Genomic DNA, 121896 nt, shown 5'->3' with positions numbered 1-121896 from the left:
GGGCCCTAATGAAGAAAATGAAAATTGTATTTGAGGAAAGGAAATTACGCAGTAACTGTCTCACATATCTCGGTGGACACCCGTCAAAATTGAGGGGGCACTTATTTGACCTGTGGTCACTGATGTGTGGTTAAGATGTTAAGCTTCGCCTTTAAGAGTGGAACGCGACAGCGTCTTGCAACGCTGCCAGGGAGTCCATAGAACGCCATCGCCCATTCGGTTCTACGCCTCGCTCGTCGGTAAATTGGTTTTTGAGGAAAGGAATGTATCTGGCTCTCATATCTCGGTGGACACCTAAAACTCGCCGGAAGGTAAGGGAGGAGGATGGGAGTGAGCGAAGACACCGTATTCACTAGACGCGCCTTTGTTCATTCTAAACCTTCGAGCTGGCATGGCGGAGTGGATAGCATGCATCTCGCACTCCGAAGAACGGGGTTCGATTCCCGAGCTCGACGAATTTCCTACTCGCTTTTATTTATTTATATGGCCTGACTAGAAAAGTTAATTAGGCTAAATGCGTAATTAAGCAATTAACTAATGTCAGTCCAACTTATTTGGAGTATCACTATACAATCCCTTCAATTGGTTGCATGGTTACTAGCCAAAGTACCCCCGTTTGAAATTCGCGCACTGTGACGTCACGAGTTTCGACCAATTGAAAAGCGTGACACTTCTGTCGACAACTGCTGCTTACAACGATGAGACATTAAAGGCTTTCGCCTTAATATTTCGCGTTAACACGCCCTTGTCTAAATATCCAATATGACACCCTTGTCGTCCGGCTGCTTTTTGATTCCATAAAAAAAAAGATTTTTGAGAGTGTGGCAGCTTAAGTAATGAGCGCGGAATACCCGCAGCGAGTGCTCGTGCCTCATGGAAGACTGAAAATGGCGCTAAACCGTCAATCACTTTTCCCCCCGCAACCTTACAGCGGGCAGACAGCTTCACGAAGTAGCGCGAGGGCGAAACCGACCGCGACCTTTCCTGAACTCGACGGCAACTAAAAGGCGCTTCTATGTGTAACGCCGCACTTAGACCATAAGAATTCACGCTATGCCGACTTACACTGATCTACAGGGACAAGAAGCTAAATGTGCAGAACAGAGCCTCACCAGCTGCCTCTCTGATCGGCTCGTACACGCTCCTTGTGTGGACCATTCTTCTTTTCCTGGCTACGCGAAATACGGCGCCGTCTGCTCGATGCACCTGTCACCACATATGGCGGTGATCAGAGGAAGCCATCCGTCCTATCAAACCTGAATAAGTGCAGCGAAGAGCCGTGTGGGCGATGCAAATAGCATTCTGCGCAGGCGCACCGGCCGGAGTACCACAGGCATGGACAACGCGCTGCGCGGGCGCGCTCACCGGCCGGAGTACCACAACTGCCAGGGTGCATCGTGGCGGCGATAGCGTAGCGCAGCTGCTTGTGGACAACGGCAATGTGGACAGCTAGCGTATGTTTAAAAAGAGCGTATCCCGTGAGGCACGTCATGGAACGCGCGCAAGTGGGGATGGGAGGGGGTAGTGCCTATGGAACGGGGCCGTGAGGCAAGGGAGTAAGTAGACAGAGAAAGAAACGAGGACACTAGCTTACGCATAAACATAATGGAGACTTTTAGCAAACCGCATACCGTTACCGCAAGTGCCGCAGTGCTCACGCGCCGGTTGGTCAAGATGCGTAAGGGGTGCTGCACGCAGCTCACCGGCATGTGGTGTCATCTAGCGCCCTCAGGGCGATTCTGATTTGTCTTGACCGCGGTGGTATCGACGTGGCCCGTACCGTACGTGGCAAGCGTTGGCCCATCTCGCGGACATGTGGCGGCATCTGGAGCCCTCACGGCGGATTTTGAAGGTTGCGCCGCCACCAATCGAGTCCAGCCTGGTCTTCCTTCGCAACTTTGTTATTGTAGATAAAAGTTTAAAAACCCGTGCAGTTCGCGCAGCTCAAATTTATGCTAGCTATTACTAACTAACACTTACAAGAAACTGGAAACGGGACTGTTTGATGTCAGTGCACGTTAAAGAACCCCAGGTGGTCGAAATTTCCGGAGCCCTCCACTACGGCGTCCCTCATAGCCCGAGTCGCTTTGGGACGTTAAACCCCATAAACCAAACCAAACCAATTTTTGAACCTCGTTTATGCAGCACCTGGTGGACTTATGCAGGCCCTGAAGATGGAGGATGTGCGTGAACGGGCGGACGAACGAAAACCGGATGAACAAATTTTGCGGACAAAGGGAGATGAAAATGTAGGAGTTAAATGCATTCCTGAATTAAAGCCACGACAGCGCACCAGAGGCAGAATTGGTCTGCCCGATTTCGTCAACGGCTCCGGTGGCGGCGCGCCGGAGCATATCGCGGCGGCCATAGAGCTATTATACCAACTGCGGCGGCCACGTTTGGCGTTCCGTGTCGCGCTGTGCGTGCACTGCTGAACTGGCGCTGCATGAATGCCGCACTTTTTTTCAGCGCCGTGAACCAGTCGTGCAGGGCGAAACAAACGGACCTATCACAGAGAAAATTAATTTGCAAATCTTGCCGCCAGTTGATTCAAACTCATGACGCCATTCATTCATTCATTCATTCATTCATTCATTCATTCATTCATTCATTCATTCATTCATTCATTCATTCATTCATTCATTCATTCATCAATCAATTAAGAGCGTAAAGGACGACCGTTGTGAAGTAGATGGTGGTTTTGTGTAGCCTCTGGGATCTGCGAACAAAAATAAACATTTTACTTGCGAAATCACCGATACCTGTATTGCGTTTTTTTGTGTTTTCTAGCTTATGAAAGAGAGTGGCCTTTTTGTGTTTAGGTGGCGGTGCCCAGTCGATTCGGACCATGCAACTTACTTTGTCCACAGTGTCCTTTTAAACCACCGCGGGTTCATGCTTAGAGCGAGGCAAAGGGTCCCCGCTCAGCTGTCATAACACGCCACACGTATATTTGGAGAAAATGCGTCGGCACTCAACTTCGACTGGAGGATAGTGGCTTGCCATAAGGAAACAATCTTCCAAGTTCACTAAGCGGGCTTTGGACGTGGCAGAAAAGCATGCACCTACGTGCCACACGCTGGCATGGGAGTTTAGCAAGGAGTAATATCCTTCAGTTCGTGCGCTGCAACCTAACGACGTGTGACAAACTGCAGAACAGGAATACATCTATGTTTGTCAGAACAAACCTTTGCTGGTGCACTCGAAGTACGTGCACCGAGCGCCAACCTTTCGGAATGTAGGAGCATTCTTGAACCAAAGGCATAACTATCCTCCTAGATGATAATGCAAACGAGCCCAACGAGGATTAAATCGAGTTGAGCGAGGACCATATGTCCAAGTCATATATACCCCAGAAACGACCGCGGGCTTTGAAAAACACTGATCAAATGCGCCCGACGTACATTTAGCACTGCTCGGATCCGTTTAACGTATCCTAGAAAGAAATGTACAAGGTCCATCCGACGTACCTTTAGCCACAGCTCCCCCCCCCCTCCCCCCCCCCCCCCAAAAAAAAAAAAGAAAGGAAAAAAAGATGCTCGAATATATTATTCGCAGTGGCGTGCTCACATTAAATATGCTGACTCTTGGATTAAATACCGGCATGTAGATTAAATAGTGTGGCGCACAGATTAAATGCGCTGGCGCCCAGATTATTTTGACTGACGCTTGAATTAAATTAACTGAAGAAACAAGTAGCGCTGTCAACGAGTACCTACCATGTGTGGAGAGTATTCTCGTTCACTATATACGTGTGTAAAATTCAAAATTTACCGCCTATTTGATAAGCAGCTTTATATTTAGCTTTGCATCCGAAGTGATCCAGAGACATATCCATATCCAGTTTTTTATGAAGGTCGCAGCCGCATCCAGATCCATTCAAAGTTTTTTTCGTACTTTGTTTTGTTGGTGGCGTGCTGGCTGCGCTGCGCCGCTGCGCCTCTGCGCTGCTGCCCCAGCCAAGTGGAGTCGCCGAGATGCACCGATGTAGCACCCGTAACTGCGCGCAGTAAACTGCTGTTTGTCAACGGTGTCCGCAATGGGTATGTATGCCCGAACGACGTGGGAGGATAACCCTAAATAATATACCGTTTGAAGCGATCAGCTGTGGCGAGCTTTGCAGTGAAACTGTTGACAGTCCTGAGAAGGGCGTGACAGCCTGCACGAGCTCTTGTCTCCTAGTGGAGCAGGGAGGATACTCATCCGGTCTACTATAAAAGTGTAAAAATGGGGCTGCTTTTTGGTGGCTCCTGTAGGTGTCAGGCGTGTTAAGCAGTTTTTCCCTTAAGATTTAGTCAGTCTTGCTCTATGCAGTTCACCCTTTTCCTTTTGGTTTGTATGCTTCCCTGCTTTCATTTGCAGTGAAGGGCTGTTGTGTGCTTTCGCGTCATGTTTCTGCTCATTACAGCGTTGGACACTTTCAGATAACATTACCGAAATTCTCAATGGCCTCAAACTCGGCGCTGGCCAGGATCCGAAAGCCAGCTGCGCAGATTTGAGTCTTCGTCTGAAGAGTCTTCTGGCGCTCCTCTCAGCTGACGGTAAGTGCTGCGAGAACGAGGCGTTAATACCTCGCTGCAGTGCTTTTCGATATATGTAGCCGTGCCTTTCTGCCTTACTGTCGTGCTGATGGATGTTTGCTGCGCAGAGAAAGACCCAAAATCCGAAGCCAGCCGGCAGGAGGTATGTCAGCGCCTTGTGAAGAGCACGTTTGTCAGCTCCACGAAAGACCTCCTTAAGGTTACCTCAACCATCAGTGAAGATACTCTGGCACTCCTTGTTCAAGCCATAGCAGAAGCGGCCAAATCTGGTTAGTTCCTTCAGTTTCGAAACTGTGAATTAATATAGCTCAATAGAGGTGCGCTTGTCCATCTTAGCCTGTAACTGTTTTGTAATTTGGTTTGATATTGCTGTGGTGCAGCTGATCATTTCGGTGCTGACATTGTGTTCGTAACTGCTACCCATTAACTATTTCTCTCAAGTCACTAATAACCTGCCCCTCTGCCTGCATTTTATGTTCACAGAGAAGTAATATTTTGCTGTAAGAGATGGTCAGGAATATTATGTTATGTTATCATTATCCTATCATTGTTAACATAACTTTGGCTCCTTTTTATTGTGAACGGTCTGACCAAGTCAAGTATTATCTGTCTGCTTCTTAATGCCATCACGTGTTTTGCACCTGTCATTGAACAACTCTTGTACCATTATGTTGCAGGAAACCAGCCCTTATATTTTTTAATAATTTATGGATTTCTGCCTGCCAGAGCTGTGAGGCATGCACCATGGGCATGCATGGGCATGCATAGGCATGCTGTAGTGGTGGGCTCTGTGCTTATTTTTTCCACCCTGGGTTCTTTAACGCGCTCGAAAATCTCAGTACACCTCCGTTTTTTGCTTTTCACATCCATTGAAATGAAGTTGCTGTGGCCAGAGTCAAACCCGTAGCCTTTTGCTGACGATCAGAATGTCATAGCCACCGCAATGGGTGACCTAAAGGGATCTCTATGGATGTAAAGTGGCAGTAAGCGTGCTTCATGCAGAGTCGATTTATGGTGTCTGGCTCTCAATTTAATGAAACCAAATGGTATAAAAGAAATTAAGAAAACTTTATACTCCTGGATGTATGGAGATTGTAGGCAGGTCAACCAAGAGTATTGAGCATGCTACTCGCGCACATCACCATGCTCAGTGTGATCACTACAGCTTAAGTTGCCTTGCTATAGCTTGTTTTCAAAGGCAGCCTCATTGAGGAATAGGTGACCAAATAATGTCAGTGCATACAAACCAAGTTTAACTATGTGTGCATAAGGGTGCTTCTCATTTCAAAGAAGGGTCACTACAAGGGAAAAATGACAGTGTGCTGTCCTCTGTGTTTTTGTGATCACCAGCTCTGAAGGGCTATTTGTACCAATGTGTTTTAAGGCAAAAAAGCCTTATATGGCCCATTAGCAGCGAAATTCGGCATTGTTGTCGGCATCCAGGAAAAGTAGTCCAGAAAACCCCCAATAACGTCGTCAGCAAAGAAAAAAATTTCTTCCAAAGGGGGAGGGAATTGAACCAAGGGCCTTCAGATTGCAAGCCAAACATGCAAACCATAGGCCTCACAGCCACGTTGCTCCTTGGCAAATAAAGGTGAACCTAATGTATGCATTGCCTTACGACTGTATGCTAATGGGTAGGTGTGTCATTAGAAAGGAAAATATATGAATTGAAAAATTAATGCCTTCGTGTTCAAAGCACACAAGTAGTCTTAAGTGCCCTCCGTTATTTTTCTGTTTCCCTAGTACTGGAGTTCTTCGCGCTTAATTGCGTAAGCAGCATAAATCTGGTCTTTCATTTATTTTGCTTTCTCTTCAGGTTTTAATTTCGTTTTTTTTTTTTTTTTTTCATTGAGGTTTGTGGCAGTGCCCGAGTAATATCAAAGCATTTGGGTACAGTTGGACACATGACCGTTTAAACGTTTTTGCCCCAACAGAGCCTCTGAGAAAGCAGTTCACTGATGCAGCTGTTGTCGAACCTCTCCTTGGACTGGTGTCTTGTAAGAACTATGCAGTTGTGCTTCAGGCCTGCCGTGCACTGGGGAACATCTGCTATGATAATGGTGAGGGCATTGCTGTCTGTATTAATATTTTTGCTGTAATCAGTAATAAATACCTTGAAAGTGCTTTATTTTTTGCATTCTATGGTAAAACTTTTTAAACTTTACAGTTCCCCTTTATCCATGTGGATATTGTAGATCTGTTTTTTGTTCTTTGCTGGTGTAATGCAGGGCTGTGAAAGCTAGAGTGATCTAATCATTTAGAAGTCAAACAATTATTTTGTATAATTTTCTGGAAGAGTGCGTTTGGGTGCGGCACCATCTTATGGACTCGTAATGCATCATATCCCAACGATGCACTGCCATCACTACTCGATAGATTCTTATTCAGCTATTGAGCCTTACTGCTATTTTATCTGAAAGTTACACAGTGGTGTTATTTTCCCAGGTACATTTTATGCATGCATTTTAAGTCTGCATTATAATTTGCAGTGCTTCTATGTATTGTGTAGAATGCTTGCCTTCTCACTCTCAGTGTTCACAGTGCACTTTATGCAGTTATTAGCAAAAAAGGATCTTGCTGAGTGCACATTTTATCTTTTAATTGATGCAGTATGATTGCTGAAACGTGAAGGTTGGATCTGTGAGTGTTTTAACCATTTGTGGTCTTTGGTTGTCTGGTGGAACAACTGCAACACCTGAGCAGTAATGTGCAGTGACAGTTGTGCCACATGATGCATGGTGTCCTATTCATTGTTAATCTGTCAGTAAACATTTGGGAAATTTTTGTTTCATGACACCGAAATTCATATTTTTCGTATATTTTCCAGCTCTTGCGTGTGGGAAATAATGGAGATGTAGTCACGTATTATCTGCCCTTTGCAATGGCTGAGTATTCTCAATATGTTTTCAGATGATGGCAGGGATCTCGTTCGGTCAAAGCAGGGTGTGGAGCAGCTGTTGCAGCTCCTGCAAAATGTTCTTGAAGTTGACTCAGCACCCAAAGATTTGCATACTGTTGTCTCGGGCTGCCTTCTCAATTTGACTGACATGCAAGGTAACTAGCATTTTTTTTTTCTTGACAAGATGGCATCCAGTGCTTGATTTGAATACAGATTTCACTCTTGCCTGAAACTGTAAGGTTATATATATTAAGTAGTGTATGATGTAATCTGATTTTACGCTCTTATCTCAGGCAGAAGACTGCATGTTGTGTGTGGAACTTTTGTAGCCTTGCTAGCTTTCTTATTAGTGAGCAATAGCATAATTTATCCGGTGTAAAACTCTGATAGTGTTCTAACTGTATAACTCTGATGGCACCGTAAATCTCTGTTGTTAGGTCTCATAAAGAACAACCTTCCTAGCTTTATTTGCATGACATTGCACTATGGTAAATGGGCTGTAAATTTGTAGCTTAAGAAGCAAGCATAAATAATAGTGTAGATGTATTAAAAATAAAAATGGCTAAGTTGGATGTAGCACCATGTTCAGGGGACTTAAAGCAATGTTTTGTTTGATTCAGTCATTAATAAAGTTGTTGAGGTTACTGTGGAAGCATTACTTTCAATTCCCTTTTTGCATGAATGTACTATCGGGGGGCAAAACTCCCTATCGAGGGGCAGGACCCCTCCCCTCCAAGTTCCAGCCCGTGCCACTGTCCATGGGGGCGCCACCTGACAAAACACTTCTGGTGTCGAGACCACCCCAGTAGGCCCATTTCGACTCCAGAAATGCTTTGTCACGTGCTGCCCCTATGCAGAGTGGCACGGGTCGAAACTTGGAGGAGGGTCTCTTACTTTTGCCGCCGATGCTACCTTGTGGTTCACCTAAGATCCATAATACAACATTTTGGGCGAGTTGGTTAGTTACATTCATTATTACAGCGCAAAGACGGCACAGAACAAGAAGGGGACACAACAGCGCTGCTGTCAACTAAGTTTTATTCGAGACCAGTAGGGTTTATATACCACCTGGTGATCAGAACGGGAAAACAAACATACAAGTATAGCTGTAGACATGCGCAAGGGTACAGTAACGGCGGTTATCCGGCACTTGTCAGATTTCACATTCTAGATACTTCATCTCTTTCTGGGACAATGCCACTGATGGTGCGCTTATGCACTCGTCCTGCAGTCTAATAATCATAGCAGCTTCTATTATTTCTCTAGTTAATGTGTCTCGGTGTTTCCCTATGACACTGCATTGCCTGTACATCGGTTTACATTTATCGTCGCTGTCATCTTCTGTGCTGCAGTCCCTGCAATGTTTGGCTACGTGGCCTGTGGTAGCCACACGTGCGACATTGTCACTGTGCTCTTTTAGCCTTTTGTTCAGACAGCGGCCAGTCTGCCCGATGTATTTTTTCCCACAGGACATGGGCAGTGAATATACCACACCTTCTTTACATGGGACAAAATGATACCCGTGTTTCACTTTACCCTTGCGCATGTCTACAGCTATACTTGTATGTTTGTTTTCCCGTTCTGATCACCAGGTGGTATATAAACCCTACTGGTCTCGAATAAAACTTAGTTGACAGTCAGCGCTGTTGTGTCCCCTTCTTGTTCTGTGCCGTCTTTGCGCTGTAATAATGAATGAATCACCTAAGATGTTCTGCAGTTTTTAAAAATAGGCTTTTTGAGTTAGAAGGAACATTTTTTTCGGCATAGCATTGTTGGTGGTGTAGCACATGAGAATACGGCTAAGATGTGCTAAGTAGTTAAGCTGTGTACCAATATTGAATAGTTAACTCTTAGTTTCCATATTTATTGAGAGGCATTTAGCCCACCGTAAGTAATATTAATATCAGTTTTTAGAAATCTTTAAACGCATTTACTGTCAACACTATGGCCCATCTAATTTTGCCTACATCGCTCCAAAATACATGCGGTTTCAAAAAGCTTGCAGGGAAAGCAACCCCTCCAGTGCACGTAACTCATTGAAATAGCCAAAATTTGTTTTGCAACAGCACTAAGGGTAACTGTGTTTTCAAAATTCTAAAAACTGATATGGATATTAGTTGTAGTAGGCTACATGCCTCTCATTGAATAAGGAGACTACAGTAAGCATTAAAAAGTTAACTATTGAATATAGTTAATCAGCCAACTAGTTATGTCTTAGCTGTATTCGGATGCGCTACACCGCTGACAATGCTATGCCGCAAAAAGCTCTTCTAACTCAAAAAGCCTATTTTTAAAAATTGCAGAACATCTTAGGTGAAACACCCAGTAATAATCGGCCTGCAAATTTATGCTAATCGATTTCAGTGCTGGCATTGAGTGAAGCGAAAACTCTCCAGTGCTCTCATAAAATATTGCCATGGAAAGGCAGGAAGCCATTACATCATGATGATTCGTAAATTTTGCCTGTGAAAGCATCATGTGTATTTACGACTAGGCTGACTTGCAATTCCAGAAATTCAGGAGGATGCCCTTCGTTTGGGAGTGATTGATATCCTGCTCAAGTACCTGCAAAAGTATTCAGATGTTGAAGATGTTGTCATGCATTGCATCTTGGTTCTTAATGGCATTGCGGATTCAGGTAGGTATCTTTACTTGCATTTTTTTGCATTTACAGGACTATAGACGCTAAATTCTCGCTTGCGTTTTTGCTTTCTTCATATGATGTGTGAGGTATTAGCATGTACAGTCTTTGTCAAAAGTAACCAGGCTGCATGGTTTGCTTCTAGTTTGTATAGTGGAGCCCCTATCACTTTCCTAAAGACCAAAAGTTGTTGGAAGGTAAGAGGACCCCCAGTCCTTACCTTTAACGACCATTTCAGCGTCAGGGAAGCTGTAAGGGCTCCACTGTACGCGCTAGAAGCAAACGATGCAGCCTGGTTACTTTTGACAAAGACTGTACATTGATCATCTCATGATATTCCCCTATAGCTGCTAAATAATTTATAATTGAATTTTTTTTGTGATGTATTTCGGTTCCATCAATCCAATAATGGCTGTGATGTGTAGGGAGTGTGTAGATCATGTAGAGGCATGAGATAAACTACAATGTAACTGCTGATACATACTTTTAATTCACTACAATGCTTAAATTAGCCTGCTTCATGAGTTGGAGTAACAAAAAGCAGCATAGCAATGGTTATATTGCTGTTTTTTTCTTTCCTCATGTGACCGAAACACTTCTTACACGTCACAGCCATTGTTTGGCTGATGAAACCAAACGTGAAGACGTACGAGAGACGAAATTCAGTTAAAAATTATTTAGCGGTCTTAGGCGAGTACCACTTGGTGGTCCATGTATTCTAATATCTTATGCGTCATTGCAGAGAAGAAAAAAAAAAAAAGAAACAATGCCAGGCTCTTTTTCTTTTCTGTTTAAATAATCAGTGTCGCTGCCCTTCTAAGTATACAACGATGCTACTATCACTATATATGCAATGCTCTTCGTTGTCTTTGCATTTTATTGCGATTTCAGTCAGGTTAAGCCACATACTTTCTCTCATTGCTGCGTCATGGCATGGTGCACCTTGCTGCAAATTGGCAAAGGGGTACTTTTATCCAATGGTTTGGCCACTCTGAGCCTGGGTAATGGCATTGCAGCTGACTTCAGGCTCATGCAAGTTTTTCTATGCTGAACGGGTGTTACATTTAAAGTCAGAATAAAGCGAAGCCCATGCATCGTCAAGAAATTCAGGTTTCCTGGTTTGCGACATTGCCTTTCCTGCTTCTTTGGTGTCTTGTCGCATATTCTCGTGAGCATAAATTCAAAAACTTTGTTGTCCTAGCTCTGATTAGTGTTCAGAATGTATTGTTATTTTGGGCCCCCTTTAATATCTCTCATTGTTGCATCTACTCCGCAGACTGCTTTGTGTTGGTATCTGTTGTGGCACACTGTTGAGCATGCCACCTTTTGTCTTACCATCACTGGGTAACCTTGTCTCTCTCAGATGATGGCCGTAAACGACTCACTGAGAAGCACACACTCTCTCTTCTGCTCAGCAACCTTGACAAAGTTTTCTCAGAAGAAGTGACTGAAGTTCTGCTTGAGCTCTTTGGAAATCTTGCTGAAAGTGGTGAGTATTTTCTAGTTTGCAGTGAATACACGCAGTAGTTGGGAACTTGGATGATATGGTGCTCAAATGTGCAATATTGTGCGCTTGTGCCACTTCTGCCTATTAATTTTTAGCAGCCTGGTCTTTAACCTAACCGATCCCCCATAACAGTGCTGGCTAGTTAAATAAGAAGCACAGTGTGAGTGTAGTCACTGACAAAATATTGCATGTGCTGAAGAAAACTTTTTACCCCTTTGTTTTCTAGGCCTTGCTATGCTTCTGAATTAGGTGACCAATGTGTTGAAACGACATTTTATTTCAAAGGGGTAAGAAGAAGGTTTTTAATGAGTGTGTGAAATAAATCAGTATCTAAAATTTCGGATTAAATAAAACACCAGAATTATGCAATCCTATTTTATTACAGACAGCCAACAAATGTTGAACACTGCACAGTCCCACTAGGAGCCATCAAAGACCTTGTGTTTAATACTCAATATTCATAGAAACTGCTCGGGTGTCAGCTGTTGCAAAAGCCCAGAGTGTCGTGCCTCTAACTGCAGTAGCCGTTGTGCTACATATATGTAATGGTCGCTATCGCTGAGTGGTTCTTTTAAATGCAGTGTGAAGGGAGCCTACCATCATTTTTAAAAAATAATAGCAATTGTTTTGACAAAAGGCATATTCACTTCCCTTTTGGTTCTGAGGGTGCTGATGTTGAGTCATCTGCACAAATTATCAATCCAAAATAGGATTGCAGGTAAGAATTTGGATGTTTCCTACCTCACTTCCTCTTGTAACCACTTTTCCACTTTGCCTCTTGTGCTATGACGTGTTTGTGTTTTGTTCCTCTCTGGTGAGGTTGTTTAGTTAGGCTGTTGCAGCAGTAGGCCAGCACAGGCTAAGGTTCGTAGTGTTGAGGAGTGTAGGAATGTGCATTTTAAAAAAAGGAGCAGGACAGTTTGTGTTCAGGTCATTATGTGAGCTCTGTTCACAACATGGTATGGTTTCACTTTGCCAAAAGGTTTACTGTATGCATAAGCATTGGGTGCATGTATTTAGCTTTGATGTTAGAAAGTTTCATTCCCTGTGACTTCCTCACCAAGACTAGAGTACAAACTTAGGAGCAGCATGAGAAACTTGCCTGTTATTTTAATATTGTTGCAACTAGTCTGCTAGTGAGCTAGGAAACTGGGGTCATCATACAGGCAAGCAGTCAGCTGTAAGGCTTTCTTTATGACTCACTGTCGTGGGTTCGGATCCCACCGGCGGCATGTGGTTGTTTTTTCTTCTGCTTTTCTAATCAATTATCTTTAAGCGATAACATATTCAGTAATATTCTAAATTGATCAACACCACAAAATAAATTAATAAAAAAAATCCCCTGTGCCCCTTGGTTTCTGTGGCTGTTGGCTTCTGTCATATTTATAACGAGCCCCTCATTACCCTTCCCTTGTTTGCTTAATTGCTTAGCGAGGGCCTCGATTCTGGCAGCCTTGACGCCATAGGAAGCATAAGGGGGTTCTCATGCAGCTTCCACCCTCTCCGTTCGATGACGTTCTACGTCACATCTGCGGTAACTCAGGACGTTCTACGTCCGCCGCTTATGAACGTGGGTGGCGCTGATGAACACTCTCAAGGTTAGGTTACTTGTAAACATAAATACCCCCGAAAGCAGAATAATTGACAGCCGTCGCCGTAGCTCAGAGGTAGAGCACCGGACGCGTAATTCGGAGGTCGTGGGTTCGGATCCCACCGGCGGCATGTGGTTGTTTTTTCTTCTGCTTTTCTAATCAATTATCTTTAAGCGATAACATATTCAGTAATATTCTAAATTGATCAACACCACAAAATAAATTAATAAAAAAAATCCCCTGTGCCCCTTGGTTTCTGTGGCTGTTGGCTTCTGTCATATTTATAACGAGCCCCTCATTACCCTTCCCTTGTTTGCTTAATTGCTTAGCGAGGGCCTCGATTCTGGCAGCCTTGACGCCATAGGAAGCATAAGGGGGTTCTCACGCAGCTTCCACCCTCTCCGTTCGATGACGTTCTACGTCACATCTGCGGTAACTCAGGACGTTCTACGTCCGCCGCTTATGAACGTGGGTGGCGCTGATGAACACTCTCAAGGTTAGGTTACTTGTAAACATAAATACCCCCGAAAGCAGAATAATTTACAGCCGTCGCCGTAGCTCAGAGGTAGAGCACCGGACGCGTAATTCGGAGGTCGTGGGTTCGGATCCCACCGGCGGCATGTGGTTGTTTTTTCTTCTGCTTTTCTAATCAATTATCTTTAAGCGATAACATATTCAGTAATATTCTAAATTGATCAACACCACAAAATAAATTAATAAAAAAAATCCCCTGTGCCCCTTGGTTTCTGTGGCTGTTGGCTTCTGTCATATTTATAACGAGCCCCTCATTACCCTTCCCTTGTTTGCTTAATTGCTTAGCGAGGGCCTCGATTCTGGCAGCCTTGACGCCATAGGAAGCATAAGGGGGTTCTCACGCAGCTTCCACCCTCTCCGTTCGATGACGTTCTACGTCACATCTGCGGTAACTCAGGACGTTCTACGTCCGCCGCTTATGAACGTGGGTGGCGCTGATGAACACTCTCAAGGTTAGGTTACTTGTAAACATAAATACCCCCGAAAGCAGAATAATTGACAGCCGTCGCCGTAGCTCAGAGGTAGAGCACCGGACGCGTAATTCGGAGGTCGTGGGTTCGGATCCCACCGGCGGCATGTGGTTGTTTTTTCTTCTGCTTTTCTAATCAATTATCTTTAAGCGATAACATATTCAGTAATATTCTAAATTGATCAACACCACAAAATAAATTAATAAAAAAAATCCCCTGTGCCCCTTGGTTTCTGTGGCTGTTGGCTTCTGTCATGTCACTGGTTATGTAGCAATTGTTTAGGCGAGGAGTGCCCAGTCCCCATACCTGCGGATGCTTTTCAGAGCACAGTATATGTGTATCCTTGTTGAACTTCTACCCGAAGAACAGATTGCTAAGAAACATAAAGCATCTAAATACTGAGGGAGTCTTATGTCAAGGCCCAGCTTTTGTACTTAAAGATTGAAGAAGTACTGCATAGTGAGAAAGAGGTGTTATTAAGTGGATACATAGATATGGTTTACATGGATGCAAGGCCTTGGCACATATTATTAGGGTCAGGCTAGTCACACGCACCAAGTTCTCTCTCTAACCTCTGCAGTGGCTCAGTGGTTTTGGCGCTCGGCTGGTGGTCCGAAAGACGCAGGTTTGATCTCGTCTGCGTGGTCGAATTTCGATGGAGACAAAATTCTAGAGGCCCGTGTACTGTGCGATGCCAGTGCACATTAAAGAACTCCAGGTGGTTGAAATTTCCGGAGCCCTTCACGGAGCCCTTATAGCCTGAGTAGCTTTGGGACGTTAAACCCCCATAAACAGGAAACCAAGTTCTCTCTCTCCTTATCCTGCCCAATCATGAAGGTCTCTGAGGGATGTGATCTCCAACTGTGCCAAAGGATTCATGGCAACTAATTCTAAGAAATGCTTTAGAATTTAAAAAAGTTTTAAGAAGGCAACTTCAGTTAAATTTTTTTGTAGGTATATGACTGTCACGAAAACTAGAATGCGATTAGTCATGAAGAAAACTAAGTTATAAGCTCACATTGTGAAGCTGCTTTGAGTTTTTCTTTTTTTTAAAGAGCTTTAAGTCTATGTTCAGCTATCATCATTACATTCATACATTGTTTCTTGCAGGTTAAAAGTTGGTTTACCAGAACATTTAGCACGTTTTATTGACTTCATCTCTCTGTTTCCTTCTGTGTCATCACTCAGATGAAGTGAAAGAGGACCTTGTGGAACTGGGCTTTTGTGAAAAGCTCATTGAAGTGTTGAAGCGATTTCAACCTGCACCTGGTGTACCACCATCAGAAGAGAAGCAGAGTGTGGTGAAGACTGTGTGCGACCTTACAGTGCTGGTGCTGACTGGAGGCAAGTGCAAGCAGGGCTGTGGCCACTGCTTCTGGTTCGATTCAGTAGAGTGTTCTTCTTTCACCCGGAAAACTTTTTGCTGTAGCGTGGGGTGTGTATTTTGGGCCAAGTATGTAAAATACTTCTTGGCTTTGTGCAATCCGCCTGCAAAATAAGCGTGCAGGGTTGAATGGAATATGACAAGATCTTAATGCATTTAAGAACAGATGGAAAGTACTGCATAGATTTCAAAAGAAAGGGCAATTCACTTGCTTGCTTCTTGTCTTTGAGTTGTAACGATGAAGAAGTTCCTGTTCTGGCGAAGACGACGATGAACTTCCGACCGTTGTGTTGAGTGGCATTGCCATCGCTTTGTGTGTGTGCTCGTGGTGCTCGACCTCTGTGTCTACGAGGCCTGTGTCTCTGTGTCTACCGCCGGTACCGCTAACCATCCCAGTACCCTTCTTACAGAATGTATAACTTAGAGCAAAGAGCAGTCTCATGCTCAGTACTATTAGGTATGAGTGAGCTATGTAAGCTTTATAATATTTTGAGTGACTGGTAACTTTTCATTGAAAAAGTCAGTTTTCCTGTTTTTAAAAGCAGTTTGTGTGCACTCTGGTTAATTTTTTTTGTATGTTACCAGCACACAGTGAATAATAATCACTGAATAGTTCTCTCAGATGTTTTCAGATGGTATGTGGCTTGATCATGTGCTAATGCGCATGATCAAGCCACATACCATCTTACACTCAGTGTGACCTTCAACACAGTTTTGGTGACCATGCTACAATACACTTGCTGACTGATTGTTTTTGAGACCGAAAATTCATACTTCGTGGTTATCTAGACAGCTCCACAGAACTGTCCATAACATCGTACAGTTATTGGCAAGGTACACTTTTGGGACATCTTGATTATTTTTACTTTTCTGGCATCTCCTTCAAATCCGAAGAATTGGTTGGCGACTGTATACACTTTACAGCAAATGAAAGCACTGCGATGCACAGCGCAAATTACGCAAACGCTCAACAGGGAGCCTCACTCTTTCAGTCCAGAGCTAAATGGCTAAGTTTTGATCAGGGCCGCAGTCAGTGTTTCTCGAATTGAGCTCCAACCACACACTGCATATTGAAATTCGTACTGAACAGAATACTACATTCATGCCTTTACATCACTGCAGACACATCTAGAGTGCAGGCATTTACTGTAAAATCCAGAGACACAGACCATGTCAAATGCAGACAAAATCAAGTGAAAGTAAAGGGCAGGCTAATTTTCAGTGTGTGACCGAGGAAATGTTACTGGGGGTTGTCGCTAACAGTCTGGAAACATATGTAATTTTAAAAAATTAATCGCTGTGACTCTTGACTGTGTGACTGCACTGTTTGGCTGCTTCACAGTCACTCACAAACAGGCGACGTTTGCTTTTTAATAAGTTATTAAGGAAAAATGATTCCTGAACCTATAACTGCCATAACTGATGCGAAAATGGAGCGCAACATTGATGTGATTAACCTTGCTGGGTAGATTACAGAAAAAGCACGAGCACAGGGTCCTGCACGCCAGTTTAGCAGTGCCTGAAACTGAAACTAAATGGGCAAATCAAACGCCCATTTTTTTGTCCCTACCAAATTACACCACTGTTGCTATCCATGATGTGAAACTGTCCTCTGGAGTTATCACACATGTACCAGAGATAAATGTGCACTGTCACCGTCATCACGACCTGCTGACCGGGCAGCAGTGTGCGGCCTTTGGTGTTTGCCAAAAGGATAGGAACAGTAATGATTGGAAATGTTGGAAATGCATGTATTTTCTGTGATAGAGGGAACTTTATATTAAAATAAAGCAGGTGTCAGGCGTGAACCGGTGCTTAAACGTGGAGCACTCATTGTGCCGTAGTGCTGGCTGGTGTCGCTGTGGCCATTGCATGAAAAAATATTGGTCCAGTGCTCTTCAGTACTCAATGCTCGCATTTTTACAGCTTCTTCACTACCTACTTTGTGTGTAGAACTGCAGTTTAATGTCTGTTTTGTTCAGTGTTTCAGTACATTTTGAGTAAAACTCACCAAAAATGTGCTGTTACTCTGCTAAATATGATTGTGAGCAAATTCTTTCGTATGGCCACAAAATCTCTTTTTCTGTGAAGCCTCTGGCTGCTGTTTTTTTTTTCTCTCTCTCTGCATTCAAATGAAGTACAGAGCACTCCATGACATTTGGCCAATGGGTGTTAATTTGTGACGAGGTCAGCAATGTTTGGCTGCATTTCTACAACTTGATAAATAGGTGTCCACCTGGGTAACGAAAGGGATAATGAATGGCCATCTACTCACTAATAAATCTTGTTTCCAGTTTCTTTGTGTATGTCGGCTTTGCTGGATGTTTGTAAGGAAGCTATTTTCTATTTATCTTTTTTCCCCCATTTTTTGAAGTGCAGTGGTGATCATGATGTGGTTTTGGTAATGTTTCACTTCTTTTTTGTCTGAATAGATGCCAGCATGCGGCATGTCTACCAGAATGGTAGCGGGCCCATCTACAAAGCCACCATGGCGTGGCTACAGGCGGATGATGACAACCTTCGCGTGGCTGGCGCCCTCTCGGCGGGTAACTTTGCTCGGAAAGGTCAGCAGTGCGTCATGTGTTTTTTCTCAACTTGCTTACTCAGAAATTAAAACTGACTTTGTTTATTGAAGAGCTGTTCTCAGCAGCCAAAACCAGTTTTCTTTTTCTTCTGTACTGAAAAAGAGACAGACTATTGCAAAACAGTAAAAAAGAATGATTATACTGAGGGTTTTCGAGTATTGAAATTTTTTAATACAAATTGAATACAAATGAAAAAAAATGCGTTAAAATGTCAAATTGAATATCGAATATCTGTTCAGTATGAAAAAATTTTTAGAAATGATAAGCAGGAAAGTGTTATTCTTATGTTTTAGTTTTTTTCTCAAATAGTATAGGATTTTTATGATCGAGTTTAAACAAAGCTGGATTGACTCAGGGCCGTACAAAAAAAAATGACATGCACAGAAATGTATGCTGCTTGAATATAGACAGCATAACTGTATGCAACCGTAATGTGGCCATGCAAAAGGAGTAACAAAATAAAATTATGAATTTATGTGTAACCAGCAACTAAAAATAACACGATTGGTAGTAAAGCCTCATTAATTCGGAAGAGAAGGGACCAAAAGAAATCCCCCCCCCCCTCCCAAAAAAAAAAAACAAAAAAAACTGCCGAAAATCTCTAAGGCTTTCATGTGTTGAGGCTCCACTACACAAACAGTGAACAGCTTATGATGAGCGTGCAGTTTCAGCATGTTGAACGAACGATGCGGACGTAAGCAAGGGGAATGTACAGAGGCGTCACAACGGCAAGACTACTACTAAAAAGAAGAAGAAATGACCGGTGATGCACCACTAGGTATCCGCATGTGGTGTGCAGCTGAGTTCGGAAAGCTGGCGGATGCGCAGCCGATAGCTGCCATCACCAGGGGCTGGTGGCGAAGCTCGGGGACCGAAACTGCACGGCCAGGCTATTCCTTTTCCTAGCAATAGGGGCCCTCCAGTCGTCATCACGCCTGCCATTTACACGCATGTCAGAGTTGTGCAGGTTAAGATGCATCATGCAATAGGCGGGAATTTTACATCATATCTTGCCCGGCTGGTATGACACCTCAACTTGGTGCCCCTTCGAGAATTTGACGCAAAATTCTGCGAGTGGGCTTTCCCACATTCATGGTTGGCCAAAATGAGATGACTGAACCATGGAGGCTACAAAATGAGCGCCATGGGTGCGGACAATGTGTAACACATTACGGGCGGATCAAACAAAAGGCCCACTCCTCTGTATTGTCATTATTCAAAGCATCTGGTTGGCCATACTATTATTTTCATCAGGTATGATGTGTGGGAAAGCTCGCTTGCAATTCACACAGTAAATGGTGGAAGTGAATGCGAAAAGGATGCCTTTGTATGTTTTTCGTGAGGCTTAAAACTCATTTGTCGGATAATTTGTCCAGATTTTGTCATTTTTCCACAGTCGGATTTTCAGAGATATTCTGAATATTCAGAAATTTTCGAATATCAATTTTTCAAATCGAATACAAACCTGATCACAAACATTATCAATTTGTATTCAAAATTTAGAATATTCTCGCACCCCTATATGGTCCCAAAAAAAATGTATACACCATTGCCAGTGAATACCACACGAGAACTTAACGCAATGGCAACATGCAGGTTGGATTAGCAGAGGCTAGAAAATTTTATTTGTGGTTTACAATGGGAGAAGAATATCATATGTGACCATAAAGTGCTGAGAAAGGTATGCTTGCCAACACCGACCACCTTTGCTAAAAGCGTGCATGCTTACCAATGGATGCTAGTGTGAGGCTTCAACCTTGCTTACTGTTCTTCTTGGTTTGAAATGTGCAGATGACCACTGCATTCAGATGGTCAGAGATGGTGTGGCCAGACGTCTCTTGGATCTTCTTACGGAGCACACTGGAACAGATGGAGACATTAGGCTACAGCATGCCTTACTGGCAGCACTTCGAAATCTTGCCATCCCATGTGAGTGGGAATAAGTTCCTCATCATATAGTATGTGGCCATTCTGCTATGGCAGCTCTATTCACTGCTACAGCATTTTAGTATTGGCACTTTTAGACGAACACATATAGTACTGCATCCTACAGTGGGACGAAGGATTGAGCCAAAAATCATAGCAGCTTGAAGAAACCTGACAGGCACCACTGTTTTTTGCACGTTTTTTTTTAACCACCTATTGTCATTCAGTGGTTAGTGAAATGCTTTTAGAAAGAAAAGCAAGAAGTCATCTTCAGAGGCAAAAAAGAGAGTGATAGGCGTATTAGTAATATGCTTGGCAGGTGTGTATATATATTGTAAGCAGTGTTTGTCTGGAACCTGGTGCTTAAAGACGCTGTGTGTTAGCATGGCTTGTGTTGTCATTTTAAAGACAAGAGATCAAACACCCATGTCTTACTGCAGTACAAACTCCATTTTTTTGTGTGTTTAGTGGAAAACAAGCCCCTCCTCGCAGAACTTGGTGCTGTTGACAAGTTGCTTTCAATGCTTGCTGTGGAGACCTTCCCTGTAGTCTTCAAGCTTCTGGGTACATTACGCATGCTGGTCGATAAACAGGGTATGTCCTTTGCCTGACTCTTGGTAACTGTCACTGTTTTTAGCCTTACACATGGCAGTTTTTGTGTGTTGGACTAAGCTAGCAACATCCAGCTACGTCAGTCAAGTCTGGGGACTGCTTTGCTGTTGGTTGTTACCACAGTTTGAGGTTTGTCTTCGTGGCACATCATACTGTTTTATGTTTGCATCACGGGAATCAGACATCTCACCCTGTGTTGCTTGTGCGATATTTGAAGTGATAACAGTGCCCTTGAGGGTTTTGTTCATTGTTTAAATGCATCACACTTTTAGCTCATTTTTTTCTTGTGCAGTTTTTATTAATATTGTTTAAATTTTGGCCTGTCTGTTTTGGCTGTTTATCTTGTTCTCCTGGTTCGCTTTATAATGGGCTATTAACTTTGTGATAAAATATAACGCAGCAGTGTATTATCGTTTGTTTATACATACGGTATTGACATGATTGTAACGTTAGTTGTTTTTTTTCTGGGAGTCATATTTTTGAGAATGTACCTCGTATTATATTTGGAACCAAGGCATGAATACAACACAATTTTTTTTTTTCGCCGCTTGTCAAGATGGCGCTACCACCAGGTTCATGAGTCGCGAGGAGAAACCAACTTTTCGGCAACCACGGGGTCATAGAACGAGTGTGGACGAGGCAGGGAGAGGCTATGAAAGTGAAAGGATCTGCTAGCACAGCTGTTGAGAGAGAGAAGACAGGAAAGAATGAGTAGAAAGAACCATAGGAAGTAGGAAAGGGGAAAATGGGGCGAAGGGCTGGGAAAGGCAGAACACATGGCACTGTGCTGCAGCGGGCGACGGTGCAGTGGCAGCAGAAGGCTGCGTTGTGACAATGTCTCCAGGCGCATTAGACGTATGGAACACTGGTAGATTCTTCTAGTACCTGGTAGGACTATTGAAATGGAGAAGAGCACGCAATACACTGCGCTGTTCAAGAGGAAGGAAACTGCTGTCGGAAGAAATCAGCAATTCTCTGATGGCACGGCCACCTATGATGATTTGTGGGTGGCGGAAGAATTGCGATAGGATCTTCTTTGTGGCGCCTACTCGCAAGGGCTTTTGTGGACCAGTGTAAGGTCGTCACCACTGGCTGGAAGTGAAGCTGTCTGCATTTGTGCTCAAGCCAGTTTCTGCCTGTGAATGCTCAACTTCTTCAGCTAGAGCCAAGAGGACTCACAAATGAAGCTGGCTTGGATCACAAAGTTTTTAAAGCTAGTCACTCATAGGTACAAAAAGGGCATGCGAGGCGCTGGATTTTCGCTTTGCCGGAGGTCATCGATTTGCCAGAAGTTACCGGCACAGTACGAGGATAAACATCTGGTGTTCCAGCGCCATGTCATTGACATGCGCAGGACTCGTAGCTACCTTATTGGTCAGATAGGCAGTGCCGATGAGACTCCAATGTTTTTGGACTCTTCGTGTAGCTATGTTGAAGAAGCACGCGGCAGCAAAGAGGTGCGAGTTCTCACAACAGGAAATAAGACAAGAGTAACCATCATGCTCGCATGCACGGCTGATGGACATTAGCTGCCGCCGTTCGTCATATTCAAAAGGAAATCAATTTAAAAAACTAGGTCGTCCCCGGCCGCATTTATATCAGGTGCAGCAAAAAGGGTTGGATGGACTCTGTAATGATGCTGGACTGGCTCCATGTCGTGGGGGCCGTTTAGCCCACATGACAGAGGACAACTTAAGTGTTCAGAGGACAATTTATGGACGATGTCAAGGCCACGGTTGGCAAGTGTAATTCCGACCTGCTGCACCACTGGATGTGTGCATTACAAGCCATTCAATTCAAGGATCTTGTCCAAAAATAGTATGATGAGTGGATCACGAGCAGCAGAGGACTGACTCCAGTAGCACTCATGAAGCGTGCGTCAGCCTCAGTGAATGCAGAGTGGATAGTCAACACTTGGTGGGCACTGCCGTGCACCATTGTATCGCGTGCACTTCTTAAGTGCTGCCTGTCAAACAGCACTGACGGCACAGAAGATGACGTCATGTTGCGGACAGCGTTAAGGAACGAAGTAGTCACTATGAATAAACCACCCAGAGGTACTTGTGTTTCTTTAAAAATTATGCGCCCAGTCTCGACTTTTTTTGCACCCTCAACTGTGCTTGCCTTTGAAACAAGGTCACTGAAACTGAAACACGGTAATTGGCAGCGTATGTGTGGTTCCTAGCAAGGTTTCTTCTTACTCTGCATAGTTAAAATGGCCTATCAGTTATTTTGCTGAGGGAGGTTGTTTACGGTTGCTTATGGCCAGGTTTACTAACCTGGCTGCCATAAACAACTCATGTGGCTTCACCCTCGTGTTACTCTTTGGCCTTTGACAGTCTTGACTAAGGCAAGAGAACCAGTACAGACCTTGTATCACTTCTATACTTTTCTCTCACTTCCCATTCCAGTGCTGTTTCTAGTTTTTGCTGCATGCACTGTGCCGCCTGTTGCTTGAAGGACAAATTTTTGGGTCACTCTTAGAGGGAGTGGTCGGAGGTGCGCTCCTATTTGAGTTATGCATTTCTTTGACATTTTTTGTTGAAGAAATGCGGTTCAGCATTGTTTTCTTATGCTAAATTCCTCACTCAGGGAGGTGGGGGCAATGCCCCCATCCACTTATATCGACCATTAGTTGCTTGCTTTTCAGTGGAGTATGTATCTAATTGAGGTGTAACCACAATATTGAGAGTGCTGTATTAATGCAGTAACTTTAAGGGCCCCGTTCATTGGAAGACCCGGTGGCAGTGGCAGCAGTGTGAGTGAAAAATCCCCAGAAAAGCAACCTAGGTGGCAGGTGGGCAACGCAGATCACATGATCTTGTGATGTCATCACAGCCTGCCCACCAGATTGTGAGCAAACTATATTGGTGCATTGCTTAAAGGGACACTGAGGAGAAATTGAAGTTGGCTTGTATCGACAGAATACCAGCTCCTGATTACAAAAACGCCACTCATACTGACAACAAAGCTCTTATAACTTAGAAAAGAGCAAGAACCAAAATACAGGTATCACCGCCACAGGCCAAGCTCTCAAGTACAAGCGTGATGACATCATAGGACGAAACAGTGTTGCTAGAACCTTATAGGACCCGAGAAGCCACAAATCACTGAGGCGCAGCCAATGCATGCGCAAATCTCCTTGATGTCGCCAGATGGCGCCACGTGCCCGGCAGCTAGGCACGCGCCTGAAGCATCGGGACCAATCAGCGCCTGCTCACCGGAGTTACCACATGGTAACAATTAAGGTACACGGTATGGTAAAGGTGTCTATTTGCAAGAACTTCTTTGACGACTTCGAGAACGAGATCCATCGTAACGCTGGCAAAACGCCAGTGCAAACGTAAGCGAAGCGACTGTAGCGACTGCCGCAATAGCCGATAGATGCCTTCAACGTGCGGCCGGCAATAGCTTTCTTTTCGGCTGCTGCTAGGCCGCACTGCTGGCCGTCAGAAATCACGGAGTCTGCGTTACGTCATGTGCACGTCATGTTTCACGTCACTTAGTCCTGTGTCGTCATAGGAGAATCCCAAGTTTGAATCAGAGCGGCGGGAAAAACTTTTTCAACTTCGAATCCAAATTTCTTAGAAATGAACGCATCTTTCGCTGCCGGCCAAGTGGCAACAAAGCCATGACATGCCGAACTATCGGATTTTGCTATAAAAAAAATATTAATAGTGCTCTCCTCACTGTCCCTTTAACCGTTGTACCACTGCGCCAGGAGTGGTATGAGGACTCCCAGCAATGAATTTTAGGTAGAGAATGATCAATTTTGTATATTCTCGTCAGACCCGAGCAAATGTTCAGCCTGACAGTGTTAATTCAAATATACATATCTCAAGTCTCTGTGGTGCCACGAATGTACACACTGCATTTGGCAGCTGTAGGTCCAACAGTGCTTCCCTAATGAGTTTTCTTCATGCTCTCTGCTGCGAGCCCCCGGGCCTACATAAACATGCAACAACATTTTGTAGCACATATTTTGTTAAATACATGCACGACAGAAGGTGTGTTTAAATCGAAATTTCCAGAAACCTTCTGGAAAAGCACAGGAGACTTGGGAGCAATTTGGCCGCTGGGACCAGAAATCTGGTTTAGACAAATCAACCAACTTGGGAGGCTTCTCAGAGTGCCCCCATTGTTTCACACTTCTTGAAAAGCTGACTGTGTGGGAACACAGAGAGTGCTCTCTGACTTCCAGTCGCACTCAGGTTGCGGGAGTGGGGCATTTCTTGAGGATTTCGTAAAAGAGTGCATTATAATATGTGCAGGTTCTGACGAGTATATATGGGCATTAACCCATTAACACTGCCTTGGCATACCTTTAAAGTGGAGCTTAAGTGTCCCCTCTAGTTTTGTTTTATCTTTTTTCAGCTATTTATGATCGGCGTATAAATGTTGACAGATATACCTTTATTTTCCACAGCTGAATTGCAGTGTATCTGGAACTGTAACTAATTTAGTACAGTTGAACCCGATTACATCAAACTCTAGCCGCCGCGGTGGCTCAGTGGCTATGGTGCTCGGCTGCTGACCCGAAAGACGCGGGTTCGATCCCGGCCGCAGCGGCTGGAATTTCTTTGGAGGCGAAATTCTAGAGGCCCGTGTACTGTGCGATGTCAGTGCACGTTAAAGAACCCCAGGTGGTCGAAATTTCCGGAGCCCTTCACTATGGCGTCTCTCATAGCCTCAGTCGCTTTGGGACGTTAAACCCCATGAACCAACCATGAACCAACCTACATCAAACTCTATAAGATCCAATTATCCTTCATATCAAATAGGTTCCGAGTACTGTAAAGCTACAACGTGAATGTATAGGAAAATGTATGGAATGGATAGGAAAATTAGCCATCACAGCCAGTAGATCAAACTTCGATTAGCACCGGGCGACTCAAGAAGCTGGCTTCCCTTCAACACAGCTCCGGTGGTTAGCTTCCCCGCAGGTCCTTTCGAACTTTGGGCAACTCCGGTCAATTCAAGAAGCTGGCTTTCCCTCATCACATCTCCTGTAGTTAGCTTTTCTGCATCGACATGCGGGTGCTATTGGTGCGATGGTGCTACGTATTGCACCATCACCAGGGAGCCGGCTTCAAAATACAGTCGATCCCGGATATATCGAACTCGAAGGGGATCGCGAAAAAGTTCGATATATCAATAATTCGAAATATAAAATATGCCTATTAGACGCTTATTTTAAAATTGCGCAAATCTCGGACAATTTCCCGCGGATGTAGCAAGTGGGAACTTACCGATTTACCCCTCTAAAGTCCATAAAAACGAAAGCACAACTCCACGACCAGCGCGCTTTATTTCGCAAGAAAAAAGTCAGTGAGCTTTGCTTGCCTCTTCCTCTGCACCATGCAGTTCATTAAGCTGTCCTCAAGCTTGTCGAGAGTATCCAAATGAGAAAGTCCAGTGCCTTATATTGCACCACAACAACGACGAATTACGCTAAATGCGGATGCAAGTTCAGTCGCAGTGCATGGCGGCTGGGCCTCTTCGCCACAATCTTCGTCACTGCTCGGGTCCGCTTCCTCGGTATCGATGATGTCAGCCACGATGTCAGCATCAGCAAGATCCGCAACGGCTTGCACGTCGTCGTCAACACTGACAAAATCTTGTGCTGTTACGCCGTCTGGGACGGCACCTGCAAACGCCGACAGCTCACGAAATTCGCTATCCAGGCATCCAGCGCCGTCGTCTTCTGTGTCTAGACATCTGTCGTCTGAAGCCACCACAAACCCGGCTTTGCGGAAGCAGTTAACAATCGTGTTTTGCATCACGTCATTCCAAGCGCCAGCCAGCATCTGTATGGCTGCTAGGAGGTCCAACTTGAGATCGATATTCAACCGAAGGTTGATTAGGAGCCTTCGCACCAGTCGCCGTCTGTACCCAACCTTAAATGCCTTCACTATGCTCTGATCGAGAGGTTGAAGTTTCGCAGTTGTATTTGGCGGCAGAAATTTGATGGTGATCTGCTTCAACTGGCAGACGACATGATGGGCAGAGCAGTTGTCAAGAAGAAGACAAACCTTGCGGCCCGACTTCTGCAACTCGGAATCCCACGTTTGAAGCCACTCGGTGAAAAGATCGCGTGTCATCCAAGCCTTCTTATTAAATGCGTACCGAACCGGGAGGCCTTTCGTGTTTTTAAAACAGCGTGGTGACCTGCTTTTGCCGATAACCAGTGGCCGCAGTTTGCATGAACCATCCATATTTGCCGCGAGCAAAATCGACACGCGCACTTTGCTGTTCTTCCCGCCATGGCATGCGCTGCCCTTCAGGTGGAGAGTCTTATTTGGCAGCATTTGCCAAAACAATGCTGTCTCGTCTGCGTTGAATATTTGCGGCGGCGAAAAGCTCTCGCAAATTTCTGGCCACTCTTCGGACAGCCACTTCTCCGTGACAATGCTGCTGGTAGCCTCGCTTTCACCCGAGAGTGTCTTTCCGACGATGCTGTAGCGATTCTTAAAACGCTGCTGCCAACCCGTGCCACCAGTGAAGCTCTCTTCTCCGAGGGCTACAGCGAACCATTTCGCTTTTTCCATGAGCATCGGGCCGTCGACAGGGATGTTTCTGGCACGTGTCTCTAAGAACCAGGCGTACAAAGCTTTCTCGACCTTGTCGTAGGTCGGAGCACGCATACGACACGCTCCAGGACGACTGGATTGCGCTGCCTTCAACTTCACGCCGGCTTTGTTCTTCAGGATTGTACTCAGCGTGTTGCGAGGAATTCCAAACGCATCGGCGACCAACGACTTTTTCTCGCCGGCCTCCACCCGTCGAATGATATCCGCCTTTGTTGCCAAGTCCAAATTCTTGCGTTTTTTCGCGTTCATGGCTCCCGAACACGAACCAAAGCGAAAAGAAAACGCACGGCACCGCACAAGTCACAAGCGAACTCACACTGGCTTCGCGAACAAAGCGAAAAGAACGACGACCGCACAGCAATCAGAACCACACCAGTCACGTGCGAATCAACACCGTCAGCAGTAACAGCCAAAATGGCTTAAACGTTGGCGCCGGCTAGCTGACATCGCTTGCTTCGGCGACGCCAGCGGAGTCAGCCAACCAGCATGCAGAAATTAGGCGTCTGCGGGCCTGCGGCCAGCACGGTTTCCCTCTTGCATGCAGCTCCTTAACATGGCCCTCTGGCCATTCCCATTTCCTTTCACACCCCCCACAAAGTTCCCATCACGTGACTTAGAGCGCACAGTCCAAGGCCAGTGCCGTGTGAACTCTTATTAGGAGAAGCCCATTTGCAGGAGCGTGCGCTAGTGGGAGAAGCCCACTTCCAGGGGCGCGGCATGGCACGGAGTTCGATATATCAAATATAGGGTGCACGGGAGTTCGATAAACGTAAACAAATTTGCTATACTTTTGCATGAGATTCCCAAGGGGATTCTACATCTGTTCGATATAGGCAATAATTCGATATATCCGGGTTCTATATATCCGGGATCGACTGTATATGACGTAACTGCCTCTCCTGAGTTCTTTCCTTCCTCCATGACCTGTGCTCGTGGGCTTCGATGTGCTCCATGCGCTCAGCATGGTTCGTTGCTATTGCACGTCTGTAGAAGGCTGCAGTCTCAGCTGTACGGAGTCCATCGTTAACATTGAAAAATGTGTTCTCTCCGAGGCAGTGAAGATGAAGGAACATAAAAAATTCATGACTATTTTGCTCGGTAATCTGTGTGAAGTAAGTGGCTGTCATTGAAGGCCATTTTTTCTCATCTCAATGAGTTAAATTTACTGCTACTTTTATATCAAATTACGCATTATTTCAAACTCATAGGCATTTTTTTGTGAGTTTGATATATGCGGACTAAATCATGCAAGGTTTGCGTATCACTTGAATAGTCTGAGGATGACGGCACTATTGTCACGTAGGGCTGACAACACCGGGGCAGCAAAGAAAATTGAGGTGTCACTGAAACAAGCTCTTTATTCGGCTGACTTGCACCCACGAAGAACTTGAGAATTCGGAGGCAGCAGTAGCGACAAACGTGCTCAGCGGTCGGTGATGAATAGAATTCCTGCCGCTCTCAGTTGCACTCAATTTAATGCTGATGACAAGCTAAGAACTTTCGAGATAACATGCTGAAATTGCCCACGACTTTCGCAAACAAAGTAGCACCAGTCACGCCCGGCTACAAACATTCCAAATAAATCTGGTAACATCTTTCGTCAAAAACCAAGTGATGAAGGCGCATGCCAGTGGCTTTGAGCCGAAACAAATAAGCATTACAAAACTTTGTCGCACCGCGCTATTCGACAATTAGCGCAAATTCAAAGATCAGGAAAGGTGAACGTGTGTTCAGTTTTGTAATAAGACTGCAGCATGATGACATCTATCTAAATCACTGTGTTGCACCACAGTGTAGTCCTTTCTAGCTTCTAATAATGAGTTTCGTGAGCTAGAAATAAAACATACAATAACGTTGCCTTGATACATCAGTAAAAGCTGTCATGAGATCCAAGCGAAAGCTAGCAAATTGTATTCCTTGTCACCTGTTCATTTTTATTACTGCAAACTGAACTTCTAGCTGATGAAGTTGTAAACATTTTTCCTTTTGTTTGCAGAGGCAGTGGCAACAAAGCTGGGCCTAAATGAGCAGCTGATTAAACACCTTGTGACCTGGTGCAACACTGAAGACCATCCAGGTGTCAAAGGTGGGAGTTTGGTGTGCTTTTGAATGTCATTGACCATTGTTTGAGCTATTGCAGTCGTGATGTCGGAGCTGTGGGTCACTGATAATGAAAAGTGGGCAAGCTGTCAGTACCGTAGAATAGTGTTCCCTATGGGTCACTCAACAGAATTCTAAAGGATCTTCGAGTTCTTTCTTTTTTTCTCTAAATTGAAACCATCTTGATCAGGGGGTCTATTTTTGAACAGTTGTTTTCACAGATCATTCTTTAGTTTCTTTACCATTATTCATCCCTTCCTTAGATGCTTAGATGCTGCACTCAACAAATGACCTTGCTTGTTTAGTTGTCGTTCATGATGTCACAGGTTGCAACTACCAATGGCAGAAGGGAAAAAGAATGATTTGGGAAATGGGTCATTGCAAAAGGGCTGCCACAGTTACTCATTGGTTATGGCGCTCGGCTGCTGACCCGAAAGATGCGGGTTCAATCCCGGCTGCGGCAGTCGAATTTCAATGGAGGTGAAATTCTAGAGGCCCCTGTAGTGTGCGATGTCGGTGCACGTTAAAGAACCCCAGGCGGTCAAAATTTCCGGAGTCATTCACTACGGCGTCCCTCATAGCCTGAGTCACTATGGGATGCTAAACCCTCAAAAACCAAACCAGGTCATTGCAAAATGTAGTCAAACCTCATTATAGCGAACAGGTAAAAAATCATAAAAGCGTTCAATACAGTCAAAATTCATAATAAAAATTTTTATCAAAAACACGAGCATCGCAATTCAATGAGTGAAGGGAAGGCAATTCCATCGGCCCTTACTAGAAAGTGGAGAGATATCTTTTCTGAAGCTATAGCGCCATTTCAAAGCCGCTCGCATCGATTGCGAAGGCCATGAAAAGCAGAGCCATATGCCACTTAGGTTGGCTTTCCCTCACGGCACGGCCAGCACATGGTGGTGGCTGACCAAATGCTAGTTAAAATCGCTTCTTGTGTCACAGCAGTGTTGCATGTAAAGTAGAACACCAGAATGAAAGCTATCGCCATTTTCGCCACCTCGTGTTGGCCGACGTTGCTGCAGAATGGCTAATGCAAGGTCGCAGCCAACCAAACCAGTGGTTCCTGGGTGCTGTCGATGAGTGCGTAAGGCACGAACGCATGCCAACCGCCTGGCTGCCAACCCTCCACGCTGCTATATCTTGCATGGTGCCATTGGCAAGTGCAAGATAAAGGTGCTGGTGTTAACTGTAGCGTAAACGCTTGCCGCACCACCACTAGTCACTTGTGTAGTTAGGCGAAGCCAGCTGCCTGCCATCTGAGCGGGCATCGCTTGGCACAGGGGAGTTTGATATATCCATTTTATCGCCAACCACGTATAGTATATAAGATGAGAATTGCGTGCATTTGTTAAAAATATTTAGGAACATTTCAATATAGCCAGTCATTCTTAATATCCATCCTCGATATATTGAGGTTTGACTGTACCACCCCAATAATCCACTTCAGTAAAACCTGACACAGATCTCCTGGCATTAAAAGAAGGTTAACCGAATGAGCTATCCTGCAATGCTTACTTTCTGCAAGTGATCTTGTTTTTGGCATTTGCTGATTTTATGGTGCAAGTTAATTGATAGCGTATTCCACTGCCAGAAAAGGCATTCAGGTTGTTCTTACCATTTGTGATTGCTTATAGCTGCGTTCTCCACTCTGGTCCAGATCAGATCAAAAATAAGGTGCAAGGTAGGTGTTGAACCAGGTTTGCGACATGTCAGCATCCTTGTTTCGACATACAATTCCACCCTTGATTGCAAAGTGTGAGTGGTATATGAAGCTTCCGAAATGTAACTCTGGTAACTTGGAATATACCTTTTTTTTTTTTTTTGTTACACAGGTGGATCTGGATGTTTTGGACTTAATGGGGACTGAAAATTTTTTTTTAATTATGCAGAGTTCGGATTAAGGGGTCTCTTTTAATTTTCAGGAAGTTGACTGGACCAAAGCACCAGGTCAAATAAGCTGGAAGCTCATAATAATGAGAGTCAACTGTAGTTATAGCTGTACATCTTTTTTTCATTTTGTGTTGAAAGAAAAATAAAAGTATTCAAAGAGTTCCGTGAATGACCTGTCCTCAAAAGCTTAATGTTTGCGAACCACTGCCCCAGATGAATACAACAGGAGAATTTTTATTAATGTGTTCAAGCTAAATTAGGGATGAAATAAGCTGAAAAGCAAGAAATATCATACTTCTGTACATAAACTGGATTGGTCAAGGAACTATCATGGCGCAGTCAAAAGCATGCGGCACGCTTTGTGAGAGCTTTGAGTAGTCTCTAGTTTCCGCAGGGGTAGAGTTGCTGTACTACTGCTGGTACTCCAAGACTTTAGGTGGTGAGAGGGACAGTCATCTCAGCCCTTCAGAGATTAACTGCAGCCTATGGGCCCCAGTTTAAAGCCTAGACATAGCTCTAGCCACTCCTGAAGTTGGTTGCACAAGTTTGACAGTATTAGACTAGACTTCCTTGCATCTTGTTGGGAACAGGAGTCTAACATGTAACATGTCTAACACAATTTAGCACACAGTTTGTTGCTAAATATCTTCAATAAATTTCTGTAAGCAATGTAATGATTGTGTTGGTCACTGGACTGTCACAAGGCTCAGTGTCAGAAGGGGCCGTTCTTTTTCTTTTGTCTCATATTGCTCAGCACGGGTATTTAAGTCACAGCGAAGAGCTGACATGGCTGACGTGATAATGACCGGAAGCCACTTTGTGTGTTTGTGTGTACGGACTCGGGTGTATTCCTGTCGCTTTCTAATCATACCAAGCCTGCATTTGAACTCTGTGGCATTGTAAGAAGAAGCATGGCATGGTTTCAGTGATTTTCTCTCGCCCTTCTGACGGCAGGTGAATCAGTTCGGCTGCTGGCCTGGATAGCGAAAAACAGTGCATCGTGTGAGGCCAAGGCAACTTTGTGCCGGCTGGGTGCGCTGCCTCACTGGGTGTCCATGCTGTCGTCTGAGCACAGTGTCATGCAGGCCGAGGGCCTGCTGGCTCTCACGCTCACCCTGACCCCATCACCCCCCAGTGAGTGCTGCTTGAGATCCCTGCCAGCTTTTATGTGCTCCACTTGGCTAGGCAGTATCTTGGTCATCCGGAGAATAACCTGCTCAACTGACTGGCAATGTGCCCCTTCTTTAGAATTTGGAGGGTATGGTATTGGGTGGAACATTAAAGTTATTGCAATAAGTGAATGTTTTCAGTTATTTAGTAAAAAGAAAATGGGAAGTGAAGTCCAAAGCTCTGTTCCGGAAGTGTACCAGCATCAATCGCAGCTAAAAACATGAGTGTTCAAAGCAGTTTTGAAGCTGTAACACTCATATCATCTCCAGGTAGCAACAGAAGGCATTTAAAGAAGAAAGGCAGCAAAGGACTTTTACTGAGTGCATGCGTTGACATATACACACAAAGAATGAGGCGAGTGAAGCTGACCATGTCCATTTCTACAGCTGAAGTAGGATGCCAATAAATGTGCTTCGGTGTCAGCCTGAAAGACCATGCCACAGTTTGGTAGGTTTGGGGTACCATGTGGAAAATGAACTTTTGCCATATGTAGTGCTGCATTTATAGCTCATGATGAGTCCAGAAAAGTGAATGGGTAGATATGTGCTAGCTGTTGATGTCATTTTCTATCACCTGTAACATAAATTGTGGGACTGTGAAAATCTTGCAAGGTGTTCAGATTTTAATGCGAGAGCATTACTCAGCTCATTTTGCGAAAAACCCTGCTATCATCAGAAGGCCTCCACTTCATCACAGGTGTCACCGCTGCCACTCAGGCAAGAGAGGGAAACACTCTTCCTCTCACTGCGGAATCTGACTCTCCCGCGATGAATGGAAACAAGTTTGGGGTGCCCCTCCCCCCCACAATACCCCCTCAGTCGGATAACAAAGCAGACCACACTCAAGATGGGAGCAGCTGCCCCCCCCCCCCCCCCCTCCCCCCCCCCTGTCGCATGCACTGGGCAAGAGGCCACCGTCCCGCCTGACTTGATGTGGTACATGTAAACAGCAGCGTGTCGCCTCCATGAGATACTCTTGGAAATACAATGCGCCACTGTCGTATTCATGCAAACATGGCTAGAGATTACACAAAATAAATGGAAAGTCCCTGCCGCTGCCGTCAGTTTTACCCTTCCCTTCAGCTTTAGGAAAGTGAGGTTGAGGAGCTAAGGAGTCTTCATCATCTTAAGTTGAATTGCTTGCATCTACATCATCAGGTGACACACAACAAAGCATTGGCCGGAGGTGGCAGTGCACTGCCGACGAAATACAGGAGCATCGCAACACAAAGAAATGTGCGAAGCGAGAAGCTCCAGCGAAACAGCATTCACCCCCAAGCCCCCGACAACAACTCAGTGACAAGGAACGCTCTCACATTTGCACATCATAATAATTGCTTAGGTGCCCCCATTTTTTTGATAACACCAGTATTATAAATGGCCGATATTCTGCTGTGTGAAGCGCTGAGACCTCAGCACTTCTCTCATAGCTATTTTACTGTGCCCTTGGTTGATAAAGTGACAAAAGCTCCACTTGGCAACCTCCATCATTTTAGCTGAGCTGTAGCTAAACTTTTGCTGGTTCTTTAGTAGTAAGGCATGCTGGGATTGGCCACTTAAATCAGAAGTCTTTCTGGCTCAGACAGAGGACCATTTTGTACACCTTCCAGAGCACACCTCAGCCTGTTGAGTGTCAGTTTGAATGCACGGTATTGTGTATAGTGATGAAAAAGACTGTAGCATTGGGAGTTGATGGAAGGGACTACATACAGTCATTCAGATTGTTTAACAGCATTCAGCATTTTGTCAAAAATAGTCTTGTAATTCAAAATGCCTTTTACGAGCTCTTTTCTGACGGAGTGATTTGCTGTAGATTTGTTTACCCATTGTGCCCCATGTATTATTCTCATTTAATATTGTGTATCAGTGCACATATATTCGCATAGTATTGCGCAGTTCGCATTTTTATTAGTGCTTGCTTTTTTATTGAGTAACTGATTTATTAATGCAATTTATATTTTTGAACCAGTTGATCGTTTGTGGTTGCAAGATGCTAGATGAAGTTGCATGTGCACGGCACCTACGATTGAGCATGCACACGACTTTTCAGACTGTTTTGTGAAGCATCTAGAGGTTTTTTCATGAAGTCAGTGGTGCCAGCTATATTTGAGATCCCTGCTGGACAGAAGGATAGGGTCATTTTATCCTCGAGAAAGCATCTCTTTTCAAAAACAAGAAATAAAGGTGAACTTCGTGCAGTTCTGCTGTGCACCTAAGAAGTGCTATCTGGTGCTGTAACGTTTCTCTTCTCTCATGCAGTGGAATGGTGTACTAAAGGACACTGCTAGGTTTTTGTTTCGAAACAGCTTCGAATGATCAAGAAAATAATGAGGCGTAAATTTGTCTCTTTTAGTATTTAGGACTGAAAATTCATGAGCATGGACATGTGCGGCGTGTGTGAATTTCTAAACTTTTCGAGCCATTCATGTTATTTTTGTGAATGGGAGATTCCAAACACACACTCACAAATATTTAGATTTTTCTCTATAGCAGAATGTAATGTGTGTCTAAAAGGGTTGAAGTTCTGTATACCTTATTTAGTCTGAGGGTATTTTCTCTTCAGATAACTTGCCTTCAATAACAGCAGTATATATTAGGTGTTTCAGGGAAGACTTTAAGTAATTCTCAAAGACAGGTTTTTTTTAGATAAAAATATGGCTTTTTCAGCATAATATTACTAGTGTTGGTGGACGCTAGAAAACCGGTGAATCATCTTAAGTAGTAAGCTGCTTAACTAATTTTTGATAGTAAACTTTTTAACCATTAGAGTCGGGCACCTAGTTGCAATTAGAGATTTGTAGCGGGTCGTAAGTAATAGCCATATCAGTTTTTAAAATTTAACAAACGCAGTTACCCTTAGAGCTGCCGCTCGACAAAATTTGGCTTTTTCTACTTATTTACATGCACTGGAGAGGCTGCTTTGCGTACATGCTTTTCGAAAGTGCATGTATTTTGGCACGATGTAGCCAGAATTTGTTGGTCCACAGCGTCAAGGATAATGGCATTTTTGAAATCCTAAAAACTGATATGGCTATTCTACAATGGATCATATTCATTCATTATTAATTAATTCATTATTAGCAGTGAATTAATTATTAAGTTAAAGGTGCACTGAAGAGGAATCTGAACTCATCATTTTGCTGCGGGAACTCAATCTGCACGTTCCGAGCATTCTTAGAAACTTCGATTTATTGCCCTGTGTGGCTGATTTTCCTAATTAAATCGAATTAACGTCCGGCTCCCGTCTTTATTTTTTAATTCTCCCTCGTACGGTGGGCAGAGTCGACCAACGCGTGGAGCGCCTTTCAGCCAGTCCCGCGGCGGCTTGACGCTCTGCCATCGGCGGAGTAATACGTAGTAGTCTGTAGTAGCAAATAGTCCGCGCGTATTTTTATTTCTGCGGGCTTATTTTGCGGCTATATTATCTGCGAATGAAACTATTTATTCACGGAAACCTAAAAAACAAAATAAAACCAAAACAAAGCCTCCACGGAGCTGGCTGCAAGGCACTCCACGCGCTGGTCGACTCCGCCCACCGTACGAGGGAGAATTAAAAAAAAAAAGGCGGGAGCCGGATGTTAATTCGATTTAATTAGGAAAATCAGCCACACAGGGCAATAAATCGAAGTTTCTAAGAATGCTCAGAACGTGTAGATCGAGTTCCCGTGGCAAAAAGACGATTTCAGATTCCTCTTCAGTGCACCTTTAATTATTGGAAGTTAGTTAACCAGCTTACTACTTATGACAATTCACCGGCTTTCCGATGTCTGCCAACACTGGTAATACTATGCTGCAAAAGGCTATTCTTGCCCCAAAAAGCCTATATTTGAAAATTATTTCCTTGTAACACCTGGTATATTAAGTCCATTTGATACCTCCAATGCTGGCAGTATGTTGTGAAAAAGTAGTGCTGGAAAATACAAATCTGTGGTCTTAGCTGGGAAAGCTTCGTAAGTGTACTGTCAAGCTCAGTTTGTGAAGGTGCTCTGTCATTCCACAATGATTCGAACTGCTCTCCAGTGCTGCATGGATGTCCTACCTGCAGATGAAAAAAATTGAATAAGGACACAGACACAAAAAAAAAAGGAGACTGCACAAGAAAGAACACAGCAAACAGGCTTCACCCTGTATTGTTATGTCCTGTCTTCTGCAGGTTCCTTTGTCTTTTGTGCAGTGTAAGTATTGCTTCAAGCAAGGCTTAGACTGGCAAAATGGTGGAATCAGTTCTAGAATCAAAAGGAGCCTGATTGTTGATTGTGAAGCATAGTTTAGCAATACAGTGTACTGATGTTTTTCAAACACCAGCATCATCAACTTAAGTTGTGCTTTTTTTTTTTTTCCTTTCTGTTTATTATGATTGAGGCCGTCTTTTGGCATGCAAGTGACACTTGAATGCGCTTGCTTCCTTCTGTGTTCTCCAGCAAATGTAGCTGAAGCTTCCTGCGTGGCTTCGTGCCTTCGTGCCAGTGTTGTAGGCATTACCGAAAAAAAGTAACTAAATACGTTACTCGTTACGCTAAAACAAAAATGCGTTACCGCCCTACGTTACCTACAAAAAAAGGTAACGCGTTACTGTTACCATTACCGGAAAAAAGTATCGCACGTTACTTTGCTGTTACTCCATGGCCATAAATTTTAATCAGTGCATATTCGCTGTAATTGTAACCTGTAACTTGTCTTCTCTGCAAGGCTTGTTTTCCAACCAAAAGATCTCAAACCCAGACGACACGCTCATATTCTTCAAGCGAATGAAAACTCTGGGTGGTCGCACTCTGCTTGCAGCAGTCTAGGCAGGAAAAGGAGGCAGGCCGTCCTTTGTCACAGTGCTGTGGGGAGTGGGTTCCTTGTTCTCGCTAGGAGAGAAAGGGGTGGGGGTATGACTATGAAGGGAAAAAGTTGGAGCTACAGTGTTGTTGAGCAGAAAATTTTTAGAAAGTTTAGTATGAGGTAGCTCACTACTGCCAGCACAGGAACAAAGGCCCATTTCCTTCTTTTTTCCTCAAACTTTGGTGCTACAGCCAGTTGACTGCAATCCCCTTTTCTGTGCTGTACCATTGTACTCTTTCGACGGCTCTCTTGGGGCCATCATGAAGTAAACTGGCTACATTCCTGAGTTTACCCAGAAGAGGGAACTGCTTCCACAAGGAATGCGAGAGTGTTGCCTGGGAACGAGACCTTTTGGTTGGAAAGCAAGCTTACGGAGAAATTGACTTACAGATTTCTACAAATGGTCCATCAGTGGCTCGGCATGCGTCCACTCATTAGAGAGTTGTGTGTGTGAGTGGTTTGGGGGTGAAGACAAGTGTGTGAATGCGTGTTCGTGCTTTTTATTTAGTTGAGTGCGTCGTCAAGGGAAGGTGTTTTCTGGCGTGCATGCGAGCCGCAACAAGGGTCATCGAGAGTACCTGTACATTTTGTTTATTTGCAACATCATTTTCGCCGTTTTTTTTTCTGAAAAAGAGGCAGAGAGGGGCAATTGAAATAAAAAGTAACTAGTAACGTGACACCTCACTTTACCGGAAAATGTTAGCGTAAGTATGTTACCTGTTACAGTTCAGAAATGGTAACGAGTACGTTACTAAGTTACCGAAAGAAGTAACACGTTACCGGTAATGCCGTTACTTGTAACGTGTTACAAACAACACTGCTGTGTGCACAGTAGTGCTGAGCAGCTCACTCAAAGTGGCACTAAAGTTGAGTGCCGTGGCCTTTTCCATTGCAGTTATTCACTTGGGCTTTTCTAATTTTAACTTTCAAATGGTTCAGGCTTGTGAGGTTTGTGTAAATTTCAGTGATTGATGAAATTATTTGGCAATTTTCAGTGCTACAAAATGCAGAATGTTCACTTTGAATGACTGTGCTGTGTGATCCAAAAGGAACGTTATTGCCCCCTTTGTATAAGATTGAGTTTTTCACACACAATATGCATGCCAGTGTATCATGTAGGGCGGTATACAGTTACTGGCTGATTTTAGAGTTTTCCTGGGGACCACAAAAATCACCAAAAAATCAAATCCAGATGAAAAAAAAATTTCTTTAAGTTGTAATTGGCAAGGGGCTAGTGGAGGAAATTGATAGTTTTATGTGCATTCTGACCCCTCACATATGTCAGTGTGAGTATACAGAGGACAGACTGTGACCACTTTCGTGAGCTTTGTGTTCGATGCCTGTACTGTTATCAGCACATTATCAGCATGAGATGGGAAAAAGTCCAAGTCCAGATATGAAAGTGAACACGCTCCAGTGGCAACTGTGCTGTTCCCATTGTATGGGGGCCCCATAATGGAGAAGCAAAGATGGTGATAATGATAAGGCAGAACTCCAAACAGCTAGGGCAAGCACTCTGCCATCTTTGGCTTTTGTAGCTAGGTTTATGAGTGCTTAGAGTTGGAAACCAACGTGAGAACTGGCAATATGTTACTGCTTGCACTTAGTGACAGCTAACGTATGATGAGAGGTGAAATGCTAGTTATTGTCAGTATTGGGGATTACACACGTATGCGATCCTTGTTTCGACAAGCACCTCCATTTTTCACCATTCACGGTCTCCTCATAGCCGTACAGCTCTTACACTCTTCGCTGCTACCCCTTCACATATTTGGGATGTAAGAACTTGGCACAGAAGTGTTTCATGAACTGGTGACTACAAGTTTGTGTTACAGAAGATGTCTGGCAACAATGTCAGCTCGCAGTCATGCGTGCAGTGTGTCAACCCACGTAGAATATTGGCTTTCCAATTTGAAGAGGCTCCCTTTCACTTTAAACTCTACTTTATTCTAACTGGTTTTTGATCTCTCTTTTGAAGTTTCAGTTAACCTAAAAAAAAACATTAGTTCGATTGAAATTAGAGTATGCAGCTTCGATTTGGGACTCTAATCATACCAGTTTAATGCATAAATTAGAAATAGTTCAAAATAATACAGCACGTTTCATTCTTTATAACTAATTGCACTACCAGCATAACTGTAATGAAATCTAATCTTAATCTACCTTATCTACAGAATCACCGAAGTGCGTCCGCCTGTGCCTCTTTGTAAAATTTTTCATCATCCCACACTAGCACAAGAATTCATCTCGCTGCGACCACCATCGCAAAGTAGCTGTTCCGGCAGGGCACACTTCCTCATTCTCAATGTCGTTTGTTCCCAAGACATCACGTGACTGGAATCACCTTCCCACATCGACAGTAAGCATTGCTAACGTAAATAACTTTCGTTCCGCTATGTTTAATGAAACTGAACTCGCTAGAATTGTATAACTGTTTATTTCATCGCCTGTAATTATGTTGATAGTGTATTTTTGTTGTTGTATGTTGCCATCGTATTAACCCACTCCTCTCGCCCCGCCGCGGTGGCTCAGTGGTTACGGCGCTCGGCTGCTGACCCGAAAACGCGGGTTTGATCCCGGCTGCGGCGGCCGAATTTCGATGGCAGCGAAATTCTAGAGGCCCGTGTACTGTGCAATGTCAGTGTACGTTAAAGAACCCCAGGTGGTCGAAATTTCCGGAGCCCTTCACTACGGCATCCCTCATAGCCTGAGTCGCTTTGGGACGTTAAACCCCAATCAACCAATTAACCCACTCCTCTGTATATTGCTTCAGTCCTGAAGGTGTATGTAAATAAAAATAAATAAATAAATAAGCAAAGTTCACCTGCTATACAAATTAAATGGCGGCTTGGCTATCGGGGGTGGTGTTGTGATCAGTGCTTTGAGGTGATCAGGTGAGGTGATCAGGTGTTTGAGTTCCAAAAATATGAGCAGTCAGTTGCGTTGTTTGTGAAATTTCAGTCACTCTAATATTTTGGCTCTATGATGCTCGTGGCGGTGCTGTGAAGATATCTGAATAACCATTCATGTCTGAAAAATCAGCAGTCTAAATTTTCGGTTGGCGGCTGTAATAAGGGGGATGGAATTCAGTGTTTTCTGAATCGAATAAAAACGTCATATTTTCTAAGAGCCTTTTTGCCGTGAGCATTTCGTTCTTTATAAGTGCAATTTTGTTGTCAAACCTCAGGTGCTGCTCTAGAAGACCTGAAGAAGGCCGATATTCTGCCACTGCTGCGGTCATTGCTTGAGTCGCCAGAAATCGCACCTGAAGCTTTGCAGAATGCAGTTGCTTTCACAACAGCTCTGTCAAGCCTTGGTGAGTTTTCTACGCTGTTCTTGGTCTTGGCACATATTTGTGTGTAACTCAGAATACTTCGAATGTAGAAATCACAGTTGGGGGTCTAGTGCTTTTTCTTTTTTTTGTGTGTGTGTCCTTCTTTGGAGAAATTTTCAGCAAATTTGTTCCTTTTCAAAATATTGCTAGGGAAACATTTCACATTTGATGTAGGGGAAAAAAAAAATAACTCCTCCGGTTTGTTATGATTGATAGCTGGATGATTTTATTGCTGTAGCTTCTTTAAAAAAAAAATTCTAAAGATAAAGACAGAGCAAGAAGGTACAGGACAAATGCCTACTCTGAGCTGAAGTTTTATTGGAAGTGCACTCAGACATATGTGCTATTCAAGAAAGCACACCACCTGAATCGAAAGAGATGTATGTATCCAGACATAATATCTCGATTTCATGCAGAGCTAAGGATACCTGGTGAACACACTTGTCACCAGAAAATGATGATGCTTGCCCTGCACTTTCTTGATGTGTTTTCATCTTTTGAGCTGTTTCTTCAATATACAGTCGAACCCGGATATATACATGGTCTGTTCTGAAAGTAGTAGGACTCATTTTTTTAAACAAAATTTATTCAAGAGAATAGAGCAAACGATTACAATTTTTCAAGGCAGCACCCTTCCGCACCTACACGCTGCTGCCAATGAGTTTTACAGTTTTCGTACGCCTCCAGGAATGCCTGGACCGGAATGCTGTTTAGCTCCCTCGTCACGGCCTGTTGAACCACCTCTACTGATCCGTGATGTTTCCCCTTGAGCGTCGATTTTATTCTTGGGAATAGAAAAAAGTCTGGCGGAGCCAAGTCGAGACTGTAGGGGGGCTGAGGCAGCGTTGCCGCCTTGTGCTGGGCAAAAAATCGGGGTCCTCATTCACATGATGAAGAAGATCCTACCGGTTGGCCTTTTCCTCCTCTGACAACACTCCCGGCACCAACTTCGCGCACGCTTTCCTCATGGCTAAGTTTTGCATCACGATCTCAAAAACTTGGGTTAGAGGAATGCTCAAGTCATCAGCAATCATTCTGATACTCATTCTACGATCACTGTTAAGTAAATGTTTCACTCGCTACACATTTTCGTTGGTCTTGCTGGTCGAAGGGCTTCTGGACCGGTCGTCTTCCTCCACTCTTTCCTTACCTTCTCGGAACAGCTTGTGCCACTCAAAAAACACCTGATCTACCCATGGAAGCGTCATCGTAGACCTCCTTAATCATGTTGTGAGTCTCTTTGCCTGTTTTACTAAGATTTTCTCAAAATTTTGTCGCGTATCGCTGATCCAGTAAATAACGCTCGATGATTCTGCGTGACGAGACATTTCGACCGGGGTTCACAGTACAAGCGACCTACTCTCATCAACGGCCGAGAGCCGACTGCCGATTTGCCTCAGCATTCCCAATATCCCCCTTCAACGATCCTGCACGCGCAGGCCACCTCTCATCCGCCCGTTCGCCCAGGAAAAAACCAGTCCTGCTACTTTCAGAACAGACCCTGTATATTGAACCCAGATACTTTGAATGATTGGCTATATCAAACACACAGATTATCCCCTTCCAAATCCTGTGTAATAGTGTAGGAAAGTAGTGCTGCATATCGAACTCCAATTTTGCCAATCATTCAATATACTGAACAATGTGCCATGCACTGCAAGTGGTGCTTCTCCTGGTGGCCTACTTCGATCACTTTTCCCACGTGGAGACGGGTCAGCTGCTTGGCCTTGGGCACCTTGTGACAGCAACCGCGGTACAAGGTGGACGTGGGGTGTGCTCGAGGGGGGCCTTCGGCCTCTTGTACTCATTTTTCATTCTACATCGCTGTCATGCAATGAAACTAACCTAGCAGATAAAACTAAGCCCATCGATGGCCCTAGCCTCGTGTGCTTCGCTGCTGAAATCTTTGTGGAAACCAACTGAACCTTTAAAGAGAGAATGTTGCATTTATACAGCACTCATAAAAAGATTAGGCATCTCCTGATAGGCATGGGCTAGTCTAGCGAGGTGCCTAGCGAGGAACGCGCTGCCAGTATGCCAGAGGGTGGCATGTCGCTGCAAGAACCACGTCACTAGCCTGGATACAATGTATCCTTGCTCCTAGATTTCGAATAAGCTTATCTATTGACATTTTTGTATAATGAATGATCGGTATAGAACTGTTTCTTGATCTCCTTTGAGTTTGATATATCCAGGTGGGACTGTACCAGAGTCCTCTGGTTTACATCACCATGTATTTGGAGCTTTCAGTCAGTGGTAGGTTCCCCCCCACTCCACCCTCAGTGAGAAATTTTTTGTGGAAGAGCCATGAAACCCCCCCCCCCCCCCCCCCCTTTTTTTTTTTTGGCAAGAAAGTTCAAGAAATGCATTGTATAAATAGGACTCCCCAACTGCCCTTGCCAAGAGTCACTCATAAATCCACCTCTTCTTTCAATAATGCTCTGAAACTAGAAAAAAAAAAAAAATGTTAAGTAGAGCCCTCTCCGAGCTTTTAGAAACAACTTGTGTTGCCATTATTGACAAAAGGTTGCTGTGAAAACGAATTTAAATTCTTCCACTGAGGTATAATTACGATTGACAACTTGCTCAGTACTACACCTGGGCTCACTCACCCAACAGCTAACTGGATGAATATGAAAGGGCACACATAGTGCTTTCAGGCTCTTGCTTTTTCGTACAGTAAGGATAGCAGCCGGTGAAATCTTATGTATGCAATACCAGTGAAACTTCAGATTTCGAGTTGTTCAAGCTGTTTTAATTTTGCTAGTTGTTCAAGAATTTAGAATGTGCACTCAGCAGCAGGAGCTTATGGGGTGAAGGCGAGCGGGAGAGAAATAATTGCTGTGCAGTCAGCAAGCCAGTCACCTTAAATACCTGCCAGTGTGATAAGATGTGCATGCTTCATCTGCTGGTATCTATACCAGGCAACTTGGTTGTGGGGCAGATAATTTGGTCCATCTGCCAGCAGCTGCAGTGTACTAGAGAAAATGACGCTGCTGACAGTCTTCCATTTTGTCCTGGAAAAAGAGATTAGAATTTGCTTAATGTTGTCTCTGCAGGGATTGGTCTGGGAGGTCGTGTGCGCAGCTGAGAATCATTGCTTTCTCGGGAACAAGTTATTGGAACTTGAGAGCGCTAGGCTGAGAATGTGTGTAGTAGCTTTCTGAGCAGCAGCTCTTTACACTTACCAGGGGAGTTTGTTGCCTTCATATGTCTACAGGAGAAATCTTGTATTCAGATGAGCTGTTCAACATTGGCAAAATTTTAACCCAGGTCTCTTTAATTTGAAACAAGTCTGAACCATCTTGACACTTATCGAGACAAGCTCATTTGTGATATGTTTTCTTCATACCCTAGGACAGGGGTTCTCAAACTTTTTTGCTTGGAGGAACCCCAAAAGCCTTCAATAAGTTCCAGGGAACCCCCCCCCGCTTTCACTTACCAGCAATGTTGTCGAGTGCATTTTTGCAAAGAGAGAGTTGCAAAGGTTATATGTTTATTGCACAGATTAATACAAATACTAATGTGATGGGTGGTACTGCGAAAGTACTGCACGTTAACATCTAGCGGCTACCTCGGCAGCATAACGAGCTTCTTTTTGCTTGTCTAGGCTTGGCTTGGCTTGGCTTGGCTTGGCTTCGCGACGGCGGCGTGGGTAGTGCCATCTGGCAACGACAAACAGAAGTGCCTATAAAAATGCATGGCCTCCGAGATTACGTCCGCGCGCGGGTTTCAGAAACACGCGCGCAGACGTAATCTCGGAGGCCACGGAAAACGGGTAGGCCTGTGAATTCGATCTTATGCAAAAAGACGTCCGCTGTCGACGCCTGCTATCGCGGGCGTGACGCGCAAGATTGTTTTTTGAGGCTATGAAGAGTAAAAATGAGCTTTAACGAACGAAGCGCTGTTTGTTTCGCGCATACACTAAAAATGAACCTGAAACAATGATCGGCCGGTGAGGGTTCTCGCGGAACACAAGAAGACAGCCTGCGGAACCCCTGTGTTCCGCGGAACCCAGTTTGAGAACCCCTGCCCTAGGAGAAATGGTGGTGGGTACAGCATGCATGAGCAGGCATTAATAGTAGGCCGACCAGTCCATGTCAAAGAGAGCACCGTTACCCATGACCATCACTCACTGCACTTATGAATGCAATGATATAGTTGTGCAAGTAGTATGCACTGGCTGAGGAAGACACACTGTAGTACATGACCACTGCGGCAAGATGTCACTTGTGGTGACAACCTCAAAATGATATTCCTTCTGGGTCAGTGCTGCTCTTGTTATATGAGGTTCTGTTGCTTAGAGGAGGTAAAAAGTGCCATTTGTTATTATATTCAACCATCAGTTGAAGTCGACAAAAGGATACTATTCAAACATTTTTTGTTATATTTTTTCAATTTTTTTTCTTCATACACTGGTTACTGCTCTATTTTAGGGGCGCAGTAAATACTATGTATGCCTGAATGGGCACTGTGCTTGGATATTTTTTGCTCAGCACCTTGTTTCTTTAGGCTGTTGCATTTTTATGATGAAAAGCTTTTAACACGGCTGTACTGCCTGGTGCAGTACAGATTGCACTCGGCAGGGGCCCGTGATTGTTTTGTGGAAGGCTCACTTTACTTTCAGTTTCTTTGATGTAGAGAGGCTGTGTCTTCATTGTGCTTCACTCAAGGAGTATTGGCACTGTGCAAGTATATTCATTTTCTTCAAAAAGTTGATGGGCCAGCTGTTGTGTGCAGATTCCTTCAGGCCACTTCTGCAGGCAGAAGGCTATTCAGCAGTCCTTACTGAGCTGAAGGACCACAGCAACCAGGCCGTCTCAAAAGCTGCAACGCAGGCTCTGCAGGTTCTTGAGAAAAAGCTGTGAGCGAGCAGGCTTTTTAATGTGGGGCTATCGCTGCCACATTGGCACAAGCAGCTTGCGGGGCACTGCTTTGAGTCGCATGTGCTATGAGTGCTTTTCAGGCCTTGTGTACACATGTCTGGCAATGGTAGATGTTGTAAGGGGCAATCCTTTTTTTTTTGTCAAATGGGAAGTGTTGAGTCATTTTGTGAAGCTTCTGTAGGGCAGCGACTCTCCTCACTTCATGGCATGACCACTGCATAGACCTTTGCTAGAGATCAGGTGACTTTGATGAGCATCATTTTATACCTTTTGAAGGCCAGTCTCTGTACGACACGTGTTTACCAGCTGCTCATTTGTTGCCATAGAGCGCCCCTTTTTTTTAGCATAGTGTGCGTTGAGAAACCCCTCTAAGAGTTAAGTGGTTGCTACAATCACATATTGTTGTTGACACTGTGTGAAAGCTGTTTGTTGAAGAAATGTTAAGACTAAGTTTTAGATGGTATTTTGAAGGACTGTTTTACAACATTGTGCTTTTGCCACTATACAGGCTATATTTTATACTGCTTTGTTTTTAGGTCAAAGTTGCATTTTTACCTGTTATGTTGCTTACGAATATAGCTTAAAGCTGTGGGCCTTGTCTTTTTCTTCTTTTTACTTTACAACTAGTCTAGTTCTGTGTAGTATAAATACTTCCACTCTGATGATACATTTTTCTTGGTCGGATCCGAGATGCAATCAGGCCCAGACAAATGTTTTGGAGCGCAGTATATATTGCTTAAACCAGCGTGGAAAGTTTGGTTAAATCAAGGAGACCTCTTTCATAATGCTTATTTGCATCAACTGCGTGTACTTTTGTGGTGAACTGAAGAGCTTTTTGTTTGGTAATTTTGAAGAAAATTGCTATGGTGTTTGGGTTATTAAGCTAATGAATGCTTCATGCACTAAGGCGATTATGTTTTTATATAGAAGTTTGGTACCTTTTGGCCTATTTTCTCTGCGTTCTGAGTTGAAAATGCTTCTCTTGTGTGTCGGACGGCTATAATATCAACATGAAAGGGTGTTATTTACTGCCAAGTACAGCAAGTTTTTTGCTGTATTGGCCTTGCCATGTGGTCAGAAGAGTTGCCCTAGAGAAGAGTTGTTCTCTCAGTGATGTTTTCTTTGGGTAATTTATTTCTGACTTTGAAGTGTTTTGTTGTAGTCTTTTTGTAGCCTTTTTACATTTTATATTTATACTTCTTTTTCTATAAGTTTTGTACTAGGACTTTTACCAACCTGGCGCATGTTGAAGACAGGATGCATGATTTAAACAGGCAAGAAAGAATTATGCATTCTTGTGGCCACTGCTCATGTGCAGTTTCACGAAGAGTAATTTCAGAAGGGCTTTTATGTGATTCACCAAAGGAGCCAATGACGTGTTAAGCGTTTTGCTTCTTTGCTGCCGACCTCTGTTGAATGTTTTGTTCAGCATTGGGGCATTCCATTTAGAGTATCAAGTGGAAGACATTCTTTCACAACATGTGAGTATCTCTTTCAGCTGCTAGTCTCTGTTGCTTTATTTAGAGTGAACTGAATGGAGCAATGTCATTGAAAGATGCAGCTGTTACACTGCGTCCTAATATGCTTTGCTGAATCGGCAGATAAGAACTCATATAATTTAGAAGTTCTGTCCAGTTTTCAAGCTGTCTTATTCACATGACAAGGTTTTAATTTGTGTTAGTTACTGTAATGTAAGAAGCCGGGCTAAATAAGTGCTGGTGCAGCAATTCAGACTACTATAAATATTTAAGTGGAATTGCATGCTTCCAGCTCTCTTGTCTCAGTGCAGTAGCTGTAAATTACAAACTATACTATCCAGGTATCTAGTTCAGAACTATAGCATGTGTGTAAAAATGCAGTTTTTCTGCCAACCTTGTGTTGTATCAGCTTTGATCACAATGTGTCTTTGTTTACAATGTGTTGTCTTTTTGTGTGCACTTTAGGTGCACAGTAAAGCTCCATGCAATTATTGTCTCTTTGTAGTTGTTTGATATGTCTTTCCTGTCAGTCTCAAATTCATGGTTTCCATAGCTGCTGTTTTCCAATTTATGTAATTGTACCTTTGTTTACATAATTAAGAAGTGAACCACGCTGTTCAAGCAGCAGTGCTAACGTTGTTCGTGCAGTAGAAGCTCTCAGGCCTGACTGCACAAACTTCCGACAAATGTTGTGCATCATTGTAATGTGCGTACAGTAACTCTAACACAGCACACTGCTCACCTGCTTATGCACAAAGTGCTTGCTAAATAATCAGCTGTTTACTTAAGCAATTTAAATTTGCACTGCCACAGCAACAGACCCAACGCACCCAGTTCCTACGGTGACACAAAACTGTCTGGCTGAGCTTGGCCAACGTACTTGAATGTTGCAGCATGAGCGTCACATACTAGCGCCATAATGTGGCTTACCTGTCAGCAGACACCCCCTTTGTAAGGCCCACTCACTGTACTACCACTATATAATCTCTCGTATGTTACCATGTCTCAGTTCATCAGTGACTAGGACAGAGAGAAAAGACAGCATGATGCAAAGCTTTAAATAATTTGGCATGTACAGCCTTTTGCAGAACTGTGAGTGCCAAAACATCAGTGGTCAGTGCTGACAAAAGGCCGCATTGGCCTTTCAGTTTATACTATTATTAACAGGTGCACTTTTTGTGAGGAAGACCTGCAGCATGGATCCTACCCTTGGCAGTTATTGGCGCCTTTTGAGCTGAATATGAAGTTCTTTTTCACTTCATCTTTTTTTAGTGCTGTTCACTTTGGGGAAACAAATAGGTTGGTGTGTTAGTTCTGTCATGCTGTAGCTTGCAGGATTCAGAGTCGTTCTTTTCCCTGCATCATTCTGAGAAAGCTGTTCTCACTGTTACTTATCACTGAGACAGAGGGAGAGTGTGCACTAGCAATAGTAAAGGCTATAGTGAAGTGTGGTCACATTCCAAATGTCTCGTTGATTCAGTGCAGGTGTACCCTTCTTGTTATTCATGACAGCGTTCTCAGTCGCTGATGTGTTTGTGCTTGTTGCGTAGTACACTTTGTGTAGAAATGCTAAAATTTTTGTGGCGATCTGGTCTTCATTTGGACTCAATATGCATCTTCAGGCATGGTAGTTCTTGTGGCTGATGTTGCTGCCCTATGCATCAGTGGCGTGAACTAACTGTTAATGCGCACTGCTAGTCTGTAGGAGGCACTCTTTTTTCGCCATCTTCCGATTCTCATGTAGAGCAGTGTTTTTGTGTGCCCGCTATGCAGGAGGGCAGTTTTGATTGCACTTCATGACCAAGTCTAGTAATTAAGTGGCAGGAAAGCTGTATCTTAACCAGTTACAATCAGGGAACTGTTTAAAGGTTTTTTACGCTGCTAAATACAGCTAATAGCCTGTAAAGCCTTTTTCCAAATGCACTAGCTTGAACTTCATTGTAGAACTCAGTATCTTCATTATGCTGTGGTACATCTGTGTGCATAAGAATGCTATCTGCATAAGCCAAAATTTTTTTTAAGTAAGTTTGCTTAAAAGAGTTTTAGTTGCATTCATGTTTAGCACAGTCTGTCTTTTGAATTATAAGTACAGTGTGTAGGTGTGTGGATACATTGAACTTGCAAGCATGTGGATATTTTTGGTGTAGCATTTTTGTGACTTATATTTTTGTGTTTACACTATATTAAACACCAAAAAATTATATATAAGCAGTGGTGTCTGGTTATGAATGATTCTTGACATTGGTAGCTCACTTTCATTCCAAAATTCAAAATTGATCATGCTTGCAGCTGGTTCAAAAGAACTAGCGAAGAAAATCTAATTTTTAAGAGCACAGACTACACATAGATTTATTTTTACGTAGCGGAAGGAAGAGAATTTTGAGAGCAGTAGTCACATGGTCAACAGCTGCAGTGTGATTGGTTTCTTCTACCTGTAGCCTTAATTCTTTGCTTGGTCGCTATGAGTCTATATGGAGTTATCCTGGCTCCTACTGCATTGGTCACTAGGAAGCTCACCTTACTTATGATATGCAGAAGAAAGAAAAATTCACGTGCATTGAAAGTCTGCGAGTATTTCATGGGCATGTGCTGGCCACCTATTTTTCTGGCTGTGTATGCTTCCAAAGTGTACAACAGCTTGGTCACTATTGAAATTAATCTACCACTCTAACTGAGGAGCAGGAGTGTACTCTATTTAGTTCTCACAGTATTTTTTTAAAATGGCACAGGTGGCCTTTTGGCTGAGATCAAAGTGTACTGCCGATTGTATGTTGAAATTTTGTGCACTACTTGTGTGCTTGAAGCATGTGCTGTTGTACTGTGGTAAAGCCCTAAAAGGCACTTTCTACGCGACTGGTTTTGACTTGTTCCTAGTGCTGTTTTTTTTTAGCACTCAGGTGCAAGATGAACCTGGATTCCCTTTACAAAACATCTCTGCAATATGACCTTGCACCGCATTTGTTGTTTAATGTATATTAGTGTGCACTTGCTAGTAATTAAGTCGTTGTGGTGATGCCCGGTATTTATTGTGGGCATGTCCCTGGCCTTGCACAATCCTCTTTCTCATAACTCGGCATTTGTGTGAAGCGATATACAGTCGAACCCGGATATATCGAATTCGAAGGGGATCGGAAAATAGTTCGATATAGCGAAAATTCGATATACAGATATAGGCTAAAACTGCACTCCCGATCATAACAAATTGTGGCTTACCGTTTGGAACAGCCGCGAATCACATAGTATGGGCGCGCAATGTGAAAGCGCTTTATTTCGCGGGAAAAAAAATCACTAATTTTGGGTTGCTTTTTCCCCTGGGAAACGAAGTTCAAAACACTGGCCTCGATCTTTTCGAGACTGTCCAGGTGCGAGAGCACAGTGCCTTCCATTTCGCCGCAACAGCGCCGAATCAGGCTAACGCTGACGCCAGTTCAGTGGCTGCGCACGGACGCGTTTCTTCGACAACACAGTTGCCCTCGTCGTCGCTGGAGTCGGCGTCTTGAATGCCAGCTACCGCTTGAACTTCGCTGTCAGCGTTAAAGTCCTCAACAGTCACTTCGGACGGAACGGCGCCGAGAAAATTGGACAAGTCGCGAAACACGTCGTCCAAGCACTCATCGTCATCTAAATCTTCCGGACATTCATCTCCGGCCACTTCAAGGCCTGCCTTGCCAAAACAGTTGGCTACTGGGGCCTGCTTCACGTCGCGTGTTGAAACACAGGCACACACACACAAAAAAAACACGCGAGGCGCAGATGGAGCGATAAGAGCGAAGCCTATGCGAGCGGCAGTCAACCCGGCTGCGAAGGAACGACAGAGGGAAAAGAAAGAGCAGGGAGAAAGATCGGCGCTCTGGGCTTCGTTTTTTTTTTTCTGAGCTCTCTTTTTTCCCCAGACCCACGATGCGCCCACTAGCGACCGTTTTCTCTCTCTCTCTTTCCCCAAGAAGCGTGGTCGCCGCGCGTCTCCATGCGGCGCTCTCTCTTCGCTGATCTCCAATGACCTTGACGGAGCACACGCCGGCGGTACAGGAGGAGAGGAGGAGCGGGAAAGCTCGCGCCGGTGGGGCGCAAAAGCGGGGAACAAAAAAAAAAGGGGGCCCTGCGCCCACTGACTGCGGAAATGTTCTCCGCTGAGGCGGCTGAGGACCCGACAGGAATGTCTTTGGGGAAAGCGCACCTTCCAGGGGCGCGGCGCGGCGTTCGATATATCCAATGTCCGGCGAAAATGGAATTCGATATACAACGCAACTGTCCTATACTTTTGCATAGTATTTTCAAGGGGGTAATCTGTGTGTTCGATATAGCCAATAATTCGAAATATGCGGGTTCGATATATCCGGGTTCGACTGTAACAACCCCAGCGCCATTGGTGGCTTCCCAAAATCAGATTCTTTGGACAGTCTTTAGGAGAAGAACATTGCCAAGAAATGGCATTTGACGAGCTTGTCTGAGCCCTATGGACTTGGCCATCACTGCTGCATGCCATTTGAAGCCAGAAGAAAGTGTGTGGAGGGCTTATTTCATGAGAATAATTTATGAGCACTTGCTGCGCACGGTGGGGTGCATTTCTGCGCTAAAGATGCCATTGTATTCCAGCAGTCACAGGTTGTGAAATTTGAACTTGAAACTTTAGCGTTCAGGTGTAGCTAGCTGTTGCCATTTGAAGTAAGAGTATTGCTTGTATACCTTTGCAGATCTGGGTACTCTTTTCCCTGTTATGAGTGCCAGAGGTGTCCTTCACTTAAGCTGCCATTTATGTGCAGAAAATCATTTTTGACATGCATGATGTCAGGCTATTATCTGACGAATCCTCCTTTGTTCTTTGAGTAGCTTTTTTATGGACAGAATTTTATTTTTGTCAGGCAGCTGGTTAATGCTTAGTTAAGAATGCAGTTGAATGACATCTACTGCCTGGCACTGTGGGCATGCAGTGTTTGGGAGGTGAGGACAAATTTATTGGAAGCACTCATGTGAAGCCTTGAGACCATATTTTTTTTTACCCCCCCCCCCCCCCCCCCCTTCCTCAATGCCTCAGTGGGTGTTTCGTTAGGATGCTGAGTGTTGGTCTGCAGGTTTAATCCCAGCCACATCAATCTCATTTCAGGGAGGCAAAATGAAAAAATGCCCATGTACTGAGGTTTTAGGACACCCTAAGTGGTCAAAATAATCCTGCAGCCCTCTGCTATGGCATGCCTCAGCCAGTGGTGTTTTGGCATGTGAAAAATCCAGTGATCCAGTTCACCTATATTCTTTTTGAACCTCACTAGCAAACTTGCACCCCCTCAAACTTTGGGGGTTTGATAAAGCCATGGCCCCTGGCCTCCCACTTGTGCATGGCAATGCCTGATGTCTTTCTGTGTGCACTGTGTACACACAGATCACACCTCAGACATGAAAAAAAAAAAAGGCACAGCTTCACAGGTCTTTGATAATGAATTCAGCTTTCAACCTTCTTACCAGTCTACTTTATCGCATATACATAGCAGTTGCTGTTTGTGTCAGTTCTTTTTTCAGCCATAGGTGAAGGAAGGCCTCATGCCTGGGTGGCCTGAAGGTTATGCTTCTAAATTGAAAGGTACCTATAGCATGCAAAAATTGGAGTAGTGATATTTCTTTTCAAGAATGTGTTATAGCATTATGACATTATAGGATCATAGTTCACTATTTTCTGTGACATCAGTACTGAGTGCTATTGGAATGTTAGTTTGCTTCGACTAGTATTGTATTGTGGCATAATCTTAAAATGTTCAGAATTTTGTAGTTGGACTTGCATTTTGCTTGTGGCTAGCGGGCTTACCACTGTTCGCAATGCACAGAACATTATGGAACAAAGTACTGTAGCGAATATCACCTGGTTGCTGTAATTAGGGCACTTTTACTTCACTAGGCAACTGAGATTGTGCGGCATGGGCACTGTTGCTGCTTCCCCAGGGACTGTTACGTAATTTCTGTCCGATATAGTGCTAAGCAGTGATGAAGCCTTGCGTCAACATTGTGGTAGTGGAAGTTCTTCATTCAAGTGGTTAGGTTGTGCTTGTAGCATGAAAATTGCTACAAGCAGGTGTGTGCTGTGTGTTCAGATTAGCTTTGTAGTATTTTTTGTAAAAAAAAAATTTTTCAATTTGGCAGGACAAGAGAAACCTGATCATCATATTGTGGCCTGTGCTCTTGACATCTGAGTCTGTTGAGCTATTTTTTGGTGGAAGGCAGATATTTTTAGCTAAAGAAAATGTAAGCAAGATGGCATTGCATTTGGTGTTAACTGCCTGCAGCATAGACAGTCTTCGCAGCCAGGAGTGCTGTGTGCAGAAGTCGAATACCTGAAAACTTCAGTTAACCTACAGTTGATTCATTTTGTCTCACTTGTCTGTATAATAAAGTAGGCTATTCAGCTTCAATTAAAGCCTTAGCTAAAGTTGTCAAGCAGAGTGTAGAAATTTTGTCTATCCTTGTTGAGCACACAGCAGAAACTAAGTAAGCACGTACTCGGCACAACTTGAATTTGACGTTACATGAATTGGGTGACATGTTGAACTGCTTTTATTATTGAGGAATTCATTTCAAGAAGCTGTTTTTTTTTTTTACGTTAAATCTGTATGAAACTTGCACCTAGTGCGAAGTTCACTCAGAGCAGGAGAATAAGCAGCACTGAGTTTGAAACTGGTGTGTTATCTGTATTTGACAATACTCACTCTCTTGCTTTGTATATATTTTTAATCCACTGTATCAGTTGCAGCATGCTACGAAACAAACCAGCTTGCTGGGGACCAAGGTAAACATGTAAGCCCTCTGAGCAGTCAACGGCACACTGCTGTCCTATTAAACTATTTCCTGACCCAGGTGTCTGGTCTGACCTTTATTTAATGCACTCAAGCAGCGTTATTAACACTGATAAAACAGATTGTGTCCAAAGTGTTTACCATCTGTGTGTGCATCTATCTGCATGCTCTGCATAGTTGAATATTAAATTTTTATTGGCCTGAGCTGGTAGAAGTCGGTTAGGTTTCTCAATTTTATTCAAGGACGTGTTCAGAGAAAGGACGGAGGCAAAGGAAGGCTCATGCAAATATAATTGCTTATACATTTTTTTTCGAGCGGATGCTCTGCTGCTCCCGTTCTTCAAGGTCATGTCTGTATGCAAAACGACCTTGGGAGGCAGCGGAGCGCAAAATCCAGTCAAAATTTTAAACGAAACGAAAAATTAAAGAAGCAACATAAATAAAAGTAAAGAATTGCAGAAACAAGCTACATTGGTTGCCCCCCGTTTCTCTACGAAAAAGCGGTGCAAGTAACTGCCCCCTCTCTCGGTCATCAGCCTAACAACGCCTACTGCAGGGCAAAGGCCCCCCTCATCTCTCTCCAATCAACCCTGTTATGGTCGCTAGAATGAGTAGGTGTGAAGACTGCAGAGCTTTCCTTCGGCCGCATGTGGCCCCCTTGCGCGCCGGTGCCGCTAGGAGGGACTGTGACGCTATCGCTTTCGACGCGCTCGGCGTGGTTATAAAGTTCCTAGGGTTAGCTTTAGGCGGTGTAAGCTCAGCCGCGCCGCCCACGCCCGCGGCTCTGCTGGTTCAGGCGCTGGGCTCCTGATCATATTGCACGTGTTGCTCAGCAGTTCGCGCAGTTGGTTCCTTTCGCGGCAGGTTTGTATGGAGGTGAAATGCTGTCCGCACCAAAAAAAAAAAAAATGAGTTCAAAGTGTTTATAATCGGTACTGAAAAAAAAAAAAAAATTGGCTGTGGTTTAGCTCTGGTTAAACCTGGAGTGACGCGAGAGCTCCGCCGAGCCGCCTACTTATGCAGCTGCTACACCTCTTCACCCCCCACCCCCCTGCTCGACACAGCGCATGTGCACAGTTGTTGCAGCTCGGTTTCGCCGGCGCGCCGCGCCGCCGGCAGCAGCAGCATCTCCGCACCATGTGACCAACTGACTCAAGGGGTGCCACGCTGAAGGCTCGAAGAGCTGGCGTGGTGTAGCTCTCGCTACAAAAGCTGAGAAATGGTTCCTCACGTTTCGGGCTTCCCTGCGGAAAGGATACGCTGCGTGCTTTCGTTAGCGCATACCCTTCCTCTAAATATAAATACTACTAGATCCTGGAAGATTTTGAGTGAACGTAACTGCATGGCATGGCTGCATGGCCATCGAGCAGAGTCGCCATCTCGCAGCGCAGCGGTGAACCCTTCTGTGAGTAGCTGCTCTACAGTGTCTAGCCACTCTGATGGCGGCTGGAACTCGGAGCGTATGTCATGGAGGAAGGGCATACGTAGAGTATGTGGTGGAAATCTGCTCCTGGGGCTCCACATAGAGTACACTTGGCGAGAACAGCCCTGGGTGCATTAGTGCTAAATGGGTGGGGGTGAGAAAGGTGCGAGATTGTAGCTGGCGCCACGTCACCTGCTCTACTTCAGTGATTTATGAGGTGGAAGATAGTGGAATCGTTGCTCCCTGTAGCGCAGTGAGATCTCGTGGTGTGTGATCATCCAGCCGCGGGCGCTCCCTGGCTCGGCGGCTTGCGCTGCTCGGAAGACGTACGCTCGAGCGGTGTCATGGGCGGCCTCGTTGCCTTGATGGCCCGCGTGCGCGGGGACCCATATGAGTTGAATAGGCCTAGAGAGGGGCTGAGAGGAGTTGAGAATTTGATGGGCAACGGCATATGCGACCGCCCTTTTCTGATCGCGGTTTTTTGAGCCACTAATGTGTGTGTGGCAGTGGTGGAGGAGATCGCAAGGGCAAGTGCAGCTGCTTCGGCTTCTAGGACCGATACAGCTGCTAGGGGTGAAAGATTGTGGCCGATTGCGCCAGTGGCAAAGGCCGGGTGAGTAGTGTATTCTGCGCGGCATCCACATAAACAGCGGGCCGCCGCTGTGGCTCAGTGGTTATGGTTCTCGGCTGCTGACCCGAAGGACGCGGGTTCGATCCCGGCCGCGGCGGTCGAATTTCGATGAAGGCGAGATGCCCGTGTACTGTGCGAAATTTCCGGAGCTCTTCACTACGGCGTCCCTCATAGTCTGCGTCGCTTTTGGACGTTAAACCGCATGAGCCATCTACATAAACAGCCTCCGTGTGTTGGTTACGCTTGTGTATTGCTTGGGCTCTTGCTGCGCGTCGAGCTTGGTGGTGGACCGGTTGCATGTTTTTTGGGAGTGGATGGACTGTTAGAAGCTTCTGGGTGACCCCGGGTGTGGGGTATGTAGGTCAGAGAGTGTTGTTTGGGTTAAGGCCTAGGTTCTTAAGGATGCTGCGGCCTGTGGGGATGGAGGAAAGGCGTTCAAGTTGTGCCGTACGTATACGGTAGCTTCTGTAAGCTCGGCTATAGTGTGTTATGTATGCCCATAAGTAATAAGAGCCGTTCGTTGGAGGTGTGTCGAGGGAGGTTGAGTGCGGTCTTATATGCCTGACGAATCAGGGCGTTAATTTCTCCTGCTCTCGTGAGGAAGTGATATGGGAGCGAATATACTATGCGGCTGATGACGAATGCTTGAACTAGGCGACGGAGCTATGTTTTCTCATGACTCTATGTCGGTTGGCAATTCGTTGTATGAGCCGCATGGTCTGATAGACTGCATTTGTGAGTTTGGTTATCGTGGCGGTGTTCTTGCCGTTGCTCTGGAGTAGGATGCCTAGGATTCGGACCATTTCCACTTCTGGGTTGGAGGTGCTGTCCAGTACGTATTGGAGGCGGAGGGCCTAGGTCCGACCTCCATCTGTGTGGTCAAAAAATGAGTAACTCGGATATGGTAGGGGAGAATTGGCCAGGCCGACTGTTGCAGCATGCGCTGCCATCAGGTCGGCACCGGCCTGCAATGAGTGTAATGTCGTTGGCATAGAAGGAGTGCGACAGATTACCGCGTTTAACGCCTTGGCCACGGGAATGAGTGTTATGTTGAAGAGCAGCGGCGAGAGGACTGACCCTTGCGGGGTGCCCCTGCTGCCGATTGCGAAAGTTGTGGAGGAGCATTTCTAGGATGGCGTTAACGTTGTCAAAGGCTTTGGTTAGGTCCAAAGCTAGTATTGGCCGCGTGCGTTTTGCATTTCAGGGGTAGAGGGCCGCGGTGTCCAGCTTTGACCCAGCTGTCCAAAAACAGCTGGTGGGCTGGGCTTTGGAAGTCGCCGGGTGTCACCGACTGCCGGCCACTTCACGAGACCAAGGCATGGCTCAATATTGAAGCGATAGCTTCACTAAGCCATGTAAAGCCAAGGTCGCCATGCTTTCAGTTTTGACCTTGAAGCGAAAGAAGAAAAAAAAAGCTCCCCGTCGGGGAATCGAACCCCGGTCTCCCGCGTGACAGGCGGGGATACTGACCACTATACTAACGAGGAGGACGGATTCCTCGTCAATTAAAACCTAGAACAATCATGACGGCATATTGTGTGCTTAGTTTCTTGGTCACGTTTACATATTCTGAAGCGATAGCTTCACTAAGCCATGTAAAGCCCAGGTCGCCTTGCTTTCAGTTTCAGTTTTGCTGAATAAAGAGATTTACCAAATTTAACATGGGAAGCTATCGCGTCTTACTAGGTTTAACCGGAGCTGAACCACCAGCAATATTTCATTAAAGTTTACCACCACCACCGAAGCCTCCGTGTGGACACCCGCTCGAGTCGCCTGCCAGCCAGCAGTGAGAGAGTACGTGCCCGCGTACTGTTGCTTGTTTCGCGGTTTCAGTGCGCTCCTGTTTACACGTCTGCCTCTTACGCTGCGATGAAGACAATAATTGTTTATATCGAGTACGTAATGCGCTGGATCATGACATCATCCGTCGGTCTTCGGCGGTGCAGGTTCTTTGCCGCGCGGCGTCTTAATAAACCCAGCGACGATGGCGGTATCAAACCACAACAGGTCGCTGCCGTCCGCGTACAACTGAATGCAGCCGACCAGCGATTGTATATTGCTGTCAGCGGTTTTAACGGACCATTTTATGCTCTCTATCTGCGTGAACAAGTTCCTTTTTTCTTCTATGTTAATCGGTTTCCAAAGGCACATTTAAGGCGTTTATATATTTATTACTTTAAGGCTATTGCGCTCATGCATCCGCCGCATCTCAGCAGTGAGAAAATTGTGCCCCAAAAAACTGCGAAAACGTTTGTGAATCCACATCATGCCTAGAACTTAAAATGTAACTGCAAATATTACCTGGTCAAACTATAGATAAAGGTACGCCAGTGTCTGTCAAGTAATGCTGGTACTCGGCTAAGTGCGAGTGTTCTCCCGGGTAAGCTCAATGCTCCTGGCAAGTAAAAATTGAGAATACGCGACCAACACACACACATGTATACTACGTCAGTCTATGGAGCGGAATATAATAGCACTGATGAATGTCATACTCGCATAATTAACTATCTTTCCCTTCATACGTGGGGGTTTTTACTTGGCGAAGAGTAACAGATCTTCATAGTCGCACGAATTCGAAGCCAAAAGATTTTTATCGGAACAGCAATTCATATGTGGAAGGTTATATTTCCGGTACTTGTCTTGCAAATATCCCCCAATTTATGTTTTGTGTAAGGCTGGCACTGTCGATAACTTAAGGGCTAAATAAATCTTCATTTCCTCGAAACTCCTTGCAGACGCATAACCGAAATCACGCGCAGTGTCTTCGCAGCGACTAATTCGTAGTATGCACTTCAACGTATAAAAAATTAACCGCTGAAGCTACTAAATTTTGGTGACAGTAGTACTCCTGTCACACGGCCAAACTGTCATTTTAAACAAGTGACACTCGAGTTCAGAGTCATTCGCGAAGTGTTACACGATTAACTTCACTGAAATTGGCCGCAAAAATTGTGGCCTCAAAATAAGTTCGGCGAGCTCACTCCCAGCGGCTGAAACACTCTTCACACGTATGGTGCACTCGTGAGCAGTCAGCTTTCCTGTGCGGCGAAAAATTGTTGTGTAATGCCGGCGTGATTTACCGGGGGGAACAGTTCGGAGAATCGGAGAACTGGCAGTGTCGTCTAGCCAGACCAGGTATGTACTACGTTACACATATGTGGACACACCTGCTGGGCGTTACAGTGCCAACGCTGCATTTCATCCGCTTAATCCTCGACTCAAGCATGCTATAGTGAACCAGACCGTATCTTTTCTTAGGCAGGTAAGGGCGGAAAGTACATGCGCCTCTGCACGGGCTCAGAAAATGCTAGCACAGCAACTAATGTATCGTTTCGAAGTTCGTCGTGTCTCTGCCCAGTGGAGTCTGTCGGGGAAAACAGGCACAGCGGCGTCGCCTTATAAAAATAGTGGAGGGAAATAACGCATTCATAGTACGTTGCTTTAAAAAGGACGTTTCGAATGCACTTCTAAGTGTAGCACCGCGTCTCGCCGCAGTAACACTTCATGAGGCGAAATGCACCCGCTGTCAGTGACACTAAATTTGCCTGCTGACACCCGTACAACTTATGTGGCACAGGCAGTGGCGCGCACATTGGTGGAAAGGCGAAGAAAAAGCAAAGCTGCCGTTAGGGAAGTCTAACGCAATAAATATACCAGGCCCATGAGCGCGGTACAAGGAAAACGCACGCGAAAACGTGACAAAATCTCAAAACGGTTTATGTGGTTGCGTGGTTTTCCTGCAATCCGCGCTTCTTTTACGTAGTGTTTGCCGATTTTACGCATTTTTTTTTTAGCAAAATCAATACATTTTAAGAACTATATCACTCATCTATTGCAGAGTGCACGTTTTCTTCGGCAGAACGCCCTCCATAAACTTGGAAGCGAACCGCGCCGGCTGCCGATCCACATTAGCAGAGAGACGGTGGTGCCACCTGTAGGTCGACCTGGCGGAGAATAAGCACCACGAGCAGAGTTCTCAAGCGATATATCGCATACGCAGCTCGAATATAGCGTGCATTGCTCGTATTTGCGAATGCATGGGCATGTCTGTTAATATTAGGATGTCCCAGCCAAGATAAGCTAATAGCGGCATCCAGGGGCCGAGGTTACCAGCCACAGTAAAAAAAAAAAATTCCATGGCCTTTTTTTCTCTTCTGCTGTGATACCTTTTCAGTCGCCTTCAGTGCAACGCCCGCACCAGTTTAAAATGAATATGGCAATGGACTTAGCACAATATACCTAGCACTACAGCCCAAGATGGATGCCAAAAGCAAAGGTAGAGCTGACCATTAATTCGCAACACTGTAGCCTTGATTAAACTCGTTAATGAGCCGAACTTTTCTTCACTAGACGTACTGTAAAGAAAATCCGCAAAAGTGATTCAAGCATTTTTTACGCTGCCCAGACAACGCAAAGACGACTCGAGTATGACCTCGGGATGTCCACGTCAGGATGTTCAGAAGTCCTTGGGTTGTCCCTAGCTGGTTCGCAAGCAGTCCAATTGGGATCCATTTGTCTGCCCGTTGCGCATACTCGGGATGTCTTGAAGATCACATGTGAGGACGTTTTCAGTACTGCAGGATTTGTATCAAAAGCTTTTTTTAGGGGTGCCGTATTCAAAGCTAATGTCGAGAAGCTAACCAGAACAAGCAAAAAAAAAAGAAGAGACACAGCACGGGTTCCCCATGCCCAGGGCCGCAGAGAGCTATAGCTCTCGAGTTGAATTCTGCTTGAATGGGAAAGACGAATGGTCCAAAAATCTAACAGTCCAACACCATCACAAGCAGGTGGTATATAAAGCCAGGTTTAAACGCAAAAGTATCAAGATTCAACAAGGGGAAGCTTTGGGCCAGTTAGTCTGACAGTTGGTCTGACATGCTCGCACTCGTGCGGCGGATAGCGGACAAGGCACCCAAGGAAGAGCGTCAGCGCTGCCATTTAGACGGTGTGGATGTAGTAATGAGGTGTTTTCTTCATAAATCGCACAGCCAGGATCTCCTGGGTAGAGTTGCTGAAGATTTGCGCAGGGGTGAGCTTACATTGCTCCTCTCCGATAAGGAAGGCGGCTTCACAGTCCTTCCACAAAGTGTGTTCCGCGAGAAGGCCCAGCAAGCAGTGACCAAAAATTTCAACGAGACGAGATTAAAACCCTATAAGGTCAAGCATTTCTTATTGACCAGCAGATCTATGGTCGCGCAGGTTTTCGATCCTATCTTCTACGAGGACGACGCCAGAGAAAGACTCCTTTACAACATGTTTGTATCAAAACCCCGCGGAGCTGCTCTTCACGACTACACTTGCCTTGGAAAAGCTAGGCTTGCCTTTTATGCAACGGCTCCTCGCTGAACAATTCAAATTCATGGAAACCAAAGATTTTTCACTTTTTCCGTACCACGCACACTGCAGCGCTCTTTCTGCGAGGTTGGCACATAGGTGGCAGCACCGCACCGCCATTGCCCGAGTGGTGAGACAGCCGGCGGGGCACGCGCGCACTTTGAAGTGCGTACTGCCGTGCCGGTCCGCCTTGCACAGTTACGCAGGATATCTGCCGAGGAAACAACGTGCGAGACTCGCTTTACAATAACCTGCTTGTTCACATAAAAACACCGAACACTCATGCATGTGCCACCCTGAGAGAAGCGAAAGTACACCCGGAAATAGAAAGCAAGGGGAGCATGCGCGCTCAATTGTTCCTCGTGATTGGCTTGTGCTTTGTAACATCGCTGTTGTTATTTTCCCATCGCTCTTACCCAATACTTTCACTTAGTGGGCAAGAGCCACTCTCAGTATTTAACGAATTTTCTCGCTTCTTGCTTTGTTTTGCGTTTAATTTCACCTTGAAAGATGGCGTGTGAATAGGGATAGCAGGCTGAGTACGCAGTTGCCAGGGGGTGAAGACGTTTTCGTCAATGTAATGACTTTCCTCCACAAACTTTCTTCTCTAGTCCATCCAAAGATAGGCATGTATAGGCATGTTGCTGAGCGCAATAATATCTCACTTTTCAGGCAGCAATACTAAATGTCACAGTGAATACTTAACTGCGCAAAAAAAAAATATATTTGGGGACGCCTCAGTCACTGATAGCATTAGATTTCACATTTGTCACAGCTTCTGTTGCAAGTTCTGTGTGCGTTTGCAGTTTCTTTAGAATTGTCAGTCCATCAACCGCCATATTCCGACTGCTAGCTACGGTAGCAGGTATCCGCTATGCCGTGACGGTGCCGACATTTGCATAAGTTATATTATTTGCTGACATTTTATTTTAATTTTTTACATTCTTGGTTGAACTCGAGCACTGAATCCATCAACATCCATCCATGCGATGTCAAAATTCCATCTATTAGATTCGCTTTGGTCTCCAAAGCATTGTGGATGTGCTTCTAGAGTGCTGCAAGGTCTTTATGCAGTTCTTTCTCTGTTACTGGTGGCGGCACTCGCGTGATGACCATTGTCCATTGATTACTAATCCATCATTCCCTTCTTTTTCCACTACTAATCTCTCTAGATCAATCTGTTATTGCATTTTAATCCAACTGCCGATCCATCTCATCATCATCATCATCAGCCTGACAACGCCCACTGCAGGGCAAAGGCCTCTCCCATGTCTCTCCAATTAACCCTGTCCTTTGCCAATTGCGGCCACCGTATCCACGCAAACTTCTTAATGTCATCCGCCCACCTAACTTTCTGCCTCCCCCTGCTACGCTCCCCTTCTCTTGGAATCCACTCCGTTACCCTTAAGGACCAGCAGTTATATTGCCTTCGCACTACATGCCCTGCCCAATCCTATTTCTTCCTCTTGATTTTGGCTAGGATGTAATCAACCCGCGTTTGTTCCCTCACCCACTCCGCCCGCTTCCGGTCTCTTAACGTTACACCTATCATTTTTCTTTCCATAGCTCGCTGCGTTGTTCTTAACTTAAGCTGAACCCGCTTTGTTAGCCTCCACGTTTCTGCCCCATTGGTGAGTACCGGTAAGGTACATCTGTCGTATACTTTTCTCTTGAGGGATATTGGTAAACTGCCATTCATGATCTGAGAGAACCTGCCATATGCGCTCCACCCCATTCTTATTCTTCTAGTTATTTCCCTCTCATGATCCGGATCAGCGGTCACTACCTGGCCTAAGTAGACATATTCTCTTACTACTTCCAGCACCTCGCTACCAATTGTGAACTGCTGTTCCCTTGCTAGACTGTTGAACATTACTTTGGTTTTCTGCATGTTAATTTTTAGGCCCACCGTTCTGCTCTGCCTAACTTATTCATCATGCTTTGCAGTTCATGTCCTGAGTGACTTAGCAAGGCAATGTCATCAGCGAATCGCAGATTACTTAGATATTCTCCGTTAACTCTTATCTCAAACTGTTCCCATTTCAGGCCCCGGAATACCTCCTGTAAACAGGCGGTGAATAGCATTGGCGAGATTGTGTCTCGCTATCTGACACCTTTCCTTATTGGAATTTTATTGCTTACTTCTTGGAGGACTATGGTACCTTTGCAGTCGTTAAAATATCTTCCAATAGTTTCACATAACACTCTTCTGCACCCTGATTCCGCAATGCCTGCATGGCAGCTGAGGTTTCTACTGAGTCAAATGCTTTCTCATGATCAATGAAGGCTATATATAGGGTTTGTTATATTCTGCGCATTTCTCTATCACCTGATTAATAGCATGAATGTGGTCTATTGTCGAGTATTCTTTACGAAAGCCTGCCTGATCATTTGGTTAATTGAAGTCTAAGGTTGCCCTGACTCTATTAGCGATTACTTTAGTAAATGCCTTGTAGGCAACGGACAGTAAGCTGATCGGTCTGTAATTCTTGAAGTCCTTGACGTCTCCTTTCTTGTGAATTAAGATATAGTGTTAGCGTTCTTCCGAGCTTCTGGTACACTCGAGATCACAAGATATTGGGTATACAGGGTGGCTAGTTTTTCTAGCACAATCTCACCTCCGTACTTCAACAAATCTGCTGCTACCTGATCCTCACCCGCTGCTTTCCCTCCTTGCATTGCTCCTAAGGCTTTCTTTACTTCCTCTTTCGTTGCTGGCGGGATGTCCCATTGCTGTGTGCTACTGTCTCTCTCATTAACATTTTGACTGCATTGGCTACTATATAGATGTGTGAAGAACTCTTCGGCTATTTTAACTATCATCTCCATATTGCTAAATACATTGCGCTTTTTGTCTCTGAACGCATACATCTGGTTTTTACCTATGCTTAGTTTCCTTTTCACTGCTTTTTGGCTTCCTCTGTTCTTTAGAGCATGTTCGATTATCCCCATCTTAAACTTCCTTATGTCGGCTACCTTGCGCTTATTTATTAACTTCGATAGTGCTGCTAGTTATATTCTGTCTGTGGAGTTAGACGTCATCATGCTTTGGCGTTTCTTAATCAGATCTTTCGTCTCCTGAGATAGCTTGCCAGTATCCTGTCGAATAATCCTACCGTCTTCTTCTACGGCACACTCCGTAACGATAGCTGTGAGATTATCGTTCATTGTTTCAACATTACGGTCGTCTTCCTCAGTTAAAGCGGAAAATCTGTTCTTCAGCGAAATCCTGAATTCTTCTACTTTCCCTCTTAACACCAACTCGTCAATGGCCTTCCGCCTCATTAGTTTCCTCCGTTCCCTCTTCAAATCTCAGCTAATACGAGACCTTAGCATTCTGTGGTCGCTGCAACGGACCTTTCCGAGAACCTCCACATCCTCTACAATGCCAGGGTGAGCGTACAGTATGAAGTCTATTTCATTTTTAGTCTCACCATTAGGGCTTTTCCACGTCCACTTCCTGTTTGCTCGTTTGCGAATGAAGGTATTCATGGTCCGTAAATTATTTCTGTCTGCGAACTCTACCAATAACTCTCCCCTGCTATTCCTAGAACCTATGCCATAGTCACCTACCGCCTGGTCTCCAGCCTGCTTCTTGCCTGCAGTCGCACTGAAGTCACCCATCAGTACAGTGTACTGTGATTTTACTTTGGTTATTGCCGATTCTACGTATTCATAGAAGCTTTCTACGATTTGGTCACCATGGCTTGATGTAGGCGCGTAGGCCTGCACCACTTTTTACCTCGTACCTCTTATTAAGCCTAATTACGATAGCTGCTACCATCTCGTTAATACTATAAAACTCCTCTATGTGGCCAGCTATATCTTGACTGATGAGGAATCCCACACCTAGTTCTCGTCTGTCCGCTAATCCACGATAGCACAGTACGTGCCCGCCCTTCAGTCCTGTATGCGCCTCATCTGCCCTCCTAACCTCACTAACCCCTATGACATCCCATTTAATACCCGCTAATTCCTCCAATAGCACTGATAAGCTAGCTTTACTGGATCAGGTTCTAGCGTTAAACGTTGCCAGGTTCAGTTTCCAATGGCGGCCTGTCCGGAGCCGGTGATACTTAGCACCATCCGCTGCGTCACAGGTCTGACCGCCGCCTTGATCCGTTGCTCCGCAGCCGCTGGGGACTGAGGGCTGAGGGTTAATTGGTTTGTTCTGTCTACTAATCACTATTAATACACTATGCATCAATTATTGATTTGGATCTATTTTTGAATTTGCCTCCTCTTCGTAGAGCCCTGCGACGGGTTCCTTTGGGGTTATGGTATCGTGAATTCATACCTTCTTTGGGGTCACGTGGCCTTGTGACGTCATGTCTATCTCGACCAATCAGCTAATCTGGTGGCACGAGACTGCCCCGGGTTACTTCTGACTGGAACTGTAATGCTATCTAGGTTGATATCTAGAAATTAGGTTGCGCACAACCCGGTGGGCAGGTTGGGATGGGGCCATAAGGTCTCTCGACCAATCATTAATTTAACTGCCACTTGCCACGATTAGCAGGTTGCTAACAATCTGATAGCTATAGGTTGCCAACTGCCCCGGTGGGCAGGTTGTGATGATGACACAAAGTCACGTGACCTCTCTCAGCCAATCAGCTAATTTCGCGGGGTTTTTTCTCCTGATATGAACTGTAATGCTCTTGCATTAGAAAAAGGGTGGTGGATATCAATCGTAATCTGGAGCTGAAGGCGTCTGTACACTTTCCACGGCCCGTATCGATGATGCTGCATTCAACGAAACCGGAGTCCTATGAATTGCAAAAGAGAAACATGCTGACCAGAAGGTCATCCGCCTTGTGTCGCTTAAATTACGGTGGGTGAGACTTGCAAATGATTATTGCATAAACATGAATAACTACGGCTAGGTTACTTAAACCAGAGGCGGTGACTTTTAGAGTAGCATGCATTTTTTTTTTTGGTTTGCAAGGTTTCAAACAGCACACAAAAATACGTTCAAGCACTCCGTGACTAAAACTAAGCAGTTGATAGGTTTTTCTTTCTTCCAGTAAATCGGTGCCTTGACTTGTAGAGTCCAAGGTACTCCCGGCGCGAGTAATGTCAGCTATTTGCCATGCACCGTTAGAAGGGAGAAGCCGTTTTTAGACCATGTTGCCTTTCAGCTTTCCTGCATAACTTACTCTCAGTGCACCTGTAGCACACAAATACTTTCTTCTGTATTTTTGAAAATGATGACATGTATACAATGGGAAATTGGTCTCCATGAATTTCGTTACGTTTGGGCTGGGTATGGAGGCAGAGTAGCTACGCCCAAACAAATGCCGGACCCTACAGAATAGGCGTGCGTGTTACTCCTCTATGTTCGGCGGAGAGAACTCCCTCTTTCCTGTTGCCCTGTCTCCGGCCAGTTTTCCCGTCCGGCCAAGAGGGAGGGAAGGGGGGTGGGGGAGGATTGACTCTGCTGATGAGTGGCGGCATATATGTACCGCTCGGCTGCAAATAAAAGTTCTTTCTATGTAGGCAAACGCCTTGTAAGAAGACTGCTGAGGACGCACACAGTTTCTAAGATATATGAGCTGCGCGCGCTATGACTGAATTTTGTCTAGTTTTCCTTCGCAACTGCGACAGACGCTATCGCCGTAGTTGTACAGACTGCTATCGAAGCTACCTCTCTACCCTAGAGAAGTCCCATGTCGATATTAGTACGGTGAGAACGCCGCTGATAGGCATTAACGTTGTAACGTCGTCTTCTTGCGCATGCTATTGGGTAAAACGAGTAAATTGCCGGTAACCGATGCCTTAAAGTAACTTTTTCTTGCGTTAGTTGGTGAATGTATTTACAAGGGATCGTGCATGGTATAAAGGGAACGTACACATCGCCACGAAAGATCTCATCTTTATTTTAATGCAGGAATCTCTTTGACGTCTACATTCTCGGACTTTGGAATCCGTCAAATCCGCAGTTTTCCGTCCGAGAACGAATATTTTCTTGTCCCAAGTGAGCTTTGAAGATAAAGAGGCGGAAGCAAAAGTAGTAGACAAAAAGATAGCTTGAATAGAATATATGGGCTTTATATACGCGAAAAGCCACCCTATACGTCTAAGTCTCTACAATCATTTTCTTTGGCACTCATAAACAAATCCTGGCGAATCCTCCTCGTGGGTATGCGCCATGACAGAAGATGTCAACAACAGCAACGAGGGTTTCTATGGAAGTAACCATAAAGAGGACACTCGGGAACTCTTGCTGAGTAGACGAATTCAATAGCCACTGAGTCACAAAAGCGGGCCAAAATGGGAGCTCCCGTGAGAGAACAACCCTGGAATCGTAGTGAACAGCAGAACCTCACAGGCACTGAGCCACCTAGTCAGATCAAATGGGAGCTGCCACTGGAGAAACGAGGACATCGAACCCATGTTGGGCAGCCGAACGCCTAACCACTAAGCCACCACGGTAGGTCGCGATAGGCGCTCCCGCAAGGATGATGGACCTTATGCTGAGTAGGCGAGCACGTTAGCTACTTAAAGAAAGCTCTCCCTTCGGTTGCAGGCAACCAGGACCAACGCGGAGCAGGCGGATGGATCCAGGTTCAGTGCAAAGCCAGGCGTGCGGCGGCTCACAGACGCTCCCGGCTCACCACAGTCCTCTTCCTCCAAAGGTCCCTTTTTCTCCGGGACGTCGTGAAAGAGGACTTGAGCACCTACCTCTACTCCCTGCCTAGTGTCATGGAGGTCCGGATCAACCGCAAGCGGAACATCATTGCTGCAGATGTTTCCAGCGAGGAGTCCAGGGTTGCACTCCTGGGCCTCAGCTCCCTGCTGTCCACCCCGGTCAGGGATTTTAAGGCCTCCCGTCCTGATGGCTGCATCGGGATCATCTTCGGCGTCGACCCAGAGGTGACTGACAGAGACATTGCAGACACCATCGAGGCCTCGGTCGACATTCTGGGCATCCGGCGCCGTGGCCACGCCGTCACCGTCCGCTTTGCGGCAGCCCCACCAGACCAGGTCCAGATCGCCGGGATGCTGTTCCGGGTTCGCCCCTTCAAAGCCCGGCCCCTGCTGTGCTCCCAGTGCGGGGGCTACAACCACGTGGTCGCCTCCTGCACGCGACCACTGCGCTGCACCTTCTGCAGTGGCCCCCATCATCACAGGGACTGCACGGCTGAAGTCCCTCGATGCCTCCACTGCGGCGGTCGCCACCGCGCTGCGGATCCTACCTGTCCCCACTGGAAGGAGCAGAGCTAGGTAACAACTGTTCTCTGCAGGACTGCCGACCCTGGAGCCCGTTGGGCAGCCATGGCCCAGATCCGCCACCAGCAGCAGCCCACCAGGGAACCAGGGTCCGGGACAGCCAGGGTCATGGAGGGCTCAGCTACGCGAAGGCCCTGCAGTCACGGAGCTGCAGGCCCTCCCGCCCTGCTGTCCAGGTCCCAGCTTGGACACCAACCTAGGACGCCCAACAGACGGTGACTGCCGCTTTGCGGCTCGCCGTCCAGTCCCTCCTGCCGCAGCTCCCCCCACCTCAGGGGCACGCAAGTTGTGCATGACTGCTCTCACTACCGAGAGCCCTACTGACCGCCATCATGGCTCGCCGTAACTTGGACACCTCAAGGCCACTAGTCATGCAGTGGAATGTGAATTCCCTGCGTGCCCGTCTGGCCGACCTAAAAGACCTTGTTTTGCAGTGCTCCCTGGACTACGATGTGCTGGCACTCCAGGAGACCCGGATCCCAGCCCAATCGTCCCGTCTTCCCGGGTACAGAGGGTACTTGGGCCGCTCCTGCTGCTTCCTCCTGGACTGCAGTGACGCCCTCCTGCCTGGACGAAGCTCACCCCCAGGAGAGACCCCGCACGGCCATCTACGTCAGGAACGGTATCCCCCACACCGTCCTGGCAGTGGATGACCTGGACCTGGGCCACTTAGAGATCTGTGCAGTGCGTGTCCGAATGGGCAACACGGACACCTCAGTGGCCTCGGTTTACCTCCCTCCCGGTCTGCCTTGGGAACCCTCCTGCCTCACGGCCCTTCATGCACGTCTCGGTAAGGATGTCCTAATCTGTGGAGATTTCAATTCTCATCACAGGGAATGGGGCAGCCGAACCACGACCGCCAGAGGCAGGAAACTCCTGGACGCCATTGCCACTGCCAGCCTCCGGGTCCTGCAGCCCACGGCCCCTACCTTCATCCGACCGGGATGCTCGTCCTTCATCGACCTCGCCTTGCTGTCGGATGCCTGCCACTACTCCTGGGACAGAGCAGCGGGCTCCCTGGGCTCGGACCACTTCCCCATCTTCATGAACCCTTCCACCCGAAGGCGAAGGAAAGAAAAAGTGCACAAAGTCACTAAGTGGCCCTTGTTCAGGGATCTCGTAAAGGACATTCCCCATGCAGGGGACTTCCTGGCGCTCCTTGGCAAGTGTGCCGAAAGTGCCACCGTGTCCTGCTCTTTTTTTTCTTTTTTTCTTTTTTTTCTACATCAGGAGGCCCAAAAGTCGAGACTGCAAATAGGGCCTCCTATGGCTACATGAACAGGATACATAAACCGGCGCATGCACAACAATCCGAGGTAACAAAAAAAAAAGTAAGGCAAATAAAGCGACAAAAAGGAAAGAAGTGTACAGCAAATAAATGTTACATAGTGATTGCAAACACAAAAACGTTATTAAACATCTAAGGATTCAAATAAGTGGTGTTTTAACATTTTTTTTTAATTTGTACAATGACATTGGGGTTTTCAGTGAAGGGAGCAAATTATTCCAAGTGGAGATGGCAAAGAACGATGGAGTTTGCTTTCCATTATTAGTCCGTACTTTTGGCAACAATAAATTGTTAGACAAAGCAAAACGCGTGACGTTATTATTTGTAATTATATTTTCAGGGACAAAATTAACACATATATTGATGACTTTGAAAAGAAAAACCAGGACCTGAAATTTGTGTAGATGTTCAAGGGGCAGGACATTTAGTGAATGGAACAAATGTGCAGACGGTTGGGTAAAAGAAGAGAAAGTGATGATTCTAAGTGCTTGTTTTTGCATATAAATGAGTATAGAAAGATGAATTCTGTATGTGCTACCCCATGAAGTGATACAGTAATTAATATAGGAGTGTATGAATGCGTAATAGATCGAAAGAAACGTATGTAAGCTGAAGAACGGCCTTGTTCTGATAAGAGCCCTTATTCCGAAACGAATTTTATTAACAACGGAGGCAACATGATGATTAAACTTTAGGTTCGAGTCAACTATCACACCTAGAAATGTAGCAGAATGAGTTTGCGGTATGGAAACATTATTGATAGTTATTGATAAATGTGAAGTAATCTTTCTTTGAGGGGCGTGAAATACCACAAAACTGGTTTTAGACGGATTAATTTTAATACAGTTAGCGTGACTCCAGTTCTCTAAAGATAGCAGCAACGAGTCAAGATTTGTGGTTAATTCAGAAGACGTGTTACCAGTTGCCATGATGGTTGTGTCGTCAGCGTACAAGAGACATTGGGTTGTATTTAAGTAAGTGTGAAGGTCATTAATATAGGTTAGAAAAAGGGGGGGACCTAGAATTGAACCTTGGGGAACTCCTTTATTAATTAGTCTAGGAGATGACAATATACCTTCAATGCACACGCTCTGGTACCTGTCGGATAAATAACTTTTGATCAGGGTCAACGCCGGGCCTGTAATACCATAGCTTTCGAGTTTAGAAAAAAGAATGCAGTGATTAATATTATCGAAGGCTTTGGTATAGTCTATGAAGACAGCGCCGGCTATCATACCGCTGTCAAGCTGTGTTTTGATCCAGTCAGAAAAATATAATAGGGCACGTTCCGTTGAATGACCACGTCTAAAACCGAATTGAAAAGGAGACAAGATATTAAATTTGGCGTAATAGGAATGTATTTGTATTTCTAGTAGCTTTTCTACAACCTTGCTTAGGAAGGGAAGTATAGAAATAGGGCGGTAATTCTGCATTTGTGATCGGTCGCCTTTCTTAAATATTGGAACTATCTTAGCTCGTTTTATTTGAGTAGGGAAAACTCCTGTTTCAAAAATGACATTGATAACGTGACAGAGAGGCTCGCAAATTAGGTGCTTGACACTTTTAATATGGGAAGAATGTATATTGTCTAATCCAGCACCTGTGTTATTTAGGTTGCTTATTACACCTAAAACTTCCTGAGGCGTCCATGCTCTTAGAAAGAAGGACTGTGGTTGACGTGATAGAACAGGAACTTCAACGCTTTGAACTGTTTCAGAGGAGGAAAATATTCACAAAACGCATTGGCTATTGGTAAGGGGTCGCGCAGAGCTGAATCATCTTTCTCGATAGTCTTAATAGATTGTTGACTAGGTCTCGTGTTTATGAATTGATTAATCAGTTCCCACTTTCTTTTCGCATTACTACTGCTTTCGATAAGCTTGGTTTCAAAAACTTTTTTTTTGCATTTTTAAGAGACTGGTTTATTTGCTCAGATAGAATTTTGTAGCGATGTAAAAGACGCGTATTAAATGGTTGTCGTTTTGTTTTTCTATATAAGTTCTCTTTTTTCCTCGATGATTCCAGTATATGTGGGGAAACCCAGGGACAGCGAGGTGCGCGATACCTTTTGGTCAATATATGTCTTGTACAGGATGTAACTTCAGCTGTTATGAGACTTGAGAACATATCAATGGCCTGTTCAGCGTCTGAGCTTGAAAAAATTGCTGAGAAATCTGCCCGTGTTATTTCATCACTGTAAGCCTGCATATCTAGTTTCGTCTGAACATAATTAGTTTTGTAGTCATGATGGGAGCTAAAGTAAAAAAACACCGGATAGTGGTCAATGATGTTGACCTCTGCTACTCCAACATTCGGCGAAAGCTCAACATTAGATAGAATAGTGTCCAACAAGGAATATGGGTTATGCGGCACGCATCGGGTCGGTATGTTTACAAGAGACTCAAAGCCAAATCCACTAAAGCAGTTAATGAACTCTTCATAACCTGGGCATGTACCATCAAGTAAATTAATATTGAAGTCACCCAATATTAGCGCGTTCTTGTTTTGGATAGATATTTTTTCAAGCGTAGCAGAGAAAGAGTCGCAAAAGTCAACAGTTGAACAGGAAGGGGAGCGATAAACAGTGCCCACGATTATTTTCTTTTTGTTGTACTGAGGCAAAAAATTTTCAATTTCCAGCCACAAGGACTCACACTTATTCACGTTATTGCTTAAATCATCCCGCCTATTGTATGACATTGTGGCTCTACCCCAGCGCAGGCCCCAGCCCTCGACCTCCGTCTGCTGGGACTCCGAGCTGCCAGGAGACGGGCTGAGCGGAAGGCGGAGAGGACGTCGCTGCCTGTGGACTGGACGGCCTACTGGCGGATCGATGCTGTCTGCCGTCGCCAGGCCAGCTCAGCGGTCGGCGACGGCCTGGCGCCTCTTGCAGTCTCTGCTCCAGGTCGCAGCCAATCGCCGCCCAGTCCTTGGTGCTGCCATTTCCCGAGGTGTGTCCAACCAGGCACTTGCAGAGCAGCTGGCCGACCACCTCACCAAGGCAGCCCACCCGAATCCTAGCCCCCCCACTGGGCCCTCCTTTCCAGTGTTCAGGTAACAGCCCTCCCGTTCTTGCAGGTCCTGCCGGCGCGACCTCCCTGTGCAACGACCCGATCACCCCCCACGAGCTCCTCAGGGCTCTCCAGTGGTCCATAAAGAAGAGCGCTCCTGAGGCGGACGGGCTCACGTTGCAGATGCTGCGGAACCTGGATGCTCCAGAAAAGGCCCGCCTCCTGACCGTATTCAACGACATCTGGTCGAGCGGCAACCTCCCGGAGTGTTGGACCACAGTCATTGTGGCTCCCATCCTCAAGCTCCGCAAGCCTTCCAGGGAGCTCTCTTCCTACAGACCAGTCTCGCTGACGTCAGCCGCCTGCAAGACCATGAAGTCGGTGGCTCTCGAGCGCCTCACCTGGATCGCAGAGGCCACGAACTTCCTCCCCGAGAACCTGACAGGGTTCCACAGCCACCGCTGCACCACAGACTCTATCGCGGACGTGGTGTCGTCCCTCGAGAAGGCGAAGCACCAAGGAGACGTCGCCCTCCTTGTCCTCCTGGACGTTCACTCGGCCATCGACGGTCTGCCCCACGGCACCATCGACAGGGCCTTGGACGAGCTGGGGGTGACAGGTAACCTCCGACGGTTCATTAACTCCTTCCTTTCTAACCGTTCTATGCAGGTCCAGGTCGGCCGTACCCTGAGCAGTCTTCGTCCCATCATCACCGGGGTCCCGCAGGGTTCGGTCCTCAGCCCCTTCCCGTTAAACTTGGTCATGGCAGGCCTCCCCCGTTCCATCCAGCAGGATCGCCGCCACAAGTGCCACTGCTCCGTGTACGCGGACGACGTGGCCCTCTAGGTCCGAGCACCGAAGAGGCAGATCACCTCTGCCAGACAGGCCCTCCAGCGTGCCCTCAATGGGGTGTAGCAGTTCCTGGCGACCAACGGGCTGTCACTCTCAGCCACGAAATCAGAGGCCCTGTTTGTTCATCCAAGGGGAGCACGAGCCACGGCTCGGACTGCTACCCTCAAAATAGATGGCACTAACCTCCCTTGGAAATCACAGGTGAAGTACCTTAGTCCCACCATCGACCACCAGCTCACCTGGATCCCTGCTTACAAGGCCCTCCTGGACCACATGGATCGAGTCGGCCGAGCAATCCAATCGCTCCTCGCCCAAGGCAACGGCTGCACCCCCACCTGGGCCATCCGAGTTTTCGAGACAGCGGCCACATCAGCCATCCTCTACGCTCTCCCTCTAGTCACCCTCCAGAGCACCTGCCTTAATTGCATGGAACTCTCGGTGGTTCAGTGGTAGAATACTCCTCCTCCCGCAGGAAATGGATCCGCCGTTTTCTGGGAGTCCCACAGCGATCGCAGGTCCCGGCCACGCTGGCAGAGGCGGGAGTCTACCCGCTGAACCTCCTGCTGCTCCAGAGAGGCCTGACACACACGGACCGGTTTGCCCACTTTCGTGACGGCGGGGCCCTCTGTGAATGTCTGCAGGCCAACCCCAACTCTAGGATGGGGAAACTGCACGCATTATATGTGGAGGCACTTGGCCCTCCCAAGGGTCACCCAGTACTCCGTCCCCTCCCAACCCGACCCCCCCCCCCTGCAGGTCACCCTGGGCCTTGACAGAGTGACCAAGCGTCACTCCCCTGCTGCTGCACTTCGCCAGACCACCGCAGCCTTCCTGGAAGAGTGCAAAGGGTCCACCCTCCTCTTCACCGACGGCTCGGTTCTACCAGCCACAGGGCAGGCAGCGGCAGCACTGGCAGTGCCCCAACTGCAGCAGACCCGGACCTGCAGACTGTCCTTCCTGGGCAGCTCCACAGCAGCTGAGCTGGCGGGACTCCACCTGGCAGCGGACTTCTTCGGGACCGCTGTTCATCCTGGCCCCGTTGCTGTCCTGTGTGACTCCCGGCCTGCCTTCCAGGTCCTGAGCAGGTTCAGACCTCGTCGAGTGTCCTCCGTTCCCAACTGCACGCCCTAGAGGATGCTGGCTACCAGGTTTCTCTCCATTGGGCTCCTGGCCATGCCGGCGCCCAGGGCAACGAGGACGCCGACTCCCTCGCCAAGGCGGCCCACAACAATGGATCACATGTGACTGCCAAAGTTGCCCCTCATGACTTTGCCCAGCAGCTACTAAGGCAGATGGTTAGGGCCCAGTACCCTGACAGGCGTATCGCTGCGTGCCGGCCCTTCCACCGACTCTCGGACAAGATTCCCCGCAGGGAACGTGCCTTCCTGCTACGACTCCGCATCGGCTGTTCCTGGACGCCGACGCGGAAGTTTGTAGTTGGCATAGCCCCCTCCCCTGCCTGTCCATCGTGCGGTGATGCGGGCACCCTGGGACACTTGTTGCGTGCGTGACCAACATTTGACCCGCATCGCTGTCGTCTCTTTGCAGGTTACCGAGCCCTCGGCCTTCCAGCAGACACGGAAGACCAGCTGCTGTTCCCGCCCAGGAACCACCTGTCCTCCTGCCGGGTCCTGCTGGCCTACCTCAAGGAGACCGGCTGCACACCCTCCTCTAGTCCTGTGGGTGCCTGGGCCCACAGCCCCTTTGGACCTTTGACCTCCGGGACATTCGGGACCTCCTACCGTGTCCTGCTGGCCTACATCGAGGAGACCGGCCTGGACACCCTCCTCGAGGCCTGGACCTGCAGCCCCTTGGACCTGGAACCTCCTAGACTTTCGGTGACTCACAGCCACATGGAGGACTAGAAGATCGACAGCTCCTAGCCCGATACTTGCACACACCCCCACTGCATCGTGGCTGCTCCCCCTTCCCCTGCCTGGCGTTTGCACACACTCCCGGTGCGCCTTGGCTCCTTCCCCCAGCCCGGTGCTTGCACACACTCCCAGTGCGCTGAGGCTCCCCCCGGGCTGTTGTTTAGGCTGCGGTGCGACTTCAAGATCCCTCGCAAGGACCTCACCTGACGCGGTGGCGACCACCTTCCCCCTCCCTTCCCCTGCCCCCACATTCCCTCTACCCCTTCCCAACATACGTCGGGACCAGTATCCTCTCCCCAAAATATTTCATAGTTTCACCATCAAGAGAACGGAGGACCCCAAACTCATGCTGAGCAGGCTGACTCAAAGGCTCCAGAATCAGTCATAGAAAACTGAAGTCCTGCAAAGATTTTTTTTTATCTTCAGAGCATCACAACTTTGGCCGGAACTTCGGCAGGAAGCGTACATCGATTACCGGTCGACCCGTGTGATGTAGAGTCCATGGCACATCTCGTTGGCGTTACGTGGTCACTCGAATGCAGGAACTCGCTGGAATTGCACTTGTCCCTCTTCTGCTTCCTTTCTTATTGCGGCGGCCTGCGGGTCAGCGCTCTTCCTTCTTCTCGAGTTTTAGCAGCACCCGTTGGGCTTTCACCCGTCCTTGTCGGTCGCGCGGCTGTAAGGCATGACCATATCGGGCGATGCTAGGCTGTCCATCTCTCGAACACGTGACACCTCTCCCCAGTGTCCTCTTCTCCATTTCTCGCTGGCAGCGCGGCTGACCGGCGTGACGAAAAAAGGTGACGGCGTGGCCAAATAAGGCAGTGCTAGGAGATGTTGCTTTGTAAGGAGCGTTCTGGAGGCATCGGGTTATCGCGTGAGGCTGAGTCTGCGGGGGAAAGTGGATGCCATGGATGAGCAGCTAAGAGACCGAACACGATAGGCATTGAACCACCACGTTGGCGATGAAAGGAGCTCCCGCATTGAGAACCCCAAACTCATGGTGAGAAGCCGAACACTGAGCCGCCGCATAGGGTCAAGACGGGAGCTCCCGCGATATGAAGAAGGACTCCTAAGACAAGGAGGGCAGCCGTATGAAACACCATGGCGGGTGACGTTGGGGGCTACAGTAAAAGAAAGAACAACCCAGTTCCCATATTGAGCAGCCGAATTTCATAGCCTCCGAGCCACCACACCGGGCCTAGATGGGAGCTCCCGTGAGAGGAAGGACTCCTTACACACGCTGGACAGCGGTACGCCATAGTCACTGAAACGCCATGGCGGGTGGCGGTGGGAGCTACCGTAAAAGAAAGAACAACCGCACCGGGCCAAGATGGGAGCGCTCGCGAAATGAAGGGGGACCCCAAACATATTCTGGGAAGCTGTACGCTGTAACCACTGAAACACCACAGCGGATCACGATGGGAACTCCAGTAAAAGAAAGACAACTCTTTCCTCGTGCTGAGCAGCCGAATGCCATAGCCAGTGAAACTGGGGATCACGATGAGAGCGGCCATAAAAGAAACAGCAACTCCGCCCTGTCCTCATGCTGAGCAGCCGAATGTCATAGCCACCGAGCCACCACACCGGGCAAAGATGGGAGCTCCCGCGAAAGAAGGGGGAGCCCAGGACCCATGCTGAGCGGCCGAATGTCATAGTTAATGAAACACCTCGGCAGATCACGATGGGAGCTACCGTAAAAGAAAGAAAGATCGACGGTTGGGCTAGTTGGTAAGACAGAAAAGGAACAAGGAACACAAGGACGAGCGCTGTTTGAGAACTGAGGTAGCCAGCGATATAAGATTACATTCATTTAGCAGTGAAACGGCACGCTCTTTCACGTCCTCGACATTAGCACATCTAAAACACTTGCAGACGCTGCCGAACCCTTTACATGGAACACGACCTCAGGAATCACCACAAAATGTCCTTTCTTATCTGATAATACAAGCCGTAATTCGTTACTGCCGAAAAACTCGACAAGAGCACGCGAGTCCTTACTCCGTTTCGGTTGCACCTCACCTCACTTCAGCATAGAAAATGCAGTTACACCACTAATCGGCGACATCATAAACAACATAACATGACTCACAACAAAGGGACACGATATAAAATTTTGCTGGGTTCCGATACTCGTCGGAATCTGTGGCAATGAGAAAAAAGGCGTATGTTCTGCACAATATCGGCACAAAGAAATCAAGAAAGTAAACATTACCTATAAAGATGGCACGGAGTTGGTACAGTGTAAGCTGAGATATAAATGGCAGCCCAAATGTCATACTGAAGCAAATAATAAGCTACACCTAGTAAAACCTATCATAGCAGAATGGAAGTCATGCTCACATTAAAGGGCCACTGACCAGGGTCCGGACAATCTTGAAAAACAAGCCCACTGCATAGAGGAGGGATCGAAGATAACCTCTGCAAAATACTAGAGCCATGCGCGCCCCGAAAAGCTGCAAAAATTCAAATCAAAGCCCGTTCGTTCTTTCCTTCAACAAAAACGTCCCCGCCCCACTACTCTGAACCCCGTTAACGTCATGGGGGTTACTTTCGCTAAAGGCACTCCATTGGTGCATCGTTCTGACTGACGGGAGGAGGTTGGGCGTAGCCTTGGCGTCGCGTCGTCTGCACAACGCTTTCCGCAGCGCCTTCTGTTTTGCACATGCCTACAAACCCGCACGAAGGAACAACAACAGCAAAAAAAAAAACTGCGGAGGGAGCGTACGGCGACAGCCTTGAACCCTACCCATAAAAAGTAAAAAATAGTATAACTGAGTGAGTTGGTGAGTTGCCTTGCCGAGCCTACTCGACGAGGAGCGGGAGAGAAAAATCTCGAGGAGGGAACGGAAGGAGAGGAGACTCGCTCCAAGAGCGGTAGAGAGTGTTTGCGACCAGGGGGTGGTCACAGGCCCTTTAAGAACGATTCATTGACTCATTTTATGTTGACTTCGCACACAGTTTTATTCTTGCAAAACAAGAAAGACCAACATTTGAGCTGTGCGAAGTGATCACCATAACTCACATTTTATGTTCATGTACACAGCTCGAGGACCTAAGAAAAGAAACATTTGCCACAGTTTGTTGATGAACACGTCCATTCTATCCTAGATTGCTCTTAGGAGAAAATTAATTCGCTGAAGTTTCTTTTGTTGTGCTGTTCTTAAAGCTTGTAAACTAGTTGTAGCATTTTAAAAACTTTTTAACTCGCTCCCACCAAACAAACTTATTAAACCCTGGCCTTAGTGGCTTATGTGCCATAAAACCCAAACACAACATCACACAACACACTTTATTCTGAATGTCTGCGCTTTCACCCTTGTTTACCAATGGGAGAAAATGCACTTGTGCACATGTGGACATAGCCTGCGTTAAGTCATTAACGAACTGTGAGATTGTAAGTATATCTAGAGGTTTCTTACAAAGAAAACAAATTCTACCCTGTGGTTGGCGCATGATAGGCTTAGTCGCTTATGTGCCATAAATCTTAACACAACACAGCGTGGTTCACGTAAGGCGTTGACGCCATAGGCATCGAGCTTTAAATCTGGCGGGGGGGAGAGGGGGGGGGGGGGGGGCAGCCAGCACCCTCTCTGTTTTTAGAGCGAAAGCACTACTTCACGAAGTGAAACCGGCTCATCGATTTGTGTGATGGTTGAGGGGGACCTTAATAAATAAATAAATATTACCGTGACTGGGATTCGAACCCGCGGCGGCGCGAGCAGATCAGCTTCGCTGGCCACTGCGCGAGAGCACTATGATATCGTCGCAGCCGAACACGCCTCGTGTTAAACTGCAACACACTCTCGCGCTGTGCATTGTACATCGTCTTCTTCGTCAACTAATGCTACCATAAAACGAATATTCGCGCTTTGAGCTATGTGGCGGTAGTGACAGAGAGATGTGCACTACATGGACAACGTTGTGGCAGAAACACAGCACTGGAGCATAGGCCGCCGGCGTACACTGGGTAAATTGGCATTGACGATGAAAAAGTTGAAGACCCGCATAACTGGCTCTCTCGGTCAATGGAAACCTCAGTCGCGCTTTCAGGTACGTGGCGGTGGTGTCTACCTGGCAAAAACTCTGCTTTCTTGCAATATTTTGTTCCCAGCAATGCTAAACCGCCAGCCAATCTTTTAACTCCCCCCCGCCGCACATGCTTCCTGGCAAAACATATACGCAGATAGAGAGGCTAGATATATAAACGTGAGTTTTATTTCTCTTTGTTGGCATTGGTGGAACTGCACGTTGAGCTCCAGTGGCGCAACCTGGCTATTGCAGGTTGCCTATGGAATGAATTTGGGTTTTATGTTACATCAGCAACAAAGGCGATAGTGTGCCAAGAGCGAAGTGATTGAGGCTAAAGAGGATAGATTAAGGCCATGTAGTAAAAAGTCACTTCTGTAAAAACAAGTAGATTAATGCGGCTCAGGACGCGTACACTTTCCAAGAAATTTATGAAACACGAGGCTCATCGCCAAGTAGAAGCACCGTGTGGGATGGTATTGCTCGTTAAAACATGGTGAAGTAGTGAGACGCTGCTCATGAAACCTCGTACAAACTAATGAAATATGTATCAATGTTAAGCTCTCTGAGCACTCTTCACAGTCCGGTGGGTCTTCCTTCTTTAAAAGGCGGCTGGGAGTTAAGTGTGTATGTCCAATTCGTAGACGGCACAGGACCACATTCCACATTGTAGAACCTTTCTTGGTGTCTGGCACTCTGCCATTCGTTCAAGATAGGTTTAATGCTGCGAAGTTTATTATGGAGCTCAGAGTTCCATTCTTCCTGCCACGTACAAACATTATACTTGTAGGCAAAAAGCCGCGACTTCAAAAGAACTGCACAGGACGAGCGATTCTCGTCTTCGTCCCGTCTGAAGTCGCGGTTTTTTCCCTACAAGTATGTCAAACAAGCTAGCTCAAAACCCACCTTTGTTAAACATTATAATTATTTTCGAAAATATAATTTTAGCCTTTGACCAGCTTGATGTTGATGTCGACTGCCCTATTCACACAGGAACTAGCGGCTTGGCCAGCTTTATCGCTGTCAGCTGTTCCAACGGGGTTCGGAACCCAACAAAATACAATCATTATGTTACTTTTCTGGGCATGAATACCTTTCTGTGTAACAAGGTAACAAGCGGATGCTTCCAAGAAGTGACGGAGTTCAGAGCCGACACAGAACTGAGGCAGTTAGTAAACACAGCTGATTTTCTGTTTACATTCGGCTGTATGTGGTTTACAGTTGTAAGCAACCCAAAAAGTTCAGCTCAGAAAATCAATGCATTTCGGTTTATTCGTCTGATCGATCGCAATGTCTCTCCTTTGACAGCGCAACCAACATGATCAGGGCTTTTTATCAATCCGTAAAGAAACTTTTGTCGCAATTCTGTGAGTTCTATGAATTCCTGTCGTAGTCACAACCTTGTTATATTTTGCCAAGGTCAGGTTGCATGGTATGTCTGCCTCGTCCCCGGGGCCAAGCCTTTGCTGAGCTTCAAGAACATGGAAAAAGATAGCAAAATTAGTGCTGTGCGGCGCTCTTCATGTGAAAAGAAAAAGGAGGAGTTACAGACGGCTTATTTTTAAAAGTACGTTCATATATGTTTCGGGCCAAGACATGGTTTGAGTGTTCGGGGAGGGCTCGAAGTCTTTGAAAGACTGTGCACCAAAGAAAAACGTGCCGTTAACAAGTGACCACCCATTTGATTCCGCATAGAGACCTGGGACAGGGAATGTTCGAAAAGCTCCCGTTGCCGGTTGGATCCCTTGATGGTGAACTGGATCTCAGATTCAACTCAATTCGTTTATCCAACATCACGAGGATGTTGGGTGCACCGACAAACACCCAGAAGGAAGGCGTGATAGAGGTCGACGCACCCTACAATGACTTGACAGCCGTATTATAGAGTATCATACAGCATGTATCATACATTCATAACAGTATCATTGAGATGTATGAAGTTGGTTTGGTTATACGAGGCCCCAAAGCGACTCAGGGTATGAAGGATGCCGTAGTGGAGGGCTCCGGATAATTTTGGCCACCTTGGGTTCTTCAACGTGCACTGACGTCGCGCTCAGTACACGGGCTTCTAACATTTCGTCTACATCGAAATGCGACCGCCGCGGCTGGGATTGAACCCTCGTCTTTCCGGTCAGCAGCCGAGCATCATGATCACTGAGCCACCGCGGTGGCAGATACTGAAGTGTTGTCATCCTGCTCCTTTGTTGGTGGGGGAGAAATTGTGTACCTGCGGCAGTTAAAGGCAGTTGAAGACTACTGTTCTTCCAACATTTAGGCAACTGTAGTTCTTTAGTCGATTGGTCCAAAACCACACGAAAGAAGACGCGCTGCACCCGGACCCAATCGATCAATCTCCGGTAAGGGGGGGAGGGGGGGGGCAACTCTCCGGAAAAGTTTTAGAGGGGGGGGAGGAGGGGCTTGAGCCCTCCAACCCCCCGCAGTCGGCGCCTATGGTTGACGCTTTCCTCAAGGAGTCTTGGCCGAAGCTCATCGTTGACTTTTCTGGAGATTCTGCTTGACACGATCAATCTCTCCACTGGTGAAAAGAAAGGTTCCTGTGGGTACTTCGGTCCTTGTTGCAATGTCTTACAGTGTTGCAGTGGGAGACGAGCGTCGTCCAGAGACTGCACTCTACCAGCTTGCTTCTTAGTCCTCTCCTTCCTTGGAAGGCGTGGAAGGGCGAAACCCCACAAAAACTCCGTCCTCTGTTGCGAGGTTGCGAGCCGCTCCTCGTAGAACCTGATCTTCTGAAGTTCGCTTCCATATCGTCCGCACGCCACCCACAAGCATTCTTTTAAGTATCTTTTCTGTCGCCAGAGCTCTGAACGAAGACTGCGGCAAATCCGTCTAGAATGCCCTACTGACGGCTGCAATATAAACCAGCCAGAACATAGTACGATACAACTTAAAAAAAATAATAAACAGCAACTTGTAACAATGGGCCACGCTCTGCGGCGTCCTATATTACTCCGCTGACCAATCACGACAGTGAAAGAAAACAGCTTTTAAAAGTTTGACTGCATCAAAAGAGCCAGAGGCATCAAAATTCTTGGGCTAAAATTTTGTTTCGTGATTAGCTTCTAGTATAGGTAACAAGAAAAGCTTTAAAATTGGTCTACTTTTTGTCATGGAGGAAATATATTCGGCAGTCCTGAATGCGGGGGCAGCTTCACTGCAGACTTGTGTTCTTTCCGACTATATAGCAGCAGATGTACACGTATCTCATCGAAACGGCTGAAACGAAAAAGTATGGTAGTATGCAAGGGAACGGAAATTATATACAAGAACAAGCACTTAGCAGAACAGCACACAGTTCCAACAGAAATGAAAGGTGCTTGTATTCAGCGCTGATGAAGCCTTACCTCTTCGTCTTTCCTGGCTTTATTTGGGCTTTTTATACTTGTTTTTTGTCTCGGTTCCCGACGAGTTTCACGGTTCAGTCTTTCTGCGTTTACTTTTGCCTTGCTCACTTTGCGCGTGCGGGCCTCCTTCAAAAGGCGAAATGCTTTGTTTGATTTATTAGGTTGTTGTGCGTGGCAGCGTATTCCAGTGCGGAGATATCATGTAATAAATTCAGCTTGCACTCAGCGCACGCCCTCGTCGTTCAGCGTTCCCCCATTTGTCCTTGTATCTCGTTCGCGCTGAAGCTTTAGCACTCTCGTACATGGTCAGGTCGACTGGCACAAAATTATAAATACAGTAACAGCTTGCCAGGAAAAGCGTCCAAATTATCTCACGGTCTAATTATCGATTGGCTACCATAAAACTGCCAAGAACCGGTACAGTCATAATAAATTTATTCAGTAAAAACCTGGTCAGTTCTCGTCTTATTTTTTAGATGAAAACTGCGCGGCAAAGGTAATATTTTGCGCGGCAAAGGTAAAATGCTTTACTGCCCGCACACTGTCAGAAACGTCGAAGTAGAAATGCTTATAGAAATGGAGAATCCTCACAAGGCGTGTAGTAGCGTGTCAAGGGGCCCCAATACCCAAATTGCGAACAGCACACGAGCAGGCCGCAGTTTCAGCGGACTGGACGAACCACCCTGACAAAAGCAAGATGAAGCGCTTCGGCACCGGAACGGTGAGACGCCCTCCGGCCGTCGTCACGCCTGTCGTTGCGAGCGCGTCAGAGGTTCGCAGGCAACATTGCACCGAGCGGTCCGGCCGGAGGAGGGTATTTGGACGATCGCTTGCAATACGCATCAGCAGACGAGCTTCCAGCGGATGGCCGTCCGCCAGTAGCCCTTCTGAATTGCCCGTGTGAACTCAGCTGCGTCCGAATTAACGAGCGTCCGACGCCACAGAATTGCAAAGGCGTTGGCTGGGACCATTCCGGCTGTCCTGATTTCCGAATTATTTTTAGGTGCATTAAAGATCATTGACTCTATGTGGGATGTCGTATTATCGCGTCCTTTCATCACAATTTGCATAAATTCACAAGATGCAACATCTTCATGCTCGTCTCAATGATTCGAGTTTCATAACTGGTGTTTTATTACTCCATTTCGCGGTACTTAGGAAAGCACGGTCGGAGCGAGGGGCTGATGCACTGCATTGCACGGGTGATTGGATTGTAGACGCGAAAGCTCGTGATAGAATTTTTCCACCTTAAGCGAGCGCTTAGCACTGTGAGCAAGTGTTGGCTCTGACACACTCCGGCGTCACATCAATGCCGCTCGGCCACAGTTTCTCAGCTGTCACCATTATAAATCATTACAAGGCCAGAACAGATACTCGCAAACATTCATCGTGCCCAGCGGGTCATGTGCGGTAGTGTGGACCAACGTTCTTAGAGAGTTTCAGTTTCGCAGCTCCCTATACTCGCCGCTTGCTGGCGTGCCTATCGTGGACGTCGCTGGAACTAACAGCGCTGCAGTCGCGCTTTTATACACATCTCGCGCGTCGTCCGCTACACACTCATGAAGACGGCCGGCGCTGTGCCCATACCTGGAGGTAAATTATTTTTTTTTCTGGCGTGAGCACCCATACTATCTGTTTTTTACTCATAGCCGAATTGTCACCAGGGGGTTGATGGAAACGAGGCCGCTCACGCGGCTGCCCGAGCGTTCCTTCCCCCGTGTTCCGCTCAATCTCCCGGTTCCGCCGCGGCAATCATACCGATTCCGCTAATCTCTTACGCGGATATTACAAACCATTTACGCCTCTGCAGGAGGGTACTCCCGGGACCCGCCAAGGGTCTCGACAAAACCGAGGAGTGCCACCTTAGACGGCTCAAAACCGGGTCTTTCTTAAATCCCGCCTTACTAACCCACGTGGACCCGACATTCACGGGCAGGTGCAAATTCTGCGGCCAGCATGCTGACCTGTACCACATGGTGTGGGCCTGCCAGTTAAACAAAAATATAACTGTTATAAGACAGCCAACTAGGGAGGGCTGGGAGGCTGCCCTGACCAGCTCGGAACTGGTGGCCCAGAGGGCCCTGGTCCAGAGAGCATTGGCAGCGGCGGCAGCCAATGGCGTCCCGGAATAGGGACTGCCACCCAGGTCAACGACCATCCACAGCTTCCCTTCCCAATTCAATACAGTGAGCGCTACAATAAATGTTTTCTCCTCCTCTTCCTTCGGCGTGAGCATACAAGAATATGGCATAACTGGTGTTGGTACATGGCGAAACGCTGTTCCGCTTGGAGGGCACAAGGGTACAACCACTGGGGTTTGGGCGGGTAATATCTGAACGAGGCACTGCATGAGGCGAGCTGCCGTTTTCTTTCTCGCTCGAACCTGTCTTCGGAAACGCAAGCACCGCGCACAGATTAGCTGCTTCGAAAAAAAAAAAAAACATCAGTGTTTGTGAACACCTTCCGACTTCGTAGGCTGCTGTTCATCAATATTTGTATTTACTCCTGCACATATATTTGTAAGCCATTTGTCTCCAGCAGAATGTTTTCAAGGTCAGTGACATAAGCTACAGTTTTGAACAGCTGCTTGTGCAGCTACTGTAGCCGTTCACGAAGCAGCTACCATCTTCATTCACAACAACAGCTCTGGGAATCACTAGATAGCATGCCCCTAGCTTTCTGCAGTAGAAAACTGCACATAACTTCCCAGTAATTTCGTCCTGTATAGATTCATGTTGCCACTCCGTAGATGGTTAAGTCGCAGTCACCAGGTCACCAGTCGTCAGTGCAGTCGACGTAGTACTGGTTGCCGCCGAGCGGGAAAGAGGCATCAGCTCATTCGGCCTGACTGCATCTACGCAAGCCTCGCCTGAAGAGGACGTATACTGTCGCGTCAAGGATCTTCGCACTTATCAGTCTGCATGACAGCACGCGTTTTTAGCGACTTTCGCCTGCATTTCACAATTTTTGGATTTCAGAATCGATCTGGAAGGCAGGGAAAGAGACGAGGGCCGACACCGGGCACAAGCGCCCATTTCCCGCGGGGAATTCGGACCTCTTGCCCGTTCACAACGTGCTTGTACTCCTTGATAATATCTTCATGCTCAAAATGACGCTCACATATCTTAGACGTGTGAGAGAGCCGTCTGTCCTTGCGATGCAACATCTGCTCCCACCTCTTAAATTCGCATTCATCGCAAGGCGGTTTGAAAGAATGATGATGGGTGGCATCGTTTCTATTGCCACTTGTGCAGCCGGGCGCAAAGCAGGATGGCATGTGTACCTCTCGCTTGAAGTCATAAAGTTTGGTTTGGTTTGGTTTGGTTTGGTTTATGGGGTTTAACGTCCCAAAGCGACTAATCTATGAGAGACGCCGTACTGGAGGGCTCCAGAAATTTGGACCACATGTGGTTCTTTAACGTGCACTGATATCGCACAGTACACGGGCCTCTAGAATTTCTCCTCCAAAGAAATTCAACCGCCGCGGCCGGGATCGAACCCGCGTCTTTCGGGTCAGCAGCCGAGCACAATAACCACTGAGCCACCGCGGCGGCAAGTCATCAACTGCACATATTTCACCACAAACACGTTTTCACAACACTAACAGCACCATCACCCGAAAACCCAGCTTGAAAATCTGACTAGCCTGTCGTAACCGCATCGAGCGAAACTCACGCGACAGCGGACGTTGTAGAAAAGCTCGACAGCAGCGCCACTAGTTCCCGCGCCCGCCACTTTCGCCACCTCCCGAGAGGAGCTGCGAAACTGAAACGTCTAAGACCGTTGACCAGAACTGTCTATGGGGATAAGTTGTTTGCAGCACGCTAGCGTAATTTCCCATAGGTCCGCTATCGCGCTAACGCTATACTAAAACTCTGTTACCAAGGGTTTTTGCAAGTATATAACGCTTAGAATGCCCTGTGCCTATCGTGTTCCGGCGTGGTCTAGAGGTTAGGACACCTGGCTTTCATCGAGGAGGCCCGGGTTCGATTCCCTTCGCCGGCAAGTGTGGTCTCAAGGTGTAATGGTTAGCACTCTGGACTTTGAATCCAGCAATCCGAGTTCGAATCTCGGTGAGACCTGCTTTTTTTTTCTTCCCCTTTATTTTTACCTACTATTTTGCAGCCAAAGTTTGCGCCTGGATGTCCATGGCCGAGTCAAGCTGGCCCAGAGGCAGCTTCACTATGGGCATTCTGCCGCCATGTGCACTTTGGTGGTGAAGTTATTATTAATGCCCAGAATGCGTTCTTGCTCCGGCTCGTCTTGTTGAGTTCTAGATCCCACTACCGGTGGTGGTGGTGAAAAAAAAATTATTGAGTATTAAGTTTGTAAGGTATCGGTAGCGTTCGCGGGGGTCATCGGAACGCGGCTGGGGGCGCTCAAAGCGAAGCGTCTCCTATTTGGAACGCGGCCGCTCGCGAACGCGCCAAGAAGTACGGGTGTCCACCCCGCCCCGCGGTACCGATTCGCGCACGTGCTGGCACGAATGTCTATTTGTGTTTGTTTTTATTTTGTGGTGGAGAGAGTGCTCTACCTTACGGAAGCTGGAGGGCTGGCCATACCCTGGATGGACCAATCATGTTAAGAGCGCAACATGATTGGAAGCTAAGATATGCGGGCCGGGCCTTAAGGGCTTTAAAACCGGGCCCCGGAGCTGGAAGCGAGGTTCTGCGCTAAGGTGAGATGCAACGCATCTTCGGCAACGCCGGTTAGGGGCCTCCCCTAGTATTAGCCAGATCCACCTTTTTGTTGTTTGGTTTGTCCTTTTGCCGTTGTGCCTTAACTTGTATATTCTGTAAATATTTGTATATAAAGCTTCAGTTATTGCCTTTTTCATCCCTGCGTGTGAACTCATCGAGAGACCGTCACTGACGGGGCACCGCTGGTGCGAAGAGCTCAAGTCTTCAAGTTGGAACAAACCGCCTCTGGCGGTGCACCTCTGGTGCAAAGAAGAAGAAGAAGAACCTGATCTTTACTGGCGCAGTCGACAGGATCCTGCGGCCATCGGAAGACGGCGCAGGAAGAAGATTGAACGCAGGGAGAAAGGCGACGATCAGGCAACAGCAGCGTTCGAGAAAGGACCTGCGGAGTGACGGCGGCAAGGATGCAAGGACCACGGCAGTAGTCCAGCGACGCGGGACTGCATACGGTCCAGAAAAGCAGCGCGTCGATAACTTGACGGTCACCGGCGGCGGACCAGCGGCGTGCGACAGCTCATCGCAGCGTCCGGGGAAAGTGGCGGTGGACTCCGACGCCAAGGAGCGGGCAATGCGGATCGACGCATCGAAACCGTGAGTTTCCTTGGTCGCATTGTTCACGTCCCTGTGTTCGAGCCGGTAGGACAGTTGAGGAGTACAGACGGCGGTATGGAGGGCTATCCATGCCGGCCCTCACTCGATGTGAGGTACCAGGTTGAGTTAGCGAAGGCGCGCTTAGCGGACCTTCAGGCTCAACTCGCGAAAGCGAATGGCGGAAAGGCGGTGCTTCGCGAGGAAGAACCTCAGGATGTAAAGTATGTCTTGAAGGTTATAGAAGCAAGACGCCAGCAGGTAGAGCTCGAGATCTCTAAGATCAAGGAGAGCAGAAGAGCCAGTCAATCAGCCACGGAGAACTGCTCCGAGTCCCGAGAGATGAGGCCGCCTGTGCTGGAAGACAAAGACTTATCCTGCTCAAGCACAGGTGGAGGAAAGAGCAGTCAGGTCGCTGTAGGTAATCAGCCGATATGCGCGGACGCCTCTTTGTTGGGAAATGCCGCAGAGAGCGAAAACGAGATTTCTGAAGGAATCACAGCTTCGCCACTGCGGACGGCTAGCAAAGAAAAAGAGCAGCCCAATTCTGATGGTCTAGGGCCAGTCGAGACCAAATTGTCCGAAACCAAGCAGGAGAGTGATCTAATTCCTGCAGGCTCTATGACTAAGATTGTGACCTCCGACACGGAGCTAGTAACCGGTGAAAATCTGGCGTTGCTGCAAACACACACTGTGTCGGCCATAGGGCATGAAGTTCCCCGTAGCGTTCCTGGTGACAACAGCTCTACATCTGAGGCAGAGAGCGGAGGTGGGCCCGCTGGGCCGACCGGGCAGAGCGCCGCACAGTTGCCGAACGCACCCGGTGTGTGCCCGGCCAGGTCAGTCGAGGACCCGGAAATGAGTGGCGACTTGCCGCAAGGCAAGCTCGGGTCAAGTGACTGTCAGGGAGCTCATGGAGCCTCGGAGTTAGAAGATGCCACGAAGCCGGCAAATGCCTATCAAGCAGGGAACGGCAACATCAGTGTTTGCTCGTGGAGGAACGGGGCAAATGGTTCCAAGCGAGGCGAAGTAGCAGGAGGCAAGGGCGTGGCTTTCAAATTGAAAGTCGCTGCGTGGAGAAGTACGTTCCGTGCTGCAGTATGCCAGATCAAGAGTAGCAAAACCGGCGTCAGTGATATGATTACACTGGACAGGGGCTATGCTCCTTACGCAGCACGCGGTCCGTACTGGCGCGCTGATGAGAGCGTACCCTTAGGGGCGTCGCATGGTCAAGGATTTGGGCCTACTGAGGATCATAAAGTGTTTGATCCTGGAGGGCAGCAATTTTTGAATTCTTGCCCCGCTGTGGCACCGGCCTATTGAGCATAGTAGGGCGTTCATCGGGTATGATTAACCCTTAGTGGCTCGAACGCACACGGGGACGCTCGGTGCGACTAAGGAGGCTCACGTGGCCACTTACGGATGTCGTGCGAGTGCTACTGAACGCTCTAGTTGCGAGTGTCGGTGTGTGTGTCGAGCAGGACGCGGGTGTGCATGCTGGTGAACTGGGTGCAACGCACTAACTTGGACGCTGTGTTACGGCGCACGGCAGGCATGCCACTGTGTGTATTTAAGTGTGCATTTTGAGTAATGTTGTGTTGGTGCCCGTGTACAGTGTTGTTTTTGGTTTTGTTGGTGCAACTGGTCGCAGCGCGACAGCTTGGACTTCGGTGAATGTGCTGGTTTTACAGGTGTGAAACGCGCATTTGAATGTGTACGTTTTGTTTATGTTATGTCACCCGAAGGGTAGTTTCGTGTCAGACACCGATCCCTTTTGTTTGTAATTCTAAAAGTGCCATTTGAGCCCTTTGTAGAATCTTGGGAAGGGCGTGTAAGGTATCGGTAGCGTTCGCGGGGGTCATCGGAACGCGGCTGGGGGCGCTCAAAGCGAAGCGTCTCCTATTTGGAACGCGGCCGCTCGCGAACGCGCCAAGAAGTACGGGTGTCCACCCCGCCCCGCGGTACCGATTCGCGCACGTGCTGGCACGAATGTCTATTTGTGTTTGTTTTTATTTTGTGGTGGAGAGAGTGCTCTACCTTACGGAAGCTGGAGGGCTGGCCATGCCCTGGATGGACCAATCATGTTAAGAGCGCAACATGATTGGAAGCTAAGAAATGTGGGCCGGGCCTTAAGGGCTTTAAAACCGGGCCCCGGAGCTGGAAGCGAGGTTCTGCGCTAAGGTGAGATGCAACGCATCTTCGGCAACGCCGGTTAGGGGCCTCCCCTAGTATTAGCCAGATCCACCTTTTTGTTGTTTGGTTTGTCCTTTTGCCGTTGTGCCTTAACTTGTATATTCTGTAAATATTTGTATATAAAGCTTCAGTTATTGCCTTTTTCATCCCTGCGTGTGAACTCATCGAGAGACCGTCACTGACGGGGCACCGCTGGTGCGAAGAGCTCAAGTCTTCAAGTTGGAACAAACCGTCTCTGGCGGTGCACCTCTGGTGCAAAGAAGAAGAAGAAGAACCTGATCTTTACTAAGTTTTTACAGATAGCTGATTGGTTTAGGCCCTATTGGTCCTTTCCCTCACAATACTGGGGTGGAGCCCCTATTCCGGGGCCCCATTGGCAAGCAACGCCGCCCGCGGTGAACCAAGGCCTTTTGGGTCTTTAGGTCCTGACAGCGCAGCAGGGCCGCCTCCCAGTCCTCTCTGATGGGGTTGGGGGGGTGGGGGGGGGGGGATATATGGGTTTGATTGACACGCCCAAACCATGTGGATTTTGATGAGGAGGCGCTCGTCAGCGCGATCCAGTCCCTTACTGGGGGCCGGGTAGCGCCAGTTTTCCTCCTTGTAGTAATCGATGATGTGTTTGAATGTAAGGGGCAGATTGTCTGATTGGGAGTAGGCTTCCAAGGAGAGGGAGATAGCCCGGGGAGAGAGTGCGCGGGCGGCCTGATCGGCCTGATCGTTTCCTTGGAGTCCCTGGTGGCCGGGGGCACAAATCAGGTAACGTGGAGTTGGATATTCGGATCTGTACGGTTTCGTCCCCAACTGCCAAATGGTAATGTATCCTTGAAAAATGTTCTTATGCAATGCGGTGTATCCGGCTGGCCTTATCACATCGGCCAAATCAAAGAAGAAATCGAGCGGCTCAAGGTCGTCACAGACGCGGCATCGATAGCCGCCTATCAGATGAATCACATCTGCGCTGTAACGACGCATTCAATGGCTGCTGAACAAGAGGTTAAAAGGTAACAAAAATGCTGCACTGGATACCAAGTCATACTAGCGACGATGCCATGCGTAAAGTACTGGAGCCCTTCGGAAAAGTCAAGACTGTCCAGGGAATCTTGGCCTGCAAGCAAGTTCTGTCGCACACACTTCGTCCAGGTCAGTGGTGATCACCATGAAACACGGGTTTTTGCGAAGACGTTGCCGCATCAGTTGCGCGTTCAGAGCAGCTAACGCCCTTGTTATCGTTCACCGAGGATCGCCGCTCTGCCTACGAAAGAATGCCGTATTTGTTCAGAGTGCCGCAAATTCAGCTGCGGAGCAGAAGGCTGCCCGAAAACATTCGCTGCAGTCACGCGAGCTCAGGGCGCGAGTTTTAGCATTGGGGGCTTTGCGCAACGGCGTTCATAGCGGAATAGTGGGTCCAGAGTGAGCATGCGCCGGCCGTGAGAGCCGCTCGCTTCAGCCGATTCAGCCGTCCTTGCGATTCCGGTGGGCATGTTTACAACCAACTACTGGTGTTGTTGCTTTTCGCGACGACTTACCTTTCATCGACGATAAAGTTTAAGCTGCAATACAGCCTAGTTTTTGAGATCCGCTCGCGGTTCTTAGCACTCAAGCCTAATGGGACCTCTGGCTGCACTGTAACCGTCTGCAACTGCCCAGAACGTAACACAAACGTCCGGAACTAAACATAAATATATTTCTAGCTTTGTCGCGGTGTTTTACATAATTAAATGGTGTAGCACAACCATTTATATTAAATTTACTGAAGTGAGTGAGTGAGTGAAGAAACTTTATTTCCGCCAGAAGAAGACCCGTGCCCCTCCGGGTCCGCACGCAGGCGTCCGGGGAGGGGCAGCGTCGCAGCTGGAAGACTAGCAACGGTATAGTCGCGCAGCTTCTGCTGCCAGGCGGGTAGCGTATCGTTGTATGCTAAGGTCGGCACTTCTGAGTATGGTCTCCCATTCCTCTGCATTATTGATTCTGCCATATCCTGGGGCACTGGGGCATCTCCATAGTATGTGTTCGAGTGTACCGATATGCCCGCAGAACTCGCACACCTCCGCATCCTCCCTCGTGTCACCTCCTGTCCAGCTCCTCCAGAGCGGGGATGCGAAGTTTCTAGCTTGGAGTCTTCTCCAGTCATAGGCCTCAGCCGAGCTAAGCGATCTATCCGGAGGAGGATAGATCCTTTTGTTCTTTTTCTGAATGTCTGTGATGCTATTAAAGGTATTGGTTTCCTCTTTAGTGCTGAATTCGTATGAGGTGTCCACGGCTCCCCGGGGTAAAGAGGAGCGGGCGAGCCTGTGGGCGGCCTCGTTTCCAACCAGACCCGAGTGGGCTGGGGTCCAGATAATTTGAATATTGTGGGCTGGGATAAAGTCTTTTAGATATTTAGCCGCCATTTCGTGGATGCGTCCCTTGCTGTAATTTCTAATTGCGGCTTTGCAGTCGCTTACTACGTATTTGGTACCTGGCTGAGTTAGAGCGATCGCTATTGCAACCTCCTCCGCCACAAGGGGTTTTAAGTCAAGGTGTCTTACAACGCGTAACGTTCTGCCTGAGTCCCCGACGGCTACGGAGACGGTGTCTCCTAGCGTGCCTACCGCGGCATCAGTGTAGGCCACGGTTCCCTGTGGCATCTTGCCTAGCTTAGCAGTCAGCTGTGCGACCCTGCTTTTCCTTCTGCCTTTGTCGTGGATGGGATGCATGTTTCTAGGTATGGGAGCGATAATAAGATGCTCTCTTATTTCTCTTCCCAGATCTGTTCTGGTGTTCACTGTGCTATCTACGGTTGCCCATTTCGCTAGCTCTAGGTATTTCCTTCCTGCGGGTGTGGATGTTAGCCTTTCGATGTTAGCCTTTCGATGTTAGCCTTCTAACCGCTTCAGTCAGTTCTCTCCAATTGTTATGCAGGCCCATTTTCTCCAGTATATCATTGGACGTGGAAATGGGCAGCCCTAGCGCTCGTTTGACACATTTTCTGATGATTGTGTCTAATGCCTTTTCTTCGGTTTTGTTTATTTTCAGGAATGGGGTTGCGTAGCATATCCTGCTAACGATGAAGGCCTGCGTGAGTCTTAGTTTGCTGGACTCTGAGAGTCCTTCCCCCCTTCTAGATACCTTTCTGAAGGCTCTGACGACAAGTTCAGCTTGCGCTTTGAGCTTGTCTAGCGTACTTTTGTTTTTCCCTTTTCTGTTAATATACATGCCTAGGATTCTTATTTCCTCGACAATTGGTATCGTTCTATTTTCAAGTGTAACCTCGATTGCCGGTATCCTTTGACTGCGCTTGCTCATTGCTACAAATAGCTCTGACTTTTGCGGAGAGCAGCTGAGACCCACGCATTTCGCATGCTCGTTAATGATATCCGCTGCCTTCTGTAGCTTTTCTTTCATTTCTGATTCGCCTCCTTTGTTTAGCCAGACATTTACATCATCTGCGTAGAGGCTGATGTTTAAGCCTTCTATCTCTCTAAGCTTGCGGGGAAGGTCCCTCATTACCAGATTAAAGAGAAATGGGGAGAGGACAGCCCCTTGTGGGGTTCCTCTGCATCCCATGGGGAACTCATCGGATGTGATGCCCTGAAAGGTAATGATAGCAGTCCTGTCCCTAAGGAATATTTTCCATCAGGTGGCGTCTAATGTTAAAACCCTTCAGTAAATTTGGATGTAGTTATAGCTGTAGGAAAAACACCTATAACTACATCCAAATTTACTGAAGGGTTTTAACATTAGACGCCACCTGATGGAAAATATTCTTGCTATAACGGTTTGTAGTTGACGTTGCTTTTACTAGATGGCGCCACTGTAATACGTTTTTCTTTTCGCTTTATTTCAATTTTTTCGGTACTTTTGCTGGCGAAAATAAGTGTTGGTATAATAATTGGGTCAACAGACTGAAATATTTTATTTTGGCAAGTTAGTGGCATTGGCGAGTGTTTTAGAAGGACCTTTCGCCTCCATGTCAAGCAGATTGCATTTAACGTTTTCAGAACGTTATACAGTTATACCAGCACCAACGTTGTTAGAGAGTTTCAGATTCGCAGCTCCCTATACTCGCCGCTTGCTGGCGTGCCTATCGTGGACGTCGCTGGAAATAACGGCGCTGCAGTCGTGCTTTTCTACACATTTCGACCGTCGTCCGCTACACACTCATAAAGAGGGGCGGCTCTGTGCCCATACCTGGAGGTAAATTATTTTCTATTTCCGGCGTGAGCACCCATACTATCTGTCTTTTACTCATAGCCGAATTGTCACCAGGCGGTTGAGGGAAACGAGGCCGTTCACGCGGCTGCCCGAGCGTTCCTTCCCCCGGGTTCCGCTCAATCCCCTGGTTCTGCCGCGACAATCATACCGATTCCGCTAATCTTTTACGCGGATATTACAAATCATTTAAGCCTCTGTAGGAGGGTATTCCCGGGACCCGCCAAGGGTCTCGACAGAACCGGGGAGTGCCACCTTAGACGGCCAGGTCTTTCTTAAATCCCGCCTTACTAAAACACGTGGACCCGACATTCACGGGCCGGTGCAAATTCTGCGGCCAGCATGCTGCCATATACCCGATGGTGTGTGCCTGCCAGTTAAACACAATTATAGCAGTTATAAGTCAGCCAACTAGGGAGGGGACCAGCGGGCCTTCGTCCAGAGAGCATGCGCAGCGGCGGCAGCCAATGGCGTCCCGGAATAGGGACTGCCACACTGGTCAACGACCATCCACAGCTTCCCTTGCCAATTAAATACAGTGAGTGCTACAATAAATGTTTTCTCCTCCTCCTCCTCCGGCGTGAGCAAAGAAGCATATGGCATAACTGGTGTTGGTACATGGCGAAACGTTGTTCCTCTTGGAGGGCACAAGTGTACAACCACTGGGGTTTGGGCGGGCAATATCTGAACGAGGCACTGCACGAGGCGCGCTGCCGTTTTCTTCCTCGCTCGAACCTGTCCTAGGAAATGCAAGCACCGCGCACAGATTAGCTGCTTCGAAAAAAAAAACTTCAGTGTTTGTGAACACCTTCCGACTTCGTCGGCTGCTGATCATCAATGTTTGTGTTTACTCCTGCACATATATTTATAAGCTATCTGTTTCCAGCAGAATGTTTTCAAGATCAGTGACAGAAGCTACAGCTTTGAACAGTTGCTTGTGCAGCTTGTAGCCGTTCGCGAAGCAGCAACCATCTTCGTCCACAATAACAGCCCTGGGAATCACTAGACGGCATGCCGCTAGCTTTCTGCAGTAGGAAACTGCACACACCTTCCCCGTTTATTCGTCCTGTATAGATTCATGTCGCCACTGCGTAGATGGTTAAGTCGCAGTCACCAGGTCTCCAGTCGTCAGTGCAGTCGACGTAGTACTGGCTTCCGCCGAGCGGGAAAGAGGCATCAGCTCATTCGGCCTGACCGCATCTACGCAAGCCTCGCCTGAGGATGACGTATACTGTCGCTTCAAGGATCTTCACACTTATCAGTCTGCATGACAGCACGCGTTTTTGGTAACTTTCACCTGCATTTCACAATTTGTGGCTTTGAGAATCGATCTGGAAGGCTGGGAAAGACACGAGGGCCGACATCGGGCACAAGCGCCCAGTTCCCGCTGGGTATTCGGACTTCTTGCCCGTTCACAACGTCCTTGCACTCCTTGAATATCTTCGTGCTCAAAATGACGCTCACATATCTTAGACGTGTCAGAGAGCCGTCTGTCCTTGCGATGCAATACCTGCTCCCACCTCTTAAATTTGCTTTCATCGCAAGGCGGTTTCAAAAAATGATGATCGGTGGCATCGTTTCTATTGCCACTTGTGCAACTGGGCGCAAAGCACGATGGCATGTGTACCTCTCGCTTGAAGTCATCAAGTGCACATATTTCACCACAAACACGTTTTCACAACACTAACAGCACCATCACCCGAAAACCCAGCTTGAAAATCTGACTAGCCTGTCGTAACCGCATCGAGCGAAACTCCCGCGACAGCAGACGTAGAAAAGCTCGACTGCAGCGCCACTAGTTCCCGCGCCCGCCACTTTCACCACCTCCCAAGAGGAGCTGCGAAACTGAAACTGTCTAATACCCCTGTCACACGGGCACTGTAAAGGTACTTTGAGCTAAAGCTCCATTACTCCAAGGGAGAACGCGCGCTGCCACACGGACGCGCCTAAGGACACCTAGTTCAAAGGAACTTCGAATCAAGGCAGCTCGAGTTTGTCCTTTGAGGCTGCAAGGGAGTACTCTCTCTCCTAGTAAGTTAGCAGCAAAAATAAATGGGGATAAGAAACGATCGATATTCTTTTCTGAAATTTGCTTCGTAAAATTATTGGTCTTTTAAAATATAAAGTTATTTGTTTTGTAGCGGTTTCACCACGCCATACTCTCGTCCCGGATTTACAAGCGCCACGGTAACTACGACGCCATGTCGGCCATGTTGTTTGTTGTTTTCAGCAAGTACGGACTACAGTGAACTAGAATATTGGGTAGTGTGCTCACAGGCCCGCTCGGGGTGACCCCGCCGGTGTCGACAGGGCGCGGTGGCGCGTGGTGGCGCTGCACGCGTCTTCACGGGTGAAAGCGAGTGGCGCATTCGGCTGGCGTCGCAGTAGCCGTGGCAGCCGCGCCGACAAATTGAATTATTATCGCAACATTCGCGTGTGTGTCATCGAAATGGCTCGGCAGATCTTGAATGGAACTTAATTTCTGGCATGTGCACATGTTTATTTATTTCTCAAAGTTCCACAAGGGACATTGCATGAGGGGTTACATGAGCAACTTTTATCAGTATACGCTTGGCACGCAGGGATGATCACGTATTGTCACTCGTGCCTGCAATGTTTCCCTGCAGTTACAACGCACTGCGTACCGAGGGGTCATACAGCTTTTTGTCTTAATACTTAAAATTAATAGTAGTAGCATGTGGTGTGGCGGAATTTGATTATATGCCAGGGACAAACGCGGAATGGAGAGTGTACGTGTCGGCGGCAGCAGTTATTTCTATTCGCAAGGAGCCAAGCTGCAGCACACATAACACAGAGGGGCAGGGAGGTAGAAGGGAGACACATGAGCGAAAGTACAAGGAAGGGGGGAGGGGGGCATATACATTATTTAAAATTAGCGCTTTGCGCTAAATACGATCGAGGCACGCGTACCGAAACAATTTCGACACAACAGTAACTGACTTCACATTTTTTTGAACAGCCATGCAGCATCCACTGCTATTTAAAAAAATAAAGAATGAGGCAGATTTGTCATCACTGCATGCATTTATGCTCGCTCATTTCGCCTCTGGCAGCGGTGGCTCAGATGGCGCTCGGCTGCTGATCCGAAAGACATGGGTTCGAACCCGGCCACGGCTGTCGAATTTCGATGGAGGCGAAATTATAGAGGCCCACGTACTGTATGATCTCAGTGCACGTTGAAGAACCCCAGGTTACAGTGAGTTGTACCCATGTGGTGGAAATTTCCGGAGCCCTTCACTATAGCGTCCCGCATAGCCTGAGTCGCTCAGAGACGATAAAACCCCGTAAACTAAACCACTTCGCCTCTTTTTCGTTCAACTTTTTCTAGCACTTCAGAGCAGCGTCAGCAACGGCTCAGTTTAAGGTGCTTCGCCCGTTCGAGTTTTTCTTCGCTGCAATGAATTACATTCCGAAAGCATTCTTCATATGTTGGAAGTGGTTAGAAGCAGACTTCAAAAAGAAGTTGGTTCTGTGAGGTTTTCTGTGGAGAGGTTTTCAAGCTTCAACACAAATCCATAAAGCTGCGCCGGTGGGTAGAGCAGTCCTGCATGGTCGCGGTATTTTGTCAGCCTCGCAGGAAAACAGTTTTCATTGGGAGACTGCATTGTAAGCAAGGTAATGCACATTTGGCAATTTGTCTCCAGTACACACTTCCGTGCAACATACCCTATTACGTAGAAAACAAGTCTACAGTCACTTCTACCTACGTGCTCATCGTGGTCATGCGCAGGCACCCAAGTTTGAATCTGGAGGGCCCTGCATTTGAAGGCCGCTTATCTGGGCAAGCTTGAACAAGCACTGGCACCATACGTGAACAAAAACGTGAAATGACCCCCCGAGAAGCGCTCAAACCAGTGCAAAACCGCCCAACAGAACAACAACGAGCCCACAAATACACACGGCGCACTGACGGCGACGGCAAATCCTACCGTGAAGTCTACTGTGGCGCCACCTCGTGTCGGCGCCGCGAAACAGAAACCTGTCGACATTCGCTGGGCCACCGCTCCCCAATTGAGCCGGCGCGGAGTGAGCACACTACCCAATATTCTAGTTCACTGTATACGGACAGTGGCGGACAGCAGCTAGTGATACATCTTGACTATAGTTCACTATAATCTTGACGGAGATCGCTGAGCATAGCAGGGGACCCATGTGCGACAACTTCGCCGACGCGCCGCACCGATCGTCGCGTGCGAACTGGCATCCCACTGCAAGCAGGGACACACGGAGCGGTGAGCATCGCGGCGCCGCTCTACCCAAGCTCCGCCCACAACCTCTGTCACACTTTGCCGCCGTGCAGCGGTGCCTCAGCGCTGCTTGTGATCGTGTACAAATATCTCAAGAAAAGACAAGATTGCCTTGTTATCACAAAGTCTGCTCGAGCAGCGACAAAGCATGCCTGCTTATGTTGCGAGCTTTCGGCAACGGCACCGCTCGCGGGCGCTCCGGGCGACGAGCTCTGCTACTGCCTGGCTGCCGTGTTCGTCGCTAGGCCTATAGCCTCTTTCGCATCGTAGACGCAGCGGCCGGCGCTTCGGAAGTCGCCTGAGCTATAATAAAAGGCCTACTCCGCACATCGCTCTACTGTCAACAACATCAGCTCACAATAAAATAATAGTATGGTCAATTTCCGCGACGCCTTCGGCAGCGAAGCGAGCGGGCGCCAGGCGAGCCGGACCCCAACTTCAGGCCAGCGGCAGCTGCGAGGCGGTTGTGGAAAGAAGTTTGCTTGTATCGCAGTCGTTACCTTTAGCAGCAGCTCAGTATTGGTCAACGATCCTCAAAAATGACATATTTGTCACATTTCTCATCCCAGGGTTTATATATTTAAGTCAAGAACACACTTTAGCTCGTTTTTATGACGCCGGCAGACGGGATTGGCTGCCGCTTCCCGTCGTTGGCATCCAGCAGGTTGGACGCATTCGACGAGCTGCGTTCGGTCCTTGCGACGACGCGCCGCAGCGAATCGCACGCACTTTTCGCACATGTGTCCCCAAAACGTGAACAGAATCGCAACGATCGCAAGACCAAAGAAAACAGAGGAAAAGAAGCAAAGGGAAGAGCCGAAGAACCAAGCCGAGCCATTTGAGCTCAGTGTGGCCAGCGCTGTGATGTTATGCTCTGTACTTGGCAGATCATGTCATTATTGCAGTTGAAATTGCGTTGATTGAGCATAATATTGATATAAAACAAGTTTTTTTTGTGAAAATATGTGACACTGCTATATTCTCATGTGCACTGAAGTCTGCAACTTTAATCAAGTTTTTCACCGATGAGGGCGCTAAAATCGTTTTCCAAAGGTCGTTCCGCGACCGTGTGGCACGGGCGAACTCCCTTGAAGTAGTGCTCCTTTGGTAGCGTAATGGAGCTTTAGTTCAAAGTACCTTTACAGTGCCCGTGTGACAGGGGTATAAGAACGTTGACTGGAACTGTCTATGGGGATAAGTTGCTTGCAGCACGCTAGCGTAATTTCACATAGGTCCGCTATCGCGCTAACCCTATACTAAAACTCTGTTACAAAGGGTTTTTTGCATGTATATAATGCTTAGAATGCCCTGCGCCTGTCGTGTTCCGGCGTGGTGTAGTGGTTAGGACACCTGACTTTCACCCAGGAGGACCGGGTTCGATTCCCGGCGCCGGCAGTTGTGGTCTCATGGTGTAATGGTTAGCACTCTGGACTTTGAATACAGCAATCCGAGTTCGAATCTCGGTTGAGACCTGCTTTTTTTTCTTCCCCTTTATTTTTACCTACCATTTTGCTGCCAAAGTTCGCGTCTAGGTGTCCATGGCCGAGTCAAGCTGGCCCAGAGGCAGCTTCACTATGGGCATCCTGCCGCCATGTGCACTTTGGTGGTGATGTTATTATTAATGCCCAGAATGCCTTCTTGCTGCGGCTCGTCTCGTTGAGTTCTAGATACCACTACCGGTGATGGAGGTGAAAACTCGCAGTCCTCTGTGATGGGGTTGGGGTTGGGGGGGGGGGGGTATAGATGGGTTTGATTGACACGCCCAAACTATGTGGAGGGTGTCAGCCACCTCCCCACAGAACTGGAACGCGCCATCAAAGGATGTGTTGAAATGTTTTAAAACCGCCGGGCACTGTACAGTGTCAGAAATGTGATGAGGAGGCGCTCGTAAGCGCGATCCAGCCCATTACAAGGGGCCGGGTAGCGCCGGGGCTCCTCCTTGTAGTAACCGATGATGTGTTTGAAAGTAAGGGCCATATTGTCTGATTAGGAGTAGGCTTCCAAGAACAGGGAGATAGCCCGGGGAGAGAGTGCGCGGGCGGCCTGATCGGCCTGATCGTTTCCTTGGAGTCCCTGGTGACCGGGGGCCCAAATTAGGTTACATTGAGTTGGATCTTCGCATCTTTACGGTTTCGTCTCCAAGTGGCAAATGGAAATGCATCCCTGAATACTGTTCTTATGCAATGCGATGTGTCTGGGTGGCCTTATCACATCGGCCAATTAGAAGAAGAAATGGAGCTGCTCAAGGACGTCACAGACGCGGCATCGATAGACGCCTACCAGATGAATCACATCTGCGCTGTAACGACGCATTCAATGGCTGCTAAACAAATGGTTAAAAGGTAAAAAAAATGCTGCACTGGATACCAAGTCATACTAGCGACGATGCCTTGCGTAAAGTACTGGAGCTCTTCGGAAAAGTTGACTCTGTCCAGGGAATTTCGGCTTGCAAGCAAGTTCTATGTCGCACAGACTTCGTCCAGGTCAGTGGTGATCACCATGAAAGACGGCTTTATTGGCAAGACGTGGCCGCATCAGTTGCGCATTTAGAGTAGCTAACGCCCTTGTAATTTTTCACGGAAGACCGCCGCTCTGCTTACGAAAGAATGCCGTATTTGTTCAGAGTGCCGCAAATTCATCTGCGGAGCAGAAGGCTGCACGGAGACATTCGCTGCAGTCACGCGATTTTTAGTATTGGGGGCTTTGCGCAACTGCGTGCATAGCTTAATAGCGGGTCCAGAGCGCGCATGCGCCGCCCGCTTCAGCCGATTCAGCCGTACTTGCGATTACGGTGGGCATGTTTATAACCAACTACTGGTGTTGTTGCTTTTCGCGATGACTTACCTTGCTTCGACGATAAAGTTTAAGCTGCAATACAGCCTGGTTTTTGAGATCCGCTCGCGGTTTTTAGCACTCAGGCCTAATGGGACCTCAGTCTGCACTGTAACCTTCTGCACCTGCCCAGAACATAACACAAACGTCCGGAACTAAACAGAAATATATTTCGAGCTTTGTCGCGGTGTGTTACATACTTAAACGATACAACACAACAATTTATATTAGATTTACAAATGTTTTTTGAACATTATACGCCTTGTGGTGGAAAATATTCTTGCTACAGCGGTTTGTAGTTGACATTGTTTTTACTTGATGGCGCCACTGTGATACGTTTTTCTTTTCGCTTTATTTCAATTTTTTTCGCTACTTTTGCTGGCGAAAATAAGTGTTGGTGTAATAATCGGGTGAAAAGACTCTGAAATATTTTATTTTGGCAAGTTAGTGGCATTGGCGATTGTTTTAGAAGGACCTTTCGCCTCCGTGCCAAGCAGATCGCATTTAACGTTTTCAGAACGCCATACCAGAACAAGAACGTCGGTGTGGACAGGGTAACGTAAGCACGGCAGCGGGCATAGCACACACTGGGCAGCAAGAACACAGCTGGCGATAGACGGCGTGTGCTGATGGAAAACCGTCGCAAACAACAGAGGCGAGCCGCACATGCGCATGGCACAACCAGCACCGCCATAACCATGCGCCATGGAGGAAGCCATGCGCTCAAGACAGTCACGTGATCGCTTGCCATGATTACCGGCGTGTGGCCGCTCGCTGTTGGACCGTAGGCGGCGCGCTGTGCTTGCGCTTCACCGGCCGACACAGGGCAGCTGCGTGGCCTGCTCAAAATGAGCGGTTGAATCGCTCGTGCGATCGAATCACCGGGCGTTTTCTATCACTGAAATACATATGACTCTGGCAGGACGGAAGCTTCAGTTCGAATGAACCGGATGTTCGAATTAAGCAAACTCGATTTAACGGGTTTCCACTGTAGAACTTTACACACCTTGCTGGCAGTTTGCCGCTGCCAGTGTCGCTACCTAGTGGCTAAGGGTATCAACGCTGAGTCGGCCAAAGATAGCTCGGGCCATTAGTCGCTGCCTCCGTTTTGCTTAGAAAGCTAACATCTGCATCGAATTGGTTTTGTTTGTGCTCCTGCGACGTTTTAACGGCCCCGGATTCGAAGCGGCAGAAAAATAAGCGCCGGTAGTGCTGAGTAAAAGACTGCCACCGCATCAAGCCATAGTCGCGCTAGAGACCCCGGCGACATAAGACCGCTGCTTGTCGAGACCGTGGGAGAACTTCACCGGACATTTACGCGTTTATCCTTGTGTAGATGCGACTTTCAGCAACTGCTTGGTTGGCTAAGTGCTTATGCCAGTCGAGTGTCTTGTGACTCGAAACAGGGGTGTGGATCTGTTGTTGTTTGTGTCGCTACACTAGCATTCGAGGACGCGTAAACTAAAGAATGGGTTTTGCTGAAAGCGTGGGAATAGAACGACGCGGTAACCATTCATCGGATGCGGAGGAGGCAGCAGCAGTCGCGGTGTGTGGGACATCGGCAACGAGGCCGTAATTACAGCGAAAGTGCTGGCGACAGATGTATCCGGATTGCGACTGTGCGTCGCTTTCCTGGTTGGCAGCTTCTCCCACTGCACGGCGCGAATTCTTCTATTTTCCCTCTGTCGGCGAAAGGCACTGTTTTTCGCTAAAACCATAGACGAGATGATAATACCTGGGCGCTGGGCAATAATACATAAGTTTGTTTACTGTGGTACGTGGTGTTTAGCGCCCTGCGTCGCGTTTCTACAGCTGATTTTAGTTGCGCATAGTTTCGCAGGCATGTACGCTGAGGGCGTCGTGTGAGCAGCGACTGGTTAGAGACTACTTAGATTTGGTTAGCAGCCAAACATAGGCACGACATAAACAGGTGGTGTGATGCAAAAAGAAAATGCAGCGCAGAGATGCGGCGCCTGGCTCTGTCGCAGCAGGTAAGACTCGATAGAGTGCCTCGTGGTGGGCGGTAGTGCGTTGAATCGTTAAAGCATGTGCATCATATCCTGAAACAGCTCTCTGATGAACCCTTTATCTTTGAGCGCTTGCTTAACCACCGGGTTCTCCACACTTGCTCCACGCTGGTTCAGGGCGTTGTTGTGATTGTACTTCTGGCCTCGTGGGCCCGATCAAGCAGCAACCGTGAACAGTCGACAAGGCCGACAACCTCGCGACGGCGGCGGTGCGGTGTAGTGCTTGTGATGCCCCCCTTTCAGCGGCCTTCCTTGAGCGGAGGTGACCACGGCAGCTGCGGCGAAGGCCGGAGATGCGAAGGGGGCTTACGGGGGCATTGACAGCGGCAAACCGCAGCGGAAGCGGCGGCGACGTGGCGGCGCCAGTCAGGCCGAGTGTATACCCTCGGGTCGCCGAAGGACGGAGGGGTGCTACGCACAGTCAAGCTGGCTGTGTCCTCGACAGAGGTCTCGTGTTCTGGACATCTGGCGGGGAAGCACGTTCGTTCACCTGCTGGTAGACTGCGGGAGATTCATATGCAGCCGTGTCGGAATAGTCAGCATCTACCCTTTCCCATCGACCGAGCTGCGAGAGAACGGAACTGCCCGCACCGCCCTGCCGTGGGTGGTAACACCAGCGTCCACTTCGGTCCATCAGATTGGACAGTGCTCTTCGAACTTTATTCCCCAGTCAGTGATCTGGGGAATCGGAACCCTATTTAACTCGGCTGTAAGTGTGGCCGAAGGAGAAGCCTGCTAACTCCCGTCGACTCCGGTTGGCGAAGAAGTTCCCTTCCACTGAGAGTAATTCTCAGTCGCTCTTTGTAAATAGTGTAAATAATTGTATAAAGTTTCCGCTGCCTTCCTCCGAACCTAGTCTCCCATCCTCCTCGTCCCATCACCGGTCCGGCCATGCTACCCGGATCGCAACAGCGTCCTCTTGGGTTTATTAACAACGCACGCTACTTCCAACCAGTGATTACAGTCATTAAAGCAATCGTGTCGGCAGCTGCACTTGCCTATCTCTGACCTTTGCGGCGTTGTCGCAAGCTGTGAGTGGCAAACATCAAGCATGATGTGAAATTGCAGGGCGAAATTGCGAGGAAACTGTATGCGCTGCTGTGAAAGAGACCACAAGAAGCCATTGATATCCTTTAACTTCGTTCTCGCTTTCAATTTTAGAGCGAAAAGCTCTACTCGTCCCTCGCTGAACCTGAAGGTCAACTGGCTCTTAGATTTGACCTCTAACGGGAGGCGCGCAGCATGTGGCTATGACGTCATGCCATGTGACTCGCCGACGCCACAGCTTCGCGCTTGGCAGTCACGTCCGCTGCGCTGGCTGCTGCTCGGCCGCTCCTCCTCGCCAGTTGTGGCATGTGATATGCCACGTGATTCGCTCTTGCGCTTGGCAGTCACATCCACCGCTGCCCCGACCGCCGCTCAGGCGCTCGCTCTTGCACTTGTGGCATGTGATGCATCACGGGATTTGCTCTCTCTGATATAATTGCAGTGCTTGCTGACAGAGGGCTCAGCAGAGGTGAGCCACAGACCCTTTTTTTTACAGCTAAACATCACGCGGATCGATCGATTGAGGTTACAGATATGAAACATGCACATAAGACAGCGTAAATAGAGTATTCTCTTTACTCTATTAAGTTCAGCGTCGCATGCATGCTTATTGTTTTGCGATGAGCGCTTCGCTGTGAGGTTCTTGCCGTTCGCTTCTTGCACGCTTTATACGCGGCTGTTTTTGAACAGGCGGCGTATTTGACACACTATCGGCGGACGAAAACAGTCGAAAGGACCCTCAGTGGTCTTAAAGCCGTAAAAAAAAAAAAAAACTATCCTCGCGACCTTATAAAGTGTCTTGCTCAAGTGCCTGACGGCCACTTCTGAAGCAACCCGGCCGCGCTGGCTACCCCAAGTTACTTGGTGCCGGCGTTGGTAGCGCTGAACGCTGCGCGCCAGTGGCGCTGCCAGGCCATTTCAGGTTGCCTGTAGCAAAGGTGGTGCTATTATTGATAGTGAAGATGTCATAATGACCGGCAGTCTTAGACCAAAGCCAATTTGACTTCCGCGAATACCGCATTCCTACGTCATCGACACCGTTTAATGATTTCGATGCACCTTACAGAGTTCCAGGTGGTGGAAATTATTCTCGAGCCCTCCAGTGTGGCATGCCTCATAGCCAAAGCCTATTGTGTTGCTTTGATACGCAAAAATCTGTCAGTCAATCAACGTTTCCGCTTGGCAGAACCATATTGGCAGTGGTGGCAAAGCACTCGACACGCGTGAAAGCTCGGCGATCTATAGGCACGCAACATGTAGATGCTTTCTATCCCAGTTCGCGGGATTTTGTTTACAGCCCTGAAAACAGTCACTTAAAAGGCAGCTTGCGCAAGCCCATTAATCGTATTTCGCATTTCAGGTTTAACGTCCCAAAGCTCACCGGCGTTTTTGCATTTTGCCTCCATCAAAATGCGGCCCCCAGGGCTGGGATTTAGTGATGGCGGTGAAACTTTATTTCGTGCCCAAAGAGTCTCTTGATTAGACTAAATCGCGCAAGGGTGGGGGGGGGGGGGGGCAGACACAATCAGGGGGCCGTGAGCCCTTGGCTCTCGGCGACCTCTATTCCGCTATTCCGCGACCATGGGATCAGCAGTCGACCGCCGTAGCGGCGGCGGGACAAACACATTAACCGGATGTTTTCGAACGCTCTCTACAACTTTCAAACTTCTAACTGGGCTCTTAAGTGAGTAATTGGTAAACTTAATTCTTAATTTTACTGAGTCAGTGATGCGTGACATGAAAAGCCGTCACATGCCCAACTTGATTGCCAACGACATGCAGTTGATTTCATCCTTGTAGCGACGTCCTGCTTGTTTTGAAATCTTGAGCTAGCACGAGCAGGGCCGTTTGATACTTTTGTATGTGTCGTGAAACTTTTGCACAACGCTATGGGGAGAATTTTGTGTGTCGCCTAGACTGACAGCACCGTGGAACCATGTCGATTCGAAGGCTCAGCACTTCATTGGAAGATGCATATACCGGTGATCACCGGCTTTTTGGCTGACCCGTACTACGGGAAAAAATAGCGTGAAAGCGTATAAATACCCCGTGTCTAAGTTACACCCTTTTTTTATAAAGTAAACGAATAAGCGGCATATGTTCACACGCACGCACGCACACTTGTGTGAGCATGTGTGATGAAGACTGGCCTCCAATCGAAACGTCAGAAGAACCTTCGTATTGTGTTAGTGAGAAAGCACTTCTTTGCTATAAATCTTGAAAAAGCGGGCGTCTCTCTGGAGCCTCTCAGATGCATGCAGAAATAAAATAAACATTGCGGCGACCGGGTTTTGAACCCGCGGCGGGGCAAACAGGTCAATCTCGCTGGACGAGAGCACTATGCTATCGCCGCAGCCGGTCACGACTCATATTAAACTGTTGTTGCTGTTGTTGTCCTGCCACACTCTCGCGCTGTACGTTGTCCATCGTTGTCTTCATCAACTTCCATCTGTACGCAAAAGTAAAAAAAAAGGAAAGGAAACGCACATAACTGGCCTCCCTGGGTCAGTGGACACCTCAGTCGTGCTTTGAGCTACGTTCTTGCTTTGAGTCGTGCTTTGAGTTCTACATAATCAACCGCAGATGGATTGGCGGCATCTACGAAAAACAGACAGCATTGTCAGCAAAATCTATTTTTCACGTGATGTTGGTAAAGATCCGCGTAATATCACGAACTCGTCTAATGACTGCATGCTTCCAGTCAGTCTTTACTCGTGACGAAATGACACATTTATCCGTGGCAGGGTGTAGATTGTAATGGAAAAACGATAAAAAAAAAACATGTAATTCATAAGCCAATTTTGCAGATATATATTAAAACTCATATGGCTCAAACAGCATTTCCAATAAAATTCTTAAACGCGACATGGCTCAGTTAACATCTATCATTCCTTACCGCAGCGATGACCTGTTGGGGTCTCAGCATCAGACTTTTAGGCGGGAAGTGCGGGGTTCGATCCCCAGTGCCGTCGAGTGCTTACCCGATTTCCAATGGTTGTAAGCTCTCCCCTGGCCTGCTGCTAGGCATCTCGAAGGTGAAATATTTAGGAAAATTGACCTTTGACCCCACCTTACGCAGCCTAAAAACATTAGCCTTGGCATGGCGCTCGCTGGTCAAGCTACCCTTGCGACACTAAAATGAAAACGAATATTTTTTTTTGCGTAGTAACTTCGGTATGTCGCTGAAAATGCTGGCGACGGTTTCGCTTAATCCTACGCGCTGCAGAATTTTACTTATTAAGTGCTTCCTGCGCTCGCACCGACTAGTTATGACTACCGCAGGAAGTCAATGGTGTGTAGCGTTTGTCCAGATTTTCTGGGCTTGACTGCGTCAGCTTGAAATCCAGAGTTAGTTATGGCATCAAACTCATCAAAGGTATAGCATCAAAGGTACACTTTGTACAAGCTGCATCACAGTTGAAAGAGCTCTTAAAAGGTCATGTATGAAATACAAAGAGTAGAGTGGACGAGAAAAAAGAAATAAAAATAAAGTTACCCAGTTGGCACCGCGTGAGCACAATGGCCTGATGTAGGAAACAAAATAAATTAGTTTTATTGCATTTCTCATAGCATATAATAGGTTAGCCGCCGTGGTGGCTCAGTGGCTTCAGCGCTCGGCTCCTAAACCTAAGGTGGAGGTACCGAACCCCATCCGCGGCGGCCGCATTCCAGCGAAAGCGAAATGCAAAACGCTCGCTTGGTTTACGATATCAATGCACGTATAGGACATCAGCATTAACACCTTCGCGCACCATTCCACCGCGCTCTTTTGTCTTCTCTCATTTACAGATAAAAATATTCCCTCTGAGTTACGCGATGTTCTCTACCGGCGTTCGACAGATGGCGCTAGTTGTTGATGTTAAATTAGAGTCACTGGAAAAATATAGATGTTCAGTAGGGTGCCTCGATTGCCAGCGGGCATCCAGGCACCCTAATGTCTAGGAATGCTGGGCATGTAGAGAAACTTCTTCAAGACTACTGACCGCGCCCAGCATTGACTGCCAATGGAAAAGTTCAGCTCTTTCAGTATTCGCTCGCAGGTGACTGCGTGCTTCACATCCCGGTAAGCAGAATGGACGACCACATACAGCTTAGCGAATTGCTTGATAACATTGTTACTTAGTGCAATACATGGGCTATGTAAATAAAACCCAGAGACCTGACGATCTACGCAGTAAAATATCGAGGCCAGTATAACTAAAGCCCCTAAATAAACCAAAAGTCGCGACATCTCCTCCCTCCTCCTCCTATGCCGGCGCTCCTTCTCTCGGCATCTCCCGCGCGTAGACGGTGGCGGCACCTAGGCCGGGAGCAGCTAGCAGACGCTCCCAACCGTCACCTTTTGGCGCCCGGCAGACCGCGCGCCCAAATGAACTTTGTGTTGCGTTTTGTGGCTTGGCTTCGGCCAAAATGACATCATGAAATGAGAGATTGAAAAATCAGTTACTGTAATAACTGCCCAGACGAACGTTCGATTGCTTTATAGAAACTTCTTATCTTCGATCGCTTTGACTGCGGAGCACACGTTGGAAGTGGCGCGCGCGAGCGAGTTCGCGGCACTAGAGTGACTACCATCGCTCGACGAGTGGCTTTCTCGTCGCTCGCGCTTTGGCGCGCAGCGGACCGCGCGCCCGCATGATTTTTGTTGCATTTTCTGCCTCCGATTCGGCCGCATTGAGATTGTGGCGTGGGAGATACAAGGCACGAAAAAAAATATAGAGCGTGACCTTTCATAACTGAAAAAAGAATACACAAGTGTTAACACGTTACCACTCCGCATTAAAAGCCATGAGGAACTTTTCCAATGTCGAACTTTGGAAATGGTCTGGATCATTGCGCGCGCCCCTGCGTTAGTGATTCATTTGACACCACCTATCCACGTTACATAGCTCCACGCAGCGTGATGTTCGCAGAAATTCGCGGCAGCGGCGACGGCCTCAACCCAAAATGTCTGAAACTATGTTTTACAGAGGTCCTTGCTTGCATTCTCAAGTATTATCCACGCAGATATCGAGTATTCAAGCGACAGGTGCGTTAATGTGCCTAAGCACAGTAACGCCCGATTTCGGTTTAGAACCCTGCTTGAAAAATACGTTCAGCAATGCGCGCAACATGAAAGCTAGACCTTAATCGCAAGCAGCATGAGCAGCAGGAGCTTCAACAGCAAGTACCACACCTTTGGTGTCGAGTTCGTGAGCGAAGGAGTGCAACTGTAACAAAACAAATACGTCTAGCGATGCGTTCAACATGAAAGCTAGACCTGCACCGCGAGCAGCATGAGCAGAGTAGGCTCAAACAGCGAGTACCGCCCATTTAGTATCGAGGTCGTGAGCCCAGGAGTCCAACTGCAGCAACACAAATACGGCAAGCAATGCGCGCAACATCAAGCCTGGACCTGCATAGCGAGCAACGTAAACGGCGGGGCTCAAACAACATGCGAACGAGCCCGACTGAAACCAAGCCGACACGCCGCGCAATGCGAGCAACATTAAACCTGCACTTCAGCACGGCTTTCGTACCCGCTAGCGAACGAGTCTATTTAAAATCATGCCAAACGGCATTCAGTGCGAACAAAGACTGCAGTCGCTGGCGCTTCACACTAAATCATCCGAAAAAACACGACTGACAACTGAAAAACGACCACTTATCTCACAAAGACGCGGATCCACAACATTATCGAAGTTTGCCCGGCCGATCCTGTGCTGCCAAACCTTTCGGCCAGCCGCGTTGCTTTTTCTGGAAGGAATTACAAAAAAATCTTTTGCCACTGTCACCTCGGTTGTTGCACCTATACGCGCAACAGAAGCTCGGCATCGCCGCAACACGTAGACGCCGTCAAAAATGAAAAAGAAAACGCTTCCCGTCAAAACTGTTGCACAGAAAGAAAATAAAGCGCGACTCCCAGCCCCGGCAATGGTGCCGGCGTCTGCTGCGGAGCCAAAAAGCGCGCGCTAACACGTGACTACGGCGCCTCGGCCAATGGGAGGCTCGATTCTCCGGCGGCGCGCCAGGAGAGGAGGAGTGTCGGAAAGTCCAAAGCTTTTCGCTACTTTTGTTTCATTGAGGGGCTTTAAGTATAACACGCCGCAAAGGTGGGATGTTCGGGTTGATAAACTGTTGCCCTGCATTTAAGCAACGTGGTTATTATCATTTTTTTTTTTTTTTGCAAAGCAAGCGTGTGGGAGCACCTCCCAAAGTGAAATCAGGCTTGTACAAAGGACCAATCGGAGTGATCTTAAAATACGGTTGCATAATTCGGAATCCGCATCAAAAATGAAAAATCACGTAATACGACGCTTACATGTGCTGATTCAGAATATTTAAGACATGTCGGTGTGACACCCCTCGGCATCCGGTCATGCGTAATTTGGCTAGTCGGCGAAGAATGTCCTGATCAATGTTTGTTTTCCTGCATTGGAATCTCCACTTAAGTAGAAAGAAAAAATAACTACCTATATTCCGCAGCTGTCGTTTCAGTAGAAAACATAACAGTATATGCGTCCGATGATTTCTGTCATGCTGTAACTCGCTGTACTAATTTTTTTCTGTCCCTATATAATTGTGAAATAGAAGAAAATATGTTTATTGTGAAACCTTCTCCACAAAGTGAAGGGTGTGGAGAGAAGGCTGTAGGGAAGGGGTGATAAACAAGGCCATCCAGGACGTAGTCGCCCAGTTGCGCCGCTTAGATAAGCCAGAGGACAGAGTCCAGGATGGGGCCTTGCGGTGTCGAGCTCGTCCCTCTCGGCGTATCAACGACTCGCAACTTGTCGGTCTTGGGATGTCCCGGCGCAGGCCAGAGAAAGCTCGTTCTTGTGTTACGTGCGCGGGGTGGGCACTCTCACACAAGGTGGTGACTGGTGGCCAGCACTCCCCGGTCACCTCTCGACGTCGTACACGTACCATCCCTGGGTCGCCTCATTCGTGCTATTGATGCGTTTTTTTTTTCGTTTTTCTTCTCATTGTTCCTTTTCTTTTTTGACGAGAAGCAATTGTGGGGCTGTGGTATACATACAGCCTCTGACATTGCTGTATTCGTTGCTCGCTCCTGGAAACTCCACCCGCGAAGGACGTTTATCATTTTTTTTAAATCGCCATATAGCCGCGTTTACATGAACGCGACAGACGTCGACTGCAGTCCACTTTTTTGAAGGAAAGTGCGAAAACATCAAGGAAGAGAGTGGAGGGCGACTCACGCCTTTCCTTCTCAAAACGTGCTCTTTCCCTCAAAAAGTGAACTGGAGTCGCGTCTGTCGCATTCATGTAAACGCGGCTTATGTTAAGAACGTTGAAGTCCTCTTGCTTTCATTCAGCCTACTGCGCCGTGCATCGATTCCTTTCGCAAGGGACGACACGACGATACCTGGGACGGTGCTACTGCTCGCTCGCTCTCGGTGGCGGTAAGAATTTCCGTCCTGCGACCGCCCAGAGGCGAAGGAGAAAGCGGTCCACGCGTCCGGGAACAATGTTCTGCTACCAGACCGCCTCGGACGGCGGGGAGGAACGGTGACGCACGTTTTCTCCGCGCGGAAAGAAGAGGACGCTAGCTGGCTGCTGAGGCTACGGCGCTGCTCTTTCGCTCTTTGCTTGCCTCGGCAGCGCCGGGCCCGTCCGCAGCTAAGCAGACACTTCCGCTCTGCTGGCCGGTGGAGCAGTTCCTGTCTCGGAAAAGGAGCGGCAACCAATGAGACCTCCGAAACGGGATAAACAGGCCAAGGGGAAGAAAACACGAGCATTACGCGGGGAGAGGCAAAAAGGGAAGCAAAGCAGCCGGGAGGACGGACGGTAAACAGAGTGCGAGACAAACCCGGAAGAGTGCGCGGGGGGGGGGGGGGGGGGGGGGGGGGGGGGAAGGGGCGCGAAGAATAAAACACGCGCCGCTGCGGAGATCGAGGATGCGCGCGCGGGGGGGGGGGGGCGAGAGCGATCGCGATGTCGCTATCAATCTGGCCGGGGCCCCGGGATAGCGCGCGGTGGAAAGAGCACGAAATGGGGAGCGGAGCACGTCGTGCTCTTCGCCGTCTGGGCTCCCATCGCAACAGGAGAGGGCCAGTGATTGGCCGAAAGCTTTTCGGGAGGGGGCGCCATCCTCCTCCTTTGGCCCTCGGTTCTCCTTTGGGGACTCCTTCGCCTCGGGAAGCCGGGAGGCGTCGAGCGAAAGGACTCTTTGGGAGAGAAACTATTGTACTAGACTCCGAGAAGTGTCGCGCAAGTGGGGAGTGAATGTACACGGGGCTGACTCTCCCCTCTCTATCTGCTCTTGCCTTGCCGCTCTGAAATCGACTTAGTCGCGAATGGTTGGCCTTTATCGTCGCGAGGGTGTCACTTTTTCGCATATCCTTTGTTGTCCCGATTTGTTTTGCAAATAACCTGCCAGAGCAGTCCGCCTGCCAAACGGGCGTGAACAGCAAATGAAAAGGCGAATTGATAAACGCGGGTTTCGAATTTTGGCTCAAACCCAAGCGCTCTCGTTGCATTCATCTAGCGTCGGGACGGAAACAGGAGCAAATATACGACGAATACTATAGCATGTCTCGCTGTTTTGTTCTTTGTGCTCTAATGCCTGATGCTGGTTGATGAAAGAAATCCTCAAAGCACTAGCTTCCAATGAATTTTATTTGTATTGATAGCTGCGCAGAGGACTTTCGCTGGAGTATGAAAGGGCGCCAGCGTTGTCCTCACCCTCGTAGTACGCCGCAGCCAAAAGCACACGTTCACTGGCGAGCCAGTCAGAATGCGTATTACCCATGTGAGCCTGGGCCATGGCGGTCACATTGGCTCGGGTTCCGTCTCGAATGTCACGTGATACATCCCATTCCGCAGTTGGAACTTGAGAGTGAGTTCTCTCAACAGCGCTGCGATATACAACTGTCGTTGTCATTTCTTCCCATCGAGGGATGGCGGAAACTCTGGATGTTTTCTTTCTTTTAGAGCGAAAGCACTCCTTCACGACCAAATTACAAAACCCATTTCATCGCTTAAGCCTGAGCTGTATAAATAAATAAAATATTGCGGCGACTGGGTTTTGAACCCGCGGGATCAGCTTTGCTGGCCAGTGCGAGAGAGCAATGTTATCGCCGCAGCCGATTACGCCTCGTGTTAAACTGCAGCACACTATCGCGCTGCGCATTGCAGATTGTCGTATTCATCAACTTCCGTCTGCGCCGCGAACAGATCAGAGCTTCACCTGAGTCTAATATCGTAGCCATACGTGCCGACGACCCAGCAACGCAAAACCGCGAGCCAACCAGGCTAAACACATGCTTTAGCCCGTCTACTCGGTTTAAATACAATAAAATCCTATCATTTTTTTGTCCAAGTCCGTTAGACGCATCAATCTGTTAACAAAATAACGTGACAGGTTTAAATGACGAAGAGCACTCCATGCGTTTGAAAACACCTTGCTCCTTCTTGGGTTTACCTTTGCGAATGAATATAGGACCTTTTACCGTGCATGCACGCAGAAGTCAACACACGTGGTCTTTCAACTGTAGCAAACAGGTGCAGAACGGTGCCCAAGTGGTCCTGAACAACTTTCTTCCGGGGTAGCAAGTGAAGACAAAAGTTTTGCTTACGACATACGTCGCCGGCGGCATCTACAGCTAAGGAGAAAAGGATTTATTCCGCTTTTGTTCCTGGAGCGGGATAGATGGAACTCTGTTTGGGACAGAACGGGCCGTAATCATAAGGGGCCGGAGGTTTATGGACGCACTAGAGTGGCGAAGGTGTTCACCTAGATGGTCCGTAGCGCGTGCATTTGTGTTGTGGTAAGGGAAAGGCGTCGTGGGGGAAACGTTTGGAGTGAGTGTCTGAGTTGTTTGTAGTCTGTAGCTCTATAGGTCTTAATTTAACCTTACAAATAAAGCTTTGCGCCCTCTCCTTCGCTCTCTTGGCAGAGGAAATATTTAAATCATCTAGCCCTGAATAAAGAAAAAATATTAGGCGTGGCTTAGCTTGCTTAAGCCTAGATATCAGAAGCAAAAAGCAAATCCCAATTGAGATGTTGTTTCGCCGCCTTCGCTCATCTGGCTACTCTCAGTTAACGCGGCCAAGAGACGCTGTTCAGCTTCCTTTTGACGTCGTACTGCGAGGCGTTCCGCCCGGTTTTCTGGCGTTTCGGTCATACGTTTAGCTTTGCGCTTTTCATTTCTTCGCTGCTTTCCGGCCAACTCCCAAGCTAGCACTTCTGGATCGGTAGATTATCTACAGCCACGTCTGGGTGCTTCTCCTTCCATGGCGAGTGCGAGCGCCTATTCTCTGACAAGCGCATTTATAGCCGCCCAGTAGCGCGCGGCTGCATCGAAAGGACAAACGGTGGCGAGGAGGAGTAGCGCGCGCAGCGGTACGTAGCGGCGGCGCACAAGCGCAGTAGCGCGCGGCTGCGGCGAAAGGTCAGGCGACGGAGTCAGCGGTGACGGCCGCCTGCGCCGCATGTGACGTCGCTGGGTTTCGCGCATGCGCAGAACTGGCAAATCTGTGCACCGGCTCACACGAAGCTTGGCTCCGACCCTCGCTTTTCGCTCCAAAAATTTCGAGATCCCTTGAAATTCCAAACAGACAACGTGGGTACTGGTAGGTGGCATGTCTCCTGCTCCCACGTGCCGATGTCTTTGGAGTATACGTCGAGAAATTGCTGAACAAGTTATGCCGACTGGCCGCAAGCTCCGGTAAATTAGCGTACCTCTGACCTTTGCCATACGTACGAAGGTAGCGCCACTGACGTGTAAGGCTGCCGCTGGCCGCCAAAGGAGCATGCGCAGATGACTTCGAGAGGCCAGGTGCGTGCGTACCTGGCCTCTCGGAGCCATCTGAGGATGTGCTGTTGGCGGCTCTGACGCGTTGAGTGGGACGGTTGCACATGCGCGTTTTATTTTCTTGGGTGGAAGGACCAGTTAAATGTTAATTTGAAAGTTAGCGCTTTTGGGGCCGTATTATATAAGCTGTCCATTTCCCGTGTCCATTTCGTGTCCGTCTGGTCCTCTGTCATTGGTCACTCAGATATACCCGCGGCTTTCAGCGTCTGTAGGAAGCGACCCTGTCATTGGGTGCTTGGCGACCGGACCTCACCGTTGGCTGCATGTCGCAGCCAATGGCAGCCAGTGTTCAGGTCCGGTTACCCGCTGTTGACAGAGCGCTGCGATGCACATCATCATTGGCTGCATACTGCATCCAATTTAAGCCAATGGTAAGGTCCGGTCGCCAACCACCCAATGGCCAACTTGGTAAAAGGACACGGACACAGAAAGAAGCGACAGGACACACGCTAGTCCTTTCTGTGTCCGAGTCTTTTTAGCGCTAGTTACCATATCGGGATCCATAAACCAACTAGCCAAGTTAAGAGCATTCGCTGTGACATAATGGCCGCGTCGCTCGCCACAAACGGTTGAAAGCCGCGAGTACGGGTGTCCTAGCTAAATGTAAACAAACTTTAAAAAAAAAGCGAAGTGTCCTAGTCCAGTGAAACCAACTGAGGGTTGTCCATAGTCGCGTGGCCTAGTCTTGAGTATTTTTCCCCCCTCAAATTTAATTAATTCGTTAAGTTTAATTAGCTAACTTTTAATTACTGACTTCAGGAAGAAAGTGTCAATGAAAAAGTTTTAGATCGCCTCGAGCTGTTTCCGTCAAGTAACGATTTACGTAGCTTCATTTATTGGCTTTAAAAGGAAGTTATCACGTGACCAGCTACTCGCTCACTTCTCTGTAACAATGTGCATGCAAAGTCTCATCGAGGAGAGGACTTCAGAAAAAACGGATTTTATTCTTTAATGCGCGTCTTGGGACGTTGAAGTGGCACAGCTGTCATGTGGAAGCTTTTTCTTATTGTGCGGGTTATGGTTAAAGGCCGGTAAAAAAAACTACTTTAAGTAAATATTACTTTGCTGCAAATGTCTCAGTAAGCTGTTTCTCAAAGCGATCTACAACTTTTCCATTAACACTTTGTTCCGCAAGTCAATAATTAAAAAGTTAGTTAATTAAGCTTAACTAATTACTCAACCTTGAAGAACGAAAAAAATACTGCAGACTAGGTCACGCGACTCTAAACAACCCTCATTTGGTTTCAGACGGCTAGGACATCAAGTGTTTTTTAAAAGCTTGGTTACATTTAGCTGGGACACCGTATACGAGTATATCTGAGTGACCAGTGGCAGAGGAACGAATGGACGCGAAATGGACAACAGAAAACGGACAGCTTATAGAACACCGCCTCTGGTGTGTACTTCCCTGCCTGTCCTTTGTGCGCGCAAAGATTTGTGGGGGTTTTAATTGGGAGGGGGGGAGGGGAGATAAATACGTTCTCCCCTGCTTAATCGCGGCTGAAACAATTAAAAACCGCCGGACCCCACCCTGCGATAGCGCACGCTACCGAGCGCTCGCCGAACACGGAGGGTCTTGCTCTGAGGGAACAAAGGAACGACACTCTGGCTGAAACAAACACTGAATTTATTGCTACAACAACAATAACGCCAGCTAGCAACAAAACACGCTAAGGAATCGAGGTCGTCCGATTCACCAGCAAGATTACGAGCGAACGTTCGCCCACGCTAGGGCAGGGGGAAACTCCGCGGCCGGACGGGACGAGATGCGGAAGAATGTTCCTCCCCACGAGGCTTCACCATCGCCCCGCCGGCGAAGAGCAGAGCGCTGCGCCGACACGTTCGTACGCGGCAAAATCCCGAGCCGAAGAGGGCCGTCTTTCCCGCACGCGCGCGCAGCATCACGCCGTCCGTGGCGTTCATGTCGCTGCGACGCCAGCGCCCTCCCTTGCAAGTTAAGGTAACTAACACGGCTAGAGAGGGTGCATCGCGGGTAAGGCAACCACAGGTGACCAGTAGGGCGCGTCCCCAAAGCCTTTAGTAGTAAGCGTTTATGGTGACGCTACGCTAACACTCTCTACTCTCCCTAGCGCTATGCCCGAAACGGAGATGCGTCGCAAGCTAGGGTAGGCATGATGTTCTTCTCATATTAACCGAACGTCCCGAACAATTACAGCCTGCACGTCGATTTACAAGAGAGCTTTCGAATAACGGATACATGCTGGTGTACATGGAAGGCGGCCCATTCAGGCGCCTACTGGCCAAGCGCAGTAAACGCAGCGGCAGGTGCGCGCCCACACTTTGGCCCGCGGGGAAGCGGGCCAGCAACGGAAACGAGTAGCCACACGACAGCCCGGCTGTGCTAAAACTATGCAATGTGCATGGTGTCCTGGTCATTCGCCTAATACGCCTACATAGTCGACCACCACATCCGACAATCAGGACGTGAAGTGAATTTTCGACAAGCGACGCGAACACTGGACAACAATAGCCTCACGTTGTTTCGATGGTAGATCACTGTACCCTCCCGCTCTCTTTCCTGAACAGCGCTTCCCTGCTCACATGCCGCCTCCTTCAGCGTAAAATGGTAAATGACGCCGTCGCTGTCGTATACGTCACAACCGAACACTCCCACATTCATATTTTCGCCAACGAAAATCTTTTTCAGGTGGAATGGTATCGCTGTGCTCCGGGTGGGTCTGGAAGTAGGCACGCTCATGGGAAGGACGAGAGGTGCAAGTGCGGTTACAAAGCTGCAGTTTTCCCCTCTTCGTCCCTGGGCATGGCGAAATGTCTGGGCACTTTCGTGAAGTGGCGCCTTATTTACATGCGTGCTTGAGAAGAAATAGCCAGCTCCAGAATGTATAGGCGAACGTCTCCTTTATACACATACAAGTGACAACAAGAAAAAAAGCGAAATTCGTAAACTTTTCTGCGGTTGTGCAATAACCAACAGCGGCGTCTTCAGCACTTAAAGTTCGGTCACATTCACCGCGTAAAGTGTTAAGACGAGAGCTTGAACAGCATATAACTGAACTGCGCGAGGAGTTATTTTAGACTCAATGAGAAAGAATTTTTCCTCCATCGAAAGCTTCCTTTCGTTTTCTACCGGGATAACGCTTTGCCGAACAGAGTGTCCGAGCTTTTAGATGCTGTAAAAGAATTCGAGAAGAGATTTTCATTCTGCACGTCAACTTCGCGGATAACTGACGTCAAATGAAGTGCGGACTGGTACAGAGACGCAATTCCTCAAACATGAACTAAGGTCTGCGCCTTTCATATTCTCGAGTAGCGACAACCTGGAGAACGTGGGCGTCTTCTAAGGCACTCGTTAGGGCCCATTGACGTCGCACAACGACGCTAATGCCGGCTCAAAACGAGAACGACAACTAGAAAAAACACCAAGGAAGAAAAAAAAACGCAGAAGTGATACGTGCGCTCAAAGCTATTTACATCGTGTTCGCAGATGCCAGTGCGGTCACACTGGAGCGGCGCGAGCCATGGCCGCACATATGCCCTGGGCAGTTCGGCCCTTCTTTCTCTGTTGGGTAGCTTGGCCGTTCGAACATATTGAATGGTTCCATCACCATGGCTGTGTGTTCAAAAGTAGGGTAGGTAGTACTTCTGAAACAAACCTGAAACCCTGTTGCAGTTAATCGTCCGAAGCAATAGCATGACATGGTATGTGGGATTAAAATTCCAACTGCAAAGAAAATTTTCGTCCCATTAAAAGACGTTTTCCTAGCACTATGTCGGCAGAGAGCCTTAAAATCAACAGGTGGCATTCGTGATAGAAAGGAGTAGGTCAGGAATCGCTCGCAGAAATCATTGTTTTTCAAAACCGAAATTCCCCCCAAAAAGTCGCCATTATAAATTGCCGGAAATGATGTAAAAGCGGATCACTTGGCTCTGGTAGGTGCAGCTCGGCCCCGTAGTTGCGACGTTTCAGAGGTTCACTAATTTCCGTAGAAACCACAGCGAGCAGACACCAGTTCCAAGCGTGTACTGTTAGAGACGCGAACGCCGATCGCAAGAATTTACAGCGCCGCGAACGAAAGCACGCGAGCGGAAACACCATTTGTTTCAGGGCATCTGCTTCTGTCCTCCCATCTACAATTCGATATCGCGCCGTTTGTGCAACTTTTGCGAAAACCCTCTTTTTCGGTCAGAATCGCGGTGGACGATGCGGGCTTCGATAAATTATGACCAATCCGGGCAAGGACCCCACTAGAACGCCACATGTAAGAAGAGAGACCGCCATATGCCGCACAGCGTTCGCTGCTTGAGTACTTCGGAAACGCAAGCGGCATGGGCGTTCTTGTGTAGTGTGCGCGTTCGTGGTCCCGATGTTTACAGAGCGTTTCGGCGGGGTAATCACGTCTAAAAGTGCGAAACACTTTTGCACAGTGTCACAGTTGGACTGCCAAGACGCATTTCAGCCACTAACTTTCCAATCAACGCCATCCATAATCCGTTCGTTCCCAATGGGTGCGGCTTGAGAAGGGTTATTTGGGGACCCGTACCTACACGGCATGTCGGGCAAGTTGCCTGCTCGCATCGTCTGCTACAGAGCTTTTTAAACGCCTGTAACAACAGTACTCGTTGTCTAAGAAGGGTATAGACATTGTCACGGTCAGTTTTATGTTGCACTCAACGTAATAAGAGGCATTCTAGCCAAATTTTGCTGCAGAGTGCCTTTAACGTCCCGAAGCTGACAGACAGACACGCGCACGCGCACGCACACACACACACACACACACACACACACACACACACACACACACACACACACACACGCACGCACGCACGCACGCACGCACGCACGCACACACACACACACACACACACACGCACGCACACACACGCACACACACACACACACACACGCACGCACGCACGCGCACACGCGCACACACACACACGCACGCACACACACACACACACGCACACACACACACGCACGCACACACACACACACACACACACACGCACGCACGCACACACACACACGCACGCACACACACACACACACACACACACGCGCGCGCGCGCACACACGCACACGCACACACACACACACACAATCTTTAGCGCTACAAAACCAAAAATGAATTAATTGCTTTATATTGTTAATCAATTAGCGCGAAGTGAAATATATTCCTGATTGCTCTACATGCCACAGCGAGCGATGCCGCTTGAGGTTCATTAGCGCGGCACTTACGAGTCTTTCTTTTTTTCTGTGAAACCCTCAGCTCGCGTGTCATGGCACGCCGTGGGACACCGTGCACACACCAGCGATTTGGCGGCGACTAGACATTGCGATCATTAAGCACTATGAGGCGGTAAAAGGGGCGACTGCCATTTCTGCTGTCTCGTGGTTGATGCTTTGCCCACGTCGAGGTTCGCTTGGAGTCCTTAACAATTCAATAAAGAACGTGAGGCAGGTGTAGGGCTAAAATAATAAAAACGTGGGTCAGACATTGCCACCTTGCGTGCAACGCTGCACGTCTCCGGGAAAGAAAAAAAAAAAAGAAGTCGTAGGAGACTCGTGGGAAGGACGTTTAACGGTGCGGACACAAACTGGCTCGCACTAAATGAGGTTAACCTCTGCGGCTTTCCTCTTCCACTCTCTCTCTCTCTCTCTCCCCCTCGCGAACGTTTATAGAGTCGTGCGAAGAAGTCACCTGGGAAGGTCGTTTGTTCTTTGAAAATGTATAATTAGTTACTGTTAGCACTCACAAAACGAACGAAGAATGACACGGCGCTAGCAGCAGGCTATATGATGCTAGAACCCATCCCGGCAGCAATCGCGACGATTGCGGGGGACACAGCGGCTGCTGCCGGCTGCGAATGCGGTCTAATTCTAGCCGAAAAATTCTTATTTGAAGGCGGCCTGTTGGGGCATGTAACGTAATGGTATTTATGTGGTTGTTCATTTGCCGTCACGGGAAATTTTGTTTTATGTTCGTCCCACTGCCGCTTACCTTTACTAGCATGTGAGGTACGTTGAACTGCCAAGACCGATACGTACACCAGTAACGACCTATACGGCAGCACCACAAGAACGGCTCTGTATGATTATCACAGTGAACGTTTTGTGCATTCCAAAAGTAATGCGTTATCTCCAGAATGATTCGGCGCCAACAGAAGCGGGCGCTTCCTGAAGGAAGAGCCCGCTTTTACATTTCGCATTTCGCATTTACATTTACCGCCTTCCCACTGCTTTTTTGAATCTGACTTCACCGTCATTTTTTCGTTGTGCTGATGCATGGTCTTCTGCTGGGTGCGGATGGGTGGCTGGTCGAGGCTCGTAGGTGGGAGATGCATTTTTACCGGCGTGTGCTTCCTCCGGAGTGTGCCTCCAGAGGGTGGGGGCTTCACGCAAGCAGACAATGAGTTTTTCGCCGAGAGAGAACTATACTGCTAACGCAATAAAAAAA

At 47.5% G+C, this 121896-nt stretch overlaps 1 protein-coding gene and 3 non-coding genes across 7 annotated transcripts; 3 read left to right on the top strand and 1 right to left on the bottom strand.

Annotated features, from left to right (window-relative positions):
* Window positions 1–3891: 3891 nt before the first annotated feature.
* vimar (visceral mesodermal armadillo-repeats) lies at window positions 3892–49836 on the top strand. 4 transcript variants are annotated; one of them, XM_089581286.1, is made up of 15 exons: window positions 3892–4043; window positions 4425–4541; window positions 4649–4810; window positions 6479–6604; window positions 7455–7598; window positions 9956–10081; window positions 11448–11573; window positions 15376–15531; window positions 18004–18135; window positions 19948–20085; window positions 20551–20676; window positions 29281–29370; window positions 32244–32423; window positions 40473–40601; window positions 45360–49836. In XM_089581286.1, the coding sequence occupies exons 1-15, from the start codon at window positions 4040–4042 to the stop codon at window positions 45485–45487; spliced, it is 1884 nt and encodes a 627-aa protein (XP_089437412.1). In that variant the 5' UTR covers window positions 3892–4039; the 3' UTR covers window positions 45488–49836. The 4 variants fall into 4 exon arrangements, with proteins under 4 accessions (XP_089437412.1, XP_089437413.1, XP_089437414.1 ...); XM_089581287.1 differs by lacking the exon at window positions 45360–49836 and adding an exon at window positions 39519–39644 and having other exon boundaries at window positions 40473–40689; XM_089581288.1 differs by lacking the exon at window positions 32244–32423.
* A 7395-nt stretch (window positions 49837–57231) lies between these two features.
* TRNAD-GUC (transfer RNA aspartic acid (anticodon GUC)) lies at window positions 57232–57303 on the bottom strand. The gene has a single exon. It is a non-coding gene; the product is annotated as a tRNA-Asp (tRNA).
* Window positions 57304–86806: 29503 nt separating this feature from the next.
* On the top strand, window positions 86807–86878 carry TRNAQ-UUG (transfer RNA glutamine (anticodon UUG)). Its single transcript has one exon. It is a non-coding gene; the product is annotated as a tRNA-Gln (tRNA).
* A 13181-nt stretch (window positions 86879–100059) lies between these two features.
* TRNAE-UUC (transfer RNA glutamic acid (anticodon UUC)) lies at window positions 100060–100131 on the top strand. The gene has a single exon. It is a non-coding gene; the product is annotated as a tRNA-Glu (tRNA).
* Window positions 100132–121896: the final 21765 nt, after the last annotated feature.

Source organism: Amblyomma mixtum, chromosome 3 (assembly GCF_055824585.1).
Source record: "Amblyomma mixtum isolate Tamu chromosome 3, ASM5582458v1, whole genome shotgun sequence".
NCBI classification, from domain to species: domain Eukaryota; kingdom Metazoa; phylum Arthropoda; class Arachnida; order Ixodida; family Ixodidae; genus Amblyomma; species Amblyomma mixtum.
The sequence above is the reverse complement of the archived record's forward strand: the minus strand, read 5'-3'. Positions and strand labels throughout refer to the sequence as shown.

Coding starts and splice junctions, on each gene's coding strand:
- vimar (XM_089581286.1), top strand. Junction 11,574..15,375: donor TGGAAATCTTGCTGAAAGTG/GTGAGTATTTTC, acceptor GTCATCACTCAG/ATGAAGTGAAAGAGGACCTT. Junction 32,424..40,472: donor CCTGACCCCATCACCCCCCA/GTGAGTGCTGCT, acceptor GTCAAACCTCAG/GTGCTGCTCTAGAAGACCTG.